The following is a 144,179-nucleotide window of genomic DNA, read 5'->3' on the forward strand; positions in this document are numbered from 1 at the left end:
ATTTAAATATTGTGGTTTCTTAATATTTAAACTACATTTTCTAAGGATTGGATGATACAATATAAAATATTAGCACATGCTGGAAATTCACATACAATTTTGCAAGGAATAAACTAACTTTTATCTCAATTAATTATTGATGTTTTTATAGTCAAAAATGGCCTTTCACATAAAAAGGATACAAAAGAAACAAAAAATTCAAGTGGATTTTTTTCGAAAAACAGGTTTCTGAATGTTGATTCGTCAAGTTGATAACAAATTTTATATTTCAAAACTTACTCGTTGAGAATAAATGTTAGACATTGTTTCGAGTAATACATAGACGTCAGTTGCAACAAGTGTCGCAGTTTTCAACGTATTATTCCTAATTATTTTACATCTGGCTTTGCTTGGAGTTATTTGGAGTCAACGAATAGACAAAAAGACAAATAAATTTTACTTAACTTTGTTTTACCAATATGGATGTATAAAACAATGCCTAACATTTATTCTCAACATGTAAGTTTTGAAATATGAAATTTGTAGTTACACAGCTATAATTTACGAAATATTCGAAAAGTGTGTCCATTGATAGACAGACAACCCTTGCTTCATTAATATGAATACTCAATGATGCATAAAGTTTTTCCGGCCGGTATATAAAAATAACGGGAACCGAAAATTAACATGTTAACCCTTACAGCTTGAAAAATGTTTAGGATGAAAGCAGCTTCTTGATCGAAGAAATAACAATGTAGCATCCATTTTGCACGTCATATTGAAATGGGTGAATAAAAACAGCCTGAGAAAGCCGGAGCGGATTTTTCTACTTGCCAACTGCATAGGTTTTTATATTTTCTAAAGCTGGTATCATTTGTAGTGAACTTTCTTTCAAACTAGATTCTATAATATTCAAAGCCTAATTCTTGCCAATGTTCTTTAACTTCATTTCTTTTTCCCCATTCCTCCCTTATCGCAGCTGATTGTAACTGTTCTCCTCCAATACACTCTTTAAATTACGATTTTTATTTTCGGTTTCTTTTTTTTGTAAAGAAAAACAATTGCATACCATTTTCATCACTTGAAAATATTTGTTTAGATCGGTGAGGAAAAAATCACTTAATAACAAACTGGGAAAAAATAGATTTCGTACTCAGTTTTAACAACACTAATACAAGCATATATAATTGACAATGTATCATAATGCATTTATTCTTGTTTGCAATATGTTTTTGCAAAACAAAGAACTTTCATAAAAACCTACAAGATGCAATAAAAGGCATTTACTTTATACTTTTATGATTAATTCAAACTGTACTATAAAGTCGAAAAGAACAAAAATTATTTCAAATTATTTTATTTTGTTTCTTATTAATAAAATTTTGAAGGTTCATAGTTTCTATGGAGGTATGAAGCTCAGTGGGTAATGTGCACAGAAGAAACTATTCATTTGAAATAATGTGTGTAGATTAGATTCACGGCTGCTCATAGAAAAAGATTTGTACGTTATTCATATGATTTCAAAGGTAAATATTAGTTCTGATATAGTAATTCTAAAACAATAATATTTAGTTATTCTTAATCACTGCAACTCCGTCTGACCAATAAAAGAAGTATTAAAAAACATATTCGAAAACCATTCCTAATTTCAAAGTTATCTTTGTACTGCTTATAATATCTGAGCGAACTTTTAGTTTAATAAAGATAAATACTAGTTATTGACGAGGGAATTATTCGAATATATATTTACTAAGTTGTTCTTTTACTAAGAATTTACTTTTTTTTTTGAAAAACTTTTAATTAAATTTCTTCAACGATTATACAATGAGCGAATAAATTATTTTTACATAATTTCCCTTAAAAATAAGTATGTTACAACATATGTGTACATGATTGTACACAGTAGAGTTAATACCTATATACGTGTATAATTTTGGAACAGATTAATAGACTGATTTTTCGTAAGAATTTTGCTTATTATTATATTCCAAGCTCAGCAATTTTTATTTTCAAAACAAAGAGGTTCTGTTATTAAACATATGGCTTGTATGTCAGAGTGATAATGTGATGATGACTTAAATTTTAGAAGCACAACCATGATTAGCTAAATAACTTTGATCTCCTGTAAAAATGAAACATATATAATACAATGAAATATATAATAACAATGACAACTGCTAAGGAAAAGAAAATTAATTCTTCAGATAACTAATTCTAAATAAAACGGGAAATAAAAAATATACACAATTTACATCACTACTTATTAATATCCGCTGGCTGTTACCATATATGTTTTTGGGAAAAGAAAATGAATTACTCTTTTAAATAGGAGAACCTTTTTACATTTAAAATAGCATTAGTTTAGGAAAATATTATAACTTTATTGAAATTTTTATATAATAATTCTATTTCGCATTTTTCAAAACTATTTACACACAAGATAGGCAATAATGCATACTTTAAAGGGACTAGTTAACACCACGACGACCTATTAAAAATCAAATACAAATTTGTACCACAAGACTTGTACCCTAAAAATGAGTCTCTATTTTACAGGAACTACATGCTATTCATTTGTTTATTCGTTGTTAATATTGTAATTTATATTTGTACAACTTAATGCTAAGTGTATACCTATTCTATTCATTATTTACCGTCATTATCTATACACTATTCATAAACCACAATTTTGTTTGGGTTAATTGAATATTAATTTTATTGTTGTACAATTCTTAATTTGTATTTTTTTTTTTTTTTAATATTGATTTTTCGCTTAAAATCAAGCAAACAATTTATATCAATATTTGGTTCACAAACTTTCTGAGGTTGGTTTTAATGGATATGTTTTCGTGGATAAATAATCATTAATAATTATTGGAAAAGAGGAATTCCAAGAAATGACACCCCAGGTATTATACTTGTAGTATCAGTTGAAATTCTAATTTAATATGAGTTAAGTGAAACTCGTGTCAGAGTCTCTAATTCTGATTAGTGAGTTATATTATAATTAATTAATGACAGAATGAACTGAATAATATTTTCTTCTCTTCACTTCTACGTATTGAATGTAACTAAAGAAAACAGCATGCACGCACTTCCAAGAGGTTGCATAAGTCTTTCAAGTCCTGAATTAAAAGATGTTTTCGTTAAATAACGAACAAAAAAAAGTAACCCTAACAACCGTTTTTCCTTTTCTAATTTCTAAACTTTGTTTCTGGGGCCTTGTTGTCCTTTACTCAACAGGAGCAAAGGAAGTGGCATTTTCTTGAAGAATCCAATTAGCAATGTTTTATTTACTTTTCAGCTCGTTTGTTGATCTTTTTATAATATTGATCGACAGTTCTAAAATACTAATTAGAGTTGGGTGGTTCATCAGTCCCTAAGGCAAAGTGAGTACCAACTACTGAACTTTCCTGAGACGCGGCCATTTTATACCAATAATTACCCAAAGTCTTTATTACTGAAAAAAACTTTATTTGTTTCAAAGAAGTGTCTGTCTGAGAAAACATGTCCAGTTGATTTTTGAGCCCATATTGCATTCCATTTACACGAACGTCTTCGCTTTTCTTGAGTCTTTTTTTATTAACTATTACATTTTGACTGAAATCAATAATTAAATAAAATACCTAGAGGAATTGCATTATAATAATATAAATAAACATTAAAGTTTAAAATTAGACTTGCAAGAGTAGACACATTCATTCGTTCTTCTTCGTTTCTTTTCTTTTATTCTCAATTCAAAAAAAATTATAAAAAATAAAGTGTTTCTTTAACAATATTGGAAGTAAAATAAAAGATGAAAAGAATTAACAAAAATATTGAAAGACTGGAGACAAATATTAAGAAAGTGGTAAAAGTTATAATAAAAACTACAGTAATAGCTTCTTATCTGAGAGACAATGATGCTTTTTTTTAAATTATTTACAATATGTTTTAAATTTTTCAGGTCACGTTCTGATTCAGAGGGTATGAACCTCACTTTGTCAGAGGACAAAGTCCCATAACTTTCTATAGACTCATGGTATTTGGTTATTACAAGCAATGTATCTTGCTGTGGTATCTATTAAAATGCCTCTAAAATCTTCTACTGTGATCAGCTCTCTCAAAGTGTGTTTTTTGGCAATATATGCCTTGGAATTTAAAAATCCATAATATAGTGCCTTAGTTTATGGTGGCAAATTCCTGCCTTTTTAGCCAATTATAGTTTAAATTCTTCCAAATTACTACTGTATCGACTGAGCCAAGTCTCCGACTGTTCAGCCCATCGTTGGAGATTAATTTTTGGTTATCTCTCCAGAGACCGTATTTTTGAGATATTTTATTTTTTTATATGTGTCTGTAGAAAATGGGAAAAAAAAGAGATGAACAAATTTGGAAACGGCCAGGTTGACAAAGATTCTGAGTTCTTCTAATTTTGTTATATACATTGAAGTATATTTGTTGATTACCTTTGTCACTTTCACCCGATTTTTGTAGTTCTCTTTAATGATGTGTTTTTGGTATACTAAAGAAACTTCAAAGCCAAGAAGAATGTTTGAGTACGCGAATCGAAAGTTTAAAAAAGCAAGGTCTCAAGTTAGCTTTTTTAGAAAGTGACTAATACTGCTTGAGTTATGTTTATTTTTAAGCTTGATCCTCCTTAAAAAATTTAGTAAGTTCATCCATGACGTTTTTTTAACGAGATTAGGAATTCACATTCTGATCCTGCTGTAAAACCCGTGAGATCATCCACTTATAAAAAATTGTTAAGTCATTCATTTTTAGACGAATTGTTAATGGTATTCAGTGACAGCAAGCAAATAAGTTAGTTGCTTTGTTTGCATACCCTTTCTCCTACAAATAATTATTTATATTTGAATTAATAAAAATGTTTATAGGAGCACTATTTAAATATTCAAACTTTATTTAAAAAAGTTTAAATATAAGTTTCAACATTTAAATGTTGAATTTAGATAAATAGTTTTTTTTATTTTCTGTTGCTCACTCCTTCCATTCAGCAGCCCCATTGATTGTACAGGTTAACGACGAGGCCTCCAGGAAAGTTGAATTTATTACCAGACCCTTTCCTGAGCATCTAGGAACCCTAATAATTTTTTCTGTAACATTTTACCGGACACCATTAAAAATACGTATATTTTCGTTTTGTATGTATATTAAATTTAACCATTACTTTTTTGAAATGATACTGCTTCTTTCGTATTTTATCGTTTAAAAAATTTACAGACTTTTCCATTCCATGGGGATTTTCATTACATATTTATTTTATTTAACACAAATGTACCTGTTCGTTTTGTTTACTGAAATCAAGTAGTATTCAATGCAAGTGATTTGTTTTTTATTCTTAAAATCATATTATAGAGTTTAATCAAGATTTATTGAAGATTCGACTATTTGATGCATTAAAATATCAATTTAAGTCACCAAGGTGGCTTCTCCTTCAATTATGATGTAATTTATTACGTAAGTTATAGTTATGGGGTAGTTTTTGATTGTTTTTGTAATGCAATATAATAGGAAGAAACTACAAGTCACAGTCTGTAAATAAAGTGCAAAGAAATAAGCATCGTTCATTCCCCATTCTCAAAAAGTAATTATTATACCTAAATAATAGTTTATATTATGTATTTTAAAACAGTACATATAAATTGGTCGATAGAGGAGCTTGTTTACCTATATTTCTAACAAAAAATGACTTATTTTTAGTTTAAAGAAGAAGATAAAAATTAAACAGCTTATTTAAACACTTCCAAGAATAATTTTTATTTGTCAAACTCAATTAAAGTTGAGTATACAAGCATAATAGTGTAATTACTTTAATGATTTAATATGTACTTATAATATTTAAAATAAATATTACGCAATAGGGAGCTGTCAACACAAAAGTAAGCAATAATTACTTTTCTCAAAATAGAGTAGGGAATGCTTCATGGACGAATTAACGTCAATTTCTATAGTAACAGTATTAAACAAGAAATAATTTTAGTCTATGGACTAAGGTCTATAATTTATTTCTGATACTTCTTATATCAATGAATAATTAGCCTATTAGTACTTTCATACTGAAGTGATATAGATGGAAAATGCTTAATTAATTTGGAGGCGTAATATCAGGATTAGTCTTGTGATTAAGAATCCTCAGGGTTAAAGTGGTGTATCTAGCGGCAGCCGATATCAAAATAGTACTCATATCACTACCATCTGTGAGCTATTGAATGATAAATGCCTTACAGTTACTGATTGCTGGACTAATTGCCTTTTCCTCATCTGAACTTTTCTTCCCTTTACAGACAGGCCTCCCAATGTCTTGGCTCAAAATCAACAATATGTTTGGAGTTAAAAAATATAAAGAATAAAAAAATTTGAGAGCTGCACAGCAAACAACAGGTTTTTTGAAATTATCAATATTCCTCCCCAATCTTTGCAATATAGTGAAAAACTAATCAAACTAGTGGATAGCAGAAACTGGGAGGTGAACTTCCGGCCATCATTGATGACTTTCAAAGAACGCATAATCCTTCCAGAATCTTTTTGTATTAAAAATCGATTTGTGATACATGGGATGAAATGTAAGAAGGACGTCCTTAATGGCATTCGTTACAAGTTATCGCCGTTGTCTAAGTAGATAAAGGGAGCGGGGATCAAATTATCGCCAAAATATTTTTCTACAAAAACCAACACAAAATATACATTTTTTAACTTTTTTATTGAAAATCAAAACTATGACGAGCATATAGGTATAGAGTAGCCATTCATTTGATATAATCACCGTTGGCATCAATATCGGCCTCAATACGGCCTCTTAACCGGCCGCAGGCTCTTCTGAAAATATCATTGTCCATGTTGCCGAATATCTCCTTGATGGAGTCCATCAGGCTGGTCTTGGTGCTATGGGGATACATAGCCCCAGACAAAATAGTCCAAAGGATTAAGGTCGGGAGAGTTAGGAGGCCACAAATCCTTGGTTACGACGTCATAACAGTTCTCGGTTAACCACTGCATGGAGATTTTGGACACATGGTAGGGTGCTGAGTCCTGTTGCCACACCCAAGGCCTGTCTCCGGCCTTCATGGACCTGGTAGGGTCATCCTCAACCATCTTCTTCACCTTGTCGACAAAGTCGGTGTCCCTGACCTTCCTGTCGGCGTCCTCCTCCTTGGGCGCCCTCTTTATGGTGGCATCAACCTCCCAGGTGTCCTCTAGCTTCTTACGGATACGCTGAACAGTCCGTAAATTCACTCCTAAGGTTGAAGCAACCGTTGAATTGGAGATTTCACCTCCATTATTAACCAATGCCATGAATACGGAGGACCTCGAAAGCTCCTCGTTCCACTTCTAGCTCTTTATCTCTTCATATGATGACGGTATGATGCTAACTGAACTACGTATCGTCAGCTGACGAGAATAGCTTTCCTATTTGGTAACCGGTTTTTTATTTGATAATGTCGTCTTCAAGTTATCAAGGTTTAAAGTAGGCAACAATTTAATCCCCGCTCCCTGTACTTACAAAAATGCCTTCTTGTTTTCATCTTGGTGGATGACATCTACCGTGCAATTGGAATCAAAGACAGGAGAAATCATTCTTCTTTATCAACATCAGTCAGTCAGTTACTATGAATTTATTTTTTTTTAACCAAAAATCAAGAACCTCAATTTGAAAATTTTCGATTTACGCTATTTTTAAATAATCACCTGCTAATGTTTTTTAATTCTTATTTTGGGCAGGGTTTTTTTTTTTCATTCTAAAGGTGGGTTCACTGAAGTGCCTACACATTTATTTTTCCTATTTATTATTGTTTTTATTTAGTAATTTTTTATTTTCGAAAGTAATTTATGAAATGAAGTGCAATAGTAATAATAAAAAGAGAGAAATCAGGTGTGGATATGAAGGATTGATGTTAATTATGTAAAATAAATAAGTTATTCAATAAAGCATGACTCTTTCATTTTGCTGATTAATTTCTGCGTCCGTTACATTTTTTTTCTCATCGGTGAGCACAATGACTTTTGAAGCCTCCCTTGTGCTTCAAGTAGTTAAAAAGATTTTTCCACTAATCAGCTGTTATGGTCTTGGGCGTCTCTGTAAACAAAATATCATATGAAAGAAAAAAAATTTAGCGTCAAATTCAAAGTGAATTTGAAAAATTCCCAGTTTGTCTACAATGCCTTGTATACTAAAATTTATTATATGGAGGAAAGGGGAGGGGAGGAATTAAATAAAAAATTTATCAACGCCGTCAGTATCAACATGTTGACATTTACTGTTGTTATTGGGTATTTAAGACTACTCAGTACTCATATTATTGAATTAATTAGTGAGGGTATGATCCTTTATTATATAGTTACTTTTGATTGAAGTCGAAATATAATATGATACAAGTCATTTATGACTTGATTAATTTTTCAATTTGTAAAAAATTAATTATGGTATTACATGTTTTCAATTTAATTAATCTTAATACAGGTATAAGGTATATTTAGTCTGTTTAGAATGGTTTTTTGATATAAAATATGGTAATGCTACAAAATTATGTTCTGACTGAAATTATCAGCATTTAACAAAAAAGATATTCACAATTTTTAATTGATTTTTTGTCCATTAGTGTTTATCTCCTTGCCAATCAAAACAATGTGAAGGTTGGACTACAACATTTTTGACCATTTGCCTTCAAACATTGCCATCAAAATTACCGAAGGAAATGGACAAAACCAATATTGCGCGTAATGGGCTGCTACAGTATCAGGATCATAAAAATTATTCCCATTTTCAGCCGCTTGCCTTGTGTTTTCGTCTTGTTTGAAGAAAAACTGTAGATATGCATTTTTTCATTTAGCTGGTGCCCATTTTTGACAATCAATGACAAAACAGTCCAAGTTTTTTAGTGCTAAATCTTATCTTTGGACAGAAACAACGAGATATATTTATCCCAATTACTTTTAATTAATATATTTAATTATGTAACCCAGCGACACCTAAAACAAAAATAAACAAGTTGTGTTTTTATACCATGTCTCTAAGTGCTAAAATGCCGGAGCAACAACAAAAAAGGCAACAGATATGCGATTTCAGTATATATTATATAGAATATAGATTCAGAACATAGTATTTAAACAAATTACAAATATGTTTTGAGTTGTATTTGCTTGATTCTATAAAAATGATGTTTTCATAATGTAGTCATACTACTGAAAAGTTTTGGCTCCCCATTCCGTATACACAGTGTTCCATATAACGCTTATAACGTAAGTTCATTCGTTATAAGACTTTAATTTTTTTGTATAATTAGGTAAAAGCTACATTTAATGACATTCAATTATCTATAATGAGATCCGCCCTCTCTTGATAACATCGGCCACACTACACCAGAAGTTTTGGCAGACCTGAACGACCTTGTGTGGATCCAGCTTTACCGTTGTACGGGTAATGGACTTCTTCAGGGTTCAACCTATTTAGTATGTACGTAGAAGTGGTTGACTCTCTTTCAATAACTTTTCCTTGCAAATGATATTTTACTTTTTTATGTTAGTAAGGTAACACCATGTTGTAGAATGTATCCTTAAGGTAAATATAGTTTTATAAGTTTCATAAATAAAAAAAAAATTGTCATTAGGTATAATACGCGTAAAGAAAAAATATAATATTAATATTACTGAAATTTCAGCGGTTGTAGTTACGATAAAAGACCACCAAGGATCCGTCCAGAGATTAATAAATTGTATTAGGACCGGACTGATTTGTAATTCTACTCTAAGTTCAATAAGGACTGACAAGGTCGTCCAAATAAATTTAAAAAATATTTAAAGGCTTATAAAAGAGTAACTAAATGAGGTATAAATATAATTTATATTTATTTGAATGCTACATTAAATGATAATTAATTATTCAGAAAGAAATCCATTACCCATGATAACCTCGGCCACACGTCACCGAAAACTTTGGAAGTCCCAGGCGACCTCGTTCAGTTCTTTTCTTGCACTTTTAATTAACACTCCATGGATGGACGGAGTAGCCCAAGGAAGACATTAAGGGTTCCAACAAGACAGTGCACCTGCCCACAAGGGCAAAAAAGTGCAGAATGTCTTGATCACAAAATATCGTCACATTGAAAGTCCGGATCTCTGATTTACAAATAGTTCAGTCCTAAACACATATTATTTTTATTTCTGGGGAGGGTCACGCATGAGGTGTGTGCGAAGTATCCATCGTCTGTGCAAGCCCTGAAGAAGTCATGGAATCCCCATAGCTGATCGACAGCACGCTCAGGAGTTATTCTCTTGAACTTGATGTGTGTATGTTAACGCCCCGGTGATTCCTAGAGAAGGAAAGATACTATATGTATATGGATTTCATAAAAGGTTCCTCGGTTAGATGAAGTAATTGTCATACTATAATGTGTACTTATACTTAATCAGTGCAACTCCATCTAACCAATTGAAGGAACATTAAGAAAAGAAAAAAACACACACACACAAAAAAAAGAAGTCTATTAACCGTGTAATGACGAAAATGGATCCGCACGAGGTCATCCGGGCCAGCCAAAGGTTTTGTAGCTTTTACATAATTAAAACTATTATGGTTTTACCCCAACTAATTTATTCAATATAAGTATTTAATTTGTCTGGACCACCTTGTGCACTTATAAATCCCCAATAAACTATAAATATTAATGTGGGCTACCACATCTTTCATGTGTGTACACATAATTCATTTCTTTGAACTTTGCATATTATAATGTCCAAACCTCAACAATTATCCCTTGCAAAATAAAGAGGTTCTGTAATTTGAAATGGTTTTTGTTTGAAGGAGAGAAAAGGCTGCGTTAGCGATTTGTACTTCCAAAATTTAATTTTTCATGCCATTTCACTCATACAAACAAGGCAAATTTTAAATCACATCACCTCTTTCCAAACAACATCAATTGAGGGGAGACTGGTGACCGTTACTACTGGTTCTTTTCCTTTGATCAAAAAAGAGAAAAAACAAAGGCTTCCCTGCTTATTTTCTTATCTCTTCCCGACCACCTCAGTCCATATAAAGGAGAACAATTAAAACTTAACGTGAAATAAATACCATGAATATCGTGCACTTGATATTAAGGATTAGAGTTTATTAATATTCTATGAAGCCACTCGCTTGAGATAACTAAATCTTCCAAAATTTCCTAAAAATGATTAAAACTAATTCTCCCAAAACGATTATAACTAATGTTTTTACAACAAAGCAACAAATCCAGTAAAGTCAGAGCTTGTCAATATCAGTGGTCTATAGAGATTATCGTGTATTGGTCGGAGTTGTTAAACGTCGATAAAAGGTGTTTTAAAGATGTAAATATGTAAGAGTACTCCCTTTTTCTTTTCTTTTTTTGATATGATATACTTGGCTTCAGATACACTCGCTCGTTTCCAAACTTCATATGCAGTCACATTCTTATATATATATAGATATTTTTATGTGGCCTTTTAAGACAAAAGCAAGCTAGAATAAATGTTCTCAAAATAGAGTAGGGACTGCCTTTATATTCATCGACAAATTATCGTTCATTTCTATTAACAAATTATTCTCATTAACTCTTTGGTTGTGTCACAAATTGTACTCAAAGTAGCTTATATTTACTTTCATAATAGAAACATGAGAAATGGATCAATTTTATTTGCAAGACCATATCGAAGACATCATTAATCTTTTAAAACAAATAAACATATATATGATATTGTATTTTATTCGCTCAACGTTAACCACCATCATCGCTCTATCTTGTACCTGAAGCTGGCATAGGTGTTTCAGACGTGAGCAAGATCCAAATTTTTGGCCTTACGTACGATGCTGGCCTTCAAAACTTCATGTAGAGTTAGGACTTTTCACAAGCCTTGCACTCTAACTCCCTTAGACATAAAAGTCCACAATTATATTTTGGGTAGATGGTACGCTAGACTTCGACGTCCAAAGAATTTCTATAACTCCATGTGGTATATTTAAGTTGACACTTAAAGAAAATCTCACGGCTTGAGTTCAGATTTAAGAATGTTTACACAAAAAAAAGAGATTGTTTTATATTCTAATAATTAATCATTTGCAATTGTTATCCTTTTTCAATATTAGCTGTATCTTCAAAGACAACAAAATGGAAGCCAACATAGTTCTAATGCTGGAAATGCTCACGAGTATAGGAGAGATTGCTGGACAGCCGTGTATGGTATTAAAAAGCAATTTGAAACGCAACTTTCAGTCGCCAGAAAGTGTAGGCATGGTCGGAAACGAACAGTATGAACAAAGTCCATAATTATGTGTATCAAAAATCCCCTTGCTAGAAATCCAGTTAGTACGATTTGCAGTATTGTCAAGAAGAGGAATCTGAAGCATTATTATAGATGAATTGGGAGAAAAATCAAGAAAAATGAGGTAGAAACATCTCATTATGACAACCACTAAGGAGAACTGGTTGTCTAGAACTAAGCTTCTTTTAAATGTGTCAAAAAAAATGTGGCATCCCAGCTCCCCGATCTTAATCCTTTGAATTATTCCATCTGAGCAAAGGTCGATGGAACTCCCTACAACAGGCCTCACAGGTCCACTATCAAAGGTGCATGGGCTGAATTTTTATCAGACTACATTTGTAAGGTTTGTCTGGCCTTCAGGAAGATAATGTTGGATGCCGTCATTGAGTATGTGGGAGGCCATTTTGAATGATAAATGTTCATTTCACTTACAATATACTGGCAATAAACTTAATTCAGTTCTCACAGTCTTCACAAACTATTTTTAATACGTTTTGAAAAAGGAAAATCTTTAGTTTAAACTTAAATACGCTGGACGAGGTCTGACAGTAAAAAAAATAGCCATTATATAATAGGTGAAGTAAACAGTTCTGAGCGGTGGTTTTTCTTTTCTTTATTTTGACAATCCGATTTAGATGATTGCAAACGGTTTTCTAACTAATTTTTAGTTCCTGGTCGATGTCCAATTGTACACATGCCGGTGAAACTCGACCATTTCCATTGTTTTATCGACATTTTTGACGTCCATATTACCAGACCGTAATTGTTGCAACTACCGCTTTGCTGTTGCATACTATGCTGTATTGGATCCATAAGCAGTGCTCTGCCTTTTCACCTTGGTCGTTTTTATACTGAAGAATATTTCGAATTTTCTCTCTTTTTACTTCAATTTTAGAACCCAATAACACACAACTGGCTTCACCAAACACAAAACCAAAATGAAGTGTTTTTAAAGTGTACGCTTAACCTTTAAGCATACTTTAACATTTTTTTGATGCAATGTATTAATGGTCAGATATCTCTCGCTAAATACATCCAACAAAAAACGCTCAGAGCTTATTACATAACCTAATATATATATGGAGTCAAGAAATTTCTTGATTTTTATTTAGGAGTTTTTTCATGTTGATGCATCAGATATATTAGTAAAAAATAGCTCATGTAAATTTTCAGTTTTTGTGTTTTTTACATACCCAAAGTTATTATAATTTACAACTCCATGCATTTTGATGAATGCATTAAACATATTTTCTAATTTGATTTTTTTTTTTTAATAATTGTAATTCCATTAGTCACAAACTCTGTAAAGCAAATTACAACATGATGACACATAATTTAAATCGGATCCCTTTCCTGTTTTCCTAAGGAGTTACACGTAATATGCTTTAAAAAATTGAGCTTTGTTCATTATATACATATGTATATGTGCTGTGCATATTGATGACAAACGAGGAAAGCAAATTCCGGAACAATTTTAAATATTAAACTCTCGCTATGTTATAAAGCAGCGCAACCTTTCTCTATATACAACTTATACCTTCTTTTATTACTCTATTTCATAAATCTATGTGTAGGGGAGACCTAGAATGTTTTTGATTCAATTAAATATGAGCTGCTTTGACATAGACACGGTAAATTTTAGCAGAATAAAATACTTAGATACATGTTACTAGGTAAAATCGTTGTTTTATTACACGGCATGTTGTTAGCAGTTAATTATCTTCTCTCGCTTGATACGTCATGGCTATTTCATAATGCATTCTTTTTGATAAATAAACGACTAATAAGTTATTACGAATAAAAATGGTTCCTTAATGTACCAAAAACATTTGAGAAAAGTTTCAACCGTATTGCAAAATATTGAAAGGTAGCTTAAAGGCCCTAATGTTTTAGAAATTTACATTTTTAAACTCGAAACTGAGTATTTGCTAGAATGCTGTCCATGCACCTCAAATGAAAGCTTCTTTGTAAAATCAATAAATCGAGCTTACTAAATTTACGATAAAATATATTTTGTAGTCATTTCCAAAAAAATAATATATATATATTGTCAAAAATATACCTCATGCCCCTTTTTTTAGGCCTTTAGAATATTGCAACCCAACTATTGGATTGATAAATATGAAAATTTGCAATTTTATTTAACTCATATTAAATTCAACAAAAAATATTTTTTTATTAGCTTTTCATGGTTTATATAAATACTCTAACCATGAAACACACAAACATTACGTAATCCTCGATCTAACGTTGGAGTCAATTTAAATTTTAACTGAAATATCCAAATCTTGAGACTATATACATCTTTTGAAATCCAACGGACATGGTATATTGCACCAGGTGACATGAACTTAACTCCACGCACAGGGGCATCGCCAAGAAATATAATTAATAGTTCTTATCTATTTTCGTCTTTTGATTATATCTTTTAAGGATTATCTTTTGCAAATTCAATAGTCCTATCAAGTAAGCCTTCCGAAAGACTGCCTACATTTTCATTTGCTGTTCCAAACTTATAGTTAGTTATGATGATTGATGACTATTTTTCTTTGAATTTTTTTAACAAGGGAACATCTGGTGACAATGTGGTCCCCATACACTTATGAAAAATAGTTTCAATAACTAATTCCATTTTATGCCAAATGCTATAAGTTTTTTTCCTAGTATTTTTTAAAGTAGAACACAAGTTCAAGTATTCTTACCAAAATTTGAACTTGTAGTGTCAAAACATATTGCTTTAAATAAGTGTCCTATATCCCATTCTTTAACTGCTTGAAATACAGCATTCGCTTATTCTTATCCTGTCCCAGATGAAAGTTTCTCCACCGATAATGGTTCAGAAAACTCCTTTTCCAGAAACTAACACAGGTAATTAATCAATTTTTTTGGTTCTAATATTTTTGGAAAAGTAAATAGTTTAGGTAAAAAATGGTTCCTTATTCTACAAAAAACATTTAGGAAAAGTTTGAATAGTTTTGAAAAATATTTAGAGGTAGCTCAACGACCTTAAAGTTATTTAGCACATTGCAACCCAACTATTGGACTGATAAAGATAAAAATTTGCTGTTACTTTTAATTCGTATTAAATTCCACAAAAAAATGAATGATTACCTTGACCTTAGTGACCTTTTTATAACCTTTTTATGGAAATTGTAATCTTTAATTAAATTTTAACAAATAAAACTACCAATAAAAATCAAGATAATCCTAGTCGAAGATGATACCTACATAAAAATATATCATTTGGATACATTTTCGTTCTTTTTTCTTGATTATATGTCAAATTAGTTATGACTTCTACCTCCGTATTGTAAGAAGACGAAGAATTCCTCTTAGTCCAGTGAGAAAAAGGATGGAAGGGGTCTATGGTTGGAGTTGATAAAGCCCTTGCACCAAAAGAACAGTAAGTTTAAAAAAAGGCAAGCTAAGAAGCAAATGGAAATTAATCAAGCAATATTCTTCATTAAACTCTGAAACTTATACTTTTGATAAGCAAACTAATGAAATTATAGATGCCGAAAGTGAAGATGAAATACAATGTATACTCCAAAAGATAGCAGAAAAAAAATAACTATTACTACTTCAGATCTTTTATCTGCCTTTGATCGAATGAAAGTTTCACACCAAAAATCTGTATTTATATTATCTGAATCAGCTAAAAGTCTGGTCCAAAATTTGGGAGAACTTTTATTTAAAATAGAAACAGTTCGTCAAATTAGGACAAATCACACACTTAAAAAAATTTAAGATATCAAGGCAAATTGTTGACGAGAAGTTATTCTTGTCATAAATTGGGACGGACACAAAACTTCATGTCTTAATAGAACCAAAAAAAATTGATTAATTACCTGATGGACATGTTAAAAATATAACCGAAAATCAACAAGGTAACCCTGAAAATTTGAAGAATTTTTTTGGAGGAGAGAAAGAATAATGCTCATGACGTTTCAGTAGATGAGATTCAATCAGCTGTGACAAGGGAGAAAGGAGAAAAACAAATAAACACAAGGGCATTTGCTTGTATTACTCCATGTCCATCCCCATTTCTTTTCTTAGTCTGAGACATATGCCTTGTAATTATATTTTCGCAACAAATTCTCATTGTTATGGTTTTATGAGCACAGAACAATGTTCAATGAGGTTTTGAATATCATTGAATCTATTTAGGAAAGGATGTTCGCTACTCAGGAATTAAATAATAATGACAACTGCAAAGGAAAAGAAAAATTTATTCTTCAAATTACTAATTCTAAAAAAAAATGCCAGCTAAAGGATTCACCTGATTTATATCCCTGTAAATAATATATATTTTGGCCATTTTATAATTTCTATGAAGAAGTTTTCCCTATCAAATAAAATATTACTAAACAATGTTATAAGACTGTCAGGAAAAAAATCCAATATAAGCTTTCAATATAAGATATTTAATTCATATTCAGGGAATTCATAAGAGATAAATTGTAGTTTGTATGATTGACTTATTTGGCTAACTATTAGATGATTTCTAGGATTTTTTCCGTCTCTTTTCGAGAAAGGTTTCATGAATCAATAACGGGAACGACGTGTTTGATAAGGAAGAAATAAGGTAAAATTTTTCAAGAATGAAAAGGAGTACAATAATGAGGCTTTATCAAAAACTTTTTATTGATATACATATCTTTCTACTTTTCAAAAGGGTTTGCCATTGGCTACTACTATAACCTGAGCCTATCGGCAGCGTAGCACTTATTGGTGAAGGGCTCCGACATGGCACTCTTCCTCTACGGAGGCCTTGAGTTAGTCCAAATTTCAGTGAAGGGTAGCACAGGCTCTCTTATAGATTACGCCCCCAAAATGGCGAGTTAGGGGAGTTACCAAAATGACCCATTATGCTTTAACCAATTGTACAATTTCTAGACTTGATTTGCTGTTGAAAGCAGTTGCCTATGTCGTCGTACATAAAAGGATTTGTCCTAATTCTTCAAAGTCCTCCTCACAGTCCAATCACTGACATGGAGAGCCTTGGCATGCTGCTTAATCGACTCGGCCGAATTTCTGGTGATTGCAATGGCCAGGTACTCCGTAATACCTCTCAAGGCTCTGACCTGAAGCCAATATGCTTTTAATTTTGTCAACAAGACTCTGGAATTAACCTAAGATGTCCTTCACTATAACTTTAGGGGGGGGGGCAATCAGACACTCTTTGACGTTTCGCTTTTAATAACACTACATAGTATTTTAATTTATTCACTCTTAAATAATAAGCTTGATTTGAAAAATCAAGTACAACTTTACCTCGAACTCGATATGTATTATATTTTTTGAATAAGACGTCTGATTAAAAAAAGCACATATTTTGTAATACCTAATTCAATTTGTATTCGATTCTAAAATTACTTTTTCAAATATGTTGTTATATGTTGATGTCCGCAACGTGAGCATTGTTTATTTTTGAATAATCAAAATAACTATTTTAGAAAAATAACCAATCTTTCAAAAGTTTTTTAACCAAAACAAAAAAATTGATTTTTTTGATAATTGTGGGATATTTTAAAGTATGTCTAAACGGACTAAAAAACATGTGTCTCAAATTATAAAAATAATAATTTTAGAATTGAATTTGGAATGAGAGAATAACGGTTTAATCTGCGATATTTTACTGATGAAAAATGGGGAAAAAACAAGTAATTTGTGTTTAAAATTGAACGATAATATATTATTTTATTCATGGCGCAGTTGGCATAAAAACAAAATATTTAGTCTAAGAGATACTAAAAGTACAAATATTCATTTTCAGTTTTAAAAAGTGTTCTGACGAGGCTTATCCAGACTTTCAGGTCAGAACTTTCTGAAGTTTAATCAACTAGACAACCACATAAAATGTATCAAATATAAACCTTTTACTATTAATCATGACGGAAGACTCCTTTATCGTAATTACAGATTTATTACCTGTGTAAGAATTTAATAATGTACATAATAATATTGAATTAAAATACCCGGAATGAGTACTCACATACGAGATTTCGCCAGTATCACGTATCAAATCATTAAATTATCTTCCAATTATAATAGACTACATCTAATAAACATAATCAAACCAGAATGCAAACAAGCTAAGCTTAATCTTACTGGATTTTTGATATCCCACTCCAATTTTGAACTCTATTTTTACTCCAATGGTATGATCAATTTTGTTCAATCAAAGAGCAAATTTCTCAAAGATATTCCGGTATATTATGTATATTTAAAGGTACAGTTGTAAATATTTAATCATTTTTCAGCGTGTGAGCTCTTTTGTTCTTGTTGACCCGAATAGTATTTCTTATTATCATTATTGCAGCTAATTTAATGAAAGGGTATGACAGCTAAACTGTTCTCCTCACAATCTTTCTTATAATTTTCAGGGTTACAATGTTGCTTTTCGTTTTCTTTTTTTAACATATGGGCATTTTATATAATGTGAATCACTGGTCGTGCCAATAGATTGCCTTATTTAGCTTTTTGTGTTGGTGATTACGGAGTGGTGCATCAAAATCTGAACACTTTGAATTTTAAACTTCAACAAGATATAATTTATTAATTAAAAATAGAATTTTAACAAAATTCATACTATAAATAGATGTGTGTCGGAACTCTCTTAATGATTAATGTAGCCATCCATAGTGGCGATGACGGCTTCTAGACAACGGTGGAAGAAGTGCCCCCCCCCTACAGATGTATTCCTCTGTCATGGCTGACAGTGGCTTTTATGGTCTCGGTGTTTGGATTCTTGACAATAGCAGACAATTATAATAATGTTAATTTTGTGGCCATAGCTTCTTTCATGCTCAAGACAAAGAGCATGTTGCAACCCTCACTTGTTACAACTTCCCTGGTCTTCCCTAGATATTAAAAAAGCTCGTATCGTACTTCCAAATAGGGAGGGAGAAACAATTTAGAAAGCTCTGTTTAAACAATATGTACATTTTTTTATTTTTTTTTCAGAGAAGGAAACTTGTACATATATATATAACTATTCCTATTTGATGCTGAGCACGTGAGGTTTTGAAGAGTCATGCGTTGAGAGAAAGGAGAGAGCTTTTGTTGTTGTTATGTAGTATTGATATACGACAACTACTGGATAAACATTACTCAAAGTATATTTCTCACTCAAATGAACAAAAACTTTGTCAAATACTTTTTCATAATGCATAAATCCTCCCTATTTAGTGGATATTTTGTATCTATCTACATTTCCCTACTAATGCAACATGGTTTTGCATACTTCCTTTTAAGAACAACTGCCACACACACACACACATACAAAAAAAAAGTAAACGAAGAGCAGCAAAAGATTGCCCACGACTTCCTCTATTTTTCATTTTCTCTTCAATTATTCTTATATTTTCCAGCGTTCATACCTTATTTATACGTGGAATATAGACGTGAACATTCAAGGCTTGAATCAGGCATTTTATATACAGTCTCATTAATTAAAATACACCGCAAGGATGACCAGTCAGGTTGTTAAACTAGCTAGAAAACATTTAAGGTACATAAATATTTTATTATTTTTTTGCACAAATCTGCACAAAATACAGCACATACAAAAACAATGTTCATGTCACAATGCAATCAATCTTGTTTAAGGTGTGCTCTCAACGGTGATGATTTGCTTTTGGATATCCCTTTTATAAGCTATAGGGGAGATACATACAACATTGCACTACTTTTTCGACTTAACATATTTCTTTAAATGTCCTTAAGGCATCTACTAATAGAGACGTTCCCACAATTTTTGTTTAGGGAATGAGCTGGCTCTTAATTTAAATGGCTTTTTCATAAAAGAAATTATACAATTCCTGCTTGAAATGACAATTTTTGGGGGATGGAGTAAGAAATTTGAGGGGTTAGGGAATTAGTTACGAAACCGGATTGAACATATGCGTGTGCTCATGAAAAGATGAAAAGGAACCTTGAGGCTTTGCTGCAGAGTTATGATTGAAACTTATCACTCCTTGTTGGACTCAGATATAGATTTGGGGATCGACATTGGCGTAATTCTTGCCAAAGTCTTAGTTTATTTCCTTCTCCCCCTCCTCTATTGTCACAGCTGATTGGTGCTGATTTCCTCTTCAAATTGTTTGGCATTATATTTTGATTTTTGTTCTTATAACATAACCTTTATACACACGATTTTTATCCCTACCCTAGAGATGAGTCAGCTTTAGTGTTATCATCGGATATTTAAATAAATATCGGTATTTGGAAACTTTTTTGTCAAAAAAAAATAAAAAAATAAGGGCAATTCAGATGTACTTACGACGCTGTTCTTAGGATTTTAGTTTTGGGATGAAGAATGAGGCCTGCTCTAAAATGTGATGGAGTAAATATATAAAAGATAATTTTCGTTCAGCCAGAATTGAATCAAAACAAACTTGCAATGACTGTCTTAAAGAATGATTCTTTAATTAAATCTTATTATTCTTCAGCATATTAACAGAAAAATAGTCAATACTAAAGTTATTTTAATACTTTAAGACAGTCATTATACGATTTTTTAATTCAATTCTCTCTTTTATCCTATAATTATTCTACTAATAGTAAGTTTTTAAAAATGGCCTGTAGTTGGTCTAAAATGAGGGGGGAGTGAGAGTTCTATGTATAAAGTATTTCTTTGATGAGAATGGTAGTGACCATAGTAATACAAAACAACTGTTCTGTTCTGTCCCATGTGGTGTTCCTTAAAGAAGGTAAAATCCATCTCTTGTGACGTCGTTGAGGGTGTTTAACCCTTTTTTAACTATTCAGTTATATTATAGAATCTTATATATATTTACCTCCACCAAACAAAATTGCATATTAAGAGGCTATTCCATTTTGAGAGGTCAAGGCAACAAAAAAAGTAAAAAATCCATTATCGACCATAATTTTGGAACAAATTGAGTTTTACACTCTCCTGAGTGATTATTTAGTAATAAGTCTGTTTTTGGTGTGACACACTTTACATGAACGAAATATATAAAAACCTATCCCTTAAAAACGTATTACTCGAGACTTGATATTTTGACATTTCGAATCAAGAAGTATACCATTTATATCAAAACCTTTGGCCTAATGACGCGCTTCAATCAGCCTTGAAGTGACGAACATACCTTAATAATATAACCTGATTTTAGTTATATCACTTCTTCAATTATTCATTCCTTGAGGACACTCAAATTTAGTGCATGTATAGCACAGGTTTTGGTCTATATACGTGTACATATATGTAAGTTCTAATAAAGGAACGACATATCTCAATGAAAAAGCGCTTAGGATAAAATATTTTCCCTGAATCGGATATTTTATTAACCCTTGAATACGTTTAACTCCTGCATACTTTAGCATTGACGGGCAGCTTCCTTGTTTTATGATTGCATATTTCGTTTGCAATCTCAAAAATACGTTGGGATATATGTTTAAGCTATTCATCGTAAACACATAAAAGTTGCAACTGAATAATTATTTTTTACGATGCTTTTGGAAAGAGATTCATCATATCTCTGAAGAAAATCGTTAAATAAAATATGTAATAATCAAATTTACATCCGGTAATATAATATTTATTACTTAGAATAAACACTTAGGGAGGGATTGAAAATACATTTGAAAATGATATATTGTAGTTAGCGTTCTAGAACCTATGTATTGTCTAGCTTGCAATTTTTTTTTTTTTTTTTTTTTTTTTTTGGGGTGTTATGTTTATTACTTCCTTCTTGAGGAGAGAACCTCTAAGTATAATACAAGAAAAACAAGGAGTAATAATGATGATTGGTTGGGAAACTATAAGTTTAATGCCTTGTTGGACTCATAGAATGAGAATTGAAGGCATAGTCATTCCTGTCTACGTCCTTGCTAGATACACAGTGGGATATTTGTTTACTTCCTTTCTATTATAGCCACTTGCAACTTTTCTAATACAATGTTATGATAGCTAAGCTGCTCCTATACAAACATGGTTACCATATTAATTTTTGGTTTTTTACATATTTTTTCTTACTCAAAATGCTTAAGATTTACATCTCTATCTATCATCCCTTAGACTCCAAAAGAGGGGTGCAAGATAATTGTTGATATATTTAGAAAGAGAGCACCCAGAATTCAAAATTTACTTCGTTTCTCGTCCTATTTAAACATAATGGTCATCTACACGTTGTTCCTTTAATTATATCTCGCAACCGTTCTTCCAAGAAGAAAGTGAAAAGACTCAAACTTTCCTTGTAGTTAGCCAATTTTTTCCAACTATGGAATTATTTTTTAATAATCGTTGATAACTCACACTAAACCAATCAAATTTAGCACAGTAATTTACAATACAAATAGTAAATACGAAGGTAGGGGTTCAACAGGCATTAGACAATAAAAAATAATAGTTATAAGTTGTAAATCCAAAGAATTATTTAGCGTGCAAGTGTCTTTATTAATACAGAGTGGGATTTGTGTATTTTTCCTTCCTCTCACGGCTCCTAAGTTGAGCCACTCGCCTCTCAAATATTCTTCATATTGTCAGGGTTACCATGTTAATCTTCGGTTTCTTTTTTTAACATACTAAAAGTACTCACGATATATAAATCTGATAAAAGTTTATTTATCCAATATTGTCGTAGTAGTTTTTACAGCAAAAAGCTTATCGTCTTATCCAGGGGGTGTTTTTATATTTTAAAAAACATTTCATGGATAATAATTGCAATAGTAAAATAAATAATCAAAAAAATAAGTTTACTCATACATATTATACATACACACATGAAGGTTTTTTTTTTTTTTAATGAATAGATGGCAATTTCTGATAATATACTTTATTACTTTTATATGTATGTATAGGGTGAGGCTCGTTTTTACATTTTGACAGATAGACTGAACCTTTTCCGGTAGTAGAGTCCTAATCACCACATTTGAGAAATTGCATTGAATTATATAAATATATATCTTGAGTACAAAACTGATGAATTTTTGTACAAAGTGACAAAGAACTATACAAATTCCGTTTTTGGCATTTTAAATATGTTTAAAGATTATTTTTTAGAAAGATTTATTATAGATCAAGATAAAATGATTAAAAAATATTATTGTTGTTTTGTTTTGTTTTGTTTTTTCGAAAAAATTACTAAATAGTGCCGAAATATGGATGAAAGAGTGTAAAAATATCCTTATTTTTGTACTTCATTGGATGTGCACAATTTTACATAGTAATATTGTTGTTTCAATCCTTATTTAGGACTGAAAACTATTGTCTCGTCCAGTTCCGTCCCTCATATCAATCCTAAAACTGATAAAGTTTGCTTCTCGATGGCGTTAGTAAACTTTATTTATTTTTTATTTTTTTAAATCAGTTCTAGTACTTATATTCCTAAGGACTGACGGTCCCAGGACTGATAGGACATGTCCTAAGACTGGACTAGACTAAATAAATAACAAATGCAGGCTAGAAATTTTTGCTCAAAATCGAGAGTGGATTAGATTTGTGTCATCCGACGAATTATCTTCAATTTTTAATTTTGAAAGGTTATATCCGAGCCAAATTAAGGTTCATTTACCAGATAAAGGTTTTACACTATTGCTAAAAATCTTAGATATCTTAGTTCTTACCAGTAATTTAATACAACACCTATAATTGACTCAATTATGAATATTAAATATTGGATGTCAGAAAAGTATTGACCTCTTTGATTGTGCTACAGATCAGCATGAGGTTGTATAGGGATTACTTTTTTAATTTATACATTATGAAGATTATTATTAATAAATTTGATTTCCACCAGCCACAATTCGAGCTTCAATACCAGGTCAGAAGGCAGTACATAAATTATAAATGTAAGTCTTGACATCTTCCTCCAATGGGACTCCACAGATGCTTTGAGATTGGTGATGTTACTGCGGTGGACTCTAGAGACTTGGGACACAATATGTCACCATTTTGTAAAATCCATGACTGGGGAAATCAAAAGTTTTTTATAACTTCTAGGCCAATCCCTGAAGGTCAACAACCTTTAGCTTCTTAAAAATATCCAAGTTTTATAGGCGGTGTAGACCAACTTGGAAATTAACCATATTGCTTCCATTTTTATTGATAATTAAAATATAACAATGTTTCGTTATCTAAAATAGAAAAAAATTGATTTGAACTTTACAAACCTCTTAAATTGTAATCATATCAAGTAAGAAAATCCTTCTTGTTGATTGTTGTTCAAGATTGTTTTTATATTGACGCACCACATATTAACTACTTTAGGAGAGCTTCTTAAATAGAGTCAAAACCCCCAAAAATAGGAATTTTAGTATGATTGTCACTTTTACAAAAAAAAAAAAATTGGGCTTTTGTGTCTCAGATAATTATTGTTTAAATACATTAATGAAATATATATTAGAAGTGTTTGTGTGGACATTTAAAAAAAGGGTAAGTCTGTTTGGACAAAGTTGGGCAATTAGCCTCACCCTAATGTATGTACATAGGTATTTATTCACACAGAGAGAAAGCAGTAAGGTTTGATTTATGAAAAATATAAAAATAAAATCTAACCTAAGAAGCACAAGTAGAAAAATTCTTTTGTACACATTTTCTACATTCATAGAATGTTTTTCCTTGTATGTGTATATTGATAGACAATCTGAAAGCAAAATAATATTTAGCTTTCGAACGATGAGGATAAGTCCAAGTTTGAAACCATTTTGTTTTACAGTAGTTCACACAAAATTTAAACTTTTTTTCTTTTTGAATTGAGATAGTGTGCGTTCCTGATAGCTTTTATAGCGAGAAACATGAAAATGACATTAATTTGTTTTTTTGAAAGTCTATGATTTACAACATTTACTTGATTCTTTTTTGTCTTGAACACGTCTTTATCTTTATTGTATCACACTATCTTTCCTCCAAAGAGAATCAGAAAAAGGCCCAAAATCAGTTGGTAGTTAATCAAATAAGTCAATCATACCAACTATTATTTATCCTTCAAGTAATCCCAGACTATCATCGTCATTTATTTCTCCACAATTGTTAAATTGAATTGCATAAATATATATTTCTTAATAATACAATCCTACGTATTACAAACTATAATATAATATTGCAACGCAATATTTGAATAAAAGCGTAGCTATACATCTGAATTTGTTATCATAGACAAAATTTCTTCATAGAAATAATAAAATGGCCAATATATATTCATAAATAATGTTGTGTTAGTCATTATTTATTCGGTCAAGTCCAGTACAGTCTTAGAAAAAGTCCTGTCAGTCCTTGGAACCGGTCCTAAGAGCCGTGGGTCCTTCGGACTTTCAGTACTAGAACTTTTTTTTTTAAAGAAGAAATAAAGTTGAGTAACGTCATCAAAGACTAAACTTTATCCATTTTAGTACTGATTTGCTGATACTGATAAGGATCAACAGAACACTATATATGAATACGACGAGGGATACCTTTTTGGAAACGGAGCATAAGTTTAAAATAAATTATTGTTTCCTTAATTTGTCAAAAAAAAAAAATGATGACAGTTTGAGTAAAATTATATAAGACTGCAGTCCGGTTCTGCTCAGTTTAGGTTTGGTTCCGTTTAGTACTACATATCAGTCAAACAACGGATAAAGTTTGATACTTGATGACGTCATTCAACTTTATTTCATTTTATCCGTTCTACAGGGTGGTCCATAAAAATCTTTAAAGGATTATAACAAACGAACTAGATGGTGTAAAACAGTATTTTTTTTATTTTTTTGAATATTTGGAAGATATATTTAATCATATTGAATTATTTATAATGAGATCCGCAGATAAACTCCACCATATGTTCGCAGAAGCTTTGGCAGGCCTGCGATACCTCGAGCAAATCCACCTTTGCCATTGTACGGGTTATGGACTTCTTCAGGGCTTCCACACACGAATATTACTTCTCACAGGCTTCATAATCTACCCTCCCTCAAAGATATAAATTGCATGAATTAAGGTGCGGGCTGATTGCTGTCCAAAATTACGGTCTCCAAATGTGATCGCATTTTTTTGCCAAGACATTCTGCACTTTTTTGGCCCTGTGGGCCGGTACACTGTCTTGTTGGAAGGTGTAATTGCTTCCCTGAATAATCTATTCATCAAGGGAATGTAAATTAAAGATGTAAAACCAGAATTAGTAAATCGTTGGATCAGCACAAGGTCGCCCGGTCTGGCAAATGCTTCTGACGCTGTGTGATCGAGGTTGTTAAGACCGGCAGATCTCATTATAAACAACTGAATGTCATTAAATGTAGCCTTCAAATAAAAAAATGGATCCACCCAATCTAGCTCATTTATTATAAGCCTTTAAATGTTTCCAATTTATTTGGAACTTCCTGTAGTACTGACTGTTCAATCAGTCCTGTACTGGACCCAATAAATTAGGACTGACATATCACTACTTGCAACCATAAAAAAAATGAAGAAAAAAAAAGTGGACTAATTGACTAAATTTCTCATTTTGGATTACAATGACAAAAATAACATGTTGTTTCTCGTAAAGTGAACACTTTTTAATTTAAAAAAAATAATACCTCAAAAAAATTAATATTTTTAAAACTTATTTAAGTTTTGTTGCTTGACACAATATTTTTGTATATTTATTAAATTATATTGCTTTCTGTAGGTCACAGAAATAGAGGTTTTAGGTGATATAAATAATTTTTTTCATGTGTTCTTATTTAAAAGTAATCAGAAATCTCAATTCAAGTGTAAAAATGACTTCTTTTTTCAAAAATTAATAACAAGCTTTAAGATCATAAAAGAAACAGAAAGACCATAAAGATTTTCTCTATATTCTGGAATGTAAACTTATTTTAAATGGGCAATATTTTTTAAAGCAGATACCATCATTTCATAAAAACATTGATATTTATAAAATGTAAATTTGAGAAAGTTGAAAATAGCATTTTAATAAAAAATAATAGTATCTGCACAAAATAGAAAACGTATATTCGGAAATTAAAGGATTTCCAGAGGTTTTTTCGTTGCATTACATTCCAACAAAATACTTAATATTAGAAGAAGTTCTATAAAATAATATTTGCATAATTATTACTCAAAGTTTATACTAGAATTTATATTCAATACTTTCGAAAAATCTTTTTTAATAAAATATCATATATCGTAATTATAAATCCAATGAAAAAAATGAAATGATTGGTGCAAAAAATGTTCTGCAATGAAAGACAGATGATGAAGTTTAAATTTTTAACTATTGCGAGTACTCAAACTGTTTGTATACTCGAAACTTTATTTTTTTAAATAAATTTGATGAAAAAAAGTAACATAATTGTATAAATTTGATGTACAAATTCAAAAATCTTATAATTGAATACTTTATTCAAAATGGACAATATTATTTTAAGTAAATTATCTCATAATAAGATCTTTATTGTATCTTTCTTCTTTTTTTTCAAAAATGTATAAAGATAAAGCCTTAAGTTATTTAATTACGACATTCTTAATCACTGTTGGATTTTTCTTTGTTTAAGAGAATATTACCGGGTGGACAATTAAAATCTGAACACTTAATTTACTGAAAGTTTGAGCCATTTAAATTAATTAATATTTCGATATATTAAAGCATAAATAATTAGTTACAAAAAAAACAACCATGACTTCTTTAGCGGACGTTAAAGTAGAGAAAATGAAACTTGAACGTGATCACTGAATCACCATTCACACATTCCAAGGAGTTGGGTGTCGCCAAGACCACCGTCTACGCCGTCAACAAGTCTGAAACGCTAGAAAGGAAGAAGATCTCTTTCAAAAAGGACAAACTGGACTCGAAAGAGGTAAAGAAAACAGTCCGATACAAATCCCCTCACATCCATGAGGGCCCATGCATGAGATCTCGAGATTTCACTGCAGACTGTCCAGAGACCTATCAAAAAAGTTAGTGGAAAGAACCTTGTGAGGATAAAGATGCCATTTTTGACACCATCAACGAAACAAATACTTTTACTCCGTTGCAAGACTCTTTTGAACGAGTCAGTCAGCACTGGGACGTCACGATACAGTACTACATCCGCAGCGGGTGCCTGGCCTTCCACCGCAACCTGGAAGCCATCATCCCCGCACAAACACACATCTATTTATAGGATTAATTATGTTGAAATTATATTGTTAATTATTCAATTATGTCTTGTTGAAGTTTAAAATGCAAGGTGTTAAGATTTTAATGGACCACTCAGTAGATACGTAATAAGTTAAATTTGTATATAGAAATCAAATTTCGATATACAAATAGGAGGCATGAGTAGGATAGAAAAAGCTGATAAAAATAACTTCTGGATTCAATGGAGATATCATTGAGATCGGTCTTAAAATCATTAATATTATTTATTGCAACCTTCTTTTCAAGACAGTTATTAAAAAAACCATAAATAAATTGTCATTTTCTTAATATTTAGTAACTATTGGACTATTCTTCATTTAAAAAAGGAAGATAATTTTAATTTAAAAAAAAGTGTTCACCTTGCGTTACTTCCCAGGCTTTTTTTCCTCACTTGAATAGTTAAGCAATGTTTTTTCTTCCCAAAAAATAGCATTTTATTGGATATTTCAGCCGGAATACGTTGAATTCCTAACAAATTGAACATACTTTAGCATTGGCGGACATGTTGCCTGTTTTATGATAGCAAATTTTGTTTGCCATCTCAAAAATATGTTGAGATATTTAAAAATAAAGAAGCTATTTTCCTAAACACGTCAAAGTAATAGCTGAATAATTATTCGATATAGAACTTTTAAATAGCGATTCATCATATCTCTAAAGAAAATAATTAAATAACCTTTTTAATAATTAAATTTACAATCAGTAATATACCAGTAGTATAAAAGATATGAGAACATAAAATATGGTTGTCAGAGATGTAAATCCCGAAGCATTTTTAACGTTCTAAGTTTTTTTACTGTAATCCTTCTCCTTATATTCTTGAGGCAAGAACATTGAATTTACAAATTTAACTTTTTTCCCCTCTCCCTCAAAGAAATGTCCTTAATACAAACTGTCGACTATTTATAAAAAGTATGCATATTATGGAGTATGTACAATTTGCTTATACAAATTATAACTTGTACACAGCATATAAATTAGGGTATTTCTTATTTTGCTAAGACGTCCATGTCACCGGGTCAAAATTCGTTCCTTTTTATAATAAAATACAATTTGCCAAATTGTGAGGAAAATTAAAAAATGTTTAGAGATACCTCAATGGTCACAAAGATTTTAAAATTGCTAATGTTTACAAAATAAGTGACTTCTTCCTCAGTTACTGAGAAAAAAGTTAATGAAGGAGCTTATTAAGTTTTATAATTGTTTAAAAATGACTTAACTTTCACAAAGAAATATGTATGTTGTTTCGAGAAAAAGATAATTATAATGTGAAGTACAATTCAAAATATTTGAAGAGAAAACTAATACATATAGGTATAACGTGTTTTACACAATGTTTATATATCTTATCGCAAGACGGAAGTTCTAAAAATATAAAAATAAAATTTTCAATAGGTCTATTATAATTTTGTATTAAATTTCTTTATAATTTTCTATAATATAATTTTATTTTTAAGTAATCGTTGGGTCTAGGATGCCGATTTTGAACCCAGTCAGGCTAAGACGGGATGCCGATTTGGTGGGGGGATCATATAACGGGGGCTTATTCTATACCCAAAACACACAAAAAAACTGGAGCTCAAGGAGATTCTATATGAGGTTGAATTATGAATTAAAAAGTGAATGGTGTCTCAAAAAACAACTTTACGAATAACAAAGTTTTCTAAATTTATTAAAAATCAAAAAAAATATGGGCAAAAAAAGAAATAGGTAAAAATTCATGTTGGACTAAAATATCTGTCATTTTCTGAATAATTTTTCAACTTTTTTCATTTTGTTTTTTTCTCTTTCTTTTAATCAAATGTCAACTTCTAATTTTTAAGAAAAAATGCCACAAAACGATGCATCTTGTAAATAAAAATTTAAATTAAAGCAACTTCAAGTAGTATTTTCAATTTCCAGTACAGTTCATTAAATAATTTTTGCAATATCTCCAAAAATGAACTAGTTATTGAGGGTTATATTTATCGACGACATTATTATCCATTACCTTTTTGATTTTGCAAGTACGAAAAAAGTCTTGGTTGATACGAGTTCCCCTTTAAAATTCCAATACTAACTATTTTATCCTTTTTTTTTTAAATCGCTCAAAATATTTTTTTTTCCATTTCGATTTGGCAATTTTTTGACAAAAATAAAAGATGGACTTCTATTGTAGACGAATTTCATTATACATATATGTTGGTATATTATTTGAAGTTTGTAACAAACAAAAAAATCCAAATAATATATATTATACAGGCGCCATATTATTATAATTCTATTCCATACTGAAGGGGTCTTAACATTAAGAAAAAATAACATTGATAATTGTCAAAGTGATTTCCTGTCCCTTTCTTGCCCACAGCAAATTATAATTTATTTGGCTATGCTAATTATTCCTAAGTACCAAAGAAGCGTTGAAGACTTAACAAATATACCCGAGCTTTGACGGGTAAACAATATAGTTAGTTTATTTAAGTAATATATAATTACTATAGAACTTGCAAAAGTAATTATTTTGATAATATCTTTGAGTAGAGAAAGTTTTATTCTTTTCCGTATTTTTTCTTTTCTCTCTTAACTATAATCATTATGCTATGGTTTAATATAAAACTTCATTGAAAAGAGTTAGTAAAAAAATATTTGATAAAATCAAAGATTAGCACATTTGTCAGGATTTTTTTTACACATGTGTACAGGCTTTACATTAACACTTGTCCGATTGTCCGGGACTGGCAAATTGTCCTGTTGGACAGTTTAATACAGTGTATATGCTGTTCGAATTGACATGTGGTTACAATTCATTCAAACTAAGTTTGTATTGACGTGTGACACATTTTGTATGATCGTCTGGTCATTAGTTTCTTCTTTATTTTTTTAAATTTAGCATCCACAGCCATTATTTCCTCCTGATAACTCTCCTGCATGCGTAAAGTACAACTCAGCTATTTTACACATGCACAGAACGTAACAAAAGTGCATATTGCATCCTCAAACAGGTTAAAAAATGAATGTAAAGACTGGTGTGTCTACGACCAGTCTACTAGATAAAGGTAAGTTGCCAATTTCAACAACCAAATCATAGTATCACCGATTTTCAATATATTTAGCGTAAGGGATATAATTCATTTTAGAATAGGTTTGTCTCCATGAATTAAATATGATGATGATTATATATGAATTAAAGTAGCATTGTTGTCTCTAAGGGATTTTTTTTAATCAATCTTAATTTGTAATGAGGTGTTTCTCCTCTCAAGAGATGGGATTTGTGTAAGAGCGCAAAGAGAAGGTGGGAGCGAGACATATGGTATTACTGAATTCAGACTATAGTTAATATCAACTACATTTTAATCTAACAAAATAAAATTTTGTTCGAGATTACATTCGATTTGGTGTTTTTAAAGTATTATGAGATAGGTTCGCATGCTGTATCAACAAATGGGCCGGAGAGATATATTTGACAAAAAAAATTCCAAAAGATAGGATAATTTTTTGAAAAATGCAAAACCTTGATGACGAAGTTTTATGATCAAATGATGATCGTATAGATTGGAATATGCATGAGTTTGACAAAGAATCCAATCAACTCCATGATGGCAAATCCAATGTCCATTGCAATGGCGGTCTTTTGGAACTCTTTAAGATCTGGCATGGTGTATCGTCTTACATGTAGGACCGAGTACATTGAGAACTGCTCCAAGAGTTAAGCAAATTGTACAATATGACCCATGTTTCATGATGATGACTAATGTTTACTAAGTCTGCATGATCTCACAGGTATAAAATATATTAGCTCACTTGCGCTCATAAATCATATGTAAAATAGTAAAATCGTTGACTTGGCTTTAAGTCAATCTGGATTACTTTAGGGTGAATATTTTAAAATACTAGGCTTTATTATTAAAAGTAGAGACGATTCTGGTTAATAAATGATTATAATAAAACTTTCGAAAATCAACAGTTGTCAGCGTGGAGGAGAAAAGGCAAACGGTGTCAGATTTTTCTCACCTCCCAAGTGAGTATCAAGGAGATCACGAAGATCGCAAGGTTCTCCTTGAGTCTTGTTTATAAGATTAAAAACATGTTGGCTTTAGATCAGAGAGGTTATCTCGCAGCAGTAGATGTTGGAAAATCGGGATTATGGAAGATGTGAGACCTTCGATCACCAGAAGTCGGGTAAAGTCGATGAGGCAGCATACCAAGGCTCTCAATTTTAGTTATTGGACTTTGAGGAGGTATGTGAAGGATTTGGGGGAGGGCCTTTTGTGTACGACGACATCAGTAACTGCTTTGAATAGCAACCAAAGCCCCAGAAATTGTTGACTTGGTAAAAGCATAATTGGTCAACAGTTTGTATCTCCTATCCAGACTGTTCTCCCTTCGACTATGCCATTTGACGTATAGTAAAGAAGATAGCCTGTGCTACCCCTCTCCGAAATTTGGCTGACATCAAAGCTTCTTTCGAGAAGTAGTGGGTAGTCATGTGCGACGCCTTAATCAAGAAGTGCTGCGTAGTTTGGTAGCAGCCAAAGGAAATTATTTTGAAATATAGAAAGATATATGAATAAAAAGTATGTGATAAAGCCTCATCATTGTACTCCTTTTCATTCTTGAAAAAGTTATCCCTTTTGGTTCGTTATCAAAATGTCTACTACTTTAAGCACTGTACATGATGTAAAAAGATAAATTGGGAATTTCTCCTTTTCTTGGTTTTTTTCAAGATTTTTTTTTTTTTAGACGTACCACATACGCAGATAGTTTTTTAATACGTATGGATTTATCTATTTTTTAACTTTGAGTCCTTTTTTATATATAATATGTCAATAAAACTTTTTCTTAAATGTGTTCTAAATTTTTTTTTCCAACATTTCAAGGACTTTAGGGGAAAACAAGGAAGATAATGAAGAGGATGATGGATACTCCGACGACTACGAAGAAGCATCAGAAGATGATCCCCTGAACAAAAGAGAAGAAGATGGAAAAGGAAAGCTTTTTTCACCCTACGTCTCCATTTTTGATGGCCAAACAAAACAACCCACCATTGGAAGCCGCTCTTCATCCCGCTTAACAAACACGTCTGGAGATCAAGGTCACAACTACTAACTAACTAAGTCGTGTCAAAATTCAAAACTAATTTTCTACTTCTTCATTTTATAATGTTGTTGAATCATAGATCGATCGGTTCTTCCAGCCTCGGATATGAAAAAACGAACGCGTAAAAAGTCAAATACTTCCTATGTGAAGAATCGGATTACCTCTGCCAAAATCAAGGAAAGAAATGAACTAGCCAATAAAATACATGTACTTCAAAGTCAGATTAAAGTATGTATTCGTCGTATTTAAATATATTTTGTAGCGTAGAACGATAGGCAGGGTTTGGAAGATGGCCAAGGGTCAGGCCCCACCGACTCTCCAAATTATTTACCTTTATGAACGTGTTGTATATTTCATATACTTAGTATAAAATTAAATTCGCCAGAACAAACTTTCAAACTCTTGCCCTACCCTTAGTATAATTTTCGAAGTCTGCCTATGAGTAAAACCTCCAAACTCACTGCCCAGATCTCGACATATTCGGAATTTGACGCTAAATGGCAATAAAACTTTGCCTTTACGGTCTGAATCATTTTGGTGGAATCACAGGAGCTTCGTAAACAAAATATTGTTTGTGCTTCAGTATTATGCCGCTATATAGCATTGTTTTTAACGGATTTCAAGCCATTGTAAGGGTGTGATATAAGATTTTGCTGTATTTTCGATCTTTTTGTGATTTTATGTACTTTACAGACTCATATCCCGGTTAATCTCGGCTTTAAATTTTTACAGAACTGGCTTGAATTTATTTCAAATCTTTCCACCCTGAAATTTTGTATCCAGCTTGATGTAAACAAAAACTACAACATGTATGCTGAAACGATTGAAAATTGAGGCTCTTACAGCCTCAAAGTTAATAGAAATACAAGGTCCCATAACGCGTCTACGACTGATGTTTGACTTCCAACACGCTCTTTAATATTGACGTCATAGTTATGAATGGTTGCGTGTTTTGTCAAAATCTGTCTTTCCTGTCAAGTAGTCGGTACGATACATCCAATTGAAAAATCAAGAAATAGTGACGTCATAGACCATGATTGGTTGCTTATTTTTCCAGAATCCCTCTGTCTTGCCGAACAGTTGCTTCTATACAACAAATTAAAAAACCTAGCAAGCCCGATTACATGATGGTCTAACCTTGTATTTCTATAAAACTTGGGTATCCCTAGCTCTAGAGAGATCAGGAAGTTCCTGAGAAGATCCTGACGGTGTTGCTGAAGGAGGACTTTAGCCAAAAGTTAGTTTCTTGAAGAAAGAAAAACATCCACGGATACTCCACGCACTCCGTAATATTTCAGACTAAAAATATGAGTCCTAAAAAATTCAGAGGTTATATTATGGAACATATATCATCTGAGCCTATTTCACTGAAATTTTTGTAAAAAGAATGTAACTTTAGTGTAAAAACTTATAGTTGAGAAAAAACTAATAAGTTTTAGGTTATTTCTTTTGAGAAAAATTGATTTGGAATCCGACTGCAATGTTTCTCCACACTCTTTCAAGAATGAGCTACCATCAAGTTCCAGGATTCTAATTTATATAGTCTTATAGGTATAATATACTATCAGAACTTCCCGGCGTGTCTTGGTGTTACTAGGTTTTGATAAAAAAAGAAAAAATGAACAACTTTGATTCAATAATATAAATATATATTCCCTTTTTCTATAACTTTTAAATATGACGTTTTGAACTTAAGCTACGTACGCACGTTGCTACATTTTTATTTCTTAGATAAAGTAGTACACAGTTTGATTTATTAATACATTTATGGGTTAAGTTACGCATCGTCGGACACATCAAAGTGGTGTTTACATTCATGTACTTTGTAAAGATATTGTTTGTTAAATTTGAGGTTTTTTTCAAAGAAACACATTGACAAATAGGTTAGTAGGAAGTGTGAATCAGAACATTCTCATTGGAAAATCGAAAAAAGAGATTATTGAAGATTCAAAAACTCAATTAAATTTACTTTTAAATGTTCCTTAACTTTGAACACGATAAAATAGCAAAAATATCAGATAAAAATATACGTGCAAGCGCAAATGCTGTTATGAAAATTTATCTCTTGGGTTCATAAAATTCAACGTGATACAAAATCCCTGATCTTTGAAAGGAAAGATATAATATTACTTTATGAGAACATAGAGAGGGAGGAACAGAAACCCCAAATTCATATTGTCGTGATGAAATGTTGAATCTATGATGGGGAAGAATTATCTCCAACTCTAAATCAACTTCAACAATCAAGACTTACCATTTGAATATTGATGATCTAATCTTTTATATTCTTTGGTTTCATTTGTTAATAATAATTTATAGTACATAATTTCCTATCCATTACTATTCTACAAATACAATGTTAATAGTTATCGTCTTTGTTAAGAAGAAGGTTCATTAATTAAATTTGAAGAATCATGTTCGATTTGGTCTGATATATTAATAAGGAAAGTAGTATATAGCTTACATTTTCCATAGAATAAGTGGATCACGCCTAGATAGCGCATCCTGTTTTAAGAATACAAAACGCTTACCTCCTCCAAGATAAAGGAAGTAATAACTGACAAGTTAGAACTCCGTTATTGCTCAATTCAATTTCTCATTGATTCAATTATCAATGATTTCATTTATAGTTTTATTAATCAATTCATTTAATGTTATATGCTAAAATTCGTATATGAATTAATTTGAGTTCTGAATTAATTAATTATTTACAATCTATTGCCAAACAGTCGATTTGAAATTTTAAAGGTTTATTTAGAAACGGGTGAAGACTACATAACAATCTCTTTTGAGATCCTGGGTTAAAGTACTAAAGAATTGTTGTAACGTAACTGTTACATGTCCGACGATGAGTAACTTATCCTGTATCATATTTTAATTATTTGGATAACCCTAGCTATGCATATTAAATATGTGTCTATTAGTATAAAAGGTGGTACACATATGTGAGTACTACTGCTCTTAAGTATATACGCTATTTTTTGTATGTTATTTGTAATTATAACAGATGATAGGATTAAAGTATTGCAAAAATTGTTTTATCCTCCTTTTTCTTAAATGCACGAGATAAAAGAAATGATGCTTCTAAAACATTGGACTCCAGACGGAGTAAAAATAAACCAAGAGATCTGAAAGGAAGTGGACTACCTTCTCAATTTAAGAGATTAGCTTCTATCATAATGGTATCCTACTCATACCATTTTCAAAGTACAAAAAAGACATTAAACCTTCCCTTCACCATATATAAATCCCCCTGGTATTTTATGTAAGAAACAGTTGATATTAAGCCAACATGTAACAAAATCCCAGAAGAAACTATGCAAGGCTTTAACAAAGTGCTTGGTCAAGATCATCAAGGCAATGAATCGCCATTTTGTATAACCTTTGTGTGTATAGTGTTTCGAAAATTTAAATCTTCTATATTCTTTTGTAAACTTTTTCAATTGGCTTATTTTGATTTGTCTAATTTTAAATTTTATATGGGACTTTTTAAAAAAACCACCTTGTATAATCAAGAAGTCTACTCTGTAAAGAATACAAAAGTGGATATTGTATCCATATGATTTTTAATTTTAATCGATGATAGCATTAAGAGATTTGTCTTCCTACAATATATAGCATGTGGATTAATGATATTATTAGCAGAATTCAACATAACGTTACATCAATTTTCTTCCATGAACAATTAGGTTTTTTGTACTTACAACGCAACATATATTTTTCGTGGATCATACAATAAATGAATCAAAGGTAGTAAGAATTTAAAAAAAGGATGAGTAGTTCATTCAACGTCTCATAAAGGGTGATCAAACCAAGTGTAGACATATATTTTTTGAAATAAAAATAAAATGACACATTTGACTAAACATACAAAGAAAAGTACAAAGAAAAAATATATAAATTGAGTGTTCAAAATATCCTCCCATTGCCTTCACTAAACGCTAAGAAAGCACGTATAGTTTCGGGAGATGTGTCTTCCCAACAAATGAGTAATTTTACCTCTAGATCTTCAACCCTTGAATGATTTGAGGAACAGGCCTCACTCACCAAGGTACTTCTTATTGCAAACTCCATTGGGTTTAAATTAGGAAACCACAATTTCTTTAGCCAAAATCCTTCTATATTCTCCTTACCCAATTCCCGAACAAGATTGGCTGTCTGTTACGTGGCTCCGTCTTGTTGGAGAGTTATTCCATCTTTTCCAAATGTATTTTCACTCCAAAGTACCAATTTCTCCTCCAACATCTTTAAATACACGTGTTGATTGACTTGTAACCCCTCTTCAATGAAGAAGAGAGAAGTTTTTTTAACAGTTGAAGTTACGACCCGAAACCATCACTGAAGTTGGCTTCTACCTCTATAAGATCAGCCTTTCATTCAATGGGATGTATTCTATATTCGCTGTCACTTTGATGATTATGCAAGGCCTAGATAGTGAATAACTTTTCATCCGTTCAATGTACTGGTGGTTGCGTGTCATCTTCAAGTTTCTCCAAAAGAAGTTTCCTTCATTATAAAGCTAAATCTATTTTATCCTGCAGTAGGAACATATTATTTAGACAGCTTTAAGCCGATTAGAAATAAGTTTTAATTTTTCTTTTTAAAGAGTATTTTTTTAACAGTCAAAAACTATCAACACTTTGAATGTTTAGTCACACTGTATAAATAACTGTTAATAAGCATACATTTGTCAAATGAAATTAATACTACTTAAAAAAATCAATATTTTAAAATTATATTTTTTGACACCTTACTTTTTGTTGTTGCTAAGGCCCAATATACTTGACCTAATAATTACATTTATTTTTAACTGGTATCATTATAAATTGGCACGAGTAATAATGACGTAATTACATAAATAAAGATGAAAGCCTATTCATATCACATCACATTATAATGTTCTTGTTATGATTTTAGAAACATATACACATTTGTTGTAATTATTAATTTGTCGTAAAACTAGTATTTGGATCTGTATATTAAATGCGAGTGTGTGCGTAGGTGGGTTGTTCCGAGAATGACACCAAAACCAAACAATGGATTTTACTGAAAATTTTTATTTCATTTTTTAAAGATCCATTAACTGTTCTCATAACATTTTTTTAAATTTTCAAGGCCATAGAAGCCCTTATATTGTATTTTTCTAAAAACATCTTTTTGACAAATTAACTACTATTTCTTATAAAACAGAAAAATGAAGAACATAAAATTTTAAACATTATTTCCACTGCATTTTGGAATGTATCTTTGCAAACTTTTTTAGAGGAGATTTTAAGGTTAAGAGAAAAAGAAAAAAGTGAAGAGGGAATAAGACAAAGGATTTTAAAGAAAATAATATTAATGATGAGCGGGCGACAGATAGTTTAACTTGAATATTACTTCTTCTCTAAAACCTTTAAAAAAAAAGTAAAGAATTCAGAATTTTTTTTTTTTTTCCGGCCAACGTCGGACTAACCTACTTTATTTCCCTTTAGAAAGGGTGCAAAGATCCATACCAACACCGACATGCAGCGAGAATAATTCTTTAAATTTTACAATCTTTATTTTTTATTAAGAAGAAGAATTCTTAATTAATTTTAATTTCTTCATGTTCCTGGGCAACTATCGTTTAAAATTGTGTTTTAGTTATAAATTAAGAAATTAGACAAAACAATATTTTGAGGAATATGCTGCATAATTTTCCACAATACTATATTTCTAACCTCATGTCAAAACTACATAAATTTTTGACAAACGATTTGGTAGAGATTAGGGAAGGTCGAACATTGTACTTGAGATTTAGAGAAACAAAATTGGACATTAAAGAGGTTTTGGATATCAATGGAAAAATAAAACCTAATAAAGGGCTTTTATTCTTAAGGCTCACAAAATGACGGACATCAAAAAAGAAAACACTATTTAGAAAGATAACTGAGGTTTGGTTAGAATCCAGATCTTATGAGTAATTTAGTTCAATTCTAGGCCTTAGAGAAAAATATATTGTTAAATAATTGAAATTTCATGTATTCATCCCATAACGCCCACTAGGGTAATTTGTAGTCATAGTTTTTTTAATTTTTGAAATTAGAATATTATCATCAGATTCTTAGACATAAATATATTTTTTTGAAAATCTGTCAAATTCAAAATCAAAGAATTTTAATATTGTGTTAGATAGATATTTTTGATATATTATTTTTTATCAAAAAGCATGTCCTTATTTTAAATGATGAAAACAGGAAATAAATAAATATAATTCACGAAGGAAAAATCAACTTAATTTCCATTTAACAAACAATTAGGGATTTGAAAATTATACAAATCATCATGAGTATACATTTCATAAAAATATATGTTGGTAATCTGCAAAATATCAGTGCTCTTAATAATTATTTCTCCATATTTTGAAAATTCAAACGGATTCGTGAGTAAGGAGCACTATACTTTATTTAATGATCATTTTCAGTAGATATGTCATCTAATAAAGTTACTTACACATACTTTTCTTTTTGAATTACACTCACGAGGATTTCCCTTCTTTGCATACAATTAAGGCGGGTTACCATATCTATCGTGTGTGTACTCGTCTAAGTGTATCTATAGGCATATATATAAATTATATTGGGGGAAGAGTTGCTCTCAAAAAAATATCATTTATACAAGGTTAATCTTATCTAATGGTACACATTTTTCCAGAGTAAAATTTAAACGAGAAGTTTGTGAAGACATCTATTTGTATTATTATTATTATTCACCGTTACTTTGGATATGTACAATGCAATTTCGTAAATAAATAAACATAATAGTTTAAAATTATTACTTCATATAAGAACTTTCAAAAATTTCTATCAAAGAGGCCAGTTGGAAAATGAAAACATAAAATAGCCTATTTCATGCAAGAGGTGTATTTTCGTGGGGGAAGTTAAGTGTCATTGATTTAAAAGATGTTTTAAACTAAGCACATCAATAATAATTTAAAAACATCATTAATAAAACACATCCATAATGGTTACTATATAAAAATTATTGAAACCAAAATAAATACAAGCAATCAAGAGTCCGGGTTAGAAGTTCTAAAAATTCTAAGAATTAACTTTAGTACCTTTTTATGTACTGTAGTGATACCGCTGGATAAAATGTCACCTCTTTTGGCCGTGTCATCTGCATTGGGGATGTTTATGGAAAGGGAGGTGTATATCCGGCAAATGATGTCATAAAAATTGCTCCAATTTCATAAGGGTATAATGTCTCATAGGATATAAGCACTCCAGCAATTAATGCCTTAGAGTTTGATAAAGCAAAATCAATGGCTTTAGACTTTTGTGGCGACTACTTCTTCCTTTGAGATAATCCAAAGAGTATAGAAGCTTTGATAAAATTAAAAGGTTTATTTTCCAGACCCTTGATGTTGATGACGATTAATCTTTGTAGAATTTCGACAGCCCTGCAATTCACAAAGGCATGCAGCATAGTGTTAAAAAATTTGCCACAATCTTTGCATGGCTTATAAAGTTTTATACAATTGGAAGAGATCTGAAATGGTGCGGTAAATTTCTTACAATCCGAAATATACATAAGGGAATATAAAATTATTTTTCTCCAATTTTTTCGAGGTCCTAACAAATTTAAATAAATATCACAAATAGGTTGAACTTCGTCTGTTGTTTTAATAAAAGTCATTTTAAGATGCCAGGGTATAGGAACAGTAAAATCTTTGCTCACTCATTTCAAAGGGAAGTAACAACGACCATTGCAAAAGGGGATTTGCCCCTTTAGGTTATGAAAGGTTAAAATATTGTTTCCCAGGGCTTCTTCCCCTAATTTCTTTGGAGAGTTAAGATTCCTAAACAAGACATGCTTCTTAACCTTGCCTTGGATTATGTCTAGAATAGAATCCTGATTGAATAAAGGAAAAGCTGACCAAATAATGTGTTCAGCTCCAGTCCATATCGAGGAGTGAGCAATTTTCTCGTTGGTGAGGTCAGTACTAATCATGAGCCCATGGTAAAACTCGCTGGATGAAACCTGTCTCCTCCATTCAACGTCCGGTTTCCTGGACATATCTATAAAAATGTTAATATATATTTTCGAAATTATATTTACTAGGACTGTAATTCTGCATCTATTTAACAAAATCATTTAAAAATAGTGTTTGGCAAAACTTATATTCAATATGTGAGCTCTCAAATCTAATAATTGCCTCAATACGAGGCCAAAATCCTTTGCAGAACTTGACTAAGTAGTCAGACTTGAGCTTAGTCCATTCTTTCTTGATGGAAGCTTCTAGAGACTGGACACTCCTGTGAAAAGTAGCACGCACCCTTTTCTCCAGAGGTGCCTAGACGGAGTATTCCAATGGGTTGCGTCTAGAGAGGAGGGCAGCCATATGTTGAAGCCCCAAAAGTCCAGAAAGTTGTCGCTCAGGGAGGCCCAGGTCTGCAATGACATGGAGCTTCGTCTTGTCCCTGAACTTTTCTCTGGCCCAAGGTAAGACTTTATTATCCAGAAGTTCGATGTTAGCATCTGCATTGAGTCACTCCTACCTCTCCACAAAAATGGGAGGGCATACTTTGCCTGTGCTCACCATTGGATTTGTTGTTCTCGAGACATGTCTCACTGATACATTGTATGTATGTTCGGTTGTGATTCATATTCAAAAGAGCATCAACGGTGAAAAAAAAATCATCAGACAAGAGCAAAACTTTTCTCAAATTTTTGTTGGTCTTTTAGTATCTTCCATCCTCTTTCCAACCGTATCAGCTTGATTTGTTTAGAAATAAGACGTATTGTTGTCCTCCTCTGTTATTTTGCACCAATGTCATTCCGGATTGAAAATCATAAAATGTGTACCACTGGATAAGAGCAACCCTGTACACGCACGATAGATGGCCTAACCTATCTTTATGAAATACATCTACAGCAGATTTAAAAAAAAAGAAACGACGAATAAGGGAGTGTGAAAATAAAAACCGGTTAACTCGGATAAATGTCTGATAATGTAGTTCCTATGTAAGGGAACTTACCCGAGTAAAGAGGATCACGAGCCAGTTCTAATAAATAATTATTTATAAACATAAAGTCTAAAACGGTAGTTCCACCCTCAACTGCCAGTCAACGGAATCCTCGAATCCTGACATCTTTATTATTGAGCCCATAGTCTGGCTAAAGTATAATACACAAATAACTTTAGTACATACTGCATCCGCGTTTGGTATGCCCGAGTCCACAAAGCCATTGCCACCAACCAAACTTCGTTTTTACCTATGTTGTAAGTACATCCCTATTTTCTCCTCCACGATTTCACTTACATAATGAAAATCCAGTGAAGAATGGGCATGTTAAAAAAAAAGAAACCGAAAATCAACATGATAAGCCTAACCATTTGAAGAACGTTTTGGAAGAGAGACAGAATAATGCTCATGAGGTTTCTTTAGATCGGCTAGAATCAGCTGTTACAAGAGTGGAAGGAAAACAGGATATAAACAATTACATTTGCTAGTATTTCTTTTATGTCAATACCCAATTATACTCTGAGTCCAACAAGGACTTACAATTATCACTCTGCAACAAATCCTCAGTCTTATAAGAGCACACCCAAAGTTCCATCAAGTTTTAAATATAGTTGAGTCTTTTTAGGAAAGGATGTTGACTACTCAAGCAATAAATAATGATGAAAACTGCTAAGGAAAAGAAAATCCATTCTCCAGACTACCAATTCTAAAAAAACAGACCAGCTAAAAAATGCACCGGATTTGCATCATTATGGATCGCTCTATCACTTTCATTAAAAAGATGGAAGGACTCCGTGCAGCTGTCAGAAAGAGCAGAACTTCTCTGTTTTATTCCTTAATTTTTGATTTATTAGTTAAGAATTGAGAATGTTTATATATTCAAAGTAACTGACTGAGTGTTTTCGCTGATGTTGAGTAAAAAAGAGTGAAACTGCTCAAATAAAGGATTTCAAAGCTTATGTATAGAATATTATACGTATGACGCTTTAAGGATAAAATTATGTGACTATAGTAGTTTCACAAATTTACAAAGTGATGCTTAACGGGTTGGAAAAATAGGCTTTACATTTTGTTGTGTATGGTTGTGTATTACTAAAAGTAATACGAGACATGAAAGCTTATACTTTCATTTTTTTTTTATGACTGAAATGGAATTATTGAATTAAGGTATTTTTCAGAAAATCTATACAATTTCCGAAATTTTCTTTTTCTAAAAGCATGTGAATTATTTCATATATGGATACATAAGTGTATCATGTGATATCCTCGAATATTTGTTTCCTTGTTTTCTCGTAACCTTGAGACCTCACTAGAGAGTTTTTTCGGCAAATCGTATGTATATTCTATTATTTTAAAATCACAATCATTTTAGTATACAAGACATATGTATGCATTTTTCAAAAATCTTTAAATTGTCAATGAAGACAGTTTTTTTTTGGCGGATTTACTTTAAAATTAGCTTGAAACCGGCTTGGAAGGAGGAACATGTAATTTTTTGGCATATTAATCATTGTCTCCTTGATGGTGTCCTTCAGATACTCCTTCATGGCAGGATATGTTCTATTTGTTTTAGATTCAACGTAGCCCAAGACAATATAATCCATTGGATTAAGATCTGAAGGGGAGGGGGCTATTTTTCCAAATGAACTCATAACAGTACTCACTCACCCACTTCATCGATCTGTTTTAGGCATTAAAATGTGCTGAGTCTTGTTTCCAGATTCAAGGTCGATCTCCAATCACAATTAAGGCCTCTTCATTTGAAATCTCCATGTTGCTGTGGACAAAAGCATTGTCACAGCAAAACGCCGTTCCTTCTTTGTAAATTCAATCTTCTTTATATCTGAAGCAGCTTTAGCCTTGATGCCCATAACATGACTAAATTTTGTTGATACATCAACGCATCTGCTTGCAAAAAAAAAAAAAAAAAAAAGACACCAGCAAAGATCTGTATTATAACAAAATTACCAGCTCACACAAGCGCCGATTTGATCTTAACGCTCTATACAGTGTACATAAGCAAATCGTACCGTTTTTGATTTTTGACATATCAGCCCACTTCTTCTCAGCAGAGGTCTTTCTGGGAATCAACCTTGTAGTGTGGGACATTGAAGTCTTGCTCTCAATGTATCTCCACATTCCGTTGTCCAGTGACGAGCAGTCCGAAGACCACAAGTTTAGAGGTCAGAAAACGGTGAATTTTTTTTCTTGTAGCAAGCTCCATTTGGCAGCTTTTAGGGACATTAATAGGCCCCTAGTTTCTTGAATACATTTATATAGTCCCATCACAGACGTTAAGGTCCTTTTTCAATGATTTTTACTGGTAGTTGGCAAGGCTTCAACTTCAAAGGCCAAACCGATCAAGAAATCTTCAATTTCAATATTCTTACGTCCTCCAATTCTGTCTTTCTAGAGAAGTCCTCTCCGCTGTCAATGAGCCTCCAGACCTTATGGACAAGGTCAATATAGTAATTCACTATGTCTGCGGCTTCATTTACTGATTTATGTGCGCAGAGAAGATCTGCAATCTGTTGCATTTGTGTCTCTATTGTCGTTGTTTGTTGACGTATCGCAGCCAATAATACAGAGTATAAAGGCTGATAAATTTTTCAACCAATTCCTTTTTTTTTAACGCAACATTTATTGAAAGTAATCATGGGTTGATGGAGCTCTATTTGCTACAGTAGGATTTGTAACGCACACGGTAGATAAATATTTTTTTTTACCGAATGGCGATTTGAAAATTGTACAAAATTACCTGTAAATGGCTTTTAAATAAGCTAAATTTATTTGAGCTTATGCTTATCTCGGCAATCTCACTGACATACAAAAAAATCCTATTTTGTTGTCAGAACCCGATTCCTTCGTCTTAAAGTGAGTTTCAACATATATCGGACGTGCATATATTACTACACAAATAGATAGCTTCTTTTTAAAAACTCTCTACTTAAGTTGGGCACGTTTAACCCTCTGTTAGTGAACTAAGATATTGTACAAATACTTAAACTGTATTCAAAACTTTATTTATCTTGATAATGCCATATTTAGGACTTATTGCATATTTATCTATTTAAATTGAGCTTTAGAGTATTACATTAACTGAACATGCTTTAAAGTCGTTCCTTTTTTTCCATTGAATTTCTGAAATTTTTTTTTTTTTTTTTTTCAATGAGAGGACTCAGACGTACAACGGTAGCAACGAAGTAATAATATTGTAGCTATTATTTTATACAATACATGCAACTCATGAATAACTGATTAGATTCCCAAAGTTGCTCTGTGTCAATCGATTGATTTATCCGCTAATGTGGTAGAACACTGAAGGAAAATAAGCATTTCCTAACCTATTAAAAGTAGTCATTAGATATTTATCAATACCCACAACTTCAGTTCCTAATGAGAGGATCTTCTCATCTGCTCTGGAAATAATTTCGAAGAGGAGAAATACTTGTTGCTCATTTCCCATCGTGGTAGCCTCGATTAATATAGTATTAAAGTGTAGATAATTTAATAACTATCAGAACTTATTAATCAACTTTTTGAAATAATTTCCTTTGTATGTGAATAAACGTGAACCAGGGGCATTAAATGAAATATACATACTCATATATGTATATTGTATATCCCATTAATAATTAGCAACATAACTTCTCTTATTAACGCTAATTCTTGATAGCAAACTCGAAACCAATTTTAGAAACTCAAAGTAAAATATGAGTATCATCGCATTATTCAAACTCACTTCACTTCAATAATCATATAACCTCAAACTTGACCAAACTCGACAATTTTAACTCGATTTCAACTCTAGTTACAACTAAAGACGCCGATATTAGTCATCAAAAAGGTTAAGACTTGGTGGAAGGGAAATGTCTTATATGAAACAAAACCGTATTTATTTATGGAAGAAAGTTCAAACCGAATTAGTTCGATCTTAAAAATATTATCACGATTTCAAACACAGATTGGATCTAAGAGTTCCTTACCGAGTCCCAATATTCATATCTACTTTTTACAGTGTTTTCATTTTTTTTTTAAACTATTCATCCAATTCAGATTGTCAGCTATTTCATGAACTAGATGTTAGGCTAGAAAAACATAAAAAACTTAATCAATATAAGTTTGTACAAATTAAAATATAAGATGATAAATCAAGAAGAATATCTTCCAAGAGATTAAAAATATAATGATAATGGAATATGACGTCATGTTTCCGGGACTTTTAAAAGTAAAAAACTCCATAATGATAATAATCAACTCAAAGTGTCTTGTTATTACGAATTTACCAACATTAACATAAATATTTAAGAAATACCTATACAACTATATATCCTATTTATAAATGTTCCATAGGACACGTACTAATATTTAGTGATGTCCAAATCATGCATAAAAATGGAGCTAAATATTTAAATAAAAATGCAAAAAAAAAAAAAAAAATACAAATAAATTAGAAGAAAATCCATAAATCCTTTAAAAAAAGCTTTATCTTGGATTTAAATATTTCCATAAAATTATGACTTTTTATTCACACAAACTCTTATTCCACGGAATAATCATCTGATCCCTCAGGAGGTCCTCTGTTAGGCTCTTTCACAGTCCACAAAGGACATGGTGGTGCAGTTGAAGCTCACTATGATGATGGGATTATCCATAACTCTGAACACATTCTCACCAGAGTGCAAAAACCAATATTACGTATATTCTCAAATGCAGGGTTTTTCTTGAGAATCTAATCCAGCTTGTGGGGAAACTTGGGGATGATCATGCTCTTGTGGCTCTTCTTAATCATGGGCAAGATGCAAACAATCCTGGAGCTGAGTCATGATCTACTTTAGGACCTTGAAGTTTCACTTTATTCAAGAGAGGTCTTCGGCAAGAGAGGCAAATCGATTGTAAAAACGTCAATCGGCGGCAACATGGATAGAATAAACGGGAGTGTGGAACCTAAGAGACATAGCTCTCTTGTTTTGGAGGGAAAAACTTAGAGAGTGTGTAATCAGGCCTGTTACTATGGAACAATTGCGCTAAAACAAAATTTCCACGAAAAATTCAATTTCAAGGTCGAAAATAAATAAAAATGTAAATAAAGGCCAAAAATGAAAATAAATTTGATTTACATCATTTGGACATCACTCACTATAAGCATCAGTTGACAAATTGAACACTTTTTTACCCTTATACGGGGTGCAGCAAAAAAATGTCATTTTACCAAAAGGGAATAAAATAAATTTTTGCTTCATAATGATAGTACACAATTTCAATTTTGTTTTACAGAGTTTCAACCTCTATATTTCAACATGATTATAATCTATTCAATACAAACTTCAATCATATTAAATATACAACTTCACAAACAGGGAGTCATGGGATTTTTGTTCTTCTTAGTTTATATAAAATATGCTGAATTTTAGTTAAACAGCGTTTTACACTCAAATATAAATTGCTTTTATGTCTGTATATTGTTCCTGCTAAAAAAGCAAGGCCTTTTTTCCATTTCAACCAATATAAGGAAAACTGGAACCTTACATTTCGGAAGATACTCAAAACATCTATTGGTTTTCATTAGTAACAATTTTTATTAATTGCGGATAATAAGTTTATGAAGTAATTAGTTATTGGCGATTCTGCAAAGATTTTAAAGATGTTGACTTCTCCGAAAAAAAATCTGGTTTTAATTATCTGATTGGAACAAAAAGGACCAACATAAAATTCTTACTTGACATCAGATTGCCTGGCTTTTATTTTAGGTATCTAGCATCATGATTAGTAGATTTATTTCCGTTCAAAGAATTTTGCAAATTTGATATTAGGAAAATGAATTGAAAAACATGGTTTTTGTATATTAAAAACTGAATAAATTAACAGATTTTCATAAATCGTACAAACTAAAACCCAAAACTTAAACTCCAATTATTTTAATGTTAATGTTGGAAATTTCTGTTGAACCATTTTTTTGGCAATATGTATTTCCGAGAGAAACTCACGTTCCTCACTACTCCAACACATGACAAGACTGACAATATTTACAAACAAAACAACTTCATGTTTTGGCCTCTAGAATAAATCCATGCCATTCCATTACTAGTTCTACAGTCTAATTCATTATAAAAAGGAAGTTATACCTTTTAATTCATCATCTGAAATAGTAATTGGAGAAAAGAATATCAAGTTTTGTAAACTATAGTAGATGATATATTGTTTCTGAACAAATAAGTTTCTATCCACTTACATAATAAGAATATATAGAAACTTTAATACCTTGATAATTAATTGTAGAAGGCATAATTAACTTAGAAACTAATAAAGTAAAGAAAAAAAAATAGGTTGGAGGAAGTATATGATAAATTAAGTATTTACATAGAAGTTAGAGCAAATGGTTCTAAGATGTTTGTCCCTGGGAACTTTTACCTTCCCGAAGATTCACCCTGGGAACCTTCGCCCTCATACCGAGTGGAAAATTAAAACTTACACACTTGGAAAGAAAAAAGAAAATAGCCTGTCATTCTTTAATTATACTTTTAACAAAAATCTTTATTTTTCTGATACATAGCCAATGTCAAATTGATTTACTCTATTTGGCCTTACATATGGCGACAAGCCTCTTGCAATACGAGTTGCATATATAATAAATACAGTTTGGGTTCACGGGAGCCCACTTTTCGACGACAGGGACCTTTACAGCTTCAACGTTCACGTAACAGATGCTACAGGCCCTCTTCTTAATGTGGAAAGAAAAGTCGCGGGAATTGAAAATCGGACTGTATAGTGGCCACATCGGGAACCAGATCAGCCACAATGCCTAGCGCCATTGAGGATGCTGGTTGATTGGTGGCGGTCACCATTCGAAGGTCCTCATTAAATTCCCTGAAGCCGACATAACGTTCATTACAGGGATTCTAAAGAGGATCAACATCAAAAGTATTTTCTTCTGAGAAGAGGATGTCTCTGCCTGGCACCGCACTCTTCATGTTGGTTAGAGGCCCCTGGCAACGTTCAAGATGGGTCATCTTAATGACTTTGGTATGCTTTCCAACACAACAACTATCTACGTACGTACTTTAATTTATGAATGAGGATCTATGGGTGACAGAGAACGAAGAAAGTGTGGAGGAGGGGGAGGGGGTTAAGGGAATCTCCATCGAACGTAAAAAAGGCAGGAAAAAAGTTAATGTATCTCAATAATATACTTATATCCAAGATGAGTATCTATTTTAAATGTTTTATAACTTCAAATATTAATTAAATTGTAATAAAAAATAAACTTCGCCAAGAAGTTTACAGATGCTAAGACGGTTTTTGGGAAGGGTCCCAACCAGAAAGGAGTACGATAGATCTGGAACCAGGAATTGCATCATTTTTTCCATTAATATTTATCTCCTTGGCAAATAAAAAAGTTCTTTCATGACGGTCGGACTCGATGATTTCCAGTATTTTATCCATATTTTCGACAATTGGCCTTCTAGAGCGTCGTTCATATTTGACATCAAAATTACTGGAACGGAATCAGCGAAACCAAAATCGTGCATGATTGTGGTTGTTACAGTATCAGGACCATAAACATTATTCACATTTTCAGCCGCCAGGGTTACGTTTTCGTCTTATTTGAAAAAAAATGTAAAATATACCGTATTTTCGTTTTACTGATGTCCATCTTTGACAATCGCTCAAACAAATCTGAGTCAGATATCACAAAAACTGTCAAAAGCTTTTTCCAGTACAAAATCTTATCTTTCTAACACCACTTAGTGCAAACTGACATAATTTATACAAGAGGAGATACACATTATTAAAACCATCAATTAGAAAAACATTTTATTTCCATTTATAAACATTTTATCTAGAATAAAAAAATATTTTTGGTGAAAATGCAATTAAGAGTTTAACTTTTAATTATTATATTTCTCACCCATTAAAGTTACATTTAATACTTAAACTAAAAAAATATACTTTATTTAATTTGATGCAGTATAATAATATTGCGACAAAATAAAGATATATATTTTGTGTACAAGTAAAGATTTTTTAATATCTGCATCGTATCGGAGAAAACTACAAGAAATTTCGATATTTTGGAGAAAAATATGATTGTTCAATTTTTGTAGTCAGAAACTTTTGATACACAGAGTATTAATCACTTAGATAAATGAACAAATACATCTAGTTTGACTTGTGTAGAGGGATTAAAATAATATGATCTGCCGGTATGTGAAAAAGAAAAAAATTGGAGAAGAATAGAATAGCTGTCATGACATTTGAGTAAATTAGCTGTAAACAGCTATGACATGAAGGAAATAAACACAAATTTCACTATGTATCTAGCAATGATATAGGCAGAAATTAATCGGATGGCGATCATCAGTTCTAGAAACAAGAACTTGCACTTATAACTTAACAAAAATTACCAGTATTCCTCTTCTTATTTTATGCCACGTGTTGACTTTATACTTATTTTTCGCACTTCAAGAATAAAATAATAATGATAACAGCTTGGAAAAATAAAAAACTCTTCAAGTTGCAAGTGCAAAAAGGCGCTCTTCAATTATCATATAATTTTCATAAATGCTTATGTACTTCGTAAAAAGAGTTCTACACAAAGTTTGTCTCTCTGGTCATTACATTTAAGTAAAAAATATCCGTTACATGAAATACAATTAATCCATAACATGAAAAAAAGGTATCACTATGAAATTTGTAGAGAAAGATACGTGGCATGCTCACTCTGATCATGTTCTATCAAGCTTTAAGCAAGAAGATAGAAAATTCAGGATTTGGGATATATCGGTGTACGCCCATACTGCTCATATAAACTCAATTTGGATGCTACTTAAATTACTCATATCCAGGATTGGAACAACGTCACTGATCCTTTTATCACGGCATGTATCCCTCAAAGTCAATTGATTAGTTATGTCTTTACACTTATGTGACTTTCTAAAATACCATGTCACACATAAAGTTTTGAAAGTGCAGTAAAAGTAGTAACCAACAATTTAGCTCAAGTTCATTGACAGTCTATATCAGAGCAAAATTAAATTGTGTTCTTTTTTCCATATTAATGATACAAAAAAAAACAATTAGAAATAATTATTCAATCATAGCTTCTAATAATAAATGAAAATTGTAAAACTTTTAGAATATAATGATATAAATATACTAAAATAATAATAAATCAATTTCAGAAATTAAGGGAATGCTAAATAAAAGGTCGTATTTTTCAGAGTTTAATAGACAGATTTCATAGTCCAAAATTATAAATTGGTAAAATAGGGTGTCCTATATGGCATAAATGAAGAATGAAAGCATATTTGAAAATAATATATTAGACACTTGCTATCAAAAAATGAGATTTTAGTAGTCAAAATTAAAAGAAACATCGAAATAAATAAGACTGGTTACCTATAGATAATATATATCTTTATTAGGAGCATGCTTGGAACTAAAATATTCATACCATGACGCAAATTGGAGATATACGTTTTGTCTATCATACCAAATAACATAAAAATCCGGTTAATTAATTTAAATCCATTATTTTAAAAGAAACAATATCAAGTTTTTATTTTTTTTCTACATTTTATGGAATTTCATATCAAAACGTACACTTAATTTAAATTTGAATTAATTATAAAACTATTAGTGGATTGTGTTCAAACGCGGTGAAATATAGGTTTTGTAACTCAAGATTCCTTATGTATAGTTTCGACTCAATTAAAAATATAATGAACGAGAAAAAGTAGAATGTAGCAACAAAGGAGTGAAATTTTGATGCTTGTCTCATGCAGCACGTCCCCCATGGCCCATATCCAACGAGTTCAGGTGCAGTCGTGCCACTGTTTATTATACCAGGGACTTATTCAGCACCAGCATAGTCTTGGGCGTAGTGGCCATCATAGATGATGACTGTTCTCCTATTTTTGAGGTGAAGATAAAGGGGCTGAATATATATACTTACATCGAACTTTTGGTTATGAAAGTGCTACCTTGGGCCAGAGAAAAGTTCGGGAGCAGCTTTATTTTTACTCAAGCACAGCTCTATGACATCGCTCTGGTAAAACCCAAGCCATTCTGAGACAACTTTCCTGCCATTTTTTTTTTGGGACCTCGACATGTGCCTCCCCCTCCATTCCACATGCGAACCCTTTGAGCTACTCTATCTAGGCGTGTATGGGAGAGAGATTATTAGATATACGGCTCATATATTGAATAAAAGTTGTGCCGACCACTATTTTCAGATGGTTTTACAAAATAAGTTTCCTCACAAAATCTCTTGTTTATTTTTACTCTTGAAAATATTAAAATGTGTACTACTAGATAAGATCAACCCTGTATAATATATATAAAAGTACTCAGTGGTCGCTAAGGACCATATCCAATTTTGTTGATATTTTGCATACATACATGTAAATGCTTCTATTACTAAATGTCACACATTTAAGATAATATAGGTAAGAAAATCTGAGAACAAATGACGCTTGAGGTACACTAATGAATATTGGATACCCTGAGTGAACATTTATATACACTGCACCGAGTATGTGAGAAAATCCATTAAAACAGAAATTAAAATCATTGGGTGTAAAAACAATATCAAGGTTAAGCGCTGATATAGGAATAATTCCTAAGAAATACAAGTAAAAAAATTTATGTATATATATTTGCAAAAAAGAATTTAAAATAGGCATAAAATGAAATAAATCTGATACTTTGCTAGACCTCAATTAATTTCTACTTCATGAAATATTATATTTAAAAGTAGTGCTGTTTATCTTTTAATTACTTTTTTTGAATTAAATTACATCAGTTTAACAAGATTATATTATCTTAAAGGAAATATGCATTAAAAATAGTTTTTAATTGCAATTACCGAAGGATCGTTACCCCTCTTCCACCGTTGGGTCTTTTTTTTTTTTTTTTGGGGGGGACGTTTTCAAACTGTCCAATTGTTGTATTAAAAGGTCCGAATTAAGAGTTTGACCATAAAATATACGAAAAAAAACTAAACAATTATTCTTAATAATACTTTCATTTCATTTTGACCTGTTAAAATTTGAAAAGATTTAATAAAATGTTTTCACTGACGTCATAAATTGTAGCAAAATTGAAAAAAAACACCATTTTGGGGGCTCAAAGCTGTTCTTTTTACATTATAAAATGAAAAAAATTCCATGAAACTTTGATAAAACTCCGTGAAATGGCTTTAATAAAAAAAAGATATTACATCTTCATAGAATACTCCTTGATGCCAATGATAAATACTGATATTTAAATATAATAAAAAGTAATATGTTCTGAAAATCCATAAGAATGCTCAGAATTGTAGAATTATTATTTTTTTTTTTTCAATTAGTGAGATATAGTAACATATTTTTAATAGGTTTTAGCGTCATATACATATTTAATAAAACAAGGCAAGGTTCGATAAAAAAAGTTAGACATACGCTTCTACTGTTAAAATGGGTCAAAAATAGTCGAAAATGCCATTTTTGACAAGTGCAAACCGGTGCAACGTATGAATTATGAACTTCTGTCGATATGTAGTCATATTTTTTTGGGAATTTGATACATTTTTGCAAAAGGATGACGTCATAACTACTTTGTTATTAGTGATGGGTCATGAGTAAAACTCGTCACGTAGTTCTTGTAGTTCATAGAAGTACCAAAAAGTATTCAAGAAAAAACTTCCTCGTCCGTCTAAAAGACGATTTTTACTCGTGACTCATCAATTACTCATGGCTCGTCTGCTACTCGTGACTGGTATAATATATTTAATAAAATTATGTGAGAATAGAAAACTTTGGCCAAGACGAAGTTCTCTGATGAAATAAAAAAAATAAAAAAACAGCTATTACGAAACAATGATGATGTATGGCAAAGACAATATTATGAGGTAGACGAAACTCTGACAAAGACGAAAGGATGACAAAGAACTTTGGCTGACGAAAACGAGACAAATCGAGACGAAACTAGAAATAACTGACGAATTTAACACTGGTAAGGGAAATTGACAGGAATGACTCCGTTGTTGATCCTCAATAAACTCTGAGTCCAACGGGGGCTTACACTTATAACTCAATAACGAATCTTCAGTATTCCTCACCCTCATTCATAACCAAGCCAACTTGATTAAATGTTTGCTCCTCAATAATTAAAGCATAACAGCTTTTGAAGATAAATAAAAACATTTTTCAGGTTGCCAACAGCAACAAAAACTTGGAAACAAATAAATGCTTAAGATAAACATCTCAAATTATGTACAATTGAAAATATATCAACAAGAGTAATTTACATTAAAAACTCAAATATTACCTTTTAATTCATCTCATTTGTTATTGCACTTTGTACAATTTGCTTTTACAAGTTACAAATTGTGGACAACATAATATATATTATCTTCAGAGGTGTATAAAATATGTCCTGAAAAGCATGAGCGGCTATTTCTAATTGGCAATCTGAACAGGCTTTTTTTATTTTCCAAAGCTGTTGTCATGTCATTATTATTTAATTATCTAAGACGGAGCAATTAATCATTGAGTAATAACTAGTGCTTGTGGTCATGAAAGACGGCGAGTCACAATGACGGTTTGCTCCTTGGGAGTTACGAGTTTAAGTCCTTGTTAGACTCGGAGAAGGATGGAGTATGGATATCAGAGTATTTACAGCTTATTTGTATTTGCTTTATACGGAGTGGGGTTTGTGTTTATTTCCTTCCTCTCACAGCTGATTGCAGCTGATTTAATACAATGGTATAACAGCTAGCTACGTGTCTATCCTCCTTGTTTTTCAGGATGGCCACATTATTTTTATTTTTTTTTTATTTCTACAGTAGGACATATTTTATACATCACTAACTATGTTGGTAAAGGTATTTTGAAAGAAAGGTATATAAAGATTTTTTTATTAACTAAATAAAGGTATACTCTCATGATAGCACATTGATTTTTTTTTTTTCCTTTTTCTCTTTACTTCGTCATCCATCATCATAGAATATTCAAGATGAAAATCAAACACTAAGTCGCATAATCAAACGTCAAACAAAAGAGTTATCAAAAATCTATGGTGCTGAGAGTGAGCTCCCTAATCTACTCCGATCTCAACAAGAAGAAAGAAGAACACTTAAGATTCAAATAAAAAAGGTAGTATCAATATACTCCATTTATATATAGCGGCGTAGGACCCAAGGGGTCAAACTCCCCCTCATATTAAAACATTTATCCGACACAAATTGAATTTGGAGTGAGACTAAGAAATAAAAAAACTCTAGTAGGAATCAAGATTAATAGTAATACAAGGTTATACCATTACGCTTTTCCCACTGATGTTTGACTTCTAACACGCTTTTTAATAGTGACGTACTAGAGTAGAGCTGATACCAAGAGTAGATATATATGGCCTTCCCTGACTGTTACAGTACCGTTGTTCTACTCTATGACATCAAAATCTGTCTGTTTAGTCAAGTAGTTGGTACAGTCCATCAAATTGAAAATTCTAGCAAGCCCGATTACATGATGGTATAACCGTGTTTTCTATTAAACTTGGTAGGAGTCAACTTACCACTGTAGGAGAAGAGACCGTTGGTACATTATTGCGAAGAGGGTATAAATCAGGAGTTACTGGTAGACCGAAAAGACTGGTTCAAATGCCGGACTACTACAAATATCCACCCAGATATTAGTTTCTTAATCATTTATGGTTCTTCTTTCAAGAGCTTTCATGCTAGATTTCAATACATGGAAAACTATGAAAATAGTTAGCTTTGGTTCATATATTTTAATCGGTTCTAGGATGTTTCACCCCAGTAATTTTGCCCAGGGAACTTTTTCTCTCATATATATATTATGGCAAAAGTATATCTTCTCATTTATATTTTAGCAAGCTTTAACTTCAAGAGCTTAAAACTATCGATACATACTTAAGCAATTCTTGAAAATAAGAATGAGAGATTTACATTTTTGTAATGAGGTTGGTTGTGGGGACACGCCAAGAAATATACTGCAATTTAGATTAAAGTAACGTGAAAAAACGAAGTATACTTGCAACAGAACAATCAAATATTGCCGAGTCGCATATTATCACCTTTTTACAATAAGTGTCGTTATAGAACTACGTTCCGTAGGAATGGGAGGTACTTGATCATTTTTGTGTCGCCAATATCGTATATTCCTCAACAAGCTTCGAGGTACTCGGGAGTAAAGATAAAGTGGTATCACCTAAATTCTTTGTCACTTCAAAGATAAGTGATCTTGAAGAAATCCCTGAATCTGAAGTGTGAAGTTTTAGCATTGATTTGGCCGTGCAAACTTTAGGCTTTGATGGGTAATTATGTTCACCAAGCCTCTTTACTATAATGGGAGTTGAAAAAAATGAATTATAGTAGACTTCAAGTGAAGGAAGCCCCATTTTAAGCGCAAAAAAATATACATGTGAGGCCCAAACTTATCAGGGTGATTCTTCCGGTCACAATTTTTATCGAATAAGAACAAAATAAACATTTGTTATAATAATTTTTTTACGTAAAAACTATTTACATATATAATGAATACTGAATTCAACAAAAACATGATAATAGTGAGATTGTAATTTTAATTAAACATTAAATATAATTTAAGCTCCATTTGATGAAATACAATATATTAAATTATAATCGAATGTTCAAAATGAAAAACTCTTTGTTAATTCAAATTATACAGCACATTTGAAAATGAGAGCTATCTCTAAATGAATGCATCATTTCAACAAAGACTTTTATAAATCTATTCATCAAAATTTTCAACTTTTTTTGTGTGGTTTGACAAATGTAAAAAAAACACATCAATTGCAATTAAATCTCATTTTAATATTCATAAAGAAAGATAGTGAAAAAAAAATACTTTTGAAGTAGCAAAATTAATATTTTTTGTCTCATATTTTTTACAAAATTTTCATTTAATTATAGCTTAGAATATCAATTTCATTCTTCAAAGAATTATCATAGTATTGGATTTGTTATACCTTTCGAAAGATAAAAAAATATCTACCTGGTGAGTAATTGAAAACTAAACATTCCCTGAAATTTTAATTTCAGAAACTAGGGAAAAAATGAAATACTAAAATTTTTCAGATGTTGGCACATGTGTCGCCATTTCTAATCTTTAATTTAGCCTGCATCAACTTTGATGATGTACTGCTGGAATCTTTGAAAGGTGACAATAATGTAATTTGGGCTCATAGAGTTCTAATACTCATCAAAAGAATCCTTTAGAGCTTCAAGTTTTGTCTGGCAGGGCCTGTCTACGACATGCATACAAGAATTAGCATCTGGCAAATATGAGGGGCACATAGTTTTCGTCAAGAATAGAATGTTGGTCTCCAAAAAGAGACTGTATAATAGAGGACTTTGATTTCCGACTTTTGTCGAATTTTGATTACAGCTACTGCTGAATAGTGGTGATATGGTGTGAAAATGACCTATGCAAAATTGATAGTCATCTTAAGGCGGCTTATGTTGACCAAATTATGAAAGAAGGCAAAAACTCTAATGTAATCAATAGATATAAATAGATACTAAGATGGAATTTTTAGTTACTTTGGATTATATGATTTTGATAGACATTTTTTTAAGTAATAAAAAGTGCTTAAAAGTTTTTTTTCTGAAATTGTCATATGGAACAAAAAAATAGTTAGAAAAATGGATGATGATCTGTGTATAGCGAGCATTCTTTTTTTTCTTTTTGTTACATTTTCAGTAAGGAAAGATCAAAACTTTCTTATGATATTCTCTCTTTTTTCTCCAGAAAAAAAAACTTTTTAAAGGCTAGAATAGTGTCTATCATAATTAATTAATGCAAAATAATTATGAATGTTGTATTTTAATCTTTATTGTCGAAATAAAGAACTTTTGTCTCCTTTCAAACTTTGAAAAAGAAGTGCTACCTAAAGATGCCATCATAGAAAAATTAAGTTTTTCATAGGTAATTTTCATACAATATGAATATTTCTTCGTACAACCCCTAGTCGATATTCGAAAAAAGTTGAAAATCAAACCGATCTACTGTTTAGCCTTTGCTGTGTGTGCCGGTGCACCATCTTGTTGAAGCTTTTTGAGCTATCAATACCGTTATGAATGTCCTTTGTGATGTTATAAATAGTCTGTCTGCTTGCCTAAGTCAAGTTTAGGATCTTTGTTGTTGTGTTCCGTGATCAAATGAGTGAGCAGTTTTGATTCATTTGTCCTTTTGTGAGGCCATTTGTCGATTTATTGTGTTATTTTTTTTTTTAATATTATTTTTTTTGTGCCCGGTAAACTATTTTGCTATAAGACATTTTGATTTAAAACATTATTCCTCAAGGATATTTCCCCTTAATAAATAAAGTATATACGTCTTTATTGTTTATCTTTGGTTGAAATCAAAGAATGCAATATTTATTACTATAAAATGCATTAAATGTTTGTTTTCGGGTGGATTAATGATAAAACTATGCTTTTGCTTCATATTATGATAGCGTGTCAATCAATGAGTCTTTTCTTGTATGAATAATCCATCATGTATAATAATATTTACTAACGGGGACGTGATTATCAATTCTTCGTGAATAATAAATAAACACGCCAACGATTTGAAACGAAGCTGCGTTCCAAATCGTTGCGCCGTTTATATATTTTTGTCTTTCTTATTATCTTAACTTTACTAATGATGTTTATTCAAAAGTGAGATTTCGTTGGTGTATGCATTGAAATTTTGGGGAATTATTTCAACAATTTTCAACAGAAGGCAACCATTTAATGCGTTTAATAGTAATACACATTAGACATTTTGATTAAAAAACTCAAAGAAAATATCCATTTCAACCAAAAACAACAAAAAAGTCATATAAATCTCATTTATTTATATACAAAGGAAAAATATCCTTGAAGTGCAAAATGTCTTTAAGGCAAAATGTCCTTAAGCAAATAGATTTTATACAAAATGTCCTGAGGTAAAATAGTTTAAGGCAAAATTACCTAGTAACTTTTTTAAGGAGGGGGTCATTACAATCAGTTTGTAAGTTGATGGGAGAAGTTATCAATTCTTCTATTCAGTTTTTCTTATTTCTGTCCTTTATAATTGTCCAGATTTCAAATATGTGTCCGGTATATAGAGAAGCCCCCCGCCCACCTAATATGAAAACACTTCCTACGCCCCCCTATTTTATACACTTCTATTATAAAAAGTATAATCAAATATTTACTTACCTTTTCTTGTTTCATGTAAACAGTATCAGGATGTTGCACATAATTTGAAGTATAAGCTGAATGAAAAAGACAATCAATTGATGAATATGAGAGAGGCGAATCGTCGATTAAAAGTTTTGGTTGAAAGTGAGGATTTAGAGGATAGAGACTCTCTACAAAATCAAGTGGAAGACCTTCAAAGTCAGTTGTTACTGAGGGATAATGAGTTAAAAGTAAATCCAAAGCTCGTTTACTTAAAGTTGAATTTATCTTGTTCTTCAAATGACCTTGAGTTGCTTACTCCAAGCTTGTATCAGAAGCAGAGACTTGAATTCGAGACTTGCGACTTAAATTGAACTCAAATTCATATACATATTTTAACAAGCTTGATTTCAAAATCAAGAACTCGATCACATAATTGTTAGAAACCTGTAAGCAAAGGCTGAAGCGATCCTCTGCCAAAAGGGAAGTATTTGTCATTTTTTTTTATGAAAAACACACACATTCATTAGATTTCAGTAGTCAAATGTATACCTATGCCTAAAAAAAAGAAGATTAATATTGGAATTTCATAATCTCATAAGAACTGTGATCTATGAATTTTACAGATTTTTTTTATATAGGTACACTATGGTATGTTTGACTATTTAAACCTGATAAATCCTTTTTTTTATAAAAATAAGACAAATGGTCGACAAATGGCCCTTTATGTCAGCGTAGTAACTTATCAGTTCTTAGCTCCATTTGCAGTGGGCCCGATTGAGTCTTGGCTTACAAGTTCCTAGTATAATATGTCTCAAGGATATTACTTGGACTCGAAAGCCAATACTTGAGAATTGACTTACAATCAAAAATTTAGATTTGAGGCTTGACTAGGAATCAAAAGCTAAGAATTGAAATTTGGGTGGGACTCGAGACTTGTTTTGGAATCGAAAGCTAAGACACAAGACTTGCTTTGGAATCAAAATCTAAGATTTGAGACTTGATTTGGACTTGTAAATGATAACCAAATGCTTTATTGGGCTTTATATCATTTATGAACAAATTTTCTCACGATCATATCATTTTTTTCGAGAAAATCATCCTTATAACACCCTTAACTAAGAATTGTAAATGGCTCGAAAATAGGCATGAAAAATTAAAATATACAGATTTATCATCCGCAAGATAATGTGACAGTCCGAAGCTTTGTTTACAAACCAATATAAGTAAACAAAGCTATTGGCTCTCAAACTTTTTATATTGCGTATAAACTAGTGATGGGACGATTAATCGGAATTGGGAAACAGATGTATTTTCTGGAATCGGAGAATCGGATTTTTTTTCTTAAATCGGGATCGGCATCGGAAAAATAATATATAATTTGTAATTCAGATTTTTATTTATTACTGGTATTTAAACATTTATTACTTTTCTAAGTTATGAAAAAAATAGCCCCCAAAAAAAAAAAAAAAATAATAATAATAATTAATTAAAGAAAATGTAATATTTGAAATTTAATTTAAGTTTTCAATTTTTAATTCAAAAACATAATATTTTATATTTAATTTTGTGTGAATAACTTTGTAATTTTTCTCCAAAAAAATCTAGTGTTTTGAATTTTTTTTTCGCAAAATTTTATATCAGAAATTTAATTTTCTAATTTTTTTTCCAAAAAGTTTCTTTATTTGAGAACAACTGGATTTTTTTTTCCAAAAAATGTATTATTTGAAATTGTTTTCCAAAAAATATTATTTTTTTTGAATACCCATATATTTTGGAATGTTTCTTTAAAAAAATAATTTTGAGAATAGTCAATATGATTTTTTGCTTAAAATTAAATTTTTTGTGAGTAAGTGCAGATTTTAAAAAAATTTAAGTAACGAATTGTACATTTGAAAAATAATTTCAAAAAATCTAATATTTGAAATTTAAGTTTTATATTTTTTTTTTTTTTTTTTTAATCCAAAGAACAAGAATCGGAATTTGGAATTTTTATAAGAATCGCATCGGTATCAGGAATATTTTTGGAATCGTTTCATCACTAGTATAAACTAAGAAGCTATATAGATTGTCACACACCACCATTGCTCAGAATGTATTGCAAAATATTGGTTGACCATTTTTAATGGAAGATATATTTTTTAAATTATCTTCTTTTATAAAAATAATATTTTTTTAGATTTTACACAAACTTCCCTCCTCCAAATCGCAATCGGTGTAACATAGTTTGAGAACCGCTGACTTAGAATATATTTCCGACAGTCATTTCATTTTTTTCACTGAATATAAAGTACTCCTAAAAGTATATTATTTTATGGGAGAAAAATTCAGTTTGATTGAAATTATTTCACAAGATACTGACTCAAGAAAAACCACCTTAACAAGGAGACTATATAATATTATTATGGGGTTCTAGGAAAATTGCTTAAGGTAAAAAAATTACCTGAATTAAAATTTGCCGAAAGAAAATTGACCGAGGCGGAATATTGTCGACAAAAAGCCTCATTGTTAGTTAGCTATAAAATATACACGGTTACATATAACTGAACCTATGAAACTCTTGAAGTGGCTGGAAATTAACGAAGTTTTGTTTTAAAGACTATTCAATTTTTTTAAATGCATTTGCTTATTTTACTTTCATAATTAATTCACAAATTTCAGCTTCAAATTGCATTATGTTATTGCCCTCTTGAATAGCGTTTGATTGAAACTAAAGGAGAATTGTTAATATTCATATTTATCTATAACCTTCGACATAACTAAACTCTTCTTTATTTTCATTCACAAATTCATAAAGGAGACAAGTTTCACTATTATATTTTGGACCAAAAAACTAAATTGAAATACCTGTGTCAAAATTGTTCTTTGGTTTCAAAGCTTACCTATTACATAGTTTATAACTTTTTGCGTTTTAAAAAATTTGTGAAATTATATATTTTTATTTTTCCTCAAAACATATAGATTGTATGAAATAAATGTGGACTTTAAAAAATAATAAGTCCCTTCAGAATGCTTTCGAGGCTATCTAAGAACTTTGAAGAGCCTATTTATGACTGGGAAGCTTAAAGATAAAAGAAATCCTTTGAAAAACGATGCTTTGAAAATAAATAATACACATTTTTATTTGAAATTGTTCAACATTTGGTTTTTCGAACAGATTCCCATGTTAAACCAAACAATTTAAAATTGGAGAAAAGAACTCTCAATGATTGATACATATTACAAAAACTAAGCTATGGATATTAAATTTTTTGAAACGCAGAAAATATTATCCAAATAGGGTTTTGGAACAAAAGAAAATATGTGAAAAGAAGGTATATTTGTCTTTAAAATAACAATACATATCCTTTGTTTTCTTTTTATGAATTTTTTTCGAAATCCATTTTTGTATAAAATTTTATGTGTTCCACCTCAGGCAATTTTTCTCTTCGGGGCAAATTTCCCTGTCTGGCAATTTTCCTTATACCTTATTATAGACATGAATAAGACTTGAATGAAATCTGAGCAATGGAACTTGACTCCACGAAAATAATCAGCAAAGACTTGAAACTCGACTTGGACTTGCAGTATAAGGAATTTTTCTCACCTCAGTCGTTAAATTTCATAATACCGTCACCTAAAAATAAATACTTCAAGAACATTCCTACTTTCAGTCAAACAGATCTGGCCTCATACAAAGAGCTCATTGTTAAAAACTCAAGCGTATCTCACTTTCAAATATTTTTGAAGCGTTTTATTTTTTGTTGATTGTACTCTGATAGATAACGGTCATTGAGTTAATATTACATCAGTCTTCAAGCCTCAGCTATCAAAAAGATACTGTGTCATTTTAATCCGTAATGTAATATCTTATGGTTTATAGCTCATCTTATATTATTTTTAGGAGTTGATGCATAAGCTGACAATCAAAGAAAAACATCACAAACAGCAACTATCAAATGAAAAGTCAAAGCTGAAGACTCTAAAAAAAGAAGTCGAGACTCTACACATCAAAAATGATAATTTGTGTGATACTTTAAAGGTAAAAAATTTTTGAGAAGAGACTTTCCATCTGGATTTTTTTAAAAAGAATAATTGTTGTGTTGGGCTTATTTATTAGGTCCAGTCTAGTCTTAGGACTTTTCCTATATATCACTAGGACTGTTGGTCCTTGGGACCGGTGCTTAACTCACAATCCTTTCAATTTTTTATACAAATATAGATTGTTTATTACGAAAAATAAGATATATGACATATTATATAAAGAATGTTGTACATGTCTTGCAAAAAATATCCCTCTTTTTGTTATAATGCAATATAAAACTAAAATATTATATTTTTACAGAGTTATAAAATGTTTTCTGTAATATAACAGAATAATTAAAAATATTTGAAAAACTCCCTCAATGACATCACGAGGGATACATTTTATATTATTTTAAGTGAGCTGGATTGGATCGCGGACCTAGGTCCTAAATAAGGATTGACACAACACCAGTAAAAATGAATTTATTATAGTCAATTTAATGATTAGATCATTAGAGCTGCAAAAAAGTATGACCTTATTATAGACGAACATGCGACTTTTTGTTATTGCAATCTGAACATTTTTTTTTTTTTCAATGCTGTTATTGTTATTATTTAATTGATGAGGAGAGAAACTCTCAGTATAAAGTTATCACTAGTGTGTATGCTCATGATAGAAGGAGTCTAATACTGACGCTTGGTTGGGGAGTTATAAGTTAAAAACCCTTTTTGAACTCGGAGTATAATTGAGGATTGATATGTGAGTAATTCCTGCCTATATCTCTTCTAGATATAGAGTGGTTTTGTATTTATTTCCATTCTCTCATAGCTGCTGGCAGCTGATCTAATAAAACGTCATGACAGCTAAGCTACTCTTCTCCCAAACATTCTTTAAATTGACATTTTTCATTTTCTATTTTTAGCATACCGCCTGTTCATATTTTCTACAACTCTATGTCAGGGTGATGAATAAGTTCGTGAAGATATGTTTAGGCTACAAATTTATTAATTTGCATAAATTTTTGTGAAAATGATGAGATTCTAATATGTTTATTTAAAGAAAAACTTTTTTTCGAAAGAGCCACTTTTTTCACAGATTATATGGCAAAGGCAGCAAGAATAGTTTCTTCGTGGATGTTGTTCCATTCCTGGATAAGGGAACGCTTCAGAGTGTCTTTGGCTGAGTGGTAATTGGTAAAAGCCCTGGCCTGAAGGGGCCTCAGCATATGTGTCCTTAAGACAGGGAAGGATCTTGTCTGCCATCATGCCCTTGTAGACGTGTTGGTTGATCTCCACACCCTTCTTAATGAAAATGAGGGACATCTTTTTCCTGTCTGATATTAATACCGACCCAGACGATGATATTGGGAAGCTTCTGCCACCTAGTGATGATATAGTGCTCCTAAAGGATACTTTCAATGGTCTTTTATAAAACACAGTCATTTTGGGCGTTGTGGATGGCCTCAACGGTGAACAACTTTCTCTATGCTGCCCCTGCCTATATGTGTTTTTGTCTCCGCCATTAACGAAAATTGATATTACAATTTGACCATTTTCACAAAAGTTTATGCCAGTTAATTAATTTATATTGAATTTTTAAAATAAAACATATCTTCCCAAACTTTTTTCTCGACCTATAAATCATCATTTTAACTTACAATATATAATGCTTTGTGTTACAGAAAAAGGATAAACAACTCAATCGGTTGAATATTTATTCATTGGCACGAAGAGTTACTTCGTCTTTAAACGACAATGAAATAGGAGAAAATAATGGTCTACTACAAAAATCAAGTTCTAGACTTTCGGGATCAAGCAGTTTAATATCTTTAAATCTGAGAGGAAATGACTCAAATGGCCGACACTCCATAACAGAAGTAAATTATATCTATAAAATATTAGGGTGATCAAACGTCTTGAATTTACATCCTGTTTGGTGGGTCCGGGGACTTTTTTTTTACAAATTTATAAGGTTGAAATTCACTTTAATTCGTTTTAAAATTAGAATAAAAAAGTACCATAATAATATAAACAATATTTTTTTTAAAAGCACACAACAATTAAACTGTAATATTACTAATCTCAAATTATTAACCCCCCTAAACTGTCAATGATCGGACAATATATTTAATTGTTATTTTGGAAATCAGAGTGTGGTCACCCTAACAATGCATTGAAAAACAATAAGCTCTTTTCTCTATCCCATTAGCTCCCTCGAATGGATGTCCCGATCGTAGAAAACGCTTCGTTGAATAGTGATAATCATAACCTTCATGTTCAGAGATCTATACTTAAAACAACTTCTTCTGAGTCTAGTTTAGATAAACTTGATGTCGTTCAGGAAAGAGAGAAATCATTTTCTGCAGCCAAAAGATTTTTTGAATCGGATGGATCACAGCCCATTGGTTTCAAAACCTATGATAAAAAAATAGCCACACCCTCTCAAAAAAACACGTCAATTAACAACAAAGCTGACATCTGGTTGCCCAAGGCCATCCCAAAAGAAAAAGAGAATCACTCTTCGGATCATTTTAATAGTTCATTATTTTTCCCCAAGCATTGCTTTTCATTGTCTGCTCTTTGAACCATTATCAGATAATGATATAAAAGATGATTTTAGTAAGAGAAAATAGTGAGATTTGATTCCTTAAGGTCAGGGCATTGATTGTATGAAATGTATTCATATTTAAATGCCACCACTAAAATTATGTAAGGATTCAATTACGTATTTACGCTCATAAATATAAGCATAGACTACGTCAGGGGTGACCGCAGGTTTATACATGGTGTTATTAAATTTTTTGGGAAAAAAATCAGAGATTGAACAATTTTTGATCCGTCCAATGATTTGATCAAATGACAATTTTTGTTTATAAAAGAGATCCTTAAAAAAAAGTCTATGAAAATTTTACTTTCAAATCAATCATTTTTCCTTGGAAATAACCAAAATTAGTTCATTTGAGGGGCTACAGCCCCTCCTGCTCACCCTTTACGTACTCCCCTATACCTCCATGGGAATTATTCCCTATTTCCTAATTGGGGAGGCTTACTGTACTTTTAAATTTGAATGGGGCTACTTGCATACCCTGTTTTCTTGATCTATCAGAAGAAAATGCCACAGTTAGTAATGGTCTGGAATGGAGTCAGTAGATCTAATTTTGACCAGTCTGGGAGAAAGATAAGGACTTATCTTCGTGCCTCATACTTGGAGATCAAAATTTAAATTATTATAAGGCATACATTTTAACAAGATTTTTTTTAATGTTCTTTTTATTCGTCAGATGGATTTTCACTGTTTAAGTATAAGTCAACATTATAGTATTACAAATACTCCATTTGACCTAGGAATCATTTGGTAGAATCCATATACATAAATTATATCTCCTTCTCTAGGAAACCCCGAGGTACGAACCTACGCACTTTGAGTTCAAGAGAATAATTTCTCCATAGAGCGTTGTCCATTGACCTACGTCGTTGCATCACATTTTTAATATCTCCCTGGCTTTTTAAGCTGTGAGATTTGGCCTGCATCCAGTCCAGATTTAAATCCAATTGATTTCGTATCTGGTGCATGTTGAAAGACAGGGGCTTCTAGAAGCCTCACCAAAATTTGGAAGCATTTAAAGTAGTGACGGAACGATTAATCGAAATCGGATAATAAGGTTTTTTTCTGGAATCCGGATCGGCATTGGAAAAATAATATTTAATTTGTGATTCCAATTCTTATTTATTACTTTTGTAAGTTACGAAAAGAAAATGGCCTTTCCCTAAATCAATGAATTTTTGCTTATTACTAAGAAATTGAATATTTGATTGTTTTTTTTTGTTTTATATTTGAAATTGATTGAGCTCTGGAACGGATATATTTTTTTAGTAGGATATAGTGTTGTGTCGATCCTTATTTAGGAGAAAAGACTACAGCCTTGTCTAGTTCAGTTTTGCTCCGGTCCAGTTTAGTCCTGCATATCAGTCCGAAAGCTGATAAAGTTCGGTCCTTGATGACGTCCCACAACTTAATTTTATCTTTTATAATTAGTTATAGTACTGACAGTCCGAGGGAGCTGTTTATTAATGGAACTGGGGGTAGAAAATACATAGCCCGACCCGACCCCACCATCACTCATACATGTATATCTTTCAAGTAATTTCAAAGCAAATCAATGCGGAAATATGAACTATTATTGTTTCCAAAAAACATCAAGTGCGTCCAATGTTTACGGAGAAGGCCTTGGATACCTCCAAAAAGAAGGATTTACTCACCAAATTAGAGGAAATTGATTCTTCATCAATATCTTCGTATCAGCCCTCTTTTCCAGTTCTAGATCAAAGTATCTCTTCTAGGCTAAGCTCGTCACCATCTGCATCAACATTAAACTCCTCCTCTGGGCTCATGGATAGACAGAATCCCCGTCTCATGAAAGAACTTTTTGGAATGTAAATGTAATATTAGGATGAGTTCATTTTTAACAAATGTGTTTTTGTTTTTTTTCATAATCTAATATACTGTACATTTTTAAATATACCTTATTTTCAAGAAAATAATAATTTTATTACTTTCACCAAAGAAGTTTTTATCTCCGCCAATAGAGTTGAATAGAAGTTATGTTTTTGCCCTTTTTGGTTGGGCAATTATAATTACTGCATATGTTAAGGATCGATTTAAGATGCCATAACATTTTTAAAAGTCAAAGGTAACACAAAACGTCAAAAATACATAATCGACTTTAACTTTCGATTATATTGGGATTCATCACTCAATTTTATTTTAAGCAAGGTTTTGGACTCTATTAAGTCCCCATTTTACAAGGTTTTTAATGTTTTTGCCTGGGTTTGTTTGATTGTGTGTCAGCAGAATTATTGTAAAATGATGAACCAATTTTGGTAAAACTTTATAATAGTATCAGTACAAAAATTGATTTTAAATGTTAACATTAAACCATTAAATTTTGAGAGGTTCATCCCATCAACAATGAGGATGAAATAAACAATATTATATTCACTAAATTAATATCATAGGTATGATGTCCAGAAACGATTGAAAGCAATATCAATATATATATATATATGCGCATTTTCTAAAAAGAAAATAATTATTATGTCATTCATTAGAAATTTAAGGCCCATATGTTATTATTATTTGTGTATACGTCAGAATTTTGGGATAAGAACAAGTTTTATACTTGTACATTTAAAAAAAAAGAAAAAAGTATTGAATTCTAAATATGATTGAGAATTACTTTTCTGGACTTCGTATCTCATTTCATTACAAACGTTTAATTCGCCACATTTATATTTTTATATATACCTGTACCTGTTATCATGGTGGGAGTAGAGTTACCCTTCCTGAAATGGGTACATATTTTGTTGCAACAAACCGAGTGAATAACTAACAAGTTTTTTTTTTCCTTTTTTATGTACTTTGCTAATATTAAATAATTTTGTTTTATATTTGATAATGATAGAGCGTTGATTTACCTTTTAAAAAATATATAAAAGGGGATCTTAGAAATAATATAATGATAATGTTTATATGTCATTCTAAGAAAAAAAAAAATTGAGAGGTCAAGGTCAAGATCATTGTTAAAAACTTATAATCGACCATAATTTTGGAACAAATTGAGGTACATAACTCAAAATAGTGAATTGTATATGTAAAGCTGAGGAAATAACAGTCTATTTGAATATTATTAAAAAAAAAAAAAACACACAGTCAAGGTAACAAAAAATTACGACAAATTTTAACAATGCAAATTTTTAACATTAATATTACAGTTCTATATATTCCTTCAATCCAATTTAGAATGAGAATCCGACTACAGCTTCATTAATTTGTAAAACTAAGTTTTTATGATAATTCCATTGCCAATGTTTTATTCCATCTATTAATAAATTTATTAAATTAATATAAATAGAAATTTAATAAAAACAGAAACGGCTTTAAAAAATTATTTTTCACTCCATGCAATTATCTAATTTGGATCATTGGAGTACGTATTGTTGAAATTAACTCTATGGGAAGGTTTCAGGCCATTGTATTTTAAATATTGGTTTTGATTGCTTATGCAATTCTGAAACTTTTTTATTAGTTTAACACTGAATTTTCTTTTTTTATGAAGAAATACAATTTTTTTATTGGTCCATTTGTGGCGATTTGCAAATCTGCATTATAAATCTTCTGAAGAAATTCAATCTAAAAAGGAATTTCTTAAATAAAACTTGAAAATGGCACTTCACTTCCAGTAATTTACTCTATAATAATCAATAGTTGGAAGGATTCAATCTATAATTGATATATATAGACAGCAGAACGGGTACTTTTTTTAGTACTAAAAACCGTAAAGGGGAGAAATTAGTTCTGAAAGTAAGTTTTTTTGTGATGTAAATCCAGTAATTGCCTTTTAGCAGGTCCGTTTTTTTTAATTGGTAATCTGAAGAATGAATTTTCTTTTCTTTAGTAGTTGTCCTTATTATTTAATACCTGAGTAGTGAACCTCCTTTCTTAAATAGATTCAATTACTTATATTCAAAATCTGATTGAACATGAGTTTGCCTGTAAAGAGATTGCGTAACCCTGAGGATTTGTTGTTGAGTTATAATTGTAAGGCCTTATTGTACTCAGAGTCGAATTGAGGATCCACATTGGAGTCATTCTTATCAATGACCCCTCATCTGACGTCACATCTGATTGTAGCTGCTCTTCTCCAAAACAAGTTGATTTTCGATTTTTTTTTGTAAGCCCAAAATACACACGATTTTCATCACCATTCCTAATTATAGGATTGAGCAGGTTTAGCCTTACGATCTTATTTTTTTTTTACTTATTTTTTTACGCCAGGAAGGATGTACGTAACATAAGCAGGGGCGTCTACAGGTTGTGGACTAGAAGGGCTGTAGCCTCCCTCCAATTAAAGAATTTTTATATTTTACTATCAACTTTTTTCTCAGGATTAAAAAAAATAGACGCAAAAATATGTATAATTTTTTTTTTTTCAAAAATGTATTATTTGAAATTAAATTAATAATTTTTTTGTGAGTAGTTGTGGATTTTTTTAAATTTTTCCAAGAAATTCAATTTTTGTGAATTGCTGAAACAAAATTTGCCATTGATTGGCCTGAAACCTTTCCATAGAGTTGACTTCAACAATATGTACTCCAATGATCCAAATTAGATAATTGCATGGAGTGAAAAATAATTGGTTAAATATTTTTCGAAAAAATTTAATATTTGAAATTTCATTTTCGAATTTTTTTTCCAAAAAATGTAATTTTTTGTGAACTGCTGTTGATTTTTTAATTTTTTTTCACAAAAATTTAAATATTGAAATATCATGTGAATTACTATGGATTTTTAAATTTTGATTTTTGGATTTTTTTAAAAAAAAAAATCCATAAACTAAGTCCCCCAAAATATAATCCTGCGAACGTTTTTACTAAGGATACACTGAGTAAATGTAAGTACATTATATTTACTTATAAATAAAGAGACAAAAAACTTATTTATTATTAACATCAAAAGCATCTTTTATTTAGTAAGGTTTTTTGTTTTTTTAAATTAAAGAAAGGAGTATCCATTCTCTCTGTGTTTAAGTATTACCTCACAAAAACAAACAAACTCAATTTATTTTGAAATGTTATTTATCCTTCAAGTTGAAAAAGAGATACATCTTATATTTCTGTTTCTGTGAGTAAAAATAAAAGAGTTCCACGCTTGAGTTAACTAACAAAAACATAATTTATTGTATTTATTTTTGTATCACATTTGAACTGTTTTTCATCAAGAGTCTAATCAGATTATTATTATTATTTATTATAATAGGGATTAAGCTTATATGTAGGCATATGCTTTAGCTAGAACATAATGTCTTATCATTAGGGATCGGAAAAACCGTGTAAACTTTTTTAGCAAATATGCTGTGAATATATTAATTGAAATGGTGAAACATCATAACATGTTATAGTTTTTGATGTACTTTCATGTCGTTACACGTCGTATCTTGCAACCTTTTCACGAGTCGATAAATAGTGCTTAAGTATAACCTACTTATACATATATATCAATATCCAGCTACCACTACAGGGCTTTACATTATTTTTTTAACATTTTGCCCGTCCTAGAGTTTAAAGATGCATTATACACAGTGATGAAAGTCTTCTGTATTTTAAACATGTTAAAAAAAAAACGAAAAATCATCATGGTATCCCCGACAATTCGAAGAATTTCTGAAGGAGAGCAACTTAGCTGTCACGATATTTCATTAAATCAGTTGTGACGAGGGAGTCCAATGTCGATCCTCAATTCTACTCTGAGTACAACAAGGACTTAACATTACCGGGAACAACTAAAAAATCTGTAGACTTTCAATCTAGAACTTTATTAAGATATATCTTAGTAACCAGTTGTAATAGAGTGTGTCAATAAATGAAAATAACTAATATAATGTCTTAGCTACCGTAATGATCCATGTAACCCCCTTGGAAGTTTCCAGGCGGTCACGTAAGGCCTTGCAGTCATTGCGGAGGTAGTCCTCAGAAATGGTATTCCAGTGCTGGTTGATGGTGTCCTTGAGGTTGTTGATGTATGGGTGACGGACGGTGCAGGCCTTAGACTCAACATGCACCCAAAAAATGAAGTCGAATGAGTTGGCATCTGGTGAGTAAGGGGCCACATTTTCTTTGGCCAGAAAGACAAGTTGTCCTCCAATCACTTCTAGGCCTTTTAGGACGTGTGTGCAGACGCACCATCCCACTGGAACACCACCTTCATGTCGGGGTTGTTGGTTTGGACCCATGGTAACAACTTCTCCTCCGATGGTCACTTGCCAACGTCAAAAAGTGCACGTACCTAAATTCTTTGTTTATGTTGAGATGGTATTTTCTAATACACTTGGGAATATTTAGGTTTTTTTTGTATATTTTTAGTATTTTACCGCATTTACAAAAACCTTGATTTATGTAGCAAAAACTGGTTTAAAAAATCTCGCTGCACCAAGTATAACATAGCAACAAATCCTCCGTCTTTTATGAGCACAAATGAATATTCAATCAGGTTTTAAATTGGTAATCTAAAAGCCCTATGCGCGGAAAAACGGTTTGAGTAAGAAAAGGAAACTGTTGTCTTCTCCTCGCTTTCCTACACAAATTACATCTCTACATATAGGTTAGTCTATACCGTGATCCCCACCTCCTAATATTTGGGTGACCATTTGAAATGATAAAATTTACAAAATTAGAAAAATTATTTTTTATAGCTTAATATTGTATATAAATAGGTATGCTAAATTTTACTTATTGCCAATTTACTTGTTCAAAACTTATCTTAAACAATCAATTTAGAAGGCGTATAATAAATAATATTGTACATATTTAAAAACAAACTATAAAACTAAACTACATATGACATGAGCATCAATAAAACTAATTTGTAAAAAAAAGGGTTGTATCAATGCCTTTTTTGATTAAAAATTTCAAAATCAACAAATAATTCCAAGAAAACACATAATAAACAAAAAATTTAATTGATTCTAAAAATCATTTAGGTGCATACTAAAAATTAAGGACGGTCAAATCTATTTTAAACAGATTCAACCCCATTCTATAAAACTTGGGGTACAGAAAGTCCCAGTTTACTAACCAAGGGTTAAAACATTGCATATTTGTTATTACAAGACATTAAATGCTAACCGAAAGATTGACATCAAGTTACGTCAGTTACATGAGGAAGTTAAACTCTAGCTTGGGATTGTATTTAAAATAAGTAATAAATTAAATGGATATAGTCTTAGTTGGATAGTTTGTTGCCTTGTGATTTTTTGTTTATTACTTAATATTGTTTAACATATTTTTTAATTAGTATATTATCTTTCCAATTTAATGACTTTTTCATAAAATATTGATGTTTGCCCTCTTATTAAAGAAATGGGTACAAAGTTATTTCCTTATGATGAAAGGATGAGATGATTGAATTTCAACTATCCACTATCGCTATCTCCAATTTCGAGATAGAAAGAAAAAGTATGACGTGCGTGCAAAATTTATACGATGTAATCAAAAAGATTTAAAAAATGTTAATCAATTAATAGGGATAATTGGTGGCACATTTTTTCTTTTTACCGGATAAAAGAATTTTAGTATATTAAGCAGCAATGTACGTTGTAAAGTAAGAACTTTCAAATAGCGTTGTGTTTAATTCTTTTCCAAAACTTAATCATCTATACATATATTTTCCATCTCTTTTTTTAATGTTCCTTTTATTGGTCAGATGGAGTTGTACTGATGAAGTATAATTAAAAATTACAGTATAAGATTTAATCCACCAGACCTAGAAATCTTCTTTGAAGTCCATTATATAAGTATATTTTCGTCTCTAGTAACGACCGGGATACGAACCTACGCACATTGAGTTCAAGAGAATAATTTCTCTCGAGTGCGTTGTTCATAGAGCTACAAATTCCTTACTTCTAGGGAGGTAAAGTGTTGTAAGCACTTTGGGCATGTAAAAAAAAATAATAACCTTGTAACCCTGACAATTTGATGTTTGAGAGGAGAGGAGCTTAGCTGTCTTGACGTTTCATTGTATTAGCTATGAGCAGCTTTAAAAGCACGTCAATAAACACTAGGCTAATCTTCAGTACCCAGGAGTATTAAAGTGCTCAAGTGCCGGTCCAACAGGAGGATTTCCATTATTTTATCAACATCTTGGACGTCCAAATTACCAGAACGGAATCGTTGGAACCACTGCTTTGCTGTTACATTTGAAACTGCATAAACAGTACCAATTTTGTAGCCTACCTGCTCCATCTGTTCACCTTGGTCGTAATGATACTGAATAATGTTTCAAATATACTCTATTTTTTAACTTCCCTTTTGGAACGTTATATACACAATGGGCTTCATCAAACACAAACTGTAAATGAACTTTGTTTAAGGGTACGCTTAAGCTTTATTTTCATGCAGTGTATTAATTGTGAGATATAGCTCACTAAAGAAGTCTAGTGAAAAACGCTCAGAACTTTTTACTTTAACTAATATATGAGTATTTGGTGATTATTGTCTGCCTTTTTAATCTCCAATTTAGAAGAAAGCGGTGTATTTCAACTTTATTCAGTCTCTTCTAGATATTGTGTGAAATTTTGATTGATTCAGTGTCATTTATGGATAGGAAGCTATCAACTTAGTTTATATAAATTATAGCAAATCCAAAGAATGTGCTTTTAAATATACATTTCTAGGCTATAATAGAAAAAAAAACACAATATTTCTAGATAGAAGCTATATTTTTTAATAGTACTTTATACTATGCATGTTGCTTAGAGATATTTTTCCTTTGACTTATCCGTCCATTAGTCTAAATTTTCTCAAATCTACAATCTTGACAAAAAAAAGTGTCACTTTCTTATTAATGATCCTCTGTTGTTGTGTTTATACGTAGGCTGTATACCAAGTGATGCAGAGTCCTTAAAAGTGTAAGCGACTTTTTCTAGTTAGTAATCTGAAAATATTTTTTTTTCTTCCAAAGCTGTTATTATTTAATTCTTGAAAAGATAACATCAAAGTATAAAGTGATAACTAGTGCATGTGCTCATGAAAGTCGAAGAGTAACCCTGAGGGTTTGTCCTTTTTGGACTTGGAGTAACATTGAAGATCGAGATCAAAGTAATTCTAGCCAACATATATGTCATTGTTATATACGGTGTGTGGATTGTGTTTATTTCCTTCCTCTCACAGCTACTTGTAGCTGATCTAATAAAACATAATGACAGCTAAGCTGCCCTCCTCTCAAATATTCCTCAAATTGTTAGGGTGACAACGGTCATTTACTGGGTTGTTGTTTTTTTACAGACCGGTGGGACAAATATTATGACTCCTTGCTAGCCAATAGCATTTGAGCTCGTCTGTTTTTGTTTTTATTTTGAGTTAGCAAACCAATGCATTTTCTTTTCCTAAGTAGTTGTCATTATTATTTAACTCCTGAGGAGTGAACTTCCATTTCTACTACATACAATACTATTCAAACCCGGAGTGAGGATTTGTTGCGGAGTTATAATTGTCAGTCCTTGTTGTACTCAGAGTAGAACGGAGGATCGAAATAGGAGTAATTATTGCCTATGTCCTTGTTTATTTCCTTCTCCCCCTCATTCCTCGTCATGGCTGTTTGTAGCTCATCGTCCTAACGTCGTGATAGCAAAACTGATCTGCTTCAAAACTTTCTTTTGTTTCTTTTTTTTACCCGATTAGCATCACTGCATATACATACAAGCAGCGCCGTATGAATTTATTTCCAAGTGGTGGGCCAACTTATACAATAGTGACGTCATCTGGCCGTCCATGTCCTTTTTTTGGGGAAGGCGTGACTAGGATTTTTGGTTGTAATAATTTGAAAAATGGCCGAGAGGAAAGCAGCCTAGTTGCCATGACGTTTCATTAGACTGGCTACAACCAACTATGAGAGGACGGTAATAAACAAGGACATATGCAAAAACTATCCGCTTTCGATCCCCAATTCTACTCCGAGTATCATCAAAATGAACGGAGAAAGTGTGAACAGGTCCAAGTTTATACAGTATACGAGTATTTTAAGACTATTATTCTTCATGTTATAATTAAATTGCTTAGAAGTTGCTTACTCTCTGTCGGGCCAAAGTCAGGTGAATTTTCTCATTTATAAATACCAATGTCGTTATGGGAAACCCTTTCATGAATCTGAAGGAGAAGAGGTTTCGGTACCGAATAGCAACGCAGTCCCTATTTGTGAACAAATCGGAGAAACTCTGCTCGTTCTGTAAAAATGAGAGGGAAAACTCAGGGTATATGTCCTACTATCGCAGATACATTACACCAGTAAGGACTGTAACTAATGCATTGCTCCGAGATACGTACGTGATGGAGACAAAAAAAAATACGATTTGCTAGTAGTCATTAATCCAAGGGCCAAGGATGGATTTAAGATCGAAGCAATAATTTCGAAAGTGATCTATATAAAGTATGGTGCAAATTCTTCCAGGTCAGCTATGCCTAGATGTTTGGAAGACCTAGTGAAAATGCACATAAGATTTTTTGGTGTTTTTGACGAGAGAGGAGCGGCGGTGGGTCTGGAATGGTGGAAGGGCATAATATAAAGATTTACTGGGTCTTCTTTTTTATTTTCTTTCTTTTTTCATAAGTGATGTTAAGGAACAGTTATTGTAATTGATTGATAAATAATAATTTATTGAAATTTGTAGTTAAGTAATAGTTGTGTATATACAAATGAAGATAGTTGTTGTAAAGAAATAATTAATGTTATTATATAAAAAAATAATAGTAATGAACAAAATAGAAGAAAAAGTACAGAGAACAACCTTTTTTCCTTTTCTAATTTTTAAAGGTTTCTTTTTTTTTTCATTACAAACATGTCAACTTTAATAATAACTTATTTCTAAACTTATCCCTATAAACTTTAAAAAATTATTTATAGCCCTAAAAAGATAGATGGAGCTGAATGGATATTGGACAATGCATTCTCTTGAACTCAATGCCCGTTCGATTACTGATCGCTCTTACAAAAGGAAATATACTTTTACATTATGTATATGGACTTCAAAGACCATTCTTAGGTCTGATAAATAATTGTAATACCATAATGTTTACTGATACTTAAAAACGGGGATCTCTTGTCAAGAAAAAACTAAGTTTACCGATTAAAAGAGGAAAAACAGTTGATGCGTGTGTTCTTTCTTCTTTTTGTTCATTATTTAATATGTTTGAAGATTAATATTGGAGTAAGACAACCAAAAGAGTAGTTTAATAATTAATAAGTCGTAGGGGTGTTAACACTTCCTTCTAAAAGTTCAAGAATTTTAGGCTATCTTTGTTCTAAATTGATTTAAAAATTCATTATAAAATAAATATACAGGGTAAGGCAGCAAAATGCGGACTGTTAATTAATGTTTATTTTATCATTACTATGAAGAGGTTTAGTGATTATTGTTTGATGTTCTGTTTCGACCTTCCTTTTTACATAAATAAACTATACTAATCCTCTTTTCATTTCATCATCATGTGCGAGCAACAAGCAAAAAGGCAGCGCATCTCAGATCTCTTAGATGCTGAAGTTGATGTGATGAAGATGACGGACATTGTTAAGTGTTCCAGGAGCCTGATTTTTATATTATATATAAGACCTCTCCAGGCTGTTAGGAAGTGGAAGGCAAAATTTCAAGAGGGATACAAAGTTCTTGTTAAGTTTAGAGAAGAATATAATGGAAGATCCCACTAAGTTGATGAATCGCCTCGTTACGACTTTTTTGTTACTCCTAGGACCATCAAGAAGGCTAGAAATATAACTTGGGATTACTTTCTTTCACAAGGATCCCACACCCCTGCAAAGTGGAGCTAGGAAGGTCCAGTAAAGAATAACTTGAATTGAACTTATTAAGAGACATCTCTAAAAAGAGGACACGAAGAAAAAGTCTTCAGAAACTCATCCTCTGTTCAAAGAAAAGATATCTGGAAAGCTTGGCTGCTTCTTAAAAAATGAATGTTGATTTATTTTTACTATTTAATTTGAGTTTTTACGAATTATCATTTTTTCATTTTTTTCTAGTTATAGTATTTAACTATATTAATGGATATTTAAGAACCTATTTGTAAGAAAATCAGGTTCATACATATCATTTAGTATACATATAGTATGTATATGAAAATGATCAAAATAACATATTAAACTTCCAGTCAAGGAACATCTCATGAAAATATTTGTGCCCCAATTTATTTTTATTTTAATGATAGTTTTATCCTTTTTCTATCATACCCCGCTGAGAAAAAAACTTATATCGTAGTCGAAATATAGAACATTTGCACTTTACTTACAACCCTGAAAGCAAATGCCACTATTTTTTAAATTGGGATTTATTCTTAATTTAAAAAATGTCGCTTGTCGTATATGCTGGGAAAGGAGAAATATATATATATTGTAAAATACATATACAATATACAAAGAAACTGCGTAAACCATCTAGATAATTTGTGATGTATAAAAATTCCATAAAGAAAAAAAAACATTTTCAGACGATGAATATTAATTTGGCCTTAAAGTTAGATATCAGGATAAAAGCTGGGCTGCTCATGTATGTTGTATATCCTACGTCAAAAATCTCACTGCGTGGATCAATAATGATTCTTGTCATCTTTCGTTTGCCTTACCCATGGCATGGAGAGACCCAGAAAACCATAGGGAGACGGTTATTATTTCTTGTCAGAAGTAGAACGTATTTTAAAAAGAAATACAGAATACACTGTATCCAAATTTGAAATCGGCTTTTATCGGCTGACACAAGAGTCAGCCGAAATTTTAGTTCAAGATTGAAGAGATGGAATGTTCTGAAAAAAGTGACTAAAGTTAGTATGTACAGGCAACAACAATCGGATTTCCTAAAGTGTTTCTCACTTGAAGATGTGATAGTTTTTGTCATTGAATAAAAATCTTAATTCACCTTCATAATGAAAGAGATGACTGGCATTTATTTATTAACTCCTCCAAGGTAAGCCTCAAAGCTGTGTTACTACACAACGGCAAGTTGTCCCTCTTGTGCATACAGTAGTCATGAAAAAAGTCCACCAACGTATCAGGCTAATTTTGAAAAAAAAAAAAATTCATTAAAAATTAATGGTCAATTTATGGAGATTTAAAAGTCATATCCCTTTGTTTAGCATGTTACTCAGTTACACTAAGTATTAATATTTTGTGTGTAAGTATATTAAGCGTTTTCAGATACGTCTACATTGTTAACGCCATTGTTTATCTTTCAAATGCCTGATTGCATAATATGTAAATCAAACCCTAAAATGTGTTCAAAATATCTTAATACATCGTTATAAAATCTTATTCCTACAATTGCAATAAAAATAAACTTTTACAATGTAAAGAATAAGATATGTTAACCAGAGCGTTTTTACTGTCGTCCTAAATTGCAACATAATTGTAGGAGACGACACTTTGGGGGCTCAAAGTTGATATTTTTACTAGATAAAATGGACAAATTTCAAATAAATCTGGTTTAAATTCCATCAAATGACTTTAAAAATAAATAAAAACTTAACACTTGCATTGAATATTACTTGATAATGTTGATAAGCACTGATATTTGAATATAATCAAAGTAATATGTACTAAAAATCCGTATGAAATGACTAAATTTGTACAATTTTTTATTTGAACGAATAGGGACGAGAAAATTAGGATAACTATAGTAAATATTCTATTTTGCCATTGTAGTATTTAATTCCGATGTATAATACAAATACACAGTAGAGGAAAATATTTTTAGTAGAAATGAACGTTTAAGTATGTGTTGGTACCATTTTGATTTCCAATAGTATACTATTTTCCGAAATATTAATGCAAAAAGGGGTTTCATTGTTATAAAACTTGGTTGTTTAGGCCTCAAAAATGGACAACATCAACAATACTGACGTCACGTGAAAACGCCCAATACATTTAAAAAATTAAAGTTTTCCATTTTCTCAGTCTGAGAGCCTTTTTATGTTCCCCAGTGTCAGCTTCATTCAATCTTTATTGGCGGTGGAACATCTAGGTTCGAGTTAAATTGTCCCTCAAGTTCAAGTCTCTAATGTAAGTGTTGGTGTTGAATGTGAATGTTCTTCGAGAAAGAAGCACTAGTACAACTAGAATTAGAATTCCATGTCTTAGCAAACTTGACCTCTGTATAAAAGGGTGTCCTAGAAATGTTATTATAGATATGGACATTTTAAATTAGTGATGTGTCTTCTTACAAATTGTTTATGGCGAGTTTACAAGTAGCAAATATTACACTTTGAGCTAGACTTCTTGTAATCTTAGAGTAAAATACAAGTATGGGCCAGCTTTTTCCTTCTATTTGGTACGTTATTAAAATAAGCCTGTTTTCTTCTGTCAAATTATAAAAGTTGTGAGTGACACAAGTTTATCATCAGAGATGTTCAAAAAGCTATTATAAAAGAGGGCTTAGATTTTTTCAGTTGTTACCTGATTCAGAGGGAGTCCTCCCTGTCTTAATATATGTTTTTATTTACCAAAGGTGTCATAATTATTCTTTTATTGCTTTTTATACTCACTACACCCTCACAAAGTCAATGGAGTCCAAAAGTAAATTAGTGCTATCAAATATGAAGGAATAAATTGTGGAAAAGGATATCTCTCCTTAGACGAGACTACAGGTAGATCCAGACATTACTTATTATTTCATGGACTGGGAACCAGAAAAACCCGGAGCATGAGGACTCGGACTTGACCAGAACACTGAAAAGTTGGACTCTAATACAGCTCCGGGTATTGGATTTTTACTCTTTTCCTTAATTATTTTAGTATTTACTATCTAGAATGAGTAATTAATAACTATTTATAGAATATGAAGAGGATCTAGATGAAGATGCAAAATAATTAATTGAAATTCTGAATATAGGTAGATACGAATGTAATATTAAAAATAAATCTTAATATTTGGTTTCTAATATTGGTTGTACTTAACTTTGTAGGTTTAATTGATGATAATCTCGACGAAAATTGTAGCGACCTCATACATAAGTACTCATTTAATATTGTTCTTGATTTTGACAATACTACTGGTAGATCTGGGCATTACTTATTTTATCATGTACCTGGAGTATGATAACTTGGACGCGGAAGCAGAAAGACCCGGAGCATGAAGACTTGGACTTTACCTGAACACTGAAAAGGTGGACTCAAATGCAGCTCTGAATATTGGATCTAATGGATATTTACTCTTTTCTTAAACTATATTTATTATTTACTATTGAGAATGAGTAGTTAATAGTTATTTATGGAATATGAAGATGCAAAATAACTAATTATAATTATTTATATCGGTAGACACGAGTATAGTATTATATCTTAATATTTGGTTTTTTATCTTGATTGTACTATGTAGGCTTTATTGATGATAACCTCCCCAAAAATGTGTAGCGGCCTCATTCATCAGTATACATTTAAGTGGTGCATACAAATTTACCTATAACAGAGGTTTTATATGCCAAAACGTTGTTTAGATTTTAACTCCAATACTTGCAATTGTTCAATTGTCATCCTTCTTAATATGTTCCAAATTTATTAAATAAGGGAAACCTATCAATACTGCAGTCATGGATCTTAGTTTCGTCTAAAACAAGAAGATTATCATTTCCTACAAGTTCTTTCTTAATCTTTGACAACAATACTTTACTTTGGGACTCAATTGACTTTGTGATGTGGTAGCGAGAAGGAATGGGTTTTCCATGAATTTTACAAGATTTGAATTACTATCAATATTGAGTAGGACATTGCTCGATACATATATCTTACTCATGTTCAATATAAAATTAATCTTTATTTATAACAATTATTTAATGAAATATAATTGCTATTTTTATTTGATCTTGTTACATGCATAATATTTTATAAAAAACAAATTATAGTTATTCATAAGGAAAATAATAAGTAATATTGGAATTGTAGGTACAATGAGTTTTAGAATAAATACACTTTAAACAAATTAAATTACCTATAATATACGCATGCTAATGTAAAAAACAAACTTACAGTAAGTTCTTAATTTGTCGTTTGTTTTGAATATAGAATTCAATGTGATTATTTTGCAACCGAAGATGATGTCTTGAATAAGTATCTTTTGCCTCGTGATTTTGACAATTCCCTTTAGATATTAGTAAATATTTGAACAATACTCTGGAAATCAAAGCATTTCCAATTTCATATTTCTTGGAATAGTTTGTAGTAGAGACCAAAAATAGTTCTAAAATTAATAGCAGGATGGATTTTGATATTTCTACTCACCTGACAACACTCACAATAACGAAATAGCATTTGCATGTCCAAAATAAAATCGAATTAATCTATAAGATAAAAAAATAATATCACAGGAGAACTCATAAATAGAAATTTTTTATATTTTTCCAATCAATACTTATTTTTTTGTTACATTTTAACAATGGTTTTCAGAAAACAACTTATAATCAGCTCGTATGGCAAGCATTTAGTAATTTATTTATTTATTTGGAGATCCTATATCTATGTGAGAGTATTATTACAATATGTGGACAAGATATTTAGCTGTTTAGAAGAGTATTTATGACTCAATAAGTTTGGGAATTGCAAATACATTAAAATATTCCAACATATGTCTACAGAAGTTAAGAGTCTGTTATATATTTTATAAAAAACATAAGCAATTTAAAGTTTCAAATAACTGTATTATCTGTAATTAATATATTTGAGTGGAGATCAGAGTTCTTCGCTAGAGTAATTTTCCAATATAGTGACAATCAATTTAGTTGTTTAGAATAGGATTCCCAACTCAATGCGTTTGGGAATTGCAATGATATTTAGATATTTCAATGGATGTCTACAGAAGTCAGAGGTCTCTTTTACTTTTTTAAAACACATAATTACATAGTAAGCATTTTAGACACGAAGATTATAAATATGAAGTAACAGATTTTCTCGCCCCGTATCTTAAATAAAGATGCAGACCCATCGAAATTGGAGGGTGTTCAAGCAATACTATTATATAAAAAAAGTCCAGTTCCGAGAACTACCGCTTCAAGTTTGGCTAATAGGTAAAAAAATTATTAATTCGAAGCTAATGCTAACGTTCATAGGTCTTTTTGGACTGCTAAAAATTTTCCTATAATCTTTACTGATTTCAAAATGAAAAAAATCGTCAACTAAAAGCAGAAGTCACTTATTTTGAAATAAATAAAATAGCATCTTTGTTATATATTTTTTTTAAATTGATTACGTTTATTGTCTGATACTCATATTTTAACGAACGGAGATAGCCTATTTTTTTCCATAATAAATGGAGCAGTTCCTCAAATTTATCAACCTCTACAAATATTTGATATGTAAAAATTTACGTTATGTAATTATGACACAACTAAAACCAAACACAAATTTGAACATACAGATATGTGAATCTGAATTTGCCCTTTAGGAAATTTACTTGAATCAAAGGTTAAACAGTTTATAACAATTATAAGTACCATTGAAAATGAAGAAAATGATTTATAAAGAAAAATAAATTTTATAGGTGAAGAGTTGAACAATATATCAAAACCAAAACAGAAGAAAAGATACTCAATAAAGTTTTTAGTAACGTGTATGCTATAGGAAAACTACGAGTATATGGAAGGATTGTACAGGATAGTTGTTTTTGTACGTAAAACTTTTCATACTAGTTAAAATTGTCTGGAGTATTACATTTAAATACAGGGATATCCTCCTCTACTAGCACATATCTCAAATCACGGTTAGATTCGATTCCTTCAGAACATCGAAAAGTAACAATAATTTTTGATAAAGTATGTTGTTCTTCGAGATGCATCGAACTTTTTGGTGGAAACACGTCTTCAAGAGAAAAGACTGCGTTGTCCAAGCTCCATTCAAATTTAGTGGAAAAAATTTAATCAATGAAGCCAACAGTATCATAAATATGGCAAGAGAAAGATCATTATTGCATGGTCCAGTTGCTAAGCTAAATTCTGAATCTGAAATTTGTTGTCAGTTCTATTTCAAAAATAAAGTATTCGTTTTAAGATACTTAAGTTTAATTAAATCATTACATAACAATGCATATTATGATTATTTTAATTTTTAATTCATGATCCCTAGTCTATGTGATTAAGTTGCACTTTATCAGAATGCCCTATTCTTTAATGCCGGGAGTGACGAAGTAGCACGATCTTTTGTTAGATTGAACTCCACACATTCGCCACGGAGTCTTTATCTAGTATCTTCTAATTGATAAAGAATGCTTATGATACTTGATAGCCATCCTTACAAACGATAGTCAATACAAATCAGTAATTACAATACAGATGGATTGACTACATTTGGTCTTGGATTTAATAATAGAATTGATGATGACAAGTGTCAAGTAGACAAGGCTAAAAAGTGAACATAGAATAAGGCTTCCATTTCATTTCCCTGAAGAGTTTGAGTACATTCAGACAGTATTATTCCTTCCTCACTGCAGTCCACTATGTAAAAGTGATCCTGTTGATAAATTGAGAAACTTAATATGCTTCACTACGACATGGAAGATCCTGAATGGGTTTGGATGTCTAATAGAATGAATTTCTTGTCAAAGGAGGAGAGGGACTCCGCACTCCCCAATTCTTTGACATAAAGGAGCATTGATGGAGTTGTTAGATGATAGCCTAACCCAGGAGACGAATGTCCTTAACTTTAATAGGGGAAATATAGATGTCCAGAAACACGGTTTAGATGAGGAAGATTGACGAAATGGATGACTGAATAGAAGTAGGCATCGACAGCTGAGATACACTATGATAGAGCCTACAATTTTCTTGTTGCTTGAGTTTGTTCCTGGGACATTTAAAATAAGTCCCAGTTTATTCTACTAACATTTACATTGGTAACAATAATTTATGACGTCAGAGTCTTGCCTCACGTTACAACCAAAGATATGTACGTTAATATTACAACATAAATGTATGTTACATAATAAATAATTACGGTAAATTACATAAGGAAATTATTATAAAAATTGAATAACAGATCTTTGTATTTCATATTCCTTTAATTATATTAAGGAATGAGATTACTTGTGCACTCTATACGAATAAGTCAAGTGCGAGGGATGGCTGAAATGTCCAATTCAAGAAAGACTGCCATAATTCATAACGAAGGTGGAAGTGATGTTTGGTCCTCGAATCGTCATGTGAAGTACAATGAGTCTGTTCCAGTTATTCCTAAAACGTCTAATACTAGTAAAAACAAATCCTGGAGTTCTATTTGGAGAGCTCCAGTAGAAATTTCAAAAGGTATTCAGGAATATCAACCTGATGGTCACGGAGGGATTGGATGTCAAAGAGTTACAAAATTAAACTCCCGATCGCAGATACTATGGGGATTCTCTGGTCTGGGACTCATAGCTTCTGGGGCTGCAATATTCGGAGCACTCGTTTATTTCAAGGGAAACTCGCATAAAAAGTAGGGATTGAAGAGCTATGCCTATTTCTTGATTAATAATTATCCATTTAGAAGCCTTCCTTAGATATTGTAACTACCAATCGTATTCTTTCGTGTATCTCGACATATTTTTATATATTACAGTTTTTTCCTAATTTTAATTGGAAATTTACGTTTTGTTATGAACCATTTTTATTTATTCTTATAGTATCACGTACTATAATTACTTAATATATGAATTAAATAGTTATGCAGTTTAGAGCATAAAAATGTATATGATATTAGAAGTTCCTAACAATGAAAGGACTGGCTTATTTTTAGAACGCTATGTAAAAGCTGTGTACGGTCTACATTATGTTCGACATTAGCTATAGGATTATATAGAGGCGTGGATAGGATTTTTAACTTTGAGGAGAGGAGGATGAATTAGTGTTATATAACATCTGAAGGGGAAACATCCATGTTGCCATGTGTACCCATGGATCAATGTGAAATGATGAATAGTCATTGGGAATTTGTTACAGTTTATTAATCCTGAAATATTTGATTTGAGATTCAAATTAATCAGTCTATGATTGAAATATCAATCCTTTTGTGGAATAACCTAATTGTTTTGTAATTTTATGGTTCTTCCAATTTTACTTGTTAGTCCATTAAGGATTGTCCAATTCAAGGTTTAGGTAAAACTGATTCATATATCATTTCAACATTTCCAAGTATAACTATTCGTCATTACATCTCGTGTTTCTTGTACTTAGTATTCCAAGTACAAACTTTGCTCAATGTATTATTTCACCTAAAAAGTGGTCTAAAATGATGCAACTGTTGTCGATATGTTCCAACCGAAGGATTTAAAATCCTTTATTTCCTACAGGAAAGAAATATCGCCATGTTTCGAAGCCTCACAGGAAGCCATAATTCTAGAAATCAAAAATTATAATTATACAGTGAACTAAAAATACTATACTTAATACTCATGCTAAGAGAAATTAACGTGGAAGAGAGATAGGCTTGACTCAGGGATTTTTAAATTAACTATTGGAAAGTTTTGGCTTGCATATGCTCAAGCTATTAAAAAATGATGTAGGGATTTGCAGTGATGAAAAGGTTAGAAATCACTGCACTCAAATAAAATAACTATCATTGACTATAATTTTAAAAAACCCACGATTCAATTCAGTCATGAAAGATACGAGTTACCAATAGATTCTTTATAATCATATAATAGGCAAATCAAGACTTGGAGTAACGGCGCTATAATAACAAAACCATCATTGATAATTAAATAAACAAGACACAGTTACCTTTAGCTATAAATGACATGGGTCACCAATTGGCTTATGTCAGATAATATCATATGATAGACGAATCAAGAATATAAGTAAATACAGATAAAAAGGAAATACGTAAGAACACAATATATATAGTCAACCATCTTTATTGATATTAAAATATCATAAGAATTTGCTAAGAATGAATATTTAATGTTGAAATTCTCTCTAACATCAAAGTTGGAGTTGTAAATGATTAATTATTATTATGACACTATTAGATGGACTCTTTATGTATATATATATAAAAAAGGGTTCATTTATCAATTAACAATGAAATACAAAGAGAAAATAACAAAATCTAATAGCAGTGATATTAAAAAATAAAAAAAACTGTTCAAAAAAACACATTTAGATCACAGAGAATTATGAAAAGCTGTATATGCGTCATTAATCACTCAAATTATCTTCATTCCAATCTGGATCATCTTCTCCGTCATAATCCTCTAAATCTAAATCATCAAACAGGTCCTCATTGATTTTAACATCTTCTCCAGCTACAAAGAAAATTAGCATTAATAAATTATGTTTAAAAAAATTAAAAATTGCAACTCACCATCTTCCAAAAATTTGATATCTGAGTCTTGTAAAGAAGAGTTTGTAAGAAATAATTCCTTTCCAGTCAACTTATTCCCGTCTCTTATCTTTGAATTTGATTTCAAAGCTAGTCGCTCCTCATCAAACTCTGCCTTCCACTTTAAAAAGGATTCAATCGTGACTTTGGTTCCTTCCAATTTCTTTCGTTCTTCTTCATCTATTTTTTCTTTATTGATACGTTTTTGTTCTTCTTTCTGGAGTTCCAATTCTTCATGCTTGGATCCTAACCACTCAATAGCCTCTGATATAGCAGTAAAGACCATGACCATTCCCAAATTTTCCTCCATCTATTATGAGGAAAAGCAAGAGTAATAATGAATGTAGAATGCACAAAATATTTATTGTATCAAAATTAGATGATTATACCTGAGATTTGACAAAATTAATCATTTCTTCTAGGAGTTCATCCGTTAGGTTTTCACTTTCTTCTACTTCTAATAATGGTAATTCATCAGGGTACCTGCAAAGATTCAATTAAATAATAAAACAATTTTCAGTGAAATTTGAATATCAATTATACATAAAAAAATATTCTATATATTTGAGCCACAATAAAAATTTCCTTATAATTAAATTACAATAAGATCCCTGAAATAATTTATGCCTTTAGCTCACGGACATTCAACCCTTTTCTGCCTGGAGGGCTTTTTGAATTAAAAACTGAGCAGGGATTTCACATTTTTGGAAATATGACACACTATAAACCTGCCTCATAGCCAGAACTGCAACCAACAAGAAGAGACACTCCAGATTCTAGAAGGGGTCAGGGCCATGACTAAGATTTTTCTTTGTCCGTTGACTTGCTTAAGATGATATTTTAACTCATTATTAAATGACTTTAAAAAAAAAACATTTTCAACTTATTAATATTTTTTTTTACAAAATACAATTATTTGGGCATTTAGGTTATTAATACACCCCTTAGAAGTCACAGGTGAGGAGAACACATTTAAAAATAAACGATTGTTCAGCAAAAAAAAAATTAGAATCTAGTCAGTTTTAGAATAATAAATTTGAAATTATGTTTATATCCATACTTCAATTAGGGCACAAGCATCGTTTTGGACAAACACGGACTCCTAACGCCCACCTCAAAGTTATAAAACTCTTCATAGCAACATTCACTAATTTACTTAATGGGATTATAAGTTATATTAGTTATTCCCAACCTTTATATAACTGTGGAGCACTATATCATTATATGCTTTATAAATCATTTATGTAATCTCTTGCGGAGCCCTTAACGATGCACCAAGAGATTTGAGGAACTATATGAATATAAGTTATAGGTGTCAGAGAAGTGCACATAATCTTAAACTTACAGAGAGGTTTCTTCTATGGTAGAATATATGTATAATACTGCAATTCGATGGTAATTATTAAGGTGTGTCCATTTAGAAACGGATTCTAGCATTAGTTTCAAGTTATATGTACATTATTTAATTAGATATGATGCGTGCTTTTAATTTAAGTAGACTATGATTTTGCAATATTAAAAAAAATGCAATATGATATTCAACAATAAGTTATAAATTGATTCATTAACTTAATCCCTCGATTCAAGGAATAGATATATTTTCAAATATATGAACATCAAACATATATTGAGTTACATCCTTGATTGATAAATAATGATGGACGACTGAGTGGTAGGTTTGTTAACGTTAATCCAAACCGCTAATTATAATAACTGAAAATTTGATTGAGATATGAGCTCCTCTATTTATAAAACCTCTGGTGCATAATTAGACTACTATAGATATATAATTAGCTTATCTGAGAGTCGGGTATGTAAATCATATATTAATAAACAATATAGTATGAGTGAGTGGAAATGAAATTACTTTGGTGTATGAGTAAATTTGAGTAGAACGTAGCGACCAACTCCTAAATCTTCATCGTAGTCGACCGTTTTGACAGGAAGAGTAAAAATTCGGGGTTTTGATGCGGAGATCACTATATTTATATAAAAGAAAATGACATGTAATAAAATGAATCCAAATGTTGATAAACTATATCCATTCGACAAAAGGGGAGGAAACCCCATTTTTCAGTTTAAAACATCACATTTATAAGACTAAAATATATCTAATGTAGTCACCTTCCAATTCACCGCAGTAAATTGACTCAAGGGCCTCCATTTCTCCAGATTGCTCCTCTTCATAATCCGTCATCTTGTAGCTAGCAGCAGAATCACGGATCAACCTCGAGACCGACAGATAATAATATATAAATATTGTAAATAAACAAAAGGAAAAAATCAGCTGTATAAGCAAAAGTGGGGGATTGAAACTCCGTAGAACCTATTACAGTAATAGTCTATAATTTATAATATTGGAGTAGACAATATTAGTATAGGGTTGTAAATGTTAAGCATTCTTTAAAGTGTGAGTTTTGCTGTTGGCAATCTGATCAGTGTTTTTTATTTTATTTCCTACAGCAGTTATAATTATTCATTCATTATTGAGGAGAGAACATCTAAGTTTAGAGTATAACCACATGTATGTCTGTGCTCATGACTAGAATTATATTTCAATATAATTATAATATTTTCCCTTCACTAGTGCTATTTTAAATGTAGAAGGCTCCCCTTTTTACAACATCATTTCATCTATAGAATCAGTCTGGACCCCCCCCCTCCCCCAAATCAGTCATTAATTTTATCCCAAAAAATAATATCACAGGCAACTTACATTAACAAGGATCTTAATTCAGGGGTACCATATGTCTCGCTCCCTCCTTCTCCTCACGCTCTTTTTTTTTGGACAATAATGACAACTCTACTCATGACTGAGGGAGAGCAATGTTGATGATTTGTTGAGGAGTTACAAGTCCTTAGACTTGGAGTAGAATTAATGATCAAAATAATCGTAATTACTGCGTATATTATAGCTAAAAGATACGGAGTTGAATTTGTGTTTATTTCCTTCATCTAATAGCTACTCGCAGTTATTCTAATGAAACGTCATCCGTCAGCTAATCTACTCTCCGGCCTCAAAACATTCTACAAATTGTCAGGGTGACCACGTAAGTTTTCAGTTTCTTTTATTAAACATGGCAGATCATATTTTTACTCCTAAAATTATATACGTCCGGGATAGAAAAATCAAACTAAAATTTCTAATAAATTTGTGATTTAAACGATTTAAAATAAAAATGTTTCTAATATTCAACCCCGTACCAATAAACACCTCATTTAATATTTATAAAATAATATAAACTTAAAGCGTTCTATTGTGAAAACCAGATAGATCCAATGTTAACGACTCAATATTGAAGAAATACTGTGGTCAATTACGGACAAAAGTGTGAAACAATCATTGTAGTTATAAACTGCAGGTCCAACTCGAGTCTCAAGGTCTTGAATATTTCAACTAGTCCAGTTCTAGTCTTTAGAAAATGAAAGATACTTTAATGAGTACTTAATTGAAAAAAATGGAAATTACTTTCAAGTCCAAGTCAATTCTCGAGTTTTTGTTTATGTGATCAATTTAAGTCTTGAGTCAAAGTCCTCACCTCTACTTCAATACGACGTTCATTGGTTATGGAATTTAATTTCTAAGATGAATGAAAAATACATCCAAAAATGTTGACTAGTCTAGACTCCATTTGACGATATAAATAAGACTTTACAATGGCCTTTAAACAGCATTGCTCGTTTTCTTTTTTATGACTGGAAGTTTCTGTGACCTTTAAGTCACATTTGTAGCGTATCTATAGGATTGATGGGAATAGTTTTTTATTAATGCATAAATAAGGTGAAGAATAAAAATGTATTCCAGATTCATTTGATCGAAAAATCCTCGTTGCCTGCTTTTGCGTTGACAGGACACTTATACTCTTAATCTATCAATCTACTAAAGGTCATTGCAACATAATTAAGAGTCTACGGAGCTTTTTATATGCGCTCCGAACCAAGGAGTAAATACGTTTCACGTGTAATGTTTATGAATTGATGACTCCTCTACGTAGATACTCTCACTCTCTGCTGTAAATTGTAATAAAAAGGGAAATACAATACAAAATATACAGGCGATAAACAGAAAGTCTAAAATTCGAAATAGACGATTAACGTTCACATCTCGTCGTGCAGAGGAGAGTAGTTTGTCTTTTGATTTCATTCAATTCGAAATAGTAAGGTAAGATTTTTCATAATTCATTTGCCAAAAAATAATTTGACTTTCTTATTTAATTTATTTATTTCATTTCAGTCAATGGCGACAAGGGGCGGAGGTCCGACGGCGTCTGGAACGGACGGAAATGATTACTCTCATCGAGAAACAATTGTGGCACAATATTACATAAGGTAACTCAGAGGGACCATCATCATTATACCCATTATTTGATCATTTAAACTCATTGAAGGAAGTGTGTGATCATTTTGTTCACACTGTTCATGATTATAATATAATATAAATGCAAGGCTGTATTTAATGAGGAATGCCTTGGAAAGTTGCTTCCTTGTATACGTGTAGAATGTTTACTTTTTTGACCTTCTACAGCAAATGGGGAGTACAATTATTTTGAAAAATTGTCCAGTACCTTTTTCAAAGTAAATTGAATTATTTAACTAACTCAAAATATTATTGTACGCAATTGAAAATATTTGTATTATCCTCTGTATTTGTTCTCATAATTATTATGCCTTACATTACTATTTCTTGAGTGACTTATTTCAGCTAGATATACTTTTTATTCATTTTTTTTCAAAATTTGATTTCATGCTCAACAACAAAAAATAAATGAATCGTCTGTTTTTTTTAACGAAAAAAAAAATAATGATATATTTTGTTCTTTTACATCCATTTGCTTTATTTTCACAAATTTTATTTTATATTATATTCATTTTTGTGCCAAACATATTATACCACGCATCTCACGACAATGATGAATAGACCGCCTCCTAAGTCCCAACCCAAAGGAATGGGCTACAGCGATGATATTAACAATGATCCTGGTGTATATGAGCCTGAAGATCAACACATGCACAAATCACCATTGAGCTACCCTGATACTAAAGATTTTATAGCTCAATTCATGAAAACTCCGGAACAACACAATCCCACCTATCCCCTACCCCCTCAACAACAATACCCTTCCCAACCCTGTATCGAGTCTCCTCCTTCGGTCTCTCTTAATACGGGTAGCTGCTATAGCAATGTACCCAATCCAATAAATGTTCCCAATGGAATGGTTATGGTTCCTGCTAATCAAATGATGATGTTGGCTCCTCAATGGATGTTTGGACAGCAAGGAACTCAAATACCTCAGCATATAAATGTCTCAACAGCTCCTAATTCCCGCCCTGTTACGCCTATCCTTTCCCCAGAGCCTCCGCCAATCCCTCAACCTACCTTTAAAGATACAAATCTACCATCTGATTACAAAGGCTTGGGAGGTCCGGACTCAGTTCCTTTTCGAATGCCAAAAAACGAAGTGGCTCCTCGAAGTGCTATCAGTCCAAAAAAGAGCTTGATTGACGAGTTGTATTTGGCTCCCACATCGGATGTACGACAAAGGTCCAATAGAACCATCATGAACACAGAAATGTAGGAAGTAGTTCGAGTAATCATGGCGTGATGTGTACTTTAGAAATAAAAAAAACACCAGATAATTCATTACCCATGTAATATAGCGTGTGATTTTTACTTGCTCCATGATTTGATGTGTGATCTTCAACCCCTAATCTTGTTTGATTTTTATTTAACGTCTATTCTCCTATATCCCAATGAACTAATTTATTTTATTTTTACATTTCAGTGCCCAAACAAAGTCAAGATTAAAATGGAGTGTACTTTTTCACTACGTATTAGGATTTATTCTTTTTGCCAAGCTTGTTCCGGATATTTTGGATAGACTTGGCATATTTGTTCTTGAAATCGAAGAGCTTTTAATACCAAAAGTAAGAAATGTACTATATTCATACATGAGTTGAAACACAATCCTTATTTTCACAGGCGAAGCTTTGGGAGTTATTCTGGATCCTCAGTATTCCTGCAACACTTTTAGGACTCTTATCGAGTAAAAAATCAAATGCCAGTATGATGACAAAATTTTTCTATAGCATTCTTGTTTTGGGTTTGTTCCCTGTATTGGTTGGATTTGCTGCCAACTTTTCTGAGTTGTACAGATATGCTTCTTCAAAAGATATTGAAAAGGTCGAAACTTGGAACGTGAGTAAAGCTATTACCTATTTATACATTTATATTTGAACTTGATTTATATATTATCCTCTCTAGGGCTTTCCTGTATCTGTGTTATGGTATGTTTACTTATTTATGGCTCTTCAAGCTCACTTATTCGAACTTTACTTTGCCAAAACCCTAATTAAGGTCTGGCAACCCAGAAAGAAGAAAACGCAGTGATTTTATTCATTCAAAATGTTGCATAAATACAAATATATTCCTTGTTTTTCTATAACCTCTCTTGTTATTAATAGATAAAGTTATACCCTCTATCAAATGAACACCCCTACTAATTGTCATTCGACTGCAATAAATCTATTCCAATCTCGTGTATAAATTGGATTTATTCATTTACCATTACTGTTTTATTGTGTGATACCGTGCTGAAATCACGGGTTTGTTATAGAGGGTGGGGGTTGATTGACTCGGAAAAAATATTATTGAAAAAAATATGAACTGGTCCTCTGTGATTACACCCCATGTGATATTCTTGTGAAAATATACATGAATAGTTATCAAAATTAAGAAGAGCTAGACCTAGTTGGCACATGTCAATTTTTAACAAGATTCTACTAAAGAGTCTCTTAAAGTTTCTACAACCTGTGTTTCAACCCTTTTGTGTATCGAATAATACCCTATAGTTATTGCATTAGGAATTCGAAGGAGGCGAGGACTCCCAATCTGTAGCTGTGACTCATTTTATGAATTTAAAATCTCTCTCATGCCGTAGTATTTTTTTTTACTTATAAATATTGTGTATACGTTACAATATCTGTATGAGTTGCAATTTATTCTTTTTAAAATGCATAATTTAATTACAACATTGGTCATTCTAATTAAAAACTATTAATTAATACTTTCATTTCAAATTGATCTATTAAAATTACATGGTTACAATGTATTTATGGCTAATATAACTGTGGGCATTTGAACTTTATAATGTAACTAATAATACTTATATTTTTATTAAAATAGTTAAAAATTGCACCATGAATATATCGATCATCCATAGAACATTCAATTATTGCATATTCCTTATCCAAAGTACTGTAAATTCTTTAATTAAAATTATTCACCTCAATTTTTGGTACCAACTTGTACAAAATCGCAACTTGCACACAATATATATATACTGTTATTTTCTATTATTTATTGATAATCACTAAACTTAAAGAGACTAAAAAGTCTTAAAGTATTTCCTGCATAATCTCTTTAGTAATCAATACATCGATGGGGGCAAGTTGCCTCAAAAAATTCCCGTTAAATTACTTTAACGGGTCTGCCAAGTTCATGTATCCTTAATTGAAAATCAAAAAAATCTATGTATTGGCTATTTTAAAAATAGTAAACATCTTACGATAAAACTGCGTTAATCTTCAAACAAAGATTCAAAATGATCAAAATTTCTGTCTTAAATACATTACTTAAAACCTAGATAATGTGTTTAAGCAATACTTCAAATCGGTAAAAAGATATGTCTTTAAATTGAATTTTGAATACGTTCAAAAGACATACTTTTATAAAGAACATGGTTGCAAAAATGTATCTCGAGAGAAGTAATAATCAAAAGTTGCGAAAGATTGATAAACAGATATTTTGAAAGTTAGTTTAACCAATACACATCCTACAAGAGGGTAAGATGCACTAAAAAAAATGCTTCAGTACCTACGAGTTACGACCCTATTCTATGCTGAAAGGTATTATTATGATGATGTCTAAATAACATAAAATTGCATGATAGATAACATTTATTTGATGTAAACGGTTGCAAAAATTCTACATAGGTTTATAGTTGGATACTTTTAACCTATGGGCTCGATGGTTTAAATGTACACATGTGTATACCTGGAAAAATAGTTGCTATGAAAAATAGAAAGTAGCTCATTTTAATCCAAATTATTAGTAAATTTACTCATTTTTTTATAGATGAAATATTCTTTTGGATACGATGTGTAGACTATCCATATTCTTAGTCTTATGGATCACTTATAATGTTAGTGGTTCAGTAGAAAATATTCCTTCTCGTAATTTTACGGACTACCAACTTATTCGTGTAAATGCAACGCCTAAATTTGCACAGGTAATTGATTCGATACTCAATTTGGATCATAAAAAGTAATTTGTTACAGGATTTAAAAATTAATTTTGAAGATGCAGAAGAGAAGCTTGATATTTGGAAGGAAACAACGTCTGAAGGATTTGTGCTTATGGATATTTTGGTTTCACCACATCAAATTATCCTCATTAAATCATTAAATAAGCATTGCAAAGGTGTCACTTTTAAAGTTCTGCGAAAAAATATACAAGGATTAATCGACGAGGAAAAAGAAAATGACGTGTTTGACGAGACAGATTTTGAAGGAAGACCGATTCAAGATGTTCGGTGGAATAAATATTATGATCTAGAAGGTTTTTAACATACAAAACTATAGGTAGGGCCGGTTTTACCATTAGCGGGACCTGAGTCAAAGCCCAAAAATGGCCCCTTTTATTCACAATATCTAAAAATGTGCTGAGTTTAGGGCAATTGCTCCCCGAAAATCGGCACTGGCTATAGGTATTATGACACGTGTATAACATCATACGCTTTCGATCTTTTTTAGTGATGAACGACTATTTAGAGAAGTTAAAAATAACCTATCCGTTTAAAAATTTCATAAAAGTGGAAGAAATAGGCAAAAGTTCCGAAGGAAGGACAATAAAAATAGCAAAAATACACAACTACACTCGTTCATCAAATACCACTAGTAAAAGGATATTTATCGATGGTGGAGTTCATGCTAGAGAATGGATATCACCAGCAGTTGCATTGTATATCATTTACCTGTAAGTTGATAAGAGTTATGATAAATCCTTATATATTTGTCCTTAAACAACTTCATAGATTAGTGGAGAGGCATGAAGACAATAGTAAGCTGATTAATGATTTTGAATGGTTAATAGTACCAATGGTTAATCCAGATGGGTAAGTGTTTCTCCTTGTGATTGATAAATTATCCTAAGAAACAAATCACTATGACATAACTAGATATGCACACTCCAGAACAAGGAACCGAATGTGGCGGAAATCTCGAAGAAATAATGGTAAAGGAAAATGTTATGGCGTAGATCTAAACCGAAACTTTGGATTCCACTGGAAAGAAGGCCTACAAGTAAAAGATCTTTCCAATCCATGCTCAGAAATTTATGCAGGGCCAGCCCCTTTCAGCGAACCAGAAACAAAGGCCATCGAACAAACAATACTCAATTATAATAAGACCATTATAGCGTAAGTAACTACTATTGTAAATTTAAGACTTGATGACCTCAACGAATGTTCAGTTATTTTTCTTTACATTCATATTCGCAATTATGGACATTTCCGTGGAGCTATAAACTACCAGATAGAGAATCATCAGAATACTACGACCTTTACACCGCAGCAAAAAAGGCAGTCAAATCCTTGGAATCTCTATATGGTACAAACTATGTTTTTGGGTCAAGTTCGGAATTAAGCTATCTGTCTTCTGGAACATCAGATGATTGGATGTATGGAGTTGCTGGAATAAAGTATTCTTTCACGATAGAACTTAGAGATGAAGGAAAGTACGGGTTCTTACTACCATCATCACAGGTTGTACCCACAGCAGAAGATACATTTGCAGGGATATCAGCCTTAATTGCGGATATTTGTGATTAATAAAAAAACTATTAGGTGTAATATTTTACGATAATTTAATAATGTCACTTGAGATAATAAAACCCACGGGGAAAAAATATTATGTAAAAAAACATAGATAAGACAATTTGTTAAATAATAAACAACAACCTTAAAAAGAATCAGATCTAACTATGCATATAACCAGGCAATTTCATTTTCATAAACATCCAACAACATGAGAATGACACGAGGAGACACATGAAGCCCATGAGTTGTAACATCGTTCTATTCAATTTGGGCATAGTCGGGGAATGTGTCTGATCCAGGAGTATAAATCCAACGCCCCCTAGAGTAAACATACAACTCGATGCCAGCCCTTCAAGGATATACTAAAATAAGAAATCATAATTAATTAATTAACAATGAATAAATAGTAATCATTTAAGGGGTACACAGGCATGGTTAACGATTTTGCCGCTCGTCATATTTTCAATTTCTATTTCCAAGTTGGAGTCAACGAAAGGGGAAAGTTGAAATTCAATCATCACTACCTTTTAATTATAAGATAAGCGACGCAAATTATATATTATTAGAGGAGGAGGAGAGGAAGTTCGACTCTTTTGAATTAATCGCACTTAGTAGGATCTAGAAAATAGATGTAAGATCTCATTATGTAGAGGAGGCTGTGAATTCGTTTCTTTTAGAGTATAAAGGGGAAGGAGGTACTCGGAGACGATGCGTAGACTGAGAAATTAGCCAGGAGGTGGAGTATATCGCTTCTCATTGTGTAGTACTTATCATATAATGTATTACGACTATTTCTTGCATCTATTATAAGCCATGCCATTATAATTACATTCAGGAATACCTTTTACAGGAGTCGTAGTGTGCAAATCCGTCTCTTCTCAGTATCCAATAATCGTGCTTACTCATTTGAGCGATTGTCATCTTAGCCACATTCATTTGAGTGAGGTTAATTTCAACAACATTTTCATATACTAAACATTACAAGATGAATTATCTCATTATTAGACTCTCATTAATCACCAGAGTGGTGTTTAAAATCAAATGAGACAAAAATAGTAGGAACAACTGAGGCTCTTGTCAGATTTCTTTTCAACTACGTAGGTATTTGTGAAGGGAATCATTTAAAGAAACATATTTAGTTTGATGGCTTTCAAATATTTAAATCGATGGGTCTTCGTAGATGTGTATAAAGAAGAAAAAAAGGATGCTAATTCTCGTTGTCAATTAAATGAACCTTTGAATCATGGTTCATTTAGTTATTCTTAGTCAGTAATGATGTCATTCCTCTTGAAATGTTTATTATACGCAAATATCGCTGAGAAATGTTCACTCCGATGAAATTCGCTGAAAACAACCTCGTGCCGTCCTCTGATCATTCTCGTTGCTAATATCATGAAAGGAAACTTTGAATTCATAGGGCATTTGGTTATTCTTTTCTCAATAACGATATTATATATCTTGGAACGCTTATTATATGAAAATGTCCCTGAAATAAAATGATCTCAAAAGTATGCACGTCCCCCATAATATATAATTTGGGTTGTACCAAAGTTATTTCCTGATCATTCAAAGGTTGTGCTGATTGAATCTCAAGTTTCTGCTCTCGCGGTCTCCAATTTCGGGATAGAAATATCCCATGCAAGCGAAAGGATAACTTCGATACGCACCTGCCCATTGATACGATATTGCATGAATGCAATAGGACGAGTATTTCCATTTTCATCAACAGTGGACCCCATAGACGGTGGTTCCACAATCACATCATAAATAACGCCTCCTGTGACTAAAAAATACGATACAAGGATGAAGAATAGCGCCTCTTTTGAGCTCGGCTGTCGAATCCATCCCGTGTTTTTATATTTAATCTCAGGTACATTGAGAAATAAAAAAAAAGGCCGGAGTAATAGGTCCAACATCTTGATAATAATAACTAATAAATATGAGTTGAGTTCCTGATCTACGTTTAGATATGGTTGAAATGTCTTGTTCTTGACTGTTTTGTTGTATTAAATGACGTCATATTATTCATTTAGCCTCTTATTTACCGGCTAATTTCAATGTTATTAAAACGCGATAGGGCAGCGAAAATCATAGCCGGGCAAACACAGTAGATTTACAAAGTAACTCTTTCTCTTTGCTATGACGTCATTGGGTGAATTTGTTTAGGTCAGTGTAATAAATAAAAATTAGAAATGTAGGGATTTAAATGTGTTTATTTATTTATTAATGCTATATTAAAGGGTTTCAATTATTCTCCATTGCTATATACTTGTATTGGGGGTCCCAACGACGTCATCCCTTAAACAAATAATTTTTATTGTGAGAACTGAAAATCCTAACTGACTAACTCACCTTGTTATAAAAACCTTGCTAATTTACTCAATGAGCTAGCTAGAGTTTTTTTTCTTTCTGCCATAATAGCTATTTCTTAACTATCTAACTATTTTTCTATTAGCAAAGTATATCGTGACTGCTAAAGCTTTAAACCATTTTGAACTTGAAGGAACACTGAAATGAGTTCATTTTACTATACTCTGGTCTATTAGCAGTCTATCTATCCGTATCCTAAAAAAACCCGAAAAATAATGTGGTCACCCTCACAATTTGAAGAATGTTTTGAGGAGAGCAGCATAGCTGTCATGACGTTTCATTAAATTAGCTGCGATTTATGACGTCAATGAAAATGTATATTCTTAGCTATTAGTTAGCTTGAAAATAAAATAGGTATATAAGTCTTTATTGGCCATGCTCCTGAGGAAATGTTTATGATGACGTAATCCTAAACAAATCTGAGCCTAGTATTTGTATTTTAAAGGATCATCATTCGTTCGCGTACGAGGACCAGGAGGCCAAAAGCATGGAAGTGGATGATCTAGTTGAATTCCCTCATATCAACACCCGGACTACTCTGGAGCAGGAGGGAGTGGAGCTCTACTGTAGACAGATCTACGCCAAATACGAGCAGAATGGGAAAAACTCTACCCCTGAGAAACTCCCTGAACTGGATCGAGAGTCCATCAGGAATTTTCTACTCAAGGGTCTTCGATCTCTCTCTAGTGGTTATCAAAATCTGGATGCCAGCAGACCCTGGCTCATGTATTGGATCGTTCATTCCTTGGAACTTCTTCGTATTCCTATTCCCGGTACAATTTTTATATTAATAAATATCCCACGCATGACTTATTGAAAGTTCTACTCTTCTATTTACAGAGGCAGTCATCCCTGACATCATTCTGTCCTTAAAGCACTGCCACAACTCCACTGGGGGATTTGGAGGGGGCCCCGGACAAATATCTCATCTAGCGCCCACATATGCAGCAGTCAATACTCTCTGTATCATTGGCACACCAGAGGCATGGTCCATTATTGATAGGCAAAAGTTGGCGGAATGGCTCAACTCTTTACGCCTTTCAAATGGGAGTTTCCTTATGCACCATGATGGGGAAATTGACATACGAGGAGTCTATTGCGCCGTATCCGTTGCTAAACTTACCAATATTTTTTCGGAGGATCTCTTCAAACATACAGTCTCTTGGATCAAATCGTAATCAATTAATTAGTCTGTGGGATGAGAGAGAAATTATTGTAGCTCCAAACTTATCTTTCCGTTTTTTCAATATGAATAATGGGCGTTTCCAATTTTTACAATAAAATGGATATGAAAAATTTATTTCAACAGTCTGAATTTCTTTGTTTTCAAGTATTCACATTAAATATCAGACTTCTACATATAGGCGTACATTTGTATTTTTTGAGTTACGGCAATTTGGTACTAAAACCACGATACCCTTTCAATAGTTGTGAGTTGCTTATTTTAATCTATGTATTTTTAGTTGTCAAACTCATGAAGGCGGCTTTGGTCCTGTACCCTATATGGAAGCTCATGGTGGATATTCATTCTGTGCTATTGCGGCTTTAAGTTTGTTTGGTGATGTATCTGGTATTCGTCTTGATAAGTTAGCAAGATGGACGAGTAAACGCCAAATGAAATTAGAAGGGGGTTTCCAAGGAAGGACTAATAAATTAGTCGACTCCTGCTATTCTTTTTGGCAAGGAGCCATACTTCCCATTCTGGATGCACATCTTGTTCCTGATGGTTGGAATGCTCAAATATTCATCATTTAATTTATTTATATAAGTTTTTTGTTTTTTTTTTTCAGACAAGAAAAAGGATGAAATCCTACCTCAAGCATGGTTATATAATCAAATCAACCTTCAAAGATATTTGCTAATTTGCTGCCAAGATCCGAGAGGAGGTCTAATAGACAAACCTGGGAAATCTCGCGACTACTACCACACATGCTATGCCCTAAGTGGTCTCTCTATAGCCCAACATTCACGAAATAAGAAGTTTGTCTATGGTAACGCATCGAATGAGCTTGTAAGTGGTTTTTACTATATATATGAGGCCCGTCAACACAAAAACATACTGACATTGCATTTTTTTATGTTATAATAAGTTGGGGGGGGGGTAAGTAATTTCGTATTTTTAGCTTTATTTCAATGCTCCATAATAAGAAGTGTGTTACGATCCTCCTATTTAAGCTAAGTATGCCCCGTTCTGTACGATAACTTGTTACGAAAGAGAATCCAACTTCATAATGCCCTTGTCCCCATTGACAATAAACGAACAAGCCTTTTTTGTAGTCCACTATTATGGCCAAATTTGTACCCCCAAGTGCGTCGCCCATAGACAGGGACAGGTTGTAGTCACTTGGTGCCAGGTCCAGACTGTAGGGTAGATGCATAATAACTTACCATCCAAGCTCCCCAAGCTTCTGGCGCATCATGTGTGCGGCCTGGCGTTTTCTTTATGATGTCTTGTTGTCTCCTATTCACCAATGCTGGGCCCTCGAGTCACTGTTGTGCAACACGAACCGAAAGAGTATCGGCCTCGTATACATTGCAAATTTTCTTGGTATCTTTTGACGCGTTTTTCCCTTTCAGGTAGTAAAAATACAAAATTTTCTTCCTTTGAGACGTTTATACTCGACGCACAATAATTTACGACTGAATTGGCCAAGCGCAATACTGTCCGACAAGAGTTTTTAGTATACACTCACACCTTAACTACACCAAATCGTGTGATCCGATGTGACCAATAATGAACAAGATATACTTAGTTAAAAGAAAGGGCGGGAAATTTGAAATTGTTTTTTCCCCAAACAAGATATTTATAAAATATTTTTTTAAATCCTTTAGTGTTACCGTAAATTGCACATAAAGGTCGTATAAATTCCATGAACCTTGTAGAAAAAGGATTTAATAGATTATATTTGAAAGATCATATTGAAGCTAAATAAAGTATCCTACAATAAATTATGGCTAACATTCTTGGCTATTTAATTTCATCCCAGAAATTATAATAAAAAGTCCATAAGTTTACTAAAATAATTTTTATTATCTATTGATACGTTTATATAAATGATGTAGGCGAAAGATTGTTTTTGTGTTGCTGCTCCACATATTCTTTACTACATATTTTGGGACATTATTGTATTAATCCTAGATATTTTAATTTTTCAGAAACCTTCTCATGTCCTCTATAACATCGGTGTAGATGCCGTTTCAAAGGCTTTAGAATTTTTTAAGAATTTCCCTGTTCCTCTTTTTGATTGAATTCTACTAAAAAACGAATTTATAATTATTACGCGTATTTCAAATTTTTATGCTGATTCGTTTTATGGATCTGTGAAAAGCCAATTGAACATAAACCTTCCCTACTGATAAGAAACAAAAGTTTGGATATACGTACATTTTCTAAGTGTATCCTTGATTGATTGATTATAATTATTCCCATCCTTTTATCTACATAGTATTTTAGTTGTATAGATTGAAAAGTCGATGATGAAATTAAATTGATTTAATCCATCCCATCATCAGTTCAAAAATAATAAGATGATCCTTTCATGTATAATATTATATATTCAGTAAACACCTGTACCATGTCTGTTGAGACTGATAACTTGACCTCAAAAATATTTATTGATTCACAAAAAAAAAAATCCTTTAGTGTTTTATTTATTCCGATAGTCCTACTATTAATTAAATGGACGATCATCTAAGTACTATTTATGTATATATTAAATTGTATCTTCGAAGACATGATATGTCTCGGGTTGGAAGGTTGTTTGTGGATCTAGGAAAGTTCGCCGTGGTGGTGAAAATTAGCATTATTTGATTTAATACAAGCGGTGGTACCCGGCAATGCCCTGATTAATTAGGGGTCGGCTAAAAGACACATTTTGCTTTAATAATATAAAAGATAACTCCCCAGTAAATCCTCAGTGTTACTCTCATTTTCATGAACACACTCGAACGTAACTACTCAATACCTATTATATCAACTCATATATGTTCTGTCCTCAAGAATGAAAGAATAATAGCAAGAGTTTGAGAATTAATAATGATGGAATGACTTATGATTACTTTAGTCTGTATAGTGCTCACCAACAAAAACAAACAAAATTCATTTTATCATACCAGCGTTTATACTTTATTCAAATCTGAACATAAATCCTGGAGCATTATATAGATGGAGAGTGCACTTCTACATAGGTGGACATAAACAATCATCTTTATTAAATCTACGTAGCGTTTGATTGGATTAAAGATTATACGTAGATATACTAAAGATGTTACATATTTTGATTTAGAAAATTAAAAGGGAACAACAATTTCAAGCAAAAATAAACAATAAAGACGTATAAACCTTATTTATTTATATATTAAGGTGAAATATCCATGGGAAAATGTCTTATTGCGAAATTGTTTAAGCTAAAATTAACGGTCACCAATTTGGATGATAAATGCAGATGCCTGTAATATTTCATTAATACGACAACACTACTATTTCTTAGATCAAAAAGATGTATATTATATAATATACATCAGGGACCACTATGTACAGTGCACCCTGTACATACGTTCGATGTTGTATTCGCACGCCTACAATATTTCATTAATACGACTACAATGTTGTTTCTTATATCATGTGCATGGAAGATGATCATGTATAGACCTCAGCGACTGTCCTAAAGTATCTTATAACGTAAAAGAATTGACTTCCACTTCATCTCTTATTGAAATATAATTTGCCAAATGTTACTTAGAAATTAATATTCACATTGCTTTATAACAGAATTTCTAATACTGCTCCTGCCAATGTGACATACAAAATATTGTCGAATTTATTAAATGTAAAATTATTAAGTGTCTCAAATACATACTTATCAACTGTTGTGGATCGCATCCGCTTGATTAAACGAATTTAAGTAAATATTTACTTACAATCCTACAACTTACTTAAATTTAAGCCATTCTCTTGAGCGAATTATGGTAACAATTGAAGTTATTGTAGCTTCTTTTAACAGTTTCAAATTTTTCTGATTATAAGAGAGAACAGGGATAAATGTAACACTTCTGACTCTATTACTAGGACTGGACTGAAAATTGCAGCACTTTGTACAGAGAATTACACAATACCGAGTAGTCCATTAAAATCTGAACACTTTGAATTTCAAACTTCAACAAGATATAACTGATTAATTAGTAGAATTTCAACAAAATTAATACTAAAAATAGATGTGTGTCTGTGCTCTCTTAATAATTAATGTAGCAACCCTTAGCGGCAATGATGGCTTCTAGGTTGCGACAGAAGGCCGGATACTAGGTGCAGATGTAGTCCTCTATCATGGCGTCACAGTGCTGACTGACAGTAGTTTTGAGGGTCATGGTGTTTGGATGACGAACACTGCACGCCTTCCCCTGGACATGCACTCAAAAGGTGTAGTCGTGGTGGTTAGCATTAGGGTTGTAGAGGGCCAAAAGCAAGATTGTTCCCTTATCAGTCCTGCGATTCCGGTTCTTAATCCGCTAGAACTGGACCAACAAAGTCGAATCGAGACTGCAATATATTGCTTATCGGTCTCGGTTCTTGTAATTATGTTCCTATTTAGAAGAAAGAAAATACTAAGTCAGCAATGGAGGAATTGGGTTTCTTTCATTGTTGGTGTGAAAAGTGGCCTCTTCACCCTTCATTGCTCTTTCCATCTACTTTTTTGGATAGCTCTCTTAAAAAGTCTGGTATGAAACCCCGAGATGATCTCTTGCATGGACCCTCATGGAGTTGAGGGATTGACCTCCCTGTTTTCTTTAACCTCCCCAGGTCCAGTTTGGCCTTTTCGACAGAGCCCTTCTTCCTTTCCACGTTTAGGACTTGATGACGGCGTAGACGGTGGTCTTGGACACGCACAACTGCTTGGAGTCCGCGAATGGAAATTTGTCAATCTCGTTGAAGTGTCATTTTCTCGACTTGTACGTAAGCTTGAGAGCTCATGTTTGTTTAGTAACTAATTATTTATCCTTTAATATATCGAAACATGTGCTAATTTCAATCACTCCATCTTAATTATTGAATTAATAACTGTTCAGATTTGAATGGACCACCTGGTATCTTAAATTTCTCCTAAGTTGGTGAATTTTGATAGAAATATATCAACGGGTATCGAAATGATCAATAACTCAAATTATATAGTTTCCAGCCAAAAACATTGATGCTCAAAATCAGTTTTCATCCGATATTTCGAAGAAAAATTGAGAAAAAATATTAATTTTTGTTACAATGATCTCCAAGTAAATATTATGGCTATAGCCATTTTAATGTTTAAGAAATAGGGTCTGCTTCAACTGTCCCGGCCACTTCTGCCTAAATATGACAATATTCGTTAATGAAAATATAAGGTGTCGTTGACTGCCGGTTCATTGTAATCCAGTGTACCCATAAGTCTTGCTCCTGCCTTCTCTTCGCGCCCTCCAAAAATCCCATAACTAGTAATTAGTTAGAGAAAGCTGTGACTGCTCTGCTCTATTATAGAAGTAAAGAGTGTAATCGATAATGAACTATTACATGAAAAATGGAAAATCAATGATATCGGAACAGTAGAAACGGTTACTCAACAAATCTGCAAGACTTTTACATCTGATACTTAAAACTAGACTGATATGCTACTTTAATCAGGACAGGTTCTAGGAATTTTCTTTGTGTCTATAATACATATATTTTTTTTCGAAATTTCCGATCCATATTTCCAACTGACAGCTCATTTTGTACGATTTTAATACAAAATGACTTTTTTTTTTAAATTAAAAAAAACAACAAAAAAGCTCTTATGTTTTTCCTTAAAAATAATTTTTTTATTAATATTTATTGAATGACGTATTTTGTAAAAATAATCTTTATTTTGAACGGACCAAACCTATTTGTTCCTTTTTAATAAATGTTGTCAATATTTCATTGGATGAGATTTAAAAAAAAAAAGTAATTTTTCTTTCTAATTTTAAAATGCCCTTTAATAAAGGTCAAATTTTATAAAATCTTAAGGCTTTCCCATTTTGCTTTAGGAGCGACATTTAAATTTGAATTGATGCTGTATCTTGTTCTGAACTCGACACATGTATATAAACTATTATATTCCTTATCACTAATGATGTCCAAATGATGTAAATAAGATTTATTTGCATTTATTTTTTTAATGTTCCTTTAATTTGTTAGATGGAGTTGCACTGATTAACTATGAGTAAACATTATAGTATAACAATTACTCCAACTAACCTAGGAATCTTGTGTGAATGTTGAAAATGTGTGAAGTCCATATACTTAAATATAATAGATCGTCGTTGTGTTAACTTCTCCCTTTCAAGTAATTTTTCTCACCTATGTTTGAGTTGTCTTGCCCTTGTACTTAAATATAGGTCAGAAACTTTTCCCTAATAAAATGAGGATTTTTACACGCAGTTTGGACGTAAATAAAATTTAGGTTAGATTTTTATTTATTACTTATGCCGAAACCATCAATAACCTGTTGTTATGCCTGTTAGAACATAATAATGAATTATTATTAGGATAACATTGGGCAAGTTTTTCCCTTTATTTCATCTCGCAACCTATCTTTCTAAAAGAAACAGAAAAATGACCCACAATCAGTTGGTAGATAGCCAATTCTTCCAACTATGCAATTATAGTTTAATAATAGTTGATAACTATTCAAAGCTTACTAATAACTCATTCGTATTTAACCAATCAATGTTAAGAACACTGATTAGAGGCAAATAAGTAGAAATATCGACAGCAGACAAGCAAATACAATGTACATTTGTTAGTGAGGCATAATCGCACAATGCAACTCTTTTGGTAGATATGTTCCTAGCCCTAATCAAGATAAATAAAGATACTCCATTCGATATAGATAATGTATAGGACTAAGCATCGTCAATACGATAATTTTTTTAAATTCAATAAATACCCAAGGAATTTTAATGATCCGTAAAAGATCGAGAAGCCGGTTTGGATCTTGGATCTTTTCGGATAACACAAGTTTACTTATAACGTACCCGGGCGCTGTGTCTTGCTGCAAAACATAGTTGCCCTGAGGATAGTTGACTTTAACTTCTCTAACACCATTTTAAGACCTCCAAGTAGTCTTTCGCGCCAAGCTTGAGGCCCTTTGGGAACCAATGTGGCTGCATTATTTTGCAATCAAATATAACGACCCGAGCATGGGTTCACTCTATATGTTTTCCCGCGCGTCCTACTTTCTCTTTCTGCTTCAAAATTGGAGACAGTGACAGCAGAGAGGGGAATATCCAAAATATTAATTGTCCGAATATTTCGAATATGCCAAGATCCGTCTTCTTCTACTTTAATAACATATGATTCGCTCGGCAAAGTTATTTCCTAGTTATTAAAAGGTTGCAATATTTGAATTTCAATTATCCACTGTTGCTGTCTCCAATTTCGAGACAGTATGAAGTGCAGGCAAACTTATATATAGTGATGCAAATTGTGTGTATAATGAGCATGTTTTTTTTAAAAAAAGAAACCGAAAATCAACATGGGAACCCGGAAAATTTGAAGAATGTTTTAGAGGAGATCAGCTTAGCTGTCATGACTTAGATAAGCTACAATCAGCTGTGACGAGGGGGGGGAGAGGAGGGGAGAAGGAAATAAACAAGGACTTTGGTCTTTGTTTGGGCGACTGAAAAGGTCCTGATAATTAAATTTTGGCAGTATAAAATTGATGAGATAATTGATATTTATCGCAACCCCAAAAAAGAAAATGTTATAGTACATAATCTCGTCATTTAAAGTGAAAAGTTGTTGAGTTTTTAAGATTAAAATGGAAGGACGTAGGTCAGTGGATAACGTGCTGGGAGAAATTAATATCTTCAATTCAGTGTGCGTAGGTTCAATTTACGGTCGCTCCTACGAAATGAATTATACTCTATATATATGGACATAAAAGACAATTCTAAGGCTAAATGGAGTAATGATGAGGTATGAAAATCGTGTTTATTTTGGGCATGTTAAAAAAAAGTAAAAATGAACATGGTAATCCTTACAATTTTAAGAATGTATTGGAGAAGAACAGCTAAGCTATCATGGCGTTCAATAAGATCAGTTACAATCAGCTGTGAAAAAGGGAGAAAGGAAAAAAAGAAAGAAAGAAGGACATTTGCTGGAATTACTCCTATGTCGATGTCCAATTCTACTTGATTCCAAAATGACTAACAATTACAACTCCGCAAAAAATCCTCATGGTTACGGTCCGGTCCGGTCCGTCTTTTTATGAGCACACACGAATGTTCAATCTGTTTTTGAATGTAATTGAATCTATTTAGGAAACTACTCAGGAATTAAATAATAATCACAACTGTGAAGGAAAATAAAATTTATCCTTCAGAGATCCAATTCCAAAATAACGGTCCAGCTAAAAAACACAAACATCACGCTTTATATAGTGTACCCATATGCGTATATATATACGTACAGGCTCTGCCATAATTCCGATTCTGCAACAATTTATAATTGTGTATTAAATATAGAATCACAAAAGTCGACAAAAAAACAATTGGCCCAAAATACCTATTTGAAAAAATTAATTTTCACAATTTCCTTCCTCACAATACTGTAATACCGTGCCCGGAAAACTACCCCGGAGAAAATTGCCCGTATTTTGTATCCCTGGATCCTTAAAAATCACCGCCAATTCATCCAAAGAATTATTGTTTCTTGCATGGAACTATTTTTTGGTATCATAATGGCTCCTTGGATGTATTCGCGTTGTTTTAGCAATCGTACAATTCCTCCGAGCCAATCCGGGAGTGGAGTGGTTTTCAACCATATTTTAAGAGGCTCTAAGCTCTTTATTTCTCCCTCTTCTTTACCAATCCTGTCAATCCATTTCTTAGAAGATTGGATTGAATTTAGAAATTTGCAAGGAAATTGTATTGCAATAATATTACTCACACTTGAAGGAACTTCCTTGTCGAATAGAACAAACAAACATGTTTAGATATTTGTCATAAATAGTATTAAGCGAATTTATAATGTGTTATTATTTATCATGAAGTATGAACAAAATACGGGGAATTTTCCTAACTGGCAATTTTCCTCCATGACAATTTTGTCTGGGGCAGTTTTCCTAGTACCCTGTAATACAAATGTATGCAAGTAAAACTACGAAGATCCAGTCTAGATTTTTGGAAATACGGGCCGAGCCTTAACACTAATATATTATATATGTATGTAAAAAAAATGTAGTTTTTTTCCCCCTGGTTGTTATAGATAGAGTATTGGAAATATATTCTTGTTATTCCGTATTTAGCAGGTGTCAATTCCCAATAATTCTCATGGTTATATATATAATATAAATATATTATTTAAAGATGAAAAGGGAAAGCCCCCATGAAGATTGTCTAATATCATCTTGTTTCTGTGATTAGATTATGATTCTACTTACAAGCTTTACACAACAGAAATGTTATATTTACAATTCAATAGCTTTTAAAGTAAGTACAACGGATAATGAGGTTATAAGTTTGCCCGCACGTCTTACTTTTACTTTCTTCCACGTAATTGGAGACTGTGACAGGAGATAGTTGAAATTAAAATATTGCAACCTTTTAATAAAAAGGAAATAACTTTGCAAAGTGAAGAATATGTAACTTTTGAAGTCATTATAACGTTATCTGTCTCTTCTATTACTCTTAATATGATATTTTAAGAGGGTTGTGCCCTTATCGGTCTAGTGGTTTTGGTTCTTGTGCCGCTAAAACCGGAATCAACAAGTCGAATCGAGACTGCAATATATTGTTTATCGGTCGTGGTTATTATGCTTTTTTCCCTATATAGAATATATAGGGAAAATAAAATATACGAGAGTCGTTTGAAAAGTCCGAGAGATGCCCCCGCTGGCGCGTATCGAGGTTATGTTTAGTTAGAGGCATCACTTGGAAGAACTTGCACCAACTTTAACCAGTTCGGTCCATTTATTTCAGTTTGGAATTCGTTTGAATCGAGGAAGTGGAGTGATTTTCAAAAAATGGACGAGAAATAATTTTGTGTGTTGATTAAATATTACTTAATGAAAGGCAAAACACCTCAGGAGACTAAAAAGAAGCTTTCTAAATATTAGGGGGACTGTGCAACTTCGTTTAACCAGTTTATAAGTGATTTCAAAACTTTCAGAGTGGCCATATGGGCACAAGTGAACCTGAACATTCTGGACGCCCTGTTGAGGCTACTATTCCAGAAGTCATTGATGACATAAGAATGAAGGTGTGTAAGATTGCTTGTGCTGTGGGCATCTTGAGTTGGAACCCTAATTTGTAGTCCAATCTTGAGGTTTTTTCTTGCACCTCGGTTTTCAAAAGGTCCAATAACGATGAATAACATGCATTGTAGTAGCTTTACCCTTTTCCAGATAGACGATGAAGTTTATTCCTTTCTAATGCAAAAGACAATTGCCATAATCTTTCCGGCCGATTCCTCGATTCAAACGAATACCAAACAGAACAAAATAGAATGATCTGGCTGAAAGTTTGTGCGTGTTCTTTCAAGAGATGCTACCAACCAAACATAACCTCGGTACGTGTCAGTAGTGCAGTTCCTCGGACTTTTCACAGACTTTTCAAATGACACTCGTATATTGTAAAAAATAAATTAGCTTTTATCAATAAGTTAAATTAAGTTGTTTTTTTGAGCAATTGGAGCGTTTTCCAATGATTTTATTTTATTTTGCCAGGGTGATACAGTTTTATCTGAGTTCCAAATAGCTAAAGGTTTCTTATGGATTTGGAAAAGGGATTTTAGGCAACAGACAGTCTAAATAAAAGAGGGAAGGTGCGCTACTAAGCTTGTCTGGGCCCTATAATATCATAACTATAATATTTCAAAAGCCAGTGGTTCCCAAACTTTACTATGCCAAGGCACCCAAACACTAGTACATTTTTAGTTGAGGCCCCCTTTATACAAAGCAGTTGTACTTTGTATCTGTAGACTGAAAGCAATCCTCAATTCTTCATCTTCCTGCGCCCCCCAGCCCCCCTTCACGACTCCCACTTTGAAAACCATTGTCTTAAGTAACTTTAGCTTTAGGGGCCCCTTCTGGAACTTGGGGCACTATGCGCTCTACGTATAAGGTAGCTGCGTCCCAGTATGTATCACATATCATTTCCTGGCCCGAATTTGTGTTCAGTGCCTGTTATCAAACTGAGCCTGTATAAAAAATAACCGAGACTGAAGACCGGAATCGTTACCGATAAAGATGAAGCGAGACTGAAATCATTAAAATGAAAGAACCAAGACCAGTACCGATATAATCACTCAACCTGAACCAGGCTAAATCTTGGACTTTAATATATCTCACCTAAAATGATTGGTATGCATCTATGCCAGAATTTGGAAACGTTCCATTACGAATATGCTGTTGATATTATTACTGAGTAGATTTGGAATGATTCTATTTGACTTTTGAAAGTTGTAATAATACAAATATTAAAAATTTGTTATAATTATCCTATTTAAATATTTATTGTTGTAATTCATGACTCAATCTTATAGTATCTAAATAATTATCTGGAAGTCCCTTCTCAGACATTTATTATAACATCATGTTGATACTCCCTCAAAATGGATCCCTAAATTCATTGTATACAATAACCTATTAAAACTCAATATTTTGCCAATTTTTTGTCATGGGATTATGTATACATATTTTTTTAAAGCTTATATTAATGCCTATGGTGAAACAATTCATTGAAAATAAATTTTATGTAATAAAATTAATTTTATAGCGTTCACTTTAATATTAACATTTTGATGAATTAATTATAGAACTACTTTCCGCTTTGAAATTGAAAGTTGTATTGCACAACAATCGCTCCATACAACCATAACATTCATTTATTACTTTGGCCCTCTATCATTTACTAACTGTACTTCTCAATAATAAAAGTAGAAAATGATGGTGGGTAAAGGGTACAGGGGGTAGTTGGTCGGGGGTTCAAGGTCAGGGGGTAGTTTGTTGGGGGGGGCAGCATGTTCCTGTAAAATTTATAATTACGTTTGTATGGTTATTAAAAGATTGAGTGCTTGGTTGTGTTTATGAAGGTACTGAAATATCATATGTATTTGGGAATCCATTTGAATGTAAATATGGTTTATTTCTATGGCTCATATTTCAACATCAGTATCTATATATTGAGCCATACTCAAGGTTAGACGATGAGTAGTAATATTTAAGGGGAAGATTGTAAAAAGTATTGTTAAATGAGTATTTTCATATAATAGTAATATTTAAGGCATCCAAAGAATATTATTATATACGTGAGACATGTATTCCTATATTTTCTTATTTTTTTCAACCTTGGCTGGTAAAACTAAGTGGTGGTTTTTTGGAGTAGAATAGTTTTTAAATGAAACAGTCAATTGAATTAATACAATAGTGCAATAAATTTCCAGGGGTGTCCACAAGGGATGGGCTGGAGGACTGTAGTACCAACCAAATCAAGAAATGTTTGCTTCTATATAGAAAATTTAAAATTGGAAATTTTTTCAAAAAAATTAATTTTTGGAATTTTTCTTCAAAAAATTAAATGGTTGAAAGGGTTTTTTTCCAAAAAGGTTAATTTTTTGTGGACAACTACGGTTTTTTGAAATTTTTTGTAAAGACTTGGGGATTTTTGAAATTATTTTGCTAAAAATTTAACTTTCTGTGAATAGCTATAAATATTAATAAAATTTTATACAGCTGTGAATTTATGAAATTTTTTTTCAAGAAATTTTAATTTTTGGATCTTTCTGCAAATTTCCTACTATACTTTTTTTTTTTTTAATAAATACAAATCTCACCCTGAATCAAGCAAGGTCAAAGGCAGGAATGACTTCCGTCCAACAAGGAGTTAAACTCATAACTCTTCGACAAATCCTCATATGTTGCTTTCCATTATTCATAAGCACATACAATTTATACTTAGATGTTCTCTGCTTGGAATGAAATAATAATGATAACAGCTTTAGAAAATAAAAACAATCTTCAGATTACCAACAGCAACAACAAAACAACAAACAATTGAATATTATCGTTTCTAAACGTATAAATATTATCGTTTCTAAACGACAGATTTATCAAAATTGACTTTTAAAAAAAATCTTTTTAATCATGCTTTTTCCCCTTTTGTCAGTTAAGAGATTTCTCAATTTACTGACCCTTGTCATATTCGTTGCAAGAAAAGTACTCCCCCCTCCCCACCCTGCCAGGCCGCCCCTGTTATTGTACAGGTAATGCCCCATCCCACTCTCTTTATTCTCAAAGTCCTGCTGTAAGACATTTGATTACAATGTACTTGGTTTGTGAGTTATTTTTGTTACCTTGTGAGATGAAACATCCTAACAGCTAAGCCACTCTCCTCCAAAAAATTCTTCAAATTGTCAGAGTAACAACGTTCATTTTCTGTTAATTTTTTTAAACATACTGGTAGGTCTTATTATTTCAATCTTTGTGTCTATTAGCATTAGGCTTACGTCTAGAAATCCTAGACCGTCATATTCTTTGTTGATCCGAATTAGTTCGGCCCAACAAAAAAGCTCGGCCTGGACCGGTCTGATAATAAATTTGGTCTAAATCGGTCAAAAGGAAAAATTCGGTCTAGTTAGGTCCCAAAAAATCGGTCTAGACGGTTTTATAGATAAATTGTTCGTAACATGACATGATAGGTTTTTTCAAGTACAATGATATCATACGAAGTTTAAACAGAGATAGCTCGGATTAATTTTGATCTTGTAGTCTCTTATATATTGACAGTGTTTGTTCTAGAACATATTGTCTACAAGTGAGACCGAAAAAAATCGGTCCACAGCCTTAGACCCCCGTTTGGACCGCAAACTTGGTCTAAATCGGTCTAGAAAAAAATCACATATGACCGGACCGAAAAAAAAAAAAAAAAAAAAAATGGTGCTGGACCGAGTCTCAACACTAGGGTCTATGTTGTTTAAGGTACTAGGAAAACTGCCCTAGGGAAAAGGGGGTGTGGAAGATTACCATGGGGGAAAATTGCCCGTGGAAGATTGCGATGGAGGAAAATTGCCCTTGGAAGATTGCCATGGAGGAAAATTGCACGTATTTTGTTCAAACTTCATGATGAATAATAGCACATAACTTTACTTAATATTATTTAGGACAAATATCTAAGCATAATTCCATCCCCCAAGGGAGAACCTTCAAGTGTGAGTAATATTATACCATTACAATTTCCTTGCAATTTTTTAAATTCAATCCAATCTTCCAAGAAATGGATCGAGAGGATTGGTAAGGAGGGAGGGGGGATAAATAGTTTAGGGTCCTTAAAGTATGGTTGAATACTCTCCGCCGTCAGATTGGTCCAGGGGTAGTATGGTATTGCTAAAAACCACCACCAATTAAGCCAATACATCCAATGAACCCCTCTAATACTACGTTACATGCAAATATCATTATTTGTATTTCAATAGTCACATGCATAACTATTGTTTTAAATTTTGTAATAGATACACTCAATTTTAAATTTCCTTTTTGTTTTTCTTTTTGGAAAGGTTAGTGTGTCGAACTGATTTATGTTTGATAATGATTTATATAATCCTGTGATGAAATGGTATATAAAAGAAAATTTTAATAATTATAAATATTTAAACAAATATCTATATTTTATAAATTCTTATATAAAGTATTACAGTAACATTGTAAAAAAATGGGCAATTTTCTCCTGTGTAATTTTCCTAATATGCAATTTTTTGCTGGGCAATCTTCCCCCTGCAATTTTCTCCAAGGCAGTTTTCTGTGCACGGTTGTGTATGTATGGATAGTAGTAATAATAAATGTGTACTCATATGGAACTTTATTGGAACATTGCTCCAACAATACAATACTATTACAGCATTAGGAACTAATGAATTTACAAGCGCATGGCTCCGATACTAATAAATGTTCTTATTACATCAAAGGCTGTCACTAACGCTAAATCAGTGGGACCCCAGAACGTGTTTCTTTGTAACTAGATAGTACCATCTGGGGTCTGTTTCTTACTCATTTTGCTAGCTTTGTTAAATTTTGGCATGCAAGTGATGAGAAAAAAGCAATTTCAAATAAAATACCCTTTAACTATCTATAATGGTGCGTTGAAAAAATGTCGACCGTCAAAACGTCAACTGAGAGAACGTCGACTGATAAAACGTTTTATCAACAAAATGTCGAATAGACAAAATGTCGACCAGACAAAATACTGACTGAAGACCGTAGAATATTAAAAAATAAAGGGGTACTCCAAATGGTGTTGTGATATATCCCATTCAGACATTACCCGCCTGAAACATAACCCAGCAGCACCATTTCTATATAAACTACCAGTAAGGGGCCTCCCAATCCCCCTTATACATGTTGCGGATGTTTTCAATCACCGCCGTGTCCCAAAATGGAATGAAACCAATGCCCCTATTTAAGCAAATACTAAGAGGCCCTCATAACCCATATGTACCCACCTAATATTTGAGCTATTGTGGGGTGGGCCTGGCCCCAAAATGGGATGAAAACCACTGCCACTATTTAAATTTATCCCACCTCCATTTACAACCCTAATGATTATCCCGAAAATTGAGACTGTTTCGGGGTTCATCTTATTTTGAGGCCCTGCGGTACCTGAAATAACCCAAAATTTCGAAGTATAAATGTGGGATTGTAAGGGTTCCTTACTGTTAGTTTATGAAGGAGTGTTGGGTTAAATATCTCGGGCTGGAAATGTCTGGAGTGAAATGTAATAGAAACAGTTTTTCATATCTTGAAATGTAATATTTTCTGGTCGACGTTCTATCGGTCGACGTTTTGTCCAATTTCATCTTTTTTATAGTTCTCGATGAATATATGATCAAGCACCATAAACTGCTTAATTATTGAAAGAACTAGAGAGTCAACAAAAGCGTGGATACTATTATTAAAAACACAGATTTGTCGTTATCAAAAATTGAGTCGTAAATTTCCTTCCATCATTTATCTTCGAAGAGTGTACTATTTTCTTTTACAAGGATTTATCAACGTTGAGAACAGATATAAAATTAACGAGTATTTCCTTAGCCTCTTTTTAAAATGATGTACCTTGTCTGCTACCATAGCCTCCAACCTGGGCCTAAAGGCGTTGCATCACTTCTTGGCAAAGGCCTCGAAGATGACCGCCTCTACTGCTCGACGGAGTAGTCTTCCAAATTTCAGTGAAGATTAGGACAATCTCTTTTCTCGAATAAGCCCTAAATGGCATAATGGAGGGGGAAACAGTCTAGGGAGGAGGGTAGTCTTGGTTGGGATTGAAATCAGTTCCTGTTGTTGTCGGGCATGAGAGGCCTTCCCCAAATTTTTCTCTTACCTCTTCACTGTCTAATCACTGACACTGAGAGCTTTTGCATGCTGCCTCATCGACTTGGCCGAAGATCTGCTGATCGTTGTGTCCTCGTCCTCCCTAATCCTTCATTGGAAATTCTTCATCTCATTTTTTTTTTTGGTTGCAACTTGTACACAACATACTTTTGTCAACTGTTTATATATAATAGATGAGTGGATACCTTTATAGAATAACTATTTTTTGTCATATTGCAATTGTCAAATAGATCACAACTGTACATTAAGTCTTAATCCCTTATTTTCTGTATACCTATTATGCTTATAAAATGTGGACTTCAATCAAGTAGTTAAAAATGATATTTGTAGGCATCCTTACACTACAAAGGAATGCTTTTTGGACAGTTGCAGGAGATCCGCGTAGAGTTCTCTCTCTATATAAACCCTTAATTATAAAACGAAGGATCCATATTTTCTAACGGTTCTTAATAGCCTTACAAAAAGAGCTTGAAGCTAATCATTCATCGATCATAGGAAATAAAAACCCTTCCCAATTAGAAACATGTCTTCATTGAGTAACATTAATATTAATATAAAAATATGGTTTAGAGAATTGAGAGAAAATAAATTTATAGATGATTTTTGTAATATTTTTTTGTAGTACATTTACATTCTCTATTGTTCATGCTAACCATATAGTTTATTCAAAAATACGGATTATAAATTGAACTTCTAATTCCAGAATTAATGAAATTGAAAATAAAAAACCAGAATGTTTGATCAAACTTTTTATAGCAAAAAGAGACTTGATTGATTTTACTCAAAAGATAGTAATATATATTGTATCTATTGATGCACATCGTGTTTATTTTGGCATCATTCACGTCTATGACGTAACAGCACGTCTATGATGCTGAGTTATAAGGGCAAGTCTTTTGATTTTGCATGAATATTTGCTCTTATCTTCCAATGAAGGGAAAAACTACACAAACCTATCTTACACCTTGTTCAAAAAAGTGGTTTTTCTTTTCATTTCTTGATTTTTGTTCTAATTTTTTTTTGTGCAGACGTTTCACGGATATACAATACATTGACAATTTATTCATAGAGCCACACCAAGACGATTTGTGTACTCTACAAACATCATATGTAAGGAGTCAAGGAAATACAAGCATACCTATTCATACATTTGTATGTAATTAGCTATGGTATGTTACTTTGTAGGTAGAGAAGCCCACCAGCTGATTGAATAGTGATTTTTTTCTTCCCCCAATTTAAATTCTTCATTATCTTTATTAGTTATGTACTTTACATATATGTATATTCGTGAGCAGACAAGGGCTCAAAGGTAGTGGAAAAAAAAACACACAAAAAAATACTTTCCTTTCATTCTATTTTTAGAGTCCTTTTCATTTCCTATGCAGATGTTCACACATTAAATATTTTTTTACGCATTGATTTTTTTTTCACAAATTTCCCATCATTTTTTCCCAAGCCTGGGTGGAAAAAAAACCCGGATTTTTTATGCATTTTTATGTATTATAAAAAATAAATGGAAGGGGATTTTTTTCTCCCCCCCAAAAATAATAAGGAGAACTGTTAGTACTGTTGTTACTGCTCTAATATGGGTCCTCTTCTGTCTCTGTTGCTTTCAATAATTCATTAAGAGAGGCTTGGATAATATATGTTGTATGTAATCAACAAAAAACCCAGCTGCCGTGTCAACTCCTAGTCCCCTCCATAGTTTTGCCCATAGTCACTACTACTACTTATATTCATCGGAATTAATCTCCTAAGTATATATTGTATGTCTCTAATATATACTCTAATAATTCAAAAAATACTTGACTTATTGATTGTTCGTTAGTAAAAAACATGAGGTTTGTATATAACGTATTAAAGTTCCGAGATTCATTTGTAAATAAATTACACAAGGGAATAATTATATCCGTATGTTAACAAAAAATAATTATTTTGTATTTTTTAAAATAACAACTATTATGTAATTTTAGCTGAAAAATGGAATGATGCCCAAATTACCTTACCTGGTCGAATATAGACGCAGTAATTGCAATTTTTCTCTGGAAAAAAATTAAAACTTTTTAAAAACCGCAATCGTCTTTTTTTTGTTTAGTTTATTTGAACACAAGATGGCGCATCCAATTTCAAAACATTCTCATAAAAACGTATACTTATGCATACTAAATAATCTTTATCTTACACTTGAAAATATGAGTATTGCCATTAAGTATAGCATGATCAAATGTGGCCATTGAATAGAGAAAAGACTATAGTTTATCTCAGATATATGCAAATATTCCTCAAATCAACATGTTGGGGACAAGAATTTGAAAAATGAATATTAATGAAGAAATAATGTGGTTGTAACTTACGAAGTTTATTAATTTTCTGGAGAGCGATGTAGATGGGATCTATTCAATTCTATTCATCTATATCTATAAATCTATTCAAACTTTATGCAATTGAATAAACTACTAGTATTCAAATCTATGATAATTATAAATCTATTAAATAATAATAAAAGGCTGAATAATTAGTTTGAAAAAGAAACATATGGTACTTAATACGATTGTAAAAATTTTATAGTGGCGCTTAACATACCTAAATTTAAGGTTCAAAATATCTACCTAACTTTATTAAAACTGCAAAAATCATGGTCAGTGTTTTTTATGATACGAAAATAAGAAAGCTTATTATATATGTTCTCCAAGAGTTAGGAGATAAGGAAGAATGGTACTTCTAACTTGGTCATCGTCACTATAAGATCCTCTTATTTGGAACTCCGTATTCAACGATGAACGGACGAGGGGTGTGCTGAAGGGACTGTAGTTAAGGAATTTTTTCTCTTTATTAGAACTTTTTTTGGTCAGGAGGAACATTTTTTACAAGAAAATAGGTATAAATTTGTTTTTGTGAAATGTTTATTTTCCCTTAAAAAGGTCGTTCTGGTAAACTATGCAGCAGTTCAAAAAATTTAATATGTTAACTTTTTACAAAAATTAATTTTTGTGAATAGCTATGGATTTTTGAGTTTTTTTTTTCAAAAAGCTGTATATTTTGATTTTTTTTTTCTAAAAATTTTATTTTCAACTTTTTTTTCAAAAAATTTATTTTTCAACTTCTTTTCAAAAATTTTAACTTTCTGTAAATAACTATGGATTTTTGAACAAATTTAATTTTGTAATTTTTTTTCGGAAAAATTTACTTTTTCAATTTTTTTTCGAAAAAATTTACTTTTTTGCTAATTTTATTGAATTTTTGAAATTTTGAATTAAAACTTTTTTAAAACCGCAATCTTCTTTTTTTTGTTTAGTCTATTTGAATACAAGATGGCGCATCAAATTTCTAAACAATTTTTTTTTCAAAAAATTCCAAAAAACCAAGCCCCCCTCAAAGGTATATATATATATATAATCCTGCGGATGCCTCTTTTAATAAAAAATATGTCTGTAAGGGCCCTAGAGACAGATTGACAAATCCCTGCATCAACTTTAAGGGACTTCAGTACATTTGAAAGAACCTTACGCAATAGAAAATTCTAATAATATATCTTATTATTTAAGGATTGGAACGTTGAGCTCTAATTATAATTATTCATAATACTTTGCACTCAAAGGATGTTTTTTCTAAGTGCTTTTATTATTTCAAAAAAATGCATGTCCTTAGCCCTCCCCCCCACTTCAGTACCTAAAACGATATAGGTGCTCTTCATTTAAGTTATAACATACTACTATAATAGGTTCATAAATATGTATAATCCTTCAAAATATTCACCTGATTAGTTCCTAAATTGATACATGCTATTTTTAAATGGTAAAAAATCTTTTTAGACCATATGTATGTTATATATACGTATATTATTTTAAGTAAAAAAATATAGTCAAGAACAACAATACTTTTTGACATATTTTCAATCGTTTTTATTCATAAATCCTGACAGCCTTAACTAATTTCTTTCTTCCTTCAAGATATATATATATATACACTACACATATATCCGTTAATAGTGATTTTGAAGAAGGAACGTATATATAAATATACAGGGTGTTCCAGATAAATCCATACAAAATATAATTCCTTCTAAATGCTTTAAACGGGCTACTAGTAAAGCATTTAAAACTTTGCTTTGGACTTGGATTCTTCACATTTCATAATTTTTTCAATCATAGCTACGGTTTAAAATCCTATTGAGTTTCTGTGGACTAGTCTTGCCGTACATTAATAGCCTTTCTAGGGGCTATATAACATCCTGTAAGGGTTTGATTAGATAGGTGATGCAACTATTTAACGTCTTGTGAGATTTGGATTAGATAGAAATCACCCTAGGGGCTATTCTTGTAAATCCCCAATTATGGATGTTATTTATTTGATTATATAACGCAACCTTTTATATGAAAAGAAACCGAAAAAAAATGCCCAAAATCGGTTGGTAATTAGCCAATTCTGTCCAACTATTGAATTATTATTTAATAATTTTACTGAGAACCATAAAAAGAGCTAATTATAATTCAACCAATCAACGTTCAGTACATAGAGATAAAATACATAGAGTTATGATACAAAAGTATAGCAAGGTAAATTCTTTGACGTCGCGACAGCAGACGAGAAAAAAGAGACAGTTGACCAAAGCAATCGAAAACACGTAGTATTTCCCTGTATAAGCTCCAACAATTTTATCAAATTAAAGGCATAATTTGTATTTCATTGGTCATTACATCACATGAACCAACGCATCGTTACTACACGCGTTTGTTATTTAAATAATAGACATATATATATATAGTCCCACGTTAAGCATACCGACTTTTGTGGATTATAATTGTATCTACAGAGCAGTAATTTTCGCGAAATATCGGTTTGAGGAATAATAATTAGGTCTTTTAATCTATAATTGATCATGTCTTGGATTCATCTCCTCAATCATATCATATATTCACGCTAATTAGATCTATTTCATAAAGTTATGCAGACATTAAATCGAATCTTATTCAATTTAAGAATCAACAATTATCTATTCTTGAAATGAATTATGGTCAGAATAATCTCCCACATTCATCATTCATATTTTTAAAGGCTAAATTTGATTATATTTAGAATTAAAAATTGGAATAAAATAGGAATATACTTCATAAAACATATTTAATGTTTTAGTGTTTATAAAATATGTTTTAAAAAAAAGAAAATATTTTTTTTGATGGGGTCAACACTTCTTAACATCGTCAGTCTATGGCATTTTATCTAGTGATGAAACAATTAATCGGAGTTACTTATGTATGTATTATTATTTATTGTTGATATTTAACTATTTAATACTTTTTTAATTTATGAAAAAAATCCTAAGTATATCTGTCATGATATAAAAAACATCCATGTGAATTTGTTATTTGATTCTTATGATTTTATAAGATTTCTGCTAAAATAATTTGTATAGAAAAAATGCTCCAAAATTGAGAAGAAATAAATTGAACACGAACTAAATGTCAACAAAAGTGTTTTAAACACACTCGGTTGGTGCAGATATTGTTATTTTAGGGGAATAAGTTTTGTAGTGGGATCTAGGACAGCTCACCTTTGCAAAATTTGCCTTCGGAAAGTTTGCCGTAGGGTTACTCGCCCCGAGAAAATTTGCCTTGGAAATACTTAGTCGGGCAAAGAAATTGCCTTGCTTTATTTAATGTAAATATGATTTAAGTACATTAAATAAAGAAAAGCAATTTATTTTATCAATTGTAATTCTTAGAAATTTATAGAAAAATTGTATTTTTTATACTATTTTTTAAAATATTAAAGAATCAGAATTGACAATGGTCATTTTTACTAGGATCACATCTTTTTGAAATTGTCCCATTGTTAATTTTAACTTTATGGAAAAGAAGCAAAAACTAGCTTGCTCCATCGTTGTTATTTGCTTTGAACAAAGTAATTGTATTTCTCTCCACGCAATCTTTCGTTTGCTCCAAATCCTTGATGAGATATGTACTCGCTAAGGATATGGAAGGTTTTCAAATATCTACGGATGTATTTGTGGCACCCTGTACAAGGGAGGGGGTTAGCGTTCTAATTCAAGGAATAAGTTCTGGGATTCACAATGGAAAGAAAGATATGTATATACATAGTATAAACCAAATTCTTGATAAGATTAAGAGTATTTGAAGAAAAGGTTTTCTATGTTTTCTGCTTCTTAGGGGGTTTGATGTAATGTAATGTAATCGATATTGATAAGTCCTTAGCCTACTAGTAAAAGAAAGAAAGAATGGAATGAGAGAATAAATAGAAACTTACAAATGCTATTCTCATATTATCAATTTTCCATCTTTCAAAAAGTAATTGAGCCTCACTCAAACGTAAATTTGATATTGCAGATATTATAGATATTTCTAGAATGTACGTTAGAGCGGGTTGAGAGAGTTAGAAAGATTTAATGATCTGTGTATAGCGCGCATCCTTTTTTTTTTCCATTTTTAATAAGGAAAGATGAGAGAGTTAGAAAAATTTAATGATCTGTGTATAGCGCGCATCTTTTTTTTTTTCATTTTTATCAAGGAAAAATCCAAGTTTTCTTATGATATTCTCTCTTTTTGCTCCATTGTGTATCTTTAGAAAAAAACTTTATTAATATTTTTTATAGGTTAGAATAATGTCTATCACAATGAATAAATTCAAAATAATGATTAAGGCTGCATTTAATCCTAATTGGCGAAATAAAGAACTTTTGTCTCCTGTCAAACTTTGAACTAGATGTGCTACTTAAGATGACATCGTAAGAAAATGAAATTTGGCATAGCTTATTTTCTTACTACCTTACAACTTTTCCAAAGTAGCTGTAATCGAAATTCGAAAAAAAAAAAAATGAATGAAATATAAGCCACCCTAATGTACATCCTTTTTTACATTTGCTAAAGAAGAGTAGATAATTTTTGTTTGTGAGGGAGGGATCACTTTTTTTTCTTCTTTAAAAGCGTAAAGTGTCTTTGATGGAACTCTTTTATTTTCTTAAAGAGTATTCAATTGAAAGATGATATTAATAATCATTTCCCTAAAAAATGAGAAATGTACAAGTCCCAAATGAAAAAAGTAATTTTTCCCTCAGTATTACTCACTTTTCATGTAGTGTTGTCCGGTTTACAGTGAACAGTGATTACCATCTTTTTTTATTACAGGGTAGAGTCCCTAGACTTTTTGGGTCTTTTTTTATGATTGCTTAGGGTAGGTATGTTAAAAACTATAAAGATTTTCCTAATTGGATTAAGTAGTTCTACCATATGATTATTTTACAAAATAGTTATTCAGCGATTTTTTTATTTATTTAACTATCATAGATTTGAATACTATTAGTTTATTCAATTTCCATGATGTTTTGATAGATTTAGAGATAAATTATAGTATATTTAACATATTTTAACGATACCAGCTACATCGCTGTCCAGTAAATTAATCATCTTTGTGAATTACAACTACATTATTTTGTCATTAATATTCTGTTTTCAAATTTTTGTCCCAAATATGTTTGATATTTTTTTATTGCAGAGTCGAAAATTTGAATAATATATTACCACATTTGAGGTATATGTTAGTCTTTTAATCTTTAAGTGTCCAAATTTTATCATAATAAATTTATTGATAATAGTCATAATTTCAAGTGAAAAACCATACATATCTATAAAATTTATATAATTATACATTATTTGCCATTATCATGGAGCTTATGGGCAAATATTCAGCCAAAGTATAGAAAAGAGGTGAAAATATACAAATTTGTACAAGGTTAATAGAAATACAAGGTTATACCATAACGCGCTTACGATACATTAAATCGTTTTGTCAAAATCTGTTTTTCTAGCCCAGGAGTCGGTACGATACATTAAATTGAAAATTGTAGTAATAGTGACGTCATAGACTATGAGTGGTTGTGTGTTTTGTTAAAATCTGCCTGTCCTGCCCCGCAGTCGGTACAAGCATCAGAATGAAAATTCTAGCAAGTCCGATTACAAGATTGGCTAACCTTGTATTTCTATTAAAACTTGACTCCGCCTATATCCAAGAAGTTAAGGCAATTTTGACATCATTGCATTTTCCAGCTTAAATTAAATAATAGTGATTATATCAAAAATACACAATATGATGTTTTTGGTTTTTTTGTTAAAATACTTACATAGTGTTTGATCAATCCTAGGACTGATTTTCTAATTGCAACAGACTTTTTCACCATTCATCGATTCTGAGGAACAACAAGTATGTCTTTCAGTCGTACTGTCCTGGTTATTTTTATATTATCTTAACACCTAGCTCGGATGTTCCCTTTGAGTTTTTTAATCAAAATATGTAATGTGTAGTACTATAAAACTTATTGTTATTATGATTTTTTTTTTTCAATTGAAATAGTGATTAAATCATACTTTTGCCTCATATTAAGCTTGTTCCACAACCCATGAGTCTTTTCTAGTATGAATAATCCATCATGTCTAATGGTAATTAATAACAGAAAAGGAATCCCTTCTCCCATTCCAATCGTATTTTGTCTCTGGCATGAACTCATTACATAGTGATATTTCGATAGTATTTATGCATTGAGTGAAAATTGCATCTTTATTCCGACAGAAAACTAGCATTTAATACTAATAAATATTAACATATTCTGATTTAGAAAATTAAAAGTGGACATATATTTTGTCCGAAAATAGACTATATAAATCGACGTATAAATTTCATTTATTTAGGCAAAATATTCCCGCAGGAAAAAGGTTTTTTGGCGAAAGGGTTACACGTATAACTGTTTAAGGCAAAAGTATCTAGCTCCTCATTAAAAAGGTTGCAAGGATTGAATTACAACTTTTCTCAATCAACAATTTCAAGACTGAAAGATACAATATGACGAGGGGTCAAACTTGTACACCATGGCCATGCAAGGAATGGTTATGTTATTATACCTACATAATGAAGAGCAAAGAAAGGGCCTCACCGCATCATCCCCATTTGACAGATTTCAAAAGTAATTGAGGACATAAAGTGAACATCTATCTATGTTTCATTATAATAAGTCATCCTTCATGACGACATAATACTTCTACTACTGGGAACAATATCCATGCAAAAAAAAAAAAAAAAAAAAAAAAAAAAATGAAAAATGGGACCTTATTATTATTATTTTTTTTCGTTGTTATTTTTTATTATTTTAAATCTCTTTAATATAGTAGATCATTGCATAATGGATGATTCGACGACGACGCCGCTTTGGAGCAGCTGGACTTTGTTGTATATAAAGTTAGTAACTATTATATATATATATAATTTTTTTTTCATTACGACCCCCTTAGTCCCCCTCCCCCTCCACTCTCTCCTTATTTGTAGAGGCCCTTCTTCTTCCTAAATTACAGCTGCTAACAATGAAGGAAAATTGATAAAAAAACCTACAAAATAAAAGGACGAAAATCCAGCGGAGGGTTGTTTCAATTTTCTGTTTTTTTTTAATACTCCAATAGACTATGTAACTTCAAATGTTTGGTTCGTTGCTGTGTAACCTTAAATTAAATCAATCTTTGTGAAAGGCACTCCATATATAAATACATAATTATAATTACTGCGTTCAACAACCGTTGTTAATTAGGTAGATAGTTAACTGATCTAATCCTTATACATTGAAGGTGGGGTTTTTTATATCTCTATTATAATAAAACGGATTTTGTATTTGAATATTGACAACTTTTTGAGCTATGATAGTCCTCTAAATTTATGTGGATTTATACAAGTTACTCAGTCACATCAGTTGATTATTAAAGAGATGATGGAATTCATGAAACATAATTATATAAAGGTGTCATTCAACGATAAATTTTACGAAGAAACGGAGGTGACTAAAATTTGATGTGTGGTAACTTTGACTGTAGACCACCTTAGAAATGAATTTGGGATCTTTAGCTCAATCAAATTCTGAGGCCTACAAGAAGTTAGCATTTCGATTAATACATGTGTGGGCGTCTAAAACTGAACACTCTGAAATTTTTTAAAATAGTTAAATAATTCTGTAATTTTTGATGTGGTCGACGAATTAATTTATTTAACATAAAAGATGAGAGTCTTAGGCACATTTCTATTCAATATGGCCGCCCATGTTCGCCACTACCAACTCCAGCCTGGACCGGAACTTGCTGCATGACTTGGCGATGAAGCCCTGGTCAAGGTTGGCTCAGGCATTCTTGAGGGCAGACTTCAGCTGGTCCTTGGACTTGTATTGAACTCCCAACAGCATCCCCTTTAAACGCCCAAACACTGCGAAGTCAAGCGGTGAACAATCAGGCGAGTGAGGCCTTTTTCTTAAGCTTGTTGAGGAGAATCTTCGACCTTGCGTGGCGTTTTTCCTTGTCTACAAGCTTGAGGGCTTGACAAGGCGTTCCCTTGTAGACCTTAAGGCCAAGATCTTTCTTAACTAGCCGGTCCATGGTCCTTCTGCTGACGTTGAACACCCTGGAGAGGCCACTGACGGCGACCTTGCCTCTCTTGTCCTCGACATACTTTTTCACGGCAGCAACCAATTCGTCCGACCTTCGAGGCCTTGACTTAGATCTTGTGGTCGCCTCAGGAGTCCCTTTGGCTAACACGCTGTAAACAGTGGTGCGGCTGCAGTTCAGAACCTTGGCAATTTCAGTGGGTGTTTTTTCCCGCGCAGAAAGATCCAAATTGCGACTCGACGTCTCTCCATATTATCGACTGTTGTTTCACTGTTGCTATTTAGATTTTACTGGAGTTTTGTTTATAACTAGTCAATACCCTTGCCTCAAAGTATAAACCGGTTTCCCCTCAATAAAACTACGAATATGTGCATGGCGTAAAATTTAAAGGAGTGTTCAGTTTTAGACGCGCACACTTGTATTTACTTAGCAATATATCGTACATAAAAACAATTATCAGCAAGATAATAAATAGGTCATTGAAAAGGATTAGTCAGCTTAACAAACTCATGTTAGGTTTTGTTATGTCAACAAAAAAATTAAGGAAGGACCTTAAATTTTTCAATGTTGAAATTGATAACCAAGTCCCTAAATATAATCCTGCAAATGCCCCTGATAATATATAACTCACTTCACTTAACGAAGCCTCTTTCCATTGATGAAAGGATTGCAATGATTGAATTTTAACTTTCTGTTGTCCCTGTATTCAATTTTGAGATAGAAACAAAAAATGTGAGATGCGGGCAAACTTGTAAAAAGATATAAAAAAATCTAAGATATCTTTTATGAAAGAAACGGATATTCGGAAATACATACATATATGTGGCTCGTGAATACAATTGAAACAAGCTATAATGGTTTTTCTAGAAATGAGTCTGAGTTATCGTTCATTTCTATTCACAAATTTATATGATTAATTCTTTGAAAGAGATGCAAATTGTATTACTTAAAGTAGCAAAGATTCATCGTTTCAATAATATAATTCTAAATTGGTTGATGTTATTGTTTGAAAGGGGACATAACATAATCAAATTAAGAATCTTGATTTGAATAAACGTTTTTAAATATAGTAAACACTATTGGGTATTTGATATTATCCCAGAAATTTGAATGTAAATTTCAATAATTGACCAAAAGAGGTCTAGTAAATATTGGGTTGTACAAAATAAAAAACTTATTTTTTAAATTCATAAATGCCTTATAGTTTATGATCATATTTCCGCCAATTATAGGCTTTATATCAAAATTTCTGGGATGAAGTCAAATTAACATTAATGTTTACTATCGTTTAAACATTTATTTGCTTCTGAACACTTTATTTGGCCTCGATATAACCTTTCAAATATAACCAATCCTTACAATATATATATATCAATATTCAAACGTCAATGACTTTTAACATAATTATAATTTTAGGAGCACGATTAAAACTAAAGCAAATCTTTCATAAGGGTAGCCTGCGAGATGATATCCTCATATAATTTTTGGTATTCACCCAAAAACTGTTGTGAGGAGTCTCTATTCTAAACTATAGCTAAGCCTCTTGTATACCTCAACTTATCTCAGATATTTGATTAACCGCAAATTATACTTAAGTTAACAACGAAAGTAAGGTGGATTGAATTTCTATTCTTGGACAAATAATTCATTATTGTTCATTTTCTATTTACAAATTATTTTGATATTCTTTAGAAGCCCCACAAATCACACTTCAATATTGTTAAAATTACCCATTAGGGAAAAATGATCTTCAGGTTCTCTTCGGTATCTTAAATCATCCCATAACTACGAAAATATAATCCACAACTGAGCGAATTTAAACAATAAAATAATGTATTTGTTGAGTAAAGCAAAAAATTTTAGATTACTTATTTTCTTGGAGTATATTCAAAATAGTTTTTCTGTTAATTCAGCACTAAACATTGGCTGATATCAAAATATTTAGCGATCGGATATAATTAAAAAATGATTAGATGCACCCGTATCCAAAAGAGCATTTTTGTTTGTCACGATTAGTTTATTTCTTATAATTCCACCTATAAATAATTAGTCCTAATCTTCGTCATTCATGAGCAGTGAGCCTAGGCACTTTATTACCTCAAATGGCGTAGTTGAACGGAGGCTATATTTATTCTCTTCTGTTTGTTAGTTACAAGTACGATGGCAAAAGAAAATTATACATGACCATAGTAAGAGGCCATTAAATGTTGAGGGGTCAGGTTAGTACAAAACGTTAAAAATGTATAATCGACCATAACTTTAGAAAAAATGAGATAAATTAATTTGATTTGTTTTGCCCTTTAACCGAGTGTCCATTCTTGTTTATTTATTTTATGTATTCACTTGGATTGTAACCATACGTTACAAATCCATTTTGATCAAACTTTATAAAAAGATTATACATGTATGATCACATTATGATGCCATTAAATTTTTAGAGCTCAAGGTCAAAGGTTAAGGTCAAGGTAACACAAAACGTAAAAAATGATTATTGACGATAACATTGGAGCACAGTAAGATACATAACTCAATTTAATTTTAGGCAGAGGTTTTGCACTCTAACGAGTGCTCATTCTGGTTTGTTAGTTAGTTTGGTGTTGGTCACCAAAATTACGCCAAAAGTTACTGATCGATCTTGATCAAAATTTGTAAGAATAATATCTATGGTCACAGTAAGAGGTGACTAAATTTTGAGAGGTCAAAGTCAAAGATCAATGTCAAGGCATCGAAAAACGTAAAAAATACATAATCGACCATAACTTGGGAAGAAACTTTGATATATATATCTGAATTTGATTTTAGGGTGAGGTTTTGCGCTCTACCGAATGTCCATTCTAGTTCATTTAATTAATGCAGTACTTAATCGAAAAAGTTGACTCGCGAGATATAACTTTATTTGAATACAAATATTTTGGGAATATATTTAAGAATAACTAATTTTTTTCTGATTGCATGATATAATATACCAAAGGAAATATCGAATATTTGGCACAATATATCGGTTTTTCGATTTCGATCTGATATATCAGCCTCTGTCTAATCCCCACAACCATATTCACGTTTTGATCCATTCATTTTGAAATCCGTCAAATGATGTGGGGTTTTTTACTTGCGTTTGAGGTTTTTTTATTATATTGCTACATAATGTTATAAAACTCATTGCTTGCTTCCTTAAAGTGGGAAAAAGTGTACGAAATCTTCAATGTAAGCCCCCCCTATAAAAGAACAGGATGTTCCTTGACGGGTTATTATTATACTTCTTTTTTTTATTTCTTACAAGAAATAGGGATTGCATTATTTTTATTTTCATCCTTTGATTGTCGTGTAGTTTTGTCGTAAGGGATTCTGATATTCGTATTTAACCAATTGTGTCCTTGTTACTGACCTTGAAGATGTTTTTATTGCATCATTTCCGTTATAATATCTCTGTACATATATATCCAAGTATTATTTGGGTTAATCTCTTGGGGGGCTCTGATTTTTTTGATTGACAATTTTCAATGTATATTTTATGTGATTGATTTGCTCAAATATCAAAACGTTTCTTTGTTCGATCTGAAAACTCATATGAGTAAGTTTTTGTGAGTAAAGATGGCTTAATTTATATTCCTTTATCAATGTGATTAAATATGCATCCCATATCCTTCTTGGGCCCATGTTTTTTAATATATAAAATGGTATATAAACCGATAGAAATAACGAAAATAGTATTAGCGTAAAAGCTTGGAGCACAACCTTACAAGGATTTAAAACCCGTTAAAGGATAACGCCAAGTAGCGGAATGTAACCGAAGCACGAACTGTATTTTGACTACAAAGTTCCCGTGAGGGGTTCCAAAGTTTTGTTCCAGCTCAGAGCCAAAGTTGTCTCGCCATTTTACGTCGAGCTGCGAATATAAAGCAAATCCTTTGATTTTAAACCAATTCCCGTCTAATATTCGTTCTGATTCCTAACCCAAAAACATTGGTTGTATTAATCAAACAACAAATGCACAACTAAATTAAGCTACAATCTTAACAACAAACCAATTTAAGCAGTATAATTTGAGGATTAAAGGTGCATTATAACTGATATGAGGTGTTTAATTTGTTTATATAATTTTTTTTCTCACAAATAAGGCTTCTTGGAGATATGCTTACATGATACTGTCAAACAATATTACCTGAATTGTTTAACTATTAAAGTGGGAGTATAGTTTCATTATTTATGGTTTTTAAAAACAATTTTAAAACAATGTTTTCACTAAACTATTGATTTTGTTTCAGAAATAAATTATAATAATACTCTTTATGAATATGACACGTAAATCTAATTGTAACCTTGACTTCCTGCTTTCTTGAAGAGTGTTTTTTCATTGTTCTTCAAAACCAGGCTCCTTAAGCATGTCATAATGCCCATAATCTTCACCACCTCAACATCAGCATCAAGGATATCTGAGATGCTCTGCCTTATGGGTTTTTGCTTAATCATGATGACGAAATGTTGATTATTCTTTGATGATGTACAAAAGATGGCTGAGCCAGAATGTCAAGAAATAATTATTTTAATCTTCCTTAGTGAGAAAAGAAACTAATTAACAGTCCACCTTTTGCAGCCCATCCTTCTACGCGTTTTGAATGTACACTATTTCTGTAAAAAAGGCCTTTTGTAGTCTTCATTTCCCCTCTTATCTATGTACAATATATACATATATGTATATAAATATGTGGACACCCATTTTAATAAAATGAAAATATCAAATTTAAATCTGTGGCACGCGCAGCATAGACCCACAACATACTTTATTATTATATTGTTATTTAAAGAACCAGTGAGTGGTCCCGTCGTCCCTATTTTAATACCACAATGCCTGCCACGTATAGCAATAATAAAAAAAAGCGCTTCCCCCTTTTCAAATATGAATTTCAATGAGGTTGGTTTTATACTACATATATATTTTTTGAATGCAAGGGATCTACATATTATATATTATAACAACATAATATGATAATAGAGAAGAAAAATAATAAAAACTAGAAAAACGCGTGTTTAAACAGCAGTTGGATTCAATATATACATATATATATTAGGGCGGTGTGTATTTCAACTTTTGACTAATTTTGATTAGATTTCCTCCCAATGTCCGTGCTATATTGTTTTCCACCCCCACAGTGATCCTTTTTATTATATGTGTTGTGTACAAGTTAAGGTCCTAATAATGAGAGGAATAATTTTTAATGATGGACTTATAGTTAGTATTTATAAAATATAAATAATATTATTATTCGTAAAAGTAATACATTTAAGATAAGAAAATTAAAATTTTAAAGATAATTAAAAGTGCAAAGAAAATTTTTTATACAATAATATGTATGTACTATACAGTATACATAAGTTATATATGGTGCCACTTTGGTGCACTCTCTTGGGCAAATGCAGCGCTTCGGCTGTGTTTTTTTATTGTTAGATAGCTTGTTTAAACTTGCACCAGTTGAGAAAAAATGTAATCGATACACGAATCCGTTGTCCCATATATTTGAAAAGGCACGGATCTCTCTTTGGAGTATATGCCGGGAGTGCCGACATAAATATTGCTCCAACTCTGGGACTCAGTTAGACGTTCGTTCCCAAGGTTAGGAGAGAATTAGTGGTCTCTAAACGTAATTTTGAGGTAACAGAAATGCAGTCTGAGGTTTGGGATGGTTAACCCATGGCATGCCTCTTCATGTGTTCCCCCGAGGCTTCCAAGTAAACACGGATGCCTACCTGGACGTGATAGGGACCAAGAAGAAGCCCTGGATTGTCATGGTTGCCAATAAGAGGCCTTACATGCGGCAGCAGGACTCAGTTCCCTGACGTACCAAAAAAAAAAAAGTTTTAAATGTCTCCAAGACAATTTTGACAAATTTATCTTGCCGAACTTTTGCCCTCCAACAAACTCGCAGTATCTGAATGTGATTGATTTTTTTTTGTGTGGGGTCGATCGGTTGACAAACCAACTGAGCCCCATGCATCACCATAAGACAAACTTATCAGTCGGTTCAAGAAGAAATTCCCGGATTTATTCAGGGACCAAGTGGGTAAGCCCCGCTCAAGCTTTCAGCCTCGCATAAGGACTGTAAATGAGGCTGGAGGTGATTTTATTGAACAAAATAAATCATATTCCATCAAGTTTTCAGTATTTGGTTTTATTTTTTTATTAGATAACTGGTATTGGAGAAAATAGTGTTTGAAAAAGTAAAAAATCCTTTTCGCAGCAGAGATAGTTTGAACAAATAAAAAATAATTAACGAAAAATCACTGGAGGTTCCGCCTGAATTCCATTACGAAAAGCATAGAGGTATAGAAGTCCAAATACTAGCCGATCTTTAATAAAAACTATACTTGCAAATGTCGAACTTTGTTTTTGGGAGGTATATGATCTCGTTTCCTAGAAAATTTTACCTTTGCATAGTATCCAGGTAAGGAGATAGGCTCACGCCTATGATACAGGGTGATGAGGGCAAGTCTTTTGATTTTGCATGGATAGTTCTCGTTATCTCCCAATGAAGGAAAAACAAGAACACAAACCCAACTTGTACCTTTTCCAAGGACTTAATTAAATAGTTTCTGGAAGGATTCCAGATCTCAGATCTGTACATTCAGATCGAGTGGACATAATGCTTATAAAGTTTCACCATGAAGGAAGGGTTAAGTGCTTTGCAACATTTTTAATGATTCCCAAGGTTTGATTGACCTTCCTTATAGTGTAGTGTATATGCTTCTTAAATCTCAGATCATGAGTGATGTAAATTTTTAAGTTTAAGTAATCATCTACCATCTTAAGATAAAATTGTAGTTAGTATTTATAAAATATAAAAATCTTTTTTGGTGGTTAATATAAGGATATTAAAATTTATAGATAGTATAAAAGTAAAAAAAAAAAAATTAACCAAATAAAATAATATATATGTCACATACCGAGAACAGAAACATTTAGAGGCATTCTCTAAGTAACGCTCCAGTTAAGAAATTTATGTAGTATAAACATCACTGAGAGAGTTAAAGTCAGATGCAGAGGATTTTAGTATGATCCGCATATAAAAATATTACTTCTAAAATTACAGTACTTTACTTCTTTACAGTACTTGAGATGAGGATCATTCAATTATTAAATATTTCATAGATGACCCATATATTCATGGTGATATTTTGAATCATTTTAATTCAAAGGACTAAAATAACGTAAAAAAAAGAAGAAAAGATGGACACGTCAAAACTTCCTCACGTTATTCTCTCTTTTTGCTGGATTAGGTGACTTCAGAAAAAAACTGTCTTAATATCTTTTATAGCTTTTAAAAATATATATCAAAACAATTTTTTGCAAAATAAAGAATAATGTTTTTTTTTCATGTTTATTTACTATATTATACTATGTACAAGCAAAAGGTTACATTTTATATCAAAATCATTTTGTATAGGTTGTCGTCTTACCCATTGATAGATTTTCCGCACTAAGCGTTACGGCGATTCGAAAAAAGTTGGAAAATACAAGCCGTCCTAATATATACTATAAATAAAACCAACATTCATTTTGATTGGTTTAAACCTATTATACCTTCAAAAATAATAAAAAGAAACTCAACTGATTCAATAGGAATAGTAATACTTAATCATACAATATATTATGTACATAAATTGAATATCAACCGTCAGTAGTATTTGAAAGGCATGCGCTTCCTCCTCCCCCCCTCACTCACTCTTTTTTCTTTAAACTCATTGTTCAATTTTGTTCTGCTCATCAAAAATTCAACCGTCGTTTATTTTTTTAAAAAGGAATTACAATTCGGGGAGGAATGAAAGAGGGGGATTTTTGATTGGCTACGAGGGCATTGGATTTCAATGTATTTGAATATTCATATTGGTGGTTCAATATCACAGGTCTTTTGAATTTTTATTTTTTTGAATAATAATAAGGAGAAGAGCAACAAAGAGAAGAGAGTCCCGCCCTTCTTCAACTTGTTTCTCTCATTTGAATGGCTGGCTCATGCGATATATATATATATATATATGTATTTCTACAAATGTTCATTTCATTTTGACAGAATATTATATTTTATAATAATAGTACTTATTTCAATATAATATAAAATATGTGTTTGTAGATTTTGATTTTGACTAGATATACGACATTCTGTCATTTGACTGTTCCCCATAATATAATCTACATACATACAAGGTGGTTCTGAGTAAGTGACTCATCAAACAAAATCATAACACATATTGTTTACAGTGGAAGAAATAAGTATTTAAGTAAATATCTTTACCCACTGACATATATTTTGTATGTGATTGGAGTCTTAAGAATAGCTAAGCCTTAATATGCTTCTTCTTGGGACACTTATTTGTAATTGCTGTTCAAATAGAATCATCAATTTCTAATAAATTTATTGTAAGGATGAATATTTGCTATTTTAAGTGCAATTTGGGATCCATCCATTGAGTTAATAATAATCATTTATCGATGTATACAAATGTAAGATTATAGACTAACTTTTGAGAAAAGGCGTTTTAGCTTTCTTTTGCAGTTAGTGAAGGAATCTTTCATGTCATTTCGAACAAATATGATATATTTTATCGATCTTATTTTCTGTAATTCAAAATGTAGTTATATACAATAAACGCATATTAGATTCGTCTATCGATTCCATGAGCAAGGTTGGACCTCTAGTATTTACATGTAGAAATACAAAGTAATCATATGTGAAAGCCAAAATTATTTTATTCTTCACTGAATTATTGTCCATTCCTATCAACAAGTTATTTTATTAACCTTTTGTGTCAATATCAAATTGCACTTAAAGGAGACAAAATTGATTGTCACAAAAAAGGATAATAAACTTATAGATTTTATTTACAAAGCCATATTGGGCCCAATATAAGTCTGTTAATACAAATGGAGGATTTAAACTAGAGTTAAAATGCTCAAGTATCTTACTTCATCCTAAAAATTTAAATGCAATGCTTATAACTGCCTCAAAGATGTCTATGTAGATATAAAGTAAAAATAAAAGGAATTGGGATTTTTTTTTTTTTTTTGATTTATATTCAAGATTGTTTTAATGTTTATGCAGATCCACATATTTTCATCTTTCTAGTCTAGCTCTAAATTTGGTAGTGTTTAAGGAAGGCATCAGTAAAAATTATTATTAAATCAAGATATTTTTCACTTGAGAAAGGAAACAAAATACAGATTGGGTTATACTGCATATAATATCAGAGTTGTCTTTTTTGATTCCTGGAATTATTTGTATATATCTAACAAGTAAGTATTTAAAAAGAATTTACTCTGATTTGACAAACTTTTAATTACATTTCTTAAATGATTAGGAAGTGTGACAAGAAATTAATCGTAGATTATATCCCTTAAAGGTGTATTACAGCATCTATCACGCATATACGCTGTACACGTATATGCGTGTATAATTTTGTAACGGATCAATAGACAATTTATTTCTATGAACTTGGCATATTATAATCTTCAAGCCACCATAATTTTCCCTCTTAAAATAAAGAAGTTCTTTTAATTAACATGTTTTTGATTGGTGGTGTGAAAATTTAATGATAAATTAAATTTTGTAAATACCAAAATGAATCTAAGATTGATCCTCAACTCTACTCTGAGTACATCAAGGACTTATAATTATAACTCTGAATCGGGCCGTTAGCAGGATTATATATAAATTGTTTTTTGTATTATTATTTTTTTTTCTGGGGGGAGGGGCTTGGATTTTGGATTTTTGTTGAAAAAAAAAATTAAAAAATTACAATTTCTGGGGAAAAAGCTGAAAATTAAATTTTTTCTGAAAAAATAATTGAAAAATTAATTTTATTGGAAAAAAAATTCAAAAATCCATAGCTAATTTCAAAAGTTTAACTTAAATACAAAATTTTTAGGGACAAAGACTTCAAAAGTCCACAACTTTTCAGAGATAATTAAATTTTTTGGAAACAATTTGAAAAATTAAGATTCAAACATTACATTTTTTGGAAAAAACAAATTCAAATATTAAATTTCCTTGTAAGAATTAAAAATTTCTTTATTTTTTTTTCTTGGGGGGCAGGGGCTACAGCCCCTTCAGCCCTCCCCTTTGGACACCTCTGGCAATAAATCCTCAATGTTACTCTTCGTCTTTTATGAACACAGACGAATGTACAATCAGGTTTCGAATATACTTGAAATTCCTAGGGAATTAAGTTCACTACTCATGAGATAAGTAATTATGACGACATCTAAGGAAAAGAAAATTATTCTTCCGATTACCAGATCAAAAAAAAAAAAACCGAACCAACCAAAAACACACACGATTTACACCACTATTAATGATTTTTAATCTGTGCAACACTTTAAAAAAAGTTTGTAATATGCAAAGTTATATTAAATAAATAATAGATGTGGTTACCGGCCTTTAGTCATTGTAACGTGATGTTGTACCCTTTGTGTGAGTTGAAGTTTTTTCTCAATCATCCGTTCATCTTATCGTAAAGATGTATTCATTTCTCTACAGTACAGTCCTTTGTCATTTTTGATGGAGGGTGAGTGAATTAGTGAACATCATTTAGACCCATGTTTGCTTAATATATAACCATCTTGTGTCCTCTTTCCTGAGAGTCTCTCGAATAAAAACCACTTATTCAAATAGAATGACGTCATTGAAGAATTTGCAAACTGTATGTTTGATGTACATAGATATATTACATATATTTTAATTTTTTGTGTGTGACATAGTGGACCACATGTTCCTTCATGAACAAGCTGGATTTTATTGTTGTTTTTTTAATTAGTAGAGCGTTTTATTACAACAAAAAGCAACTATTAGAGATAGATATCTGTAGATTAACTTGCAAAATAAACCTGACACATTTCTGCCATGTTATCAGATAATGAACTACTGTACCTTCAATGTCAGCTAATTAAAAAAATAAAATGTGTTTAGATAGAAAAAGATGTCCCTTCTATGAACAGAACATAAGTACTAGTGTTTTGTCCTCGAAATACTAAATCGATCTAAGACCAATTCAATTTTAACCAAAAAAATCCATCTTTGGTCCAAGTTTTAATTCATTCGGTTCATTTTCGGTGTGGACCAGTCTCGTAGTAAAATTCGGCCTTGATCCCTGTTATTTCTTTTAACAGGGGCGTTCAGGGGGGGATTAATATTTGAAAATTTAAAAAAACATTAATATTTGAAATTTTTTTTCCAAAAAATTATTTTCCTGCGAATTACTTTGGATTTTTATTTTTTTTTTCAAAAAATTTAATATTTGATTTTTTTTTTTTAAATTACTTTTTTCTTATAAGTCTGTGGATTTTTAAACTTTCTTTTTGCATAGCTCTCATTTTTGGAATTTTTTATGAGTAGCTGTGGATTTTTGAATTTTTTTTCAAATAAAATTAACTATTTGTTAAAAGCTGTGAATTATTGAAATTTTTTCCAAAATATATAATTTTCTGTTAATAGCGGTGCATTTTTTGAATTTTTTGTGAATATCTGTGGATTTTTGAATTTAAAAAATCTAATTTTTAAATTAAAAAAAATAAAATTAAGAACCAAAGCCCCCTCTCCCCCCCCCAAAAAAAAAATCTATATATATAATCCTTGGGACGCCCCTGTTTAAGGGATGCAACTAGAGACGGGCTTTTCTTTCTTTTTAAAAAGAAAATACCTGTCTACGATTTTAATTCCTGTCAAACATCGGGCCAGATCGGGGATAGAAAATATCACATAAGACATAAGCAATAAAAAAAATCGCTCTCGGGCCAGGTCTTAACACTAATATATGTATGTATAAGTAGAACTCTGAAGGGAGGATGTCTCTTCATTGAATAATAATTGAATATCCCTATTATTAATCCGTCTTGAAGGAGGTAAAATAGAGGGGGTAAATATATTACAGTAGATACCTGGAGGCCTTTTACCTATTTTTCAGTTTCCATAAGGTATGTACATTAGGGTGTCCCCTCCTTAAGAATGTACTTTTTCAAAAAATATTTGTTATTTGTATTTGAGCTCAGCTATACAAATAATGACAACACTATTTCTTTAGATTATGGTCTTGTTCGGTGTACCGGTACTATAATGGTACTGGGATATTCTACTAAATTGCCATTATAACTATTATTTACAACGTCACTATGTCATAAAAAAATTGGGGAGTAAATGGCATTTAAAATTGAACTGTCCTTTATAAAAAAAAAAAAACAACATGGAACACTTTGAAGCAGTTCCTTTTTTTGGAATTCCCAAGTGAGAATCCGAAACTTGCAACAGCATAACTAAATTACAAAAAGTCTGAATTGCATGGAATCAACAAAAGAAAACTCAACCCCAATTTCTGAATGGTTTTAAAACTATATTTAGCTATATTCTATATGTCCTATCTCACAAGCAATATGTGTCTCGACACGCCGGTGAACAAATTGGGAGCTCTTGACGATGACAGCTGTGCCAATGGCATCCCACGCTGTCATAATGGCACCTCGATCCAAATTTGGGATGAAGGGTGCCGCATAAATTATTCTCATCGATCCTAAAGTTCAGGAGGTTGACGTCAGGGCTGGAAGAGGGACACGTGGAGGCATGTCAGCAATTTTGTTTCTGCAGAAGTTTTGCTTCTTTTTTGGCTGTAATGGATTTCTTAATGTTGTAGTCTGTCAAAAAATTGTAATTAAATGCTACTGCAAGTTTTAGGTACCCATTATGTACATTCATAAGATTTATATCACATTTGTATTATATGTATACATGTAAATCCGGTGTGTTCTTTAGCTGGCCCGTTAATTTGCAATTGGTAGTATAAGGAAGGATTTTTTTGTTCTTGGCAGTTGTCATTACTATTTAATTCCTGAGATGTGAACATCCTTTTCTAAATAGATTCAATTATATTCAAAACCTGTTTGAATGTTCGTGTGTGCTCACAAAAGACGGAGCGGAGCGTAACCCTGAGGGTTTGTTGCGGAGACATAATTGTAAGTCCTCCTTGGACTTGGAGTAGAGTTGGAGATTAAAATTGGAGTAACTCTAGCAAATGTCCTATTTGCTATTCTTTTTTCCTTCCTCTCTTGTCACAGCTAATTGTAGCTGATGTATTGGAACGTCATGAGTATTATTCCTTCTCTCCTCTAAAACATTCCTCAAATTGTTAGGTTTACCATGTTGATTTTCGGTTTCTTGGTTTTTAAGATGCCCATTCCACACCGGATTAACAACTTTGATTATATGATTTTAGGAAAAAAAATGGGAAGCTATAAAAAAGGTAAATATGCCTAGTGAATTTTTATTTTATTTTAAACTGATATAATACCTATAACCAATATAATCCTAAATAATTAAAATAATTTATATATATGTGTGTGTGAAGTATGTCTAACTTAGTAACAGAGTAAAGAAGAACATATAGGAAATACGAAGGAAAAAAGGGAGTTAGGGAGAGGATGCGCGAGTTCATCTTAGTATGTATCTTCAATCTTCATTATATTTATGGTTGAAGAAGGAACATATCAAGTTAGCAATGTCAATGACAATAAATAATTCACAGGGTCAAACATTTGAAAAATTGCTTTTTATTTACCAAAATTCGTATTTTCACATGGTCAATTATATGTTGTATTTTCAAGAGTGTCAAAAGGGGGGTGCAGGTTTGACTAACTTTGCATCAAATGAACAGAAAACAACATAAAATGTTGCAGACAAGGAGGTTTTACAATAGAAATTTACCTATTATATAATTATAGTTTATAATAAATCGTTTTAGCTTGGAATTTAAACATAAATATGCCATATTTCATTGGCTATCTTTAAAATAGCGTGTTCGTGCTAGTATATATTGAGATAAACAAAAAATAAACACAACAGGACAGCAGTTCGAATGGAAGAAGTGTTAATCACTTAATTTTCCGTTATCAATTATAATATCATTAGACATGATGGATTAATCACATTGGACATAAGGCACAAACATTTTTCGGTTACTTTTTGTCTCTCTTTTACATACCGGAAGTGCTTAGAGTTTACAACTCTAGATATGCATAATTTTCGAATACTTTTTTTAAGACTAATATGCCTTGTAACAGTCTAATGTAGATATATACAGCAGAATAAATAAGTTCCCTTACCGATTTTGTAAGTTTGCCCACCCATGAATTTTAATGGTAGGCTTATTTGAACAGTAAAAGGCATTAGATGAACAAACAAAAGCGAAGAAAACATCTTCCAGCATGACAATGACTCAAAATATAGGCCATGGAGTGGCTTAGACAGACTTAAGACCCATAGAAAGTTTTTATCCGTGGGCAGACTTACAAAATCTGCAAGAGATCAAATACTTATTTTTTTCCACTGTAAATGATTCTTCAACTACTTACAGAAAAGGAAATAAAAGTTTCTTCAATTTCTTCTTTCTTCAGAGGAAAAGCATACACGTCATGGGTCTAAATAACGGCTGAATTCCTTTTTGGAATCAATGAGGCTAGTATGTATATATATATATATATAAACAAAGGCTTTTCCCCCTTCCTTTGGAGAACTTGAATAGAAGATTGACGGAAGAAGTGTCGTCGTTGTATTTATGGTATGGTATAATGATTTTTTTTTTCCTTTTTTTTTTCACAACTCATTTGAACTTTTGTAATATTTTACTACAACTACTAAATACCCATATATTACTCATCACACCCAAATGTTTGTACGTATTTCAAAACAATAAACGAGGGGGAAACACAAGGAAGGCAATGAATGAGTGACCCCTATTGAGCCATTATTATTATTTGTTCACAAATGGTTTGTTTTTGTTAACTGTTATTATTTGACATTTTGCCACCTTTCATACCGACATAGTTGTAATATGTACTGGTTGTCTAGTTGAAATCTGGTCACTTATATCTGAGAGGAATTCATTATTCATTCCATCAGCTGACAAACTGTGTGTACTCAAACCCTTTCCAAAAAAAATTAAAATAACCAATTAAATAATGGCCTAAAAAACATTCAAAATAATCCAGATTGCTGCTCTAATTCGTGTAAAACACACCGACAGAGATCCGAAACTTAAACAAGACAAGCAGACAGACTATTTACAACGTCAAGACGGCCACTGATGGCGGTATTGACATAGAGAGGAAGCCTGGAACTCCAAATTACATCAAAGGCTGCACCAGAACAGTCAAAATTAATCCATGTGTGATGATGCCAAATAGTTCAGAGTTTCTGAAGGCACGATCTGAAATCATGAAGTGATGGACTTCTGAGGGCTACGCAGATCCCCTGGATCAGGGAGAAGTACGGGATTGTGGTACTTAAACAAAGGTGTGCACAGGCACACACAGCAAAGGTTACACAATCCTTTTTCGATATCAACATTCCATCTTAGATGAAAAAATGTGGCCTCCAACTCGCCAGATACCAATGGACTCAATATTTTCCTGGTTGCATGTCAAGACCATGGCCTACCAGACAAAGGGCACCGAATCTCAAATCTCCCAAGGCTTCCATTGAAGAATTTTTTATATTTATTTAAAAAAAAAACCCGAGTTACGCAATGATTTAAAAGATAAATATTTTAATATTTTTTGTTTAATTTTTTAGATATAGATTGATCATTTATGAGCTGCTATTTTTAGGCCCCTTTGTTTTGATGTATGTTATAGAGTGCATACTATCTAGAATTAACCTTCCCCCTCCCTTCTCACCTCCCATAAATATGTAGTATCCACACGTCACAATTCAAGCTGAAAAGGAGAGCCCTGCTCTTGTTCTTCTTATCAACGTATTTTTATAACAATAGGAACTAAATTACACATGAGAACACTGGTCAGTCATTTTTGTTCTATTCTTCTCTCGTGCCAAAAGGTGATGGTGATGATGCTTTGACCCTAAGGTGTCATGGTCGGGTAACACCTGCCTTTATCCTCTATCTCATTTCAAAGATGGTCAACTACCAAAGGAACCAAATTTACGGGTTATACTATGTATGACTTAATCAGCAAAGCTGAGGAGTTGGTAGTCGAAGAAGACTTGGGAATAGGAGTAAAATTAGGTGTCGATGAAGAGTGTTTGACTCCTCAATTTGGAAAGATGTACGGAAGTTTTGAAGATATTACTTTTTAATTAGCAATGTCATTGAACAACTATTATACATGTATTCGCGATGTAAGGGAGATATATAAGGAGGAGGAGGGGGGTTGTCATTCCATGACAAATCAACTCAAAAAAATAACGTAAGCTGACCTTCTCAGATTTCGAGGATTTTTGGTAGACAAGCTCAGATTCATGAGTAGATCAAGTGTGTCAAATTTCAGCACATAATTCTTAGTTGTTCATAAAATATTATTTTATAATTTGGAGTGGTCCATTAAATTCTGAACACGAAGGGCTTAGTGGAGAGGGTTGTCATGAGGGCTGTAGGGAGCCAAAAGTGTCAAAACTAGTTCAAAAGAACTCAAAAGACTTATTCAAACCTCATTCATAAGAGTCATGCAATGGAGGACATGGGTTTCTTTAATTATTGGTGTCAAAAGTGGCCTCTCCAAATTCACAAGGCTCTTTCCAACCACTTTTTCCACAGCTTTCTGGACAGATGGTGTGAAATCCCGAGATCTCTTGCGTGGGTCCTCATGGACTTGAGGAGATTGG

At 31.8% G+C, this 144,179-nt stretch overlaps 6 protein-coding genes and 2 long non-coding RNA genes across 13 annotated transcripts; 6 read left to right on the forward strand and 2 right to left on the reverse strand.

Annotated features, from left to right (window-relative positions):
- Positions 1-19,604: 19,604 nt before the first annotated feature.
- LOC121125520 (uncharacterized) lies at positions 19,605-68,141 on the forward strand. Of its 3 annotated transcripts, XM_071891400.1 has the most exons (10): positions 19,605-19,765; positions 33,215-33,429; positions 33,514-33,662; positions 55,411-55,560; positions 59,660-59,848; positions 63,481-63,618; positions 65,285-65,479; positions 65,812-66,139; positions 67,805-68,061; positions 68,112-68,141. In XM_071891400.1, the coding sequence occupies exons 1-9, from the start codon at positions 19,725-19,727 to the stop codon at positions 68,038-68,040; spliced, it is 1,641 nt and encodes a 546-aa protein (XP_071747501.1). In that variant the 5' UTR covers positions 19,605-19,724; the 3' UTR covers positions 68,041-68,061; positions 68,112-68,141. The 3 variants fall into 3 exon arrangements, with proteins under 3 accessions (XP_071747501.1, XP_040576655.1, XP_071747502.1); XM_040720721.2 differs by having other exon boundaries at positions 19,628-19,765; positions 67,805-68,141; XM_071891401.1 differs by lacking the exon at positions 63,481-63,618 and having other exon boundaries at positions 19,628-19,765; positions 67,805-68,141.
- A 12,626-nt stretch (positions 68,142-80,767) lies between these two features.
- Positions 80,768-81,250, forward strand: LOC121125706 (uncharacterized). Its single transcript, XR_005866726.2, has 3 exons — positions 80,768-80,907; positions 80,984-81,040; positions 81,114-81,250. It is a non-coding gene; the product is annotated as an uncharacterized lncRNA (long non-coding RNA).
- A 3,403-nt stretch (positions 81,251-84,653) lies between these two features.
- On the forward strand, positions 84,654-85,858 carry LOC139906507 (uncharacterized). The gene is made up of 2 exons (XR_011782076.1): positions 84,654-85,129; positions 85,206-85,858. It is a non-coding gene; the product is annotated as an uncharacterized lncRNA (long non-coding RNA).
- A 1,148-nt stretch (positions 85,859-87,006) lies between these two features.
- Positions 87,007-89,771, reverse strand: LOC121125636 (RWD domain-containing protein 1). Its single transcript, XM_040720828.2, has 5 exons — positions 89,614-89,771; positions 89,357-89,468; positions 87,879-87,972; positions 87,472-87,799; positions 87,007-87,412 (listed from the first exon to the last, which is right to left on the reverse strand). Exons 1-5 carry the CDS (start codon positions 89,684-89,686, stop codon positions 87,306-87,308), a joined length of 714 nt encoding a protein of 237 aa, XP_040576762.1. The 5' UTR covers positions 89,687-89,771; the 3' UTR covers positions 87,007-87,305.
- Positions 89,772-91,450: 1,679 nt separating this feature from the next.
- Positions 91,451-94,051, forward strand: jagn (jagunal). 3 transcript variants are annotated; one of them, XM_040720824.2, is made up of 6 exons: positions 91,451-91,651; positions 91,724-91,818; positions 92,408-93,061; positions 93,273-93,414; positions 93,470-93,685; positions 93,752-94,051. In XM_040720824.2, exons 2-6 carry the CDS (start codon positions 91,727-91,729, stop codon positions 93,875-93,877), a joined length of 1,230 nt encoding a protein of 409 aa, XP_040576758.1. In that variant the 5' UTR covers positions 91,451-91,651; positions 91,724-91,726; the 3' UTR covers positions 93,878-94,051. The 3 variants fall into 3 exon arrangements, with proteins under 3 accessions (XP_040576758.1, XP_040576759.1, XP_040576760.1); XM_040720825.2 differs by having other exon boundaries at positions 91,487-91,646; XM_040720826.2 differs by lacking the exon at positions 91,451-91,651 and having other exon boundaries at positions 91,718-91,818; positions 92,374-93,061.
- Positions 94,052-94,170: 119 nt separating this feature from the next.
- On the forward strand, positions 94,171-97,516 carry LOC121125632 (carboxypeptidase B). 2 transcript variants are annotated; one of them, XM_040720819.2, is made up of 6 exons: positions 94,171-95,777; positions 95,827-96,106; positions 96,301-96,523; positions 96,582-96,662; positions 96,726-96,965; positions 97,019-97,516. In XM_040720819.2, exons 1-6 carry the CDS (start codon positions 95,646-95,648, stop codon positions 97,374-97,376), a joined length of 1,314 nt encoding a protein of 437 aa, XP_040576753.1. In that variant the 5' UTR covers positions 94,171-95,645; the 3' UTR covers positions 97,377-97,516. The 2 variants fall into 2 exon arrangements, with proteins under 2 accessions (XP_040576753.1, XP_040576754.1); XM_040720820.2 differs by having other exon boundaries at positions 95,624-95,777; positions 95,849-96,106.
- On the reverse strand, positions 97,395-99,379 carry LOC121125634 (oligosaccharyltransferase complex subunit OSTC). The gene is made up of 2 exons (XM_040720822.2): positions 99,032-99,379; positions 97,395-97,726 (listed from the first exon to the last, which is right to left on the reverse strand). Exons 1-2 carry the CDS (start codon positions 99,278-99,280, stop codon positions 97,523-97,525), a joined length of 453 nt encoding a protein of 150 aa, XP_040576756.1. The 5' UTR covers positions 99,281-99,379; the 3' UTR covers positions 97,395-97,522.
- Positions 99,380-100,099: 720 nt separating this feature from the next.
- Positions 100,100-103,345, forward strand: Fntb (Farnesyl transferase beta subunit). The gene is made up of 5 exons (XM_040720821.2): positions 100,100-100,507; positions 100,575-100,908; positions 101,198-101,460; positions 101,525-101,745; positions 102,891-103,345. Exons 1-5 carry the CDS (start codon positions 100,222-100,224, stop codon positions 102,981-102,983), a joined length of 1,197 nt encoding a protein of 398 aa, XP_040576755.1. The 5' UTR covers positions 100,100-100,221; the 3' UTR covers positions 102,984-103,345.
- The last annotated feature ends 40,834 nt before the right edge of the window (positions 103,346-144,179 follow it).

The sequence above is a fragment of the Lepeophtheirus salmonis genome, chromosome 10 (genome assembly GCF_016086655.4).
Source record: "Lepeophtheirus salmonis chromosome 10, UVic_Lsal_1.4, whole genome shotgun sequence".
Lineage (NCBI taxonomy): Eukaryota > Metazoa > Arthropoda > Copepoda > Siphonostomatoida > Caligidae > Lepeophtheirus > Lepeophtheirus salmonis.

What these genes read in the sequence shown, in the direction of transcription:
- LOC121125632 (XM_040720819.2), top strand. Translation starts at nt 95,646, where the DNA reads ATGTGTAGACTATCCATATTCTTAGTCTTATGGATCACTTATAATGTT. An exon ending in CAACGCCTAAATTTGCACAG is followed by an intron (nt 95,778 to 95,826) that starts GTAATTGATTCG and finishes AATTTGTTACAG; the next exon opens with GATTTAAAAATTAATTTTGA. An exon ending in TATAATAAGACCATTATAGC is followed by an intron (nt 96,966 to 97,018) that starts GTAAGTAACTAC and finishes ACGAATGTTCAG; the next exon opens with TTATTTTTCTTTACATTCAT.
- jagn (XM_040720824.2), top strand. Translation starts at nt 91,727, where the DNA reads ATGGCGACAAGGGGCGGAGGTCCGACGGCGTCTGGAACGGACGGAAAT. An exon ending in ACCATCATGAACACAGAAAT is followed by an intron (nt 93,062 to 93,272) that starts GTAGGAAGTAGT and finishes TTTACATTTCAG; the next exon opens with TGCCCAAACAAAGTCAAGAT. An exon ending in AAGAGCTTTTAATACCAAAA is followed by an intron (nt 93,415 to 93,469) that starts GTAAGAAATGTA and finishes TTATTTTCACAG; the next exon opens with GCGAAGCTTTGGGAGTTATT.
- Fntb (XM_040720821.2), top strand. Translation starts at nt 100,222, where the DNA reads ATGGAAGTGGATGATCTAGTTGAATTCCCTCATATCAACACCCGGACT. An exon ending in TCTTCGTATTCCTATTCCCG is followed by an intron (nt 100,508 to 100,574) that starts GTACAATTTTTA and finishes TTCTATTTACAG; the next exon opens with AGGCAGTCATCCCTGACATC. An exon ending in ACAGTCTCTTGGATCAAATC is followed by an intron (nt 100,909 to 101,197) that starts GTAATCAATTAA and finishes ATGTATTTTTAG; the next exon opens with TTGTCAAACTCATGAAGGCG.
- LOC121125520 (XM_071891400.1), top strand. Translation starts at nt 19,725, where the DNA reads ATGACCAGTCAGGTTGTTAAACTAGCTAGAAAACATTTAAG. An exon ending in AAACACGTCTGGAGATCAAG is followed by an intron (nt 33,430 to 33,513) that starts GTCACAACTACT and finishes GTTGAATCATAG; the next exon opens with ATCGATCGGTTCTTCCAGCC. An exon ending in ATTTGTGTGATACTTTAAAG is followed by an intron (nt 63,619 to 65,284) that starts GTAAAAAATTTT and finishes TTTGTGTTACAG; the next exon opens with AAAAAGGATAAACAACTCAA.
- LOC121125634 (XM_040720822.2), bottom strand. Translation starts at nt 99,280, where the DNA reads ATGTTGGACCTATTACTCCGGCCTTTTTTTTTATTTCTCAATGTACCT. An exon ending in AATATCGTATCAATGGGCAG is followed by an intron (nt 97,727 to 99,031) that starts GTGCGTATCGAA and finishes TTCTTATTTTAG; the next exon opens with TATATCCTTGAAGGGCTGGC.
- LOC121125636 (XM_040720828.2), bottom strand. Translation starts at nt 89,686, where the DNA reads ATGACGGATTATGAAGAGGAGCAATCTGGAGAAATGGAGGCCCTTGAG. An exon ending in AAATTTACTCATACACCAAA is followed by an intron (nt 87,973 to 89,356) that starts GTAATTTCATTT and finishes GAATCTTTGCAG; the next exon opens with GTACCCTGATGAATTACCAT. An exon ending in TTAATTTTGTCAAATCTCAG is followed by an intron (nt 87,800 to 87,878) that starts GTATAATCATCT and finishes TCCTCATAATAG; the next exon opens with ATGGAGGAAAATTTGGGAAT.